The 121,896-nt window shown below is 35.9% G+C and overlaps 3 protein-coding genes across 7 annotated transcripts; 2 read left to right on the top strand and 1 right to left on the bottom strand.

Annotated features, from left to right (window-relative positions):
• Nucleotides 1-27,103: 27,103 nt before the first annotated feature.
• LOC138703743 (heparanase-like) lies at nt 27,104-56,070 on the top strand. 3 transcript variants are annotated; one of them, XM_069831875.1, is made up of 9 exons: nt 27,104-27,309; nt 32,604-32,817; nt 36,907-37,109; nt 40,731-40,901; nt 43,209-43,455; nt 44,566-44,693; nt 48,433-48,611; nt 50,290-50,552; nt 55,719-56,070. In XM_069831875.1, exons 1-9 carry the CDS (start codon nt 27,237-27,239, stop codon nt 55,948-55,950), a joined length of 1,710 nt encoding a protein of 569 aa, XP_069687976.1. In that variant the 5' UTR covers nt 27,104-27,236; the 3' UTR covers nt 55,951-56,070. The 3 variants fall into 3 exon arrangements, with proteins under 3 accessions (XP_069687976.1, XP_069687978.1, XP_069687975.1); XM_069831874.1 differs by having other exon boundaries at nt 27,105-27,309; nt 32,598-32,817; nt 55,719-56,069; XM_069831877.1 differs by lacking the exon at nt 40,731-40,901 and having other exon boundaries at nt 32,598-32,817.
• Nucleotides 56,071-71,332: 15,262 nt separating this feature from the next.
• Nucleotides 71,333-75,030, bottom strand: LOC138703744 (V-type proton ATPase subunit S1-like). The gene has a single exon (XM_069831878.1). It carries the CDS (start codon nt 74,935-74,937, stop codon nt 73,669-73,671), a length of 1,269 nt encoding a protein of 422 aa, XP_069687979.1. The 5' UTR covers nt 74,938-75,030; the 3' UTR covers nt 71,333-73,668.
• A 15,857-nt stretch (nt 75,031-90,887) lies between these two features.
• Nucleotides 90,888-120,615, top strand: LOC138703747 (clarin-3-like). Of its 3 annotated transcripts, none has more exons than XM_069831889.1 (6): nt 90,888-90,962; nt 93,714-93,941; nt 100,950-101,093; nt 103,810-103,986; nt 111,767-111,902; nt 118,391-120,615. In XM_069831889.1, exons 2-6 carry the CDS (start codon nt 93,722-93,724, stop codon nt 118,527-118,529), a joined length of 816 nt encoding a protein of 271 aa, XP_069687990.1. In that variant the 5' UTR covers nt 90,888-90,962; nt 93,714-93,721; the 3' UTR covers nt 118,530-120,615. The 3 variants fall into 3 exon arrangements, with proteins under 3 accessions (XP_069687990.1, XP_069687989.1, XP_069687991.1); XM_069831888.1 differs by lacking the exon at nt 90,888-90,962 and adding an exon at nt 90,969-91,163; XM_069831890.1 differs by lacking the exon at nt 90,888-90,962 and adding an exon at nt 90,969-91,163 and having other exon boundaries at nt 100,950-101,087.
• The last annotated feature ends 1,281 nt before the right edge of the window (nt 120,616-121,896 follow it).

Raw genomic sequence — 121,896 nt, forward strand, 5'->3', positions numbered from 1 at the left:
ATGGTTGTGAAACTTGGACTCTCACTTTGAGAGAGGAACAATGGTTAAGGGCGTTTGAGAATAAGGTGCTTAGGAAAATATTTGGGGCTAAGAGGGATGAAGTTACAGGAGAATGGAGAAGGTTACACAACACAGAACTGCACACATTGTATTCTTCACCTAACATAATTAGAAACATTAAATCCAGACGTTTGAGATGGGCAGGGCATGTAGCACATATGGGCGAATCCAGAAATGCATATAGAGTGTTAGTTGGGAGGCCGGAGGGAAAAAGACCTTTGGGGAGACCGAGACGTAAATGGGAAGATAATATTAAAATGGATTTGAGGGAGGTGGGATATGATGATAGAGACTGGATTAATCTTGCTCAGGATAGGGACCAATGGCGGGCTTATGTGAGGGCGGCAATGAACCTCCGGGTTCCTTAAAAGCCAGTAAGTAAGTAAGTAAGTAGCAGAAGACAGGAGTATGGAAATGAAAGAAGGTGCTAAAGCTACATACAGAGATGGTGGAATGAGAATGACCCGGGAAGCAGAAATTTTCGAAATCTTGGCATTACAACAAATCTCACCAGCAAATATTTTACAGAATCTTCCAGGGAATGAATTCCAGTTCTTTTGACAAAGAGACCCCAGTTAATAGAGCTAAGAATAGCCCCTCTTAATAAGTTTGATGTCTCCCATGCGAAGTTAGAACTAGTGTTAACCAAATAGGAATACGTTGTGCAGGCGATTTATGCTGAATGAGTATACAATGCCCGACAACATGTACTCACGGGCAAAATAAATACGGCTATGCCATGCATACTGCAAACAAGGGAGTTTACTTACTGTCGGTTACCTTGAGAAATATTCTGAACGACATTTTGGAATGAAGAAGACAAAAAAAAAATATATGGTGATACAAATGTATTTTGTATTAAGTTCGCCGTGGTGTGCGTCACAGCTAAGACATGCAGTTTTAACGTTGTATTAAAGAAACAGTCTCAGGTTCAAATCCCGCCATTAGACAGAGAGACGGCAGTTAGGCCTAATAGGTATATGTAGGTAGGTAGTTAGATAAGCAGGTAGGTAGATGAATGGATGCACAGAAGAAAGGACAGATGGACATACGGACGAACGGGCGGACAGGCAGGTAGGCAGAGAGAAAGTCAGTCAGACAGACAGACATACAGACAGATAGTGCTATAAACTATGTGCATTTTAGTCGCTTATTCAACGATAATGTCTCAACTAGTAACTTATTTAGCAACTTTTTCATTTCCTTTATAGTATTCCATAGATGTTAGATTAGTATTGAAGCTTTAAGATGTGGAACAAATGAAGATTTTACAAGATTACAATTTGTTGGCGAGATGAAGTGAGTAAGGTCGAGGATTCGCCATAGATTACCTGAGATTTGCTTTATGCTTGGGAAAACCTCGGAAAAACCCAACTAGGTAATCAGCCCAAAAGGGAATCTAACTCAAGCCCGAGCGTAGCTCCGAATCAGCAGGCTAGCGAGTCTGCCGACTGAGCTACGTTGGTGGCTCTACGAAAAAATATATATGCAGTACATAGCAAGCAGATGATTGAATTTACAAACCTAAACAATTATTCATCAGTTGAGCTATAAAATATAATACATGGGAAGTAAATTAATTCAATTTAAAAGCATAAACAACATATACAAAAATAGATAATACGTAGCATGCAAATTATTTCAATTTACAAGTTCAAACAATTGAGCTATACAGATTACTATTCAATTTACAGTATATGCAATTTATAGTTGGGCTGTACATAAATTATAGTGAACAGATTAATTCAATTTACAAGCATATTTTAGTTGAGCTATACAAAATTGTAAATACAATACATTTCAAGTACATTAATTCAATTTACAAGCATATTTTAGTTGAGCTATACAAAATTGTAAATACAATACATTTCAAGTACATTAATTCAATTTACAAGCATATTTTAGTTGAGCTATACAAAATTGTAAATACAATACATTTCAAGTACATTAATTCAATTTACAAGCATATTTTAGTTGAGCTATACAAAATTGTAAATACAATACATTTCAAGTACATTAATTCAATTTACAAGCATATTTTAGTTGAGCTATACAAAATTGTAAATACAATACATTTCAAGTACATTAATTCAATTTACAAGCATATTTTAGTTGAGCTATACAAAATTGTAAATACAATACATTTCAAGTACATTAATTCAATTTACAAGCATATTTTAGTTGAGCTATACAAAATTGTAAATACAATACATTTCAAGTACATTAATTCAATTTAAACAATGGAATCAATGACAGAGAGATGGTATTTGAGAGATCAGACCGAGGATTCGCCATGAGTTCACCTGATATTAGCCTTATAGTTGGAGTAAACCTCGTAGGAAACCCAACCAGGTAATCAGTGCAAGAGAAAATTGAACCCACATTCGAGAGGAGTTCCGGATCAGCAAGCAGAGTGCCTTGTCGGCCCATGTCCGAGTTACGCTGGTGAGTAAAACGCATGTTCCTACCAACAATCGATAAATGAAGAGTGATGGATTTATAAAGGAAAACGTATAGCTTACGAGGAATTCAGTAACTGTGTATATTATTTTGTGCGAGATCGTGCGTATTTGCTTGGTTTCCGCACAAAACCAACCCGCGGTAAGTCTAAAATTCCACATTCGGTATTCCCAACCTAACACACATAACAATTTCCCTCTTCTTACCGCTTAAACGCGACATTCATTTTACTGCTTTAGGCTTTTAACATATTAATTTAGAGACGTTCAATATAGTAACAATTATAAATTGGAAACTTACCACTGCAATTTCACCTAAATTGCACTGTTAATTATTGTTTTTTAATATTTGCAAAAATTAAGTAAACTCTACAACTCCACTAAAGTTACTGCATTCGTGATGCAAGTAACATTGAAGAAGCCGTGCAAAAATCAACAAGATTCCATAGACTGGGGGGAAAAAAAAGACAGACGTATATCACGGCCTGTTGGAGTATAGTAAACACAGAAAACATTTTAAAGCAACAATGTTGAAGATAGATATTTTTGTTTTCCAAAATTGCCGTCATTGAACAGAAACCAAGATGGAGATTTCATTGCAACTAATTAGAAATTCCTCTTTCAGGTATGTAATAAACGATCTTCGCACAAAATAATGTACGATACACGAGCGGTATGTTTTCTTTCAATTCTCAGAAATTAAAAAATCTCAAATACGTTTCGCTTTTTCAAACTTTTCTTCGAACATGAAAACTTCAACATACCGCTCTTGTAACGCATATTACTATTATAAGCCTATAACCTTTCATCATAAGAAACAAAATAACAAGGGAATGAAGTTGAAATGATGAACATTCTGAAAGAATACCTCAATCTTGCATATTTGCAAATGGTCTCGGGACTGATGGAATATGTGAATTCCTAGCCTGATGACACTAATCTCATTTCGTAGTATGCCGTCCCAATGAAGATTAGTTATTTAATTCTAAAGATAGAAAAAACGAAAAATGAACGTAATCTTCCAGACCCCTATATTGAAGGTAGAGGGGCAATCCGTTTGACAGCATTCGTCCACAAAGCATAGTTCCTTCAGTCCCATGGCCGTGCAGTGCCTTGGTAGTCTTATCAGTTGAGCTGAAATCCCAACCATGACATTGTTTGCTGACAAATATTCGAGTCATACCTAGGCCTACAAGCACGGAGTAGAGATAGCCTACTGATACTTATTTATATTGAAGGTAGAGAGAATTCAAGGAGCGGAGTGATGGGAAAATAACGCAAAGGTGAAGCCGCTTGGAAATACAGCTCCATGCTTCCATGGTCTCGGCACTAGGATGAGGTGGTGTGTTCGACACCACGCTCCGACCGTCTTTTACTCCTGGAGAACCTGAAAAGTTTAAAATGTTGAATTTCATGTGAGATGTGTTTAATATACAAAGTGAACAATAAGTATGAAATATTGTTAATGACGTCTTAAATTTAATTTTACAAAAAGAAAAAAAAATTATATACAAAAGCTATTGGAGATAAACTATATAATATGATGCCAGTGTTCGAAAAAAAACTTAGTTATTCAAGCATACAGCGTGACAGTAAACTTCATTTTTTTAAATGGTACCCTATATTAAAATTTATATATTCTGAATCTCCATTACATTTTACGTATGAATGTGTTGAAAATTTACCCATTCACCCGTTTAATGCCTTTTAACTATTTATTAAACTTGTTTCGTGAACTTCAAACTTGAGACAAATGAAGGGTACACGGGAAAAACTAAAAATGTTACATTTCCATTAAAGGTGAGATAGTGATCTATTTTTCAGTATATTACTGCAAAATTTATTGATGTTTCTACTTGAAATGAAGGAAATGATGAATGTATCCGTGGTTTTAATTCTCCTTTACCACTTTCGGTAAAAATAACACTAAAGTTTGTAGTAATACAATGAATTAAATAATGACATCACCCTTAACAGCATTGTAACATTGTTCGTTTTTCCCGTGTACCCTTCAAATAACAATAAGTATGTAAAATCATGTTGAGTAGCTCATAAAACTAAACAAAACACTATCACTAACCAAACTTGACAACAGATGCTCAAAATAAGAACCATTCACAGACAAACAATGTCCCAGTCTATCATGAAAACAGTCCATTGTTGATATAAGATGAAACAGAGCAGTCATCTGTGAGAAAGATAATGAACTGTTTTCGTGATTGACTGGAACATTATTTGGCTGTGAATGGTTCTCATTTTGAGCATCTGTTGTCAAGGTTGGTTAGTGACAGTGTTTTGTTTAGTTTTATGGCTTACTGAACATGATTTTACTTACTTATTTCTCTCAAGTTTGAAGTTCACGAAACAAGTTTAATAAATAGTTAAATAAAAGCCATTAAAAGGGTGAATGGGTAAAATTTCTACAGATTCATACGTAAAATTTAATGGAGATTCGGAATATGTAAATTTTAATTAATTAATTTATTTATTTATTTAACCTGGTAGATATAAGGCCATCAGGCCTTCTCTTCCCCTCTACCAGAGGATTACAACTACAATATTAAGAATACAATTACAATTATAATTACAATTAATATTAAATTTACAAATAGGCTACAATAAAAATCAAAGTACTAAAAGATTAACTGATTAATAAAAGCAGACAGTTTATTGTAAAAGTTAAGAAGAGAGAAGCATTTCTTTTATTGATTAAGTAAAAATTAAACCTACTCTACGCAGTAAGAAAATGCTTAATAAGTTTGCTTTTGAACGCTACTAAATTCCGACAGTCTCTGATGTCACTGGGTAGGGTATTCCACAAGCGCGAGAGCGAGATTGTGTATGATGATGAATACGATGATGTCTTATGTGTTGGTATGGCTAGTATGCGGCTATTTTGCGTGCGTGTGAAGAGATTATGATATGATGACAGGTAAATGAAACGGGAGGCAAGGTAGGTAGGTGTAGAAGTGTGAAGGACTTGGAAAAGGAGAACAAGAGAATGAAAATTCCTACGTTCGTTAAGCCGTAGCCAGTTTAGAGTTTGGAAGGATGGGGTAATGTGGTCAGCGCGACGGACATCGCAGACGAAGCGAACACAAGAATTATGAACACGTTGTAATTTTTGCGACTGGTTGACATTGAGGTCAGTCAGTAGAAAATCACAATAATCGAAGTGGGGCATTACTAGTGTTTCCACTAGTATTTTCTTGAGTGATAGCGGAAGAAATTTTCGAATGCTGTTTAAGGAATGTAGTATGGAAAGCACCTTTTTGGTAATATGGGTTATTCCAGTTTAAACGCGTATCAAAGTAAAATCCAAGGTTTTCAACACAGGAAGCAAAAGGAATTATTGTGTCGTTTATCTTAACTGGAAGAGCAGGAGTAATAATGCATAATAGACGTTGATGTCCCTCTAGGATTGCTTGTGATTTTCTTGCGTTGAGAGTCAAACCAAACTTTCTAGCCCATGCAGATATACTGCGTGTTCAGTTCAAAGTGTGTCATGGCTCGCTGTATGTCGTCGTATGGCTAGTCGATGAGCCTAGAGAATTCAATCTTCCTACACTTCCGCAGACGCTTATTACCTAAATGCGAGAGAAGTTGCCTAGCAAGTACGGCGTTCATTCTGAAGTACGCAGAGTCCGTGGATACCCACCGACTCTGGAAGTACGTACCGATACGTGCGGTAACGCCGGTAGTGGCAGGAATGTGAATTGTTTGGAAACATGTACTGAGGTGAGTTTTTTTTCTTACTGTCGGGATATGGCGAGAGGGTTAAAACGATTACTTACGTATTTGTTGACATTAACTTGGACGGTCAATATGGACACGGAGCATTTGATTTGTGTTGTGGAATGTTGCGGTATGCAACGGATGATAACAAATACCCTGTGTACGACTTGCCTGCGCAAAACATAGTTCGAAAGAGGTTATGGTAGCACACAGACCGTACAGACCGTCATCTGTTCCTACGACGTTCAAGTTATATCGTACACGTTCTCAAGTTCAGATTGAAGAACGCCTTGATTAATAGGCAACTTCTCTGACATAAAAGTTGAAACTCGCTTCAAATCGCTGACTCACAACAGTGACGTCATGACACACTTTGAAATGAACACCCAGTAGATTCAAGGTCCTCGTTAAGATTTTGTATTGCGTCATTGAGTGAGTCGGTGCCATTAAAAACATAAAGTTTACTGTCATGCTCTGCTTGCCTGAATAACTTGTTTCGAACACTGGTAGACTATCATATTGTGTGGTTTACATCCAACAGCTTTTGTATAAAACTTTTTTTTTTTTTTGTAAAATTAGAATTTAAAAGTTATTAGCAATATTCCTTACTTATTGTTCACCCTGTACATAAGATTCTAAATAGATTAATTAGAGAGTAGTAAAAATGTTTACTTTATATCTTGTTTAGAAACATTCTGACTTCTTCGGTTTAAGTTCTGGGACAAAACTCAGAAATTGAAATGCCGTCCATATGGCATAATCCCGTTAAACAGGTATGCAATACGCTGCTTAAAACTCTACAAATCAAATGAAATGGAAACCACAAAGCCATGACGTTCACAAAGCAAACAAAAGCGCAGCGAGGCTGTTGTGACGCAACTCCGTCGCCTGCTGCGATGGGGCTACTCAACGCGATCAGTTCCACACAATTTGGCATCGCGTCGACTAGCTTGCGAATCCAGAGTGTGTGTGTGTGTGTGTGTGTGTGTGTGCAATGAATGTGTAGCACATTCTTGGGCTTCTTTTGGTGTGATAACAGACTCACACATGACATAATTCCCTTGCCGTAAGATCGTATTGAAGTCGAAGGATCCAGAAAACAGGAATGCAAGTACGATGCTCGAATTCAATATGCTTGAAAAATTTACATAAAATATATCTTTTGTGCGAGATCGTGCGTATTTGCTTGGTTTCCGCACAAAACCAACCCGTGGTAAGTATAAAATTCCACATTCAGTATTCCCAACCGAACACATAACAATTTCCCTCTTCTTACCGCTTAAGTGACATATTGATTTTACCGCTTTAGGCTTTTAACATATTATTTTTAGAGACGTTCAATATAGTAATAATTATAAATTGGAAACTTACCACTGCAATTTCACATAAATTGCACTGTTAATTATTGTTTTTAAATATTTGTAAAAATTAAGTGAACTCTACAACTCCACTAAAGTTACTGTGATGCATGTAACATTAAGGAAGCCGTTTGTTTTAAATTCGCATTTATAGACTGGGGGGAAAAAAGACAGACGTATATCACGGCCTGCTGGAGTATAGTAAACATAGAAAACATTTTAAAGCAACAATGTTGAAGATAGATATTTTTGTTTTCCAAAATTGCCGTCATTGAACAGAAACCAAGATGGAGATTTCATTTAAACTAATTAGAAATTCTTCTTTCAGGTATGTAATAAACGATCTTCGCACAAAATAATGTACGATACACGAGCGGTATGTTTTCTTTCAATTCTCAACTACGTTTCGCTTTTTCAAACTTTTCCTCGAACATGAAAACTTCAACATACCGCTCTTGTAACGCATATTACTAGTATCCTCATGAGATTTATCATGGCACCGAACAGAAATATTTTCTTCACTGCAAGAATGAAACTGTGAGTTACTGGAATTACTAAACATAATTTTTTTCTTTAAGTTCACTCTCTTGCAGTCTCAGCAAGTATCAATTTTAATGTACACATAAAATTTATGAGTAGTGTTGTGAAGTTGCGGTAGATCACCATAGAATGAGAAATGACAGTGTAGAATACGTAATTTTCCTAGTAGCATTCGCAGAATACAATGCAACCTTACATACACAAAAGTTCTGCTAGTTGCATAAACAACAGGTAATGTTATCCATCAATGCTATTAAATTTACGATGTAATAAGCAGACTCTACGGCTTCGTGGTCTAGCTGTCAATATTCGCGACTACAAATAACGAGATCCCGGGTTCGATTCTTGTCCTGAGGATGGAAATTTGTCCTTAACGATACTATTTAATAGTTTCACTCATAAAAGTCTATAATCTAAGTGCAGGGCCAGATTTAGGTATAGTGCTGTCCCTAGGCAATGCTAAAATTTTCCAGCCTCAACTCTCACAAACAGTTTATGAGCAGCTATTATACAGGTCAGTCCCGCGCCGTGGCGTCGCGGTCTAAGGCATCCCGCCTAGGACTCGCGTTACGGAATGCGCGCTGGTTCGATTCCTCATGGGAAAAGAAATTTTCTCATGAAATTTCGGCCAGTGTATGGGACCGATGCCCACCCAGCATCGTGATGCACTTGGGAAGCTACGATAGGTAGCGAAATCCGGTTGCGAATGCCAGCTATAACGCCTGGGGGGGATCATCGTGCTAACCACACGATACCTCCATTCTGGTTGGATGATCGTTCACCTCTGCTTCGGCATGTGGGCGTGAGGCCAGCAGCCGGCTGGTCGGTCTAGGCCCTTCACGGGCTGTAGCGCCACGGATTATTATTATTATTATTATTATTATTATTATTATTATTATTATTATTATTATTATTATTATTATTATTATTATTACACAGGTCATGTTTAGTTTCAATCAATTTTAATTGAAATGTTACAATTCAGAAAAAAATCAAAATACATGCATCTTACTTGTGAATTATAAAGATTTCCTTCGCACTTTCTTCACAGAAAAGCATTGATGGTGTCATCAAGTAGATCTGACGAAGCAAATCAGACTCGTTGGAAAGAAACATATTCAAATTTATTCATTGTTGAAACAAAATTGATTTGTGAAAGCCAGGCTGTGGTTTATTTTTAAGCACTGGTTTTGTTGGTGGTATGATTATTACGAGTATTTCTTACTTCGATAGGAAGTATAAAGTAAATTTAAAAATAAAACTCCAATTCTTTACGGAATAAACCTTTCATATCGAATTACACAGTGCACGTGCTGGAAAGCGATTAAATAGTATTGTTGATATTATTATATTGGAGATGTAACTGAGTGCTGTGGTTACTATTCATAGCGATAAATAATAAACACACATCCAATTTTATTTTCAACAATGCATTCTGGAGTTGCCTAAGCCTAAATCCGGCACTGACTAAGTGAGTTACAGAGGTGGCCAAATTACTATAGCCAAGTGCAATAAAGCTGTAATTATAGGCATAAATTATGAACAAAAATGTGTTTTGCAAGGAAATAATGAAAGGAAAATTGAGTCTGGAGTTACTAGTATTTTGTGAACATTCCCTTACTCTTTATTAACACGTTGATTTTGTCAGGGATACTGGAAGCCAAAGTTTGACGCTTTCTTTGAATATCAGCATCATTTAGCCAGATATCTGACAACGCTTCAGTGAGTCCATGTTTTGTTGTAAGCTTCTTTTTGTTCGGTTTCTTCTCTAGTATAGACCACAGATTTTCAATTTGGTCCATATCTGACCTTCTTGCAGGCCATGAAAGAATAAAAATTGTTGAATATCTTCTGCAGTATATAATTAAAACATCAATAATACCAACATAGCCAGACAAAATATATCCAACAGTTGAAAAAATATACCATAAGATGTAAACAATCATATTTATAACAATGTAAACTCTGAGAATTATACTGACTTTTTCGTTTATATGACGTCATTCCATTTTCGACCAATGAAGTGTAATGAAATTTTGAATTCCAACCAATCACAATCACACTTTGCGATCATTTTTGCAGCTAGATTTATCGCTATCAATTTATCGCATGGTCGTTCTTTTGTTTAGTCGTTGTCGCCGACTGTTTCCCCGTAAATTGATGATCATGAATACATTAAGATGCAACTATACGGTTAAACATTTCTTTCAACTTTAAAGCAATGAATGCGAGATTGATATTAATATTAATTAATATATTTACGCAGTGAAGACGACGTTCAAAACGACGCTCCATGTAGACATAAAATCTTCATGCATCTTAATTTAACGTATGTTTTAAACTTGATTCTTTCAATATTCTTCCCAGATTGCATGCATACGCGATTGGAATATTGAACTGTTTAGATACAGCTTTAGTTCCGTTACACACTACAGCGAGAATGCGTTGTCGAGCTATAAAAAATGCTTTCCTGTAGCACGTAGTTAACGGTCGAAATAAGGCACAGCTGACACTGGTCGTGCTCACACAGGTAATCTAACCTATAACTGTAGCCTATAAAATACATCTTCATCTTCCAATTCCATGTCCACTGTAGGCTATCTGAAAAAAATTACATTCCTTCATTCAGATTAGATAACTGCGTTTTCAACAATTCTTCATTTAATTAATGTATTAATCAGGTTATTGTAATTATATTATAAAATTTTAAATTAAATCATGATTTCAGCAGATAATGAAAATGTATTTATATTATAATAATAATAAGACAAAAGTGCAGTACATGTAATTAACATTGTTAAACCTGTATTTCGCTTTTCGCAAGTGGCATTACTGGATAATAACATCGAATTTCTTTATTGCAGTAATCGATATTCATCTATTTCAACTTCACAGTGTCTGAATAGGTTAAGTATTCGTAAATATACAATTATTAATATTTTGTGATCGAATTTTAGGGATATATTATTTACATTTTTATTTTATTCACGAAATAGTCCTAATAAATGTCACTCGAGGTCTGAGATTTCCCAGATAAATCCACTCGCTTCGCTCGTGGATTTATCGGTAGATCTCAGACCTCTCGTGACATTACTACAGATAGTTGATATGACGAATTATATAATGTTTCCAAGAAAAACATTTTAGTCTAATAATTTGGCCACCTTTGTATACATATCAAGGATTTCTGGAGGCAGGAGCACTTCAGAGTTCAAGTAAAGGTTCTCAGAATGCGTCCTAGGTATGAAATGTGGGAACTGTACGATACAAAAACCTTCAACAAGAAGTAAGCCAAATGCAAATGTTGTGTATCGATAGCCATAAAGCAGTCACAACTGAACACTTAAGTTATTACTGCAAAAATGTAAGTAAATCAATTCGACTATAAATTCAAAATTATAATAAGGTTAATCTGAACTTTAAAACAAATTATATGGCTGAGATCGAAAATACGGTAAAACCCACTCTAACAATGAAAATGTCGGCCTCGGTGGCGCAGTCGGTAGAGTGCTGTCCGAGGTTACGGGTTCGATCCCGGCCCAGATCGATGACATTTAAGTGTGCTTAAATGCGACAGGCTCATGTCAGTAGATATAATGGCATGTAAAAGAACTTCTGCGGGACAAAATTCCGACACATCTACGGACTAAGAAAATTTTCAAGTGACATGCACAATAACGCAAACTTTTAGCAAGGATTAGCGTTGTTGTGGGAGAAAACTAGCTTAAAATATGACAGACGTCTAAAGTAGAGCATATATAGCCTAAATCATAAAAATGACGAAATGAACTGAGCGAGTTTTGGAATCACACTCTTTAATTGGATAATCATAAAGTACTTTTCTACTTTTAAAATGTTGAAGAATTTACGCAATATACGATAACAAAACGCTGATTTTGTGAATTTGCAATATATTCCATTGAAAAATAGCTCTTGGCGTAATCAAAATCCGTCCACACCTGTGGAGTAACGGTCAGCGCGTCTGGCTGCGAAACCAGGTGGCCCGGGTTCGAATCCCGTTCGGGGCAAGTTACCTCGTTGAGGTTTTTTCCGGAGTTTTCCCTCAACCCAATAGGAGCAAATGCTGGGTAACTTTCGGTGCTGGACCCCGGACTCATTTCACCGGCATTATCACCTTCATATCATTCAGACGCTAAATAACCTAGATGTTGATACAGCGTCGTAAAATAACCCAATAAAATTTAAAAAAAAGTAATAAAAATTCAATTACATTTTCACTTTGCAGAGTAGGGTGATAAAAGAACTGACATTCATTCATTCATAGTGTTCTCCCCAAAGGTAGGTCTTTCACTGCAAACCCAGCATTCTCCAGTCTTTTCTATTTTTTACTTCCTCTTAGTCCTCACATATGCTCCATATATCTTAATGTCGTCTATCATCTGATATTTTCTTCTGCCCCGAACTCTTCTCCCATTCACCATTCCTTCCAGTGCATCCTTCAGTAGGCAGTTTCTTCTCAGCCAGTGACCTAGCCAATTCCTTTTCCTCTTTCTGATCAGTTTCAGCATCATTCTTCTGACATATTAATAAAAAAATAAATTTACGTAAGCCTTCATCGTGTAAAGGGTGCACATTATTAAATAAGATATTTCTATATTTTAACTAATTATTCACCATTCTTCTAACGATCTAGAGCTCAGTCGACCTGGTTGGAGAGTTGGTATAGCGCTGGCCTTCTATGCCCAAGGTTGCGGGTTCGATCCCGGACAGGTCGATTGCATTTAAGTATGCTTAAATGTGACAGGCTCATGTCAGTAGATTTACTGGCATGTAAAAGAACTTCTGCGGGACAAAATTCCGGCACATCCGGCGACGCTGATATAACCTCTGCAGTTGCGAGCATCGTTAAATAAAACATAACATCTAGATGAAAGAGTAATGGAACGGAGAAAAATTCCCTCCGGCGCCGGGATTTGAACCCGGGTTTTCAGCTCTACGTGCTGATGCTTTATCCACTAAGCCACACCGGATATCCACCCCGGCGTCGGACAGAATCGTCTCAGATTAATTTCCAACTCTTGGGTTCCCTCTAGTGGCCGCCCTCTGCACTACGTCATAGATGTCTATGAACGTAGGACTGAAGTCCACACATGTGCTGAGGTGCACTCGTTATGAGTGACTAGTTGGCCGGGATCCGACGGAATATGCGCCGTCTTAAATCACGAAGTGATTTACGCATATCATATATATTATTTTAATGTACCGAAGTACATTAAAATAAAATAATATATAACATCTAGAGCTCATATTTTTTATCTCCACTTCGGTATATACAACGAGCTGCGGTTCATTTCGACCTAAATTCGATGTTTACTTACGTTCAATAAATTCAATTATTACACCTATATTCTCAACATACTTCCGAATGACCATCATAGTACAACTGACGATGGGCAGTGAAGCTGGCCACTCACCAAAAATGCCTTTTCCAATCGAAACATTCGCCAACTTTGAAACAGTTCAATAACCCAACATTCTGTACAGTGACAATGGGTCATCCATCTAGCAGTGGTGAAAGATAGATGGCAGCATGGATCAATGGGCTCTCCACGGGGGGTGAAGAGCCCCTCTTAGACGTGTCAACAGTCGCACTGCTGGAATGCAGGTCACACGGTCATATCAGCTTCCGCCATTTCACCTCAATTGAAAGGTGCGTATTGTTCAAACTTCTATAAGATCGAACTCCTAGCCGAATAGCACTATTGCTCCCCAACTGAAAAGGTATTCGCTGTGTTGTAGCCTACATCGAGACAAAAATGAGAGTAAGAGTATAATTTTGGACGTTTTTGTTTTATTTCATGGTATCCACAAATCCAAATGAAAGAGTTAGTTTTAGAATGAATGATACTTAGGCCCGATTGTATAAACCATTTAATCTTAGATCAGAGGTTAAATTGATCCTTGTTTTAGCTGAACTTGGAATTTTGTGTTGTATAAAGTCTAATCTGAGATTAATTTGTCTCAAACTAAAGTCAACTTTGACTGAAGAAATTTCTCCGATTTAGATGATCCAAGTTCAGTTATTTATTTTCTATTTGAAATATACGAGTGACAGATTGTGCAAATAAAATATCCATTATTATTAATATTAATAGATATGTTAGGTACATTTACATATATTTCTTTCAATTTCTTGCCTTAATACACAAACATTCTTATATTTTATAAGGCTTTATCGTGTTCAGCAGTATCAAATAACATAACCTATAATTATATTATGTTTATAACAACCATTAATTATTAATGGATATGATAGGTACATTCATAAATTTTCAATTAACTGCATTAGTAAACGAAAATTGTGGTTTTATAAAGCTTTATTATGTTTAGCAGTATCAAACACCATAACATGATAACAACTTGGAGAACAGTCAACCTTCTTCTTATTGTCCGCCATTATTTACATTGCAAAAAAAACAGTGTCTCCAACACAGTTTATGGAAAGTCGCCAAAAAGTAGTTGTAAAGTCGCTATATTTCTCATTATCAACAAAGAAAGATTAAATTTTGTCACTATGGGGTGCTAAAAAGGTCACTAAATCCCTATTTAAGCAATATAAAAGTTAAAAGAAATTGTTGTTGAAAAAGAGAGTCGCTAGATTGGCAACACTGAACAAACCTGTACAACATGGTCCGAGCATCACAAACTTCACCTGTTTATGCGATGTTGCCAAATCCTTTTCACGTGAACTTAGATTGCATTTGAACCAAGGTAATTTGATCGCAGAAAAGTTTTATACAATAGAAGAAGTGTCTGAACTCGGTTCACTTTTCGATCTTCGATCAAAGTTGATCTTTAGTCAGGGAGTTTTATACAATTGGGCCTTACAGTTCTTCTCCCTTGATAAAATGTGCGATCAATAATCGCATCTTAGCAAGCTCTTTTTTTATTTAATATTTACTTAATACTTTAGAAGAAAAATTCGCTCCGCGCCGGGCATCGAACCCGGGTCCTTGGTTCTACGTACCAAGCGCTCTGACCACTGAGCTACGCCGAATTCAATCCACAGCACCGGATCGAACTTTCCTCCTTCAGTGTTTCCCTTTATGGCCTGACTCCAAGTTAGGCATATATGTTGACTGTGTCCAATGTCAACTGCCATTATACTAGGAGCGCACTCAGCTGTGTGACTTGTTGGCCGGGATTCCGCAGTTATTATGCACTGCTAGCTGAGAGAATATTATAGATATATCAATTTGTCCTACAGAATTTATCTGTAATATAGACACTTAATATTCTTTTTTATTTGTTTGTGGCACAATAACTGATCTTGATATTTTCCACATTCCTCTCTATCCGTAATATTTATCCCCCAAATTTCGGGAGTTCTTGCTGTTTTTACGGATACTTTCGTTTTTCACTGGGTTTTGCTCTACTGGGGAGTTCTTGCTATTTGTACGAATATTGCCGTTTTATTACTGGGATTTTGAGAGATTTACGCTAAATTTAGGGATTTCTTGCTATTTGTGCGATATTGCCGTTTTATTACTAGGATTTTGAGACATTTACGCTAAATTTAGGGATTTCTTGCTATTTGTGCGATATTGCCGTTTTATTACTAGGATTTTGAGACATTTACGCTAAATTTAGGGATTTCTTGCTATTTGTGCGATATTGCCGTTTTATTACTAGGATTTTGAGACATTTACGCTAAATTTAGGGATTTCTTGCTATTTGTGCGATATTGCCGTTTTATTACTAGGATTTTGAGAGATTTACGCTAAATTTAGGGATTTCTTGCTATTTGTGCGATATTGCCGTTTTATTACTAGGATTTTGAGAGATTTACGCTAAATTTAGGGATTTCTTGCTATTTGTGCGATATTGCCGTTTTATTACTAGGATTTTGAGAGATTTACGCTAAATTTAGGGATTTCTTGCTATTTGTGCGATATTGCCGTTTTATTACTAGGATTTTGAGAGATTTACGCTAAATTTAGGGATTTCTTGCTATTTGTGCGATATTGCCGTTTTATTACTAGGATTTTGAGAGATTTACGCTAAATTTAGGGATTTCTTGCTATTTGTGCGATATTGCCGTTTTATTACTAGGATTTTGAGAGATTTACGCTAAATTTAGGGATTTCTTGCTATTTGTGCGATATTGCCGTTTTATTACTAGGATTTTGAGAGACACGTTAAATTTAGGGAGTTCTTGCTATTTTTACGAATGTTTTCGTTTTCACTACATTTCAAGAGGTTTATGCAAAATTTGATTAATTCGCTAATTTTAATATCTCCTACAGTTAGAAGGCACAATTAAAATTTTCTGACCTGACATTGCTTCCAATTGTTATAATATTAGTTTTTTTTTTGCCGACTTTTGAGTTTCGTCATCTTGAGACAGCTGACGGGTCTTCACAAAGTAACGGGGAGGCTATGGACCCCATGTGGTCCATTTTGAATCATCATGTACGACAAAGAGTATTGACAGAGAGGTGCTGCGCCCTGTGTGTGGTCTCCACAATCAAACCGCAGAGACTTGTCATAGTCCTTTGTTATCAAGTGATGAAGCATTGCATCTAGAGTCCGTTGTAGGACAAACAAATGAATTTCGAGCTTTGTATGTGTCTGGCAGATTTATACCATTGTTACGTTAAATTCAGTAGCGTGCGACTATCGACTCTGCTAGTTGCTATCACTCGCGAGCACACATACAGACATAATAATAGGCATAACCTCGTAATTTTATTACATTACACATACCCAAAATAACTCGATTATTTGGAAAGGGACAAGTATTTGCGAAAGCTTATTTTTACAAGAGAAATGAAAACTAAAGAAGCTAGGTGAATAAATAATAATTCTTGGTACATGTAGATCCTAAGCTATTTATTATCAAAGACTAGCTGTACCCGTGCGCTCCGCTGCACTTGTTAGAAATAAATATAAAGTAATTACATAATTAAAATAGGACATCTGGTCCAGGGAACATTCGTGTTTGATAGAAGGATAACTAGTTTAATGTGTCACTTAATTTAAATTGTATTAAAATAATTAAAATGCGATCATTTTGGTCAAGAGATCACTCATTTAGTGCAATGATAATTCCTTTAACATATTTCTTAATTGTTATTACATGCAAATAATTAAAATATGATCATTTGGTTCAGAGAACATCCGTTTTTGGTGCAATTTGGTCCCATCAAAATTTTGCTTGGAATGAAACGTATCAGAAATCATTTTTAAAGAAACTTTTGTTATGCAACATTTTTCACAAAAATTAATAATAACCCCCCTTTTAAATAAAGTATTTTGAATGCCATATAGCCTAAAATCTAAGTTACAACGAACTTAATGTATATTTCAATTTTCATATAAATCGGTTCAGCCATTATCGCGTGAAAAGGTAACAAACATCCAGACAGACAGACATACAAACAAAAATGTCAAAAAAGCTATTTTCGGTTTCAGGATGGTTAATTATACATGTTAACACCAATTATTTTTGGAAAATCGAAAATTATCAGAAAAATTTTGGCTACAGATTTATTATTAGTATAGATGTACTAAGCCTTTATCTACAGAGTGAGCCAAAAACCCCACACCATAGGAAGGTACTTCAATTAGGCTGACCACACGTCCTCTTTTTTCGGACAAGTCCTCCTTTTTAGGCCTTTGTCCGGGGTCCGAGCAGATTAAAAAAAAAAAAAAAGAAATGTCCTCCTTTTCGTAATTTGTATGTCTGATATTTAGAAACTATCTGATTTGACGCCTTTTCCAAGTAATTTTCCTGTAGGTGGCAGTAGCATTGACAGAATATACTCCTTGCCAACGATCATAACTCTCTTTGCATACACAGTAATATGAAATTCACATTTGGGCGGTCTTTTTTATATATTTTGATAATAATTACAATTCCCTTGGCTTTCATATGTAGTTAACTGTAAAATCATTTCATAATTTTAAGTTTTATCATAAGTATGCTGTAATAAAATAGACATTGACATAATTTTAAGTATAATATAGGCCTAAGCCTAAATCTAAATAGGGTACATATTTTCTGTCCTCTTTAATAATTACAGTTCCCTTGACTTTCATATGTAGCTAACTGTAAAAGCATTATTATTAAGTTTTATCATAATTATTTTTGTAATATTGACATACTTTTAAGCATGATATAAGCCTAAATCTGTATTGTAAATATTTTGTAATAAAATAGATAATGACATAATTTATAGTATAATATAGGCCTAAGCCTAAATCTAAGTACATATTTTCTGTCCTCTTTTTTCGAACAAATGTCCTCCTTTTTGAAGCTTTGTGTCCTCTTTTCTATCGATGTGAATCTTGTCACCCTAACTTCAATCCGTCAATGGATTGGCCCGTGGAATGGGCTCCCCGATTTCCGGATTTGAATTCAATGGATTCTGAAGTGTGGGACAGTGTACAGCATGAAAATCACGGGCAAACAACATTTACGTGAGCGAATTGCTTCTGGTGACATGGTAAAGCCTATAGTTGTGTTCTGGCACTGGTGGCCATTACATTAAACACATATTGTAATCCAGCCTATGATGCGGGACTTTTGCGCTACTCTGTACATAATGTAAAGGACCACTTATTTACATAATATTAATGTCCGAGTTAGTCCTAGGCCTATAATAAAATTACTGAACGAACATAACTACAGTAATGCAGACCTATCATAAAATAACATAATATTACATTTATATTTCGTAGCTCTTACAACAGCACTGTACGTAGAGTTGAGATGTGGAACAAGTAAAAGAAAAATATACAAAAATATATAAAACTAAAATCCTCGGCGCGATAGCCCACAGAGAGCCAAGGCCGACCAACCAACTGCTGACCTCACGTCCGTATGTCTCAGTATAGATGAATACAGGAGAGTGAGAACGTTATGTGGTTTTTGATCCTCAATCTTAAAGGGACAAAGGTCGGACCCAGTAATGCAGAAAGACTTTACTCACATTAGGCTACACAATAAACGAGTTTTATTCATAATACAGTTCAGTATGTAACTGACTTTAAAAACTTTGTTATTCTTCAGTACTGTACATAAGTATCCTACACTACTGTCATCAAAACAAAGCGATTCGAATAACACGGAAGATCGGATAATAATCGGAGCTCTACTGTAATACATAGGCCCCTAATATTATTAATATAAATTATTTTATAAATAGATTAATTTAATTCGAAAGCATAAACAGCTCAGCAGTGGGCTGACGAGTGGATATAAAGGGAAAAGTTGAGACGGTGTCGGCTGAAGTTCCCGGGTAGCTCAGTTGGCAGAGCGCTGGTATGTTCAACCAGAAGTCCCGGGATCGATACCCGGCCCCGGAACAATTTTTCCCTTGAAATTATTCAAATCTGCTTTACAGGGAGCTTTACCTGAAAGACTAGATTTGCATAATATATACGTCACTGTGTACGTTAACAGAAAACCACAATTCCAAGTCACACAGAGATTGTGTGCACTCGATGTGGGTCTCTGGCGTTTCGTCAGCCCACGCGAGCTGTGTGGATATAAAGGGAAAAGTTGAGACGGTGTCGGGTGGAGTTTCCGGGTAGCTCAGTTGGCAGAGCGCTGATACGTTCAACCAGAGGTCCCGGGATCGATATCCGGCCGCAGAACAATTTTTCCCTTGAAATCTGCTTTACAGGGAGCTTTACGTGAAAGACTAGATTTGCATGAAGAAATTTGGTTAATTCTGTTTTAAACGTTTTCCCTTGGCCCTTTCGAGCTTTAAGATAATGAAATTATGCAGTGCACTGAGAAGAGCGAAGTCCTTTGTTGCTGTTATTATTATTATTATTATTATTATTATTATTATTATTATTATTATTATTATTCAGTCACGAAGCTCAATACGTAGGGAATATGCATCCATAGATAGTTGCTAACTACTAGGATCGCTACTATCGCCTCATCACATACAATGTGAAACAATACCGGCACAGTCTATTGTTCCTAGTACCCTCATCAACTCAAGCATCGTGACTTTATACACTAGACTGTTATTATTATTATTATTATTTTTATTATTTTCCAATGCTACCAGATTGATAATACGATTATTGAAATACTGTAATTAAATTTACAGTAGCTGTGGTAACCAAGTTACTACTAAACAAATTGGTAGAAGAGAAATTGTCTGTCATAATTTTTGCATCAATATAAAAAATGAGTGATAAAGATGAAGAACGTGTTGCATCTGATATCGCTATTGCAGTAAATTGTAATATAATTGCAATTAAATGTGTACAATAAATAAATTATATTTCATTTAATCTGTATTTCAACGTATAGTTACTTCACTTTATCGCAATATTACAGCGAAGTGTCACTCTACCGCACCAGTTTAGTAAAGTATCTCATTGCATTTTTTATGATTGTCATAAACTTTTACTTTACGTAACAAAAGCGGATAAATAAGTAAGTATTATGTAACTCGTGTGTAAAGTGGAACTTCCCAAGAGCGGAATAATTACGCAAGTACGAAAAAGACCACACCACTCACAAGTTGCATATATCATTTTATTACTATAATAAAAATACACACTTTCTAGAAGAATTTATTGTACTTGTAGGCTATAATATATTCTCGAAACATAACCTAAGTCTACGATGTCCCAGAGAACAGAATTTCTTATAGTAGGTCAAGGATATATATATATATATATATATATATATATATATATATGTTACTTCGTTTAACATCATGTGTTTCAATATAATTCAAATTCTTTCTTTTTCACTCTAACAACAATTTATCGCCAAGCCTCAAGGCTTTTACTCTATTGTATCATGGTACTCCTTGTCGACGGCAACCTGTAGTGGTTACAGGAAGAAATTAAATTAATTAATTATATATATATATATATATATATATATATATATATATATATTTAATATTAACAATAACAGCAGTCCCTTTCTGTGGTGACAAGTCATAATACCTACAATAGAGCAGGCCATGAAGTGCGCGATGAACTAAAGGCCCATTCACAATGAAAATTAAACATAAACATAACATAAGTATAAAACCTTGTGTCCATGTTATTTAATGAAAGCATTCACAAGGAATTACATAAGCATAAACTTAATCTTAATCATAAGACATTAACATGAAAGTTTGCAAACTCCAAACTTTCATGCTTATGTTTATGCGATTTGGAAACAGTACACAAGCGGAAAGCGTGTTTTCACTTTTTGTTTGACATCTCATGGGCTTTGCCTACAGGCAATATTTTGATCTATTGGCCGTGATGATAGCTAGGCGCGCAACATGGAATCATATGACGAAAAGTTGATTTCTTTGATTTCAAGTATTGAAAGTCATATACTGATGCCATTGTAGTTATTAGAAACATAAATTGAATAGCTACATCGTCAGTCATTGTGCAATTCTCCATTTTTATGTAATAGATTCTGTAGTTTTGTTGATTCGGTATGTTTGTTTCCACACACGTGTTATGTTTACGTTATGTTTAATTTTCATTGTGAATGGGCCTTGGCTACTTAAGTTTGTGGCATATGTTTATGTGCTTATGTTAATGTTTACGTTATGTTTAATTTTCATTGTGAATGGGCCTTAAGGCCCATTCACAATGAAAATTAAACATAACCGTAACATAAACACAGAAGTTTGCGCCCAGGCTACCAAATGGGATCATTCACAATAATTCACATAAGCATTGACATAAACATTACCATAAGACGTTAACATGAAAGTTTGCAAAGTACAAACTTTTATGCTTATGCTAACGTGATTTGCAAACAGAACACAATCGTGGAGCGCTGAAGTATACGACAGAATATGAGGAAATGGTGTCGTTGTTATGTTTCCATGGTTACCAAGTATACTTTACCGCACTTGTCAGCGATGTATACAATGGAGGGGGAAAGGAACTGGCCGCCCTACCGCATTATCTCCTGACTTATACGCCTCATGATAGTCATGATTGATTCCTATTGTGCATCGCTCTGGAGTAACGGTTGGCACGTCTGATTGCGAAACGAGCGAACTCAGGTACAAATCCTGGTGGGGACAAGTTACCTGGTTGAGGTTTTTTCCCGGGTTTTCCCCCAACCAATTGAAGCAGAATCGTTGGGTAACTTTCGGCTTGGATCTCGAACTCATTTCGCCATCATTAATTCACATATAATCATTATCGATACCATAGATCGGGTGAAGTTCACGGTGCGGCATGCTATATGTGTACAAAAGCGCGGCTGTTCGGCTACAAGCATCATTCACAGAACGGAGTGGTAAGCACAATAAGCTCAGACTGCAGTTTAAGTCTTCGTAAAAGAGAAAGAAAAGAAAGATGCTCTATTAGTGTCACTTATGGAGTTCCAACCGGTCTTTGGAATGACTAACCATACCCTACATGAATAACCGATATTGATGTCTGCCTAAAGGTCCGCTCTCTCCGGGCTCTTGCCCACAATGTAAAATCAAGTACTGTACTAACATTTTTAATACGCCGCCATGGCGGTCCAATGGCTAGGACGCTAGATTTATAATCCCCTGTGTATCTCCGATTTATAACTCGTGTTGAGCAAGCCCGTGGTCCAGGTAACACAGGGGTTTTCTCCGGGATTTGCGATTCTCCTACGGCATCCCAACAAAACTACATCATCTCACCTCATCGTGGGTGTAGCGTAGACCAGCCTCCAATGACGCACCCTGGGCAATGACTCTATTGGTAAGTTCGTCTACAAACACAGCTGGCTTGATACATACGGGTGAATGACGTAAAGTACCCGCCATTACTTAAAAAAAATAATACATATTGCTCTGCACATGCTCATCATAAAATAGCAATAAACTTAAAAATTGTCTTCTCTTTATAGTAATTCGTAATTTACATTTTTAACAGGGGGAATAAATAAACTGTCCTCCGCTGTGCAGCAAAGGTTAGCATGCCTAACGTGAAACGAGCAGGCCCGGGTTCAAATTCTGGTTGGGGCAAGTTACCTATTGAGGTTTTTTCCGAGGTTTTTCCTCAACCCATTAAGAGCAAATGCTGGGTAAATTTCGACGCTGGACCTTGGACTCATTTCGCCGGCATTGTCATCTTCACCTCACTCAGATGCTAGATAAGATAACCATAGCAGTTGATAAAGCGTCGTAAAATGACCAATTAAAAAAACAAACAATAAATTGACATACTATCCGTGAATATGAGTCTATATGAAAAAATATTAATTGCTCTATTTGAATGTAATGCACATCGAACATTTTCATTGTATCACTAATTTGCATAATTAAAATAAATTGTGTTTATTTATCACTTAACGCCAATATGTATCCCACTGTGTTGTTGTTTTTTATTATTAATCTATTTTTTGTGTACATTTTATTCAATTGTCGGTTTCTGGTTTAGTTATGTAAATTCTACTTAATTGCAATCTAATACTAATATGTATACTAATGTATTTTTATTTTTACTGTGTACTTTTTTTTATTGAATTATCGGCTTCTGTTTTTATGTCATTCTAATAACATTAATATGTATTTCACTATGTTTATTTTTATTTTATGGGGTAAATTTTATGTAACTACCTCTTTTGATCTCATTATGTACCTAAATTGTATCAGTATGTAATTACTTAATTCCGATCCAGTTTTATGTTCAACTGTGTAAGCAAGTTTTAATCCTGGTTGAGTGTAAGAGAAGGCCTTACGCCCTTAACTCTACCAGGTTAAATAAAGCCATTATTATTATTATTATTATTATTATTATTATTATTATTATTATTATTATTAAAATAAAATTAACCTCGAAACTACCAGTCCGATTGAGTTCAAAATTTGCACAATCCTTGTTCTTAATACATCTAGTAAAAAGTTAAAAATGAGAAAAAGGAATTGACTAAGAAGAAACTGCCTACTGAAGGATGCACTGGAACTGGAAGGATAATGATCAGGGAACGGATTTATATGGACTAAAAATATATGAAATATGTAAATATATATGTAGTTATTTTTACCAAAATATGGAATTAAATATGGATTTTTACCAAAATATGGAATTAAATATGGACTTAAAATTATAAAAAAATGACTATGTACGTTAAATATTGGTACATTTTAATCAAACTAAACAAAAAATATAATGGACGTACCTTATCTTCCAATGTAGTTTCAACAAAACACAATTTTTATTGTCTGTTACCATAACAATAGGTTACAAACATTTCTTTCAAGTGCTGAAAAGTGAATCTTCTTCTATTGTCTCTGAGGATAGATTTATACTGACTAAAAGAGCGTTCGACGTCACAAGAAGTAACTGGTACATAATTCAATTTCACAATGTCTGCTGGGGATAAGTCCAAGTTAATCTTCACTGTTGATTCACCACTCATCACAGCAACAACCTTTTGTAGTTCTTCATATCCAGGGTTTTTTGAAAGTACAGTGTCCACCTTAGCTCTTACTGCATCTGCAACTTTACCTCTACCACGATTCAGTTGTTCCACAGTACTATTTATAATTTCAAAACTTTCAGATAGTGAAAGGTGCCTATTTTGGAGACTTTTGAGCGTTTTTATGATGCATGAAAATGTATGCTGAATGTGAGCTAAGTCATTCTTCACACTTATGTCACAGGTAACTGTTTTCGCAGTATCAATTGAGACTGCATCTTCAGAGTCCAATGCAAGGAGAACATTGTTAATAGAGTCTATATGTTCGGCATAATATTCAACTGCTTCTAGCCATGTACCCCATCTAGTTAAAATTGGCTTTGGTGGCAATGGAATTTCAGGGTACATTTCTTTCAACACGTTAACTCTACTGGGAGCTTTGAGAAATACTTTTTTCACTGATGAAATCAACAAATCTACTTTAGGGAAATTGTCTCTGACCACTTCTGCCACACGATGAAATGCATGCGCCACACAAGTAAAATGAGTCAATTTAGGATATACAACAGATAATGCTTGTCCAGCTTTGACCATATAAGGGGCAGCATCGCTAATAAAGAATAACACATTATCGTACATAATACCCTTTGGCCACAGGATACCCATAGCTTCGTTGAACAGTTTAACTATAGTTTTGTTATTGCACTTTTCTAGAACATCACAATGTAAAAGAATTCGTTCAGAATATTGTTCACTTAACAAACCGATAACTACATTACCAACAAGTCTACCTTCTTTGTCGGGAGTCTCATCAATGGAAACCCAAATTGAACTATCTTTAATTTCATCTCTTATCTTCTGTATTGTCTCATCGTAGATGGATGGAGCATACGTCTTCCTAAGTGTTGACTCATCCGGGATTGTATGTTGAGTATATTTTTCAAGGAATTCCCTGAAGACCTTATTCTTTAGTTTGTAGAGAGGAATATCAGCAGAGATGAGAGAACGGCACAGGTCGATGTTAAACTCAGATCTTACATTCGATGTTGTTGGTTGTGTTAAAAACAATTGTCTCTGCTTGGAATTTAGTTGTTTGTTGGCCTGATGTTTACTAGTTGTAATGTGTTGTTGCACCAGGAACTTTTGTGTAGATGATACTGCACACTGACACAAATTACAAAATAATATTTTATTGTCAGTTGATAAACCATCTTCTTTAAATTCTGAAATGTAACTTGTTAGTTTTGATTTTAAATTGACTGAATGACGTACTTTTGGCATATTTACCGTCTTTATAGTATGATTTACAAAACTGAACCTATGTGTACTCTGACTGGCATTTAACTGTTGAGCTGCACAACTGAAGTCTGTTAAAATTTTTAAATTAAATTAATACAGTTTTGTAACTTACTTTCCCATTGTTGATAGGACTGCTAATTTTCAAATAACTCTGATGTTAAAGGGATTACTGAACATGTGTTTAAATCTCTATTGTTGAAATGTATTTTTAAAAGTTAATGGAATTTTGTTTTGTTTTATTGTTAAACCTAATATAATATGGACTGTTTTATATGAAATATGGAAAATATATGGAAATTAACGAAAATATGTACTAAACTCTAAAATATGGAAAAATATGGAAAATAAAAGTAGGATTTTTCAACCCTACACATTGTGAAACATAAAGATAATGCAAAATATAAATTATATTAGCTTTATAAGTAAATATGTATTTACATATAAATCCTTTCCCTGAAATGATGTTTGCAGGATGATCCATTCCGATACTATAATTTCGTGACTAATAAAGTAATAACACGATTCAAATAAATGTGGTCTCGTTCGATTGGGTATACGAATATGATGCGAGCTTGATTTTGAGTTGGCGGCAGGGGCCATTTTGACGGTCATTTTGGGCTTGGGAGAAAATTTCCGGGCAGTATATCTCGCGACTCCGAAGTGCTAGCGCGCTGATTTTGGTGCCAAACGAAAGATCTGATCTAGATCTGTCGATTTAAGCCAGACGTATTCACACAAAAGTACAAAATCCACGGCCGTGTCCCTGATACAGCCATACCCCGAATTTTTACATCTATTTCGTTCTGCCAACTTCAACAACTGAAAAATGATATTTAAGTGTCGCTTAATGATTAAAGGAAGAAGTAAGGGTTATAATTATAATATTTGTTGAAGTTGAATTTAATACTGTCAATATTCTGCAATATGTTTTAACAAAGCTACGTTTCTATTTCGTAGCCGATCACTATAGTAAAATATTTTAAAATTATATCTCAATTTTAGTCTATCGGCCGTCCTAAGGAAGTGGCTGTCATGCGTGAACGCACACTTTTCACACCTATTAGAACCGGTCCTGGCTAGATTACCGGTATATGAGAAAATATGTACCTGTATTTCTTTTGAACCTTGTATTTTACTTTCAGTGGATTGTATTTTCGCTTTGATCGTGCTTGTGAAGAACGATGATTATGCACAATGTGTATGTATTATCTCCAGCCACTCCTCTTCACGATCGTATTTTGAAGTACAGTATATGTAAAAACAAAAAACCATTGACAGGAATTTCCACAGCTTGGTGTGGTTGCCATGGCAACGTGATAAAGATACAAGATGGTGAAGAGGCGTTGTTTATGTTGACATTATTTGAACCAGGGAACTTTGACTGTAAATAAATGTGGGTGATTAGTGTTAAAAGATTCAACAATGAGTCAAGGAAAACATGTACAAAATCGGGAATTACTGTACAAATTTCCTCTTCGTGACAACAGATATGAAGGTAATGAGAGAGACACTAGCGTTGACAACAGGATATGTAAAATAAAAGAGGACAATACAAAGAATCATAATAATATTTCTCTCTTAAAGTACTGTACTTGAAATAGAGCATGTAGGGTAATAATTAGGACTTTGTCACTCGGTTAGGTTAGATTAGTTTCTGTGTTACGGTATTTGGTAGGGCCTACACGAAACACTGGTTGGGGGGAGGAGTTGCGTGAACGATTACCTCAAATGGAAATTAAATTTAGAGAAAATAAATGTTGAGAGCGCTTCGCGAAAAATTGCCTATACATAAAACCAAACTTAACCTAGTCGAGTGGCACATTCTTCAATATTGTCGCTGTTCTAGATGTTAAAATTTTATTATACCGCTAGCTATCTGTGTACGTTTCTAATAACTTTAACCCTAGGAACCGTTCGGAACATCTCCATTATATCGCGGTATGCGGTATCATTATTGCACATCCAGAAAACACATACCGGTAATGTAAACTAAAAATATATACGTACCAGTTATACGAAATAAATGCACAGAGGATCAACATTTAGGCCTACATATTATATAGAAACAAGCCTAATATAATCTCAGTACAGTGGCAATCTGGAGGCTAGTTGTTTATCTCATAGGTAGGTAATTTTTCAGAAGAAGTGAACCAAAGGAGGCACAATTTGCGGTAATTCTCCAGGAAAGCTACACCGAAGAAGACCCACTTTTCTTTTGCTTCACTGATTTCTGTGAAATGTATATAATGACAACACGTGATTTTAGTTTGTACGTACAAATACTTTAAACATGAAATTCATTTGATGGTACTTATATATTCTAATGCACTTGTATAAAATGCAGCTTCTGATTACAGTAACATAAAAGATGAAGAGAAGATAGGAGAGAGAATTGGAGAAAAGGGAAGTGAAGAGACGAGGGAGAAAGAGGGATATGAAAAGGGAGATATGAGTTGAGTAAATGCAAGTGCCATCTAGTAATGAATATTTTAATCTAATCTGGTTCTTTAACGTCCCCACAGATGGCTTCCTTCCCCCACTCTAATACACTCTCCTTCCTCATCACCCAAAGGTTTTTTATGGTAGGGGAACTTGCAGCGATGATTCACTTCTTCTGAAGAATTATCTTTATGTATTATGTTTATACCTATTTTTAGCAAGTTTAACAAGCTACTTATGAAAAAAGTGAGCTATAACTTATTTATTATAGTCATGGTCCCTAGGGATGAAGATTTACAGTTCTTCCTTCAGATACTTTTATACAGAATTCAAAAGAAATAAAAGTATTTTCTCATGTCATCTAGCTAGAGTGGCAGTGGATTAATGTTGTAGGTCTATAAATAATGAGCTTATGGTGATGTGGGACAAGTTGAGCAAAAAATGGTACCGGTACCAATGACTTCAAGACCCGGACAAAAATATTTTAAGCTAACTGGCAAACACAAAAATACTTCATTATATTACCCATTAGACTAGTGTTTCTCAATCATTTGGTTGCGAGCCTCTTTTTTAAATTAACTCTTCATTATTTTATAGATAGCACTTAATTTAAAATTAGAAATATTGACATTTTCATTTTAAAATATTATATATTACATCGAGATCACATGCTGCCTACACAAGAAATTAATAAGGACTCGACTTTTAAAAGCCCGAAACAAGGGTCGTTGTCTTAAAACGTTTGAGGAACTGTTTTTGATCATCTTTTATAATGAAAACCTTCACTATCAATAGATCCAAACTAGGGATGAGTTTCTGGTCAAAAGGAGGAGATGAGTTATTTCTTGGTGAAGATTGCTCCTTCTTGGCTTCATCTGAAGTTGCTTTCTAAGAAAGGAAATGACTGGATCTGATGCATCTAAAAGTCTGTGCATGATGTCGATGTTTGTAGCTCCTCCTGCAGTTTTACAGGAATGAGATTCTCTGTACTTTAAAGTGTTTATTTCTGTCCTGAGCTTCTTCGCCCATATGTTCAATAAGGAGTAATGCCGAAGCAATTATTGCTAACCATGGATTAATGCTTTATGGACAGAAGCAGTTATATAGTATCAGGGGTGAAGAGATATAAAGTGTTCGGAAGTTTTCCTGCATTATTTTCAAATGCTTGAGTGTGGATTGTAAAACCACTGGATATTGTTTTAGCACTATTGCAAATGGATTAATTATTTCTCTACCTAGGCCTCAGAAATTTGCATAAATGTATTTACTTCGGAATATGTATGATAAAACTTTCTTGTGTTAAACTCTAACGTACCTTGTTTACATGTTTCGACCTTTTATGGGTAATCTTCAGAACTGGTCGTTGTGGTCTTGGCGCCTCTCGTTTTATTTCCTGTGAGGGTGTGTTCGTGTGGTGTAATGTAGAGTCAAAGAGTGTGTGTATTCTGAAATTGAGTTGTGTGTTGAGAATTTCGTTGGGGTGTGTTTTCGTGTGTGTGTATATTTCATATTGTTCTAGTGCGTTTAGTTTCTGGCTTTTTGGTTGGATTTGTAGTATTTCCATGTCTGTGTTGATGTCTCTGTGGGTGTGGTTAGCATTTGTGATGTGTTCTGCATATGTGGAGGTGTTTTGTAATTTTGTTATGGCTGTGATGTGTTCTTTGTAACGTGTTTGAAGTGATCTGCCTGGCTGTCCTATGTAGAAGTTGTTGCAGGTGTTACATTTGAGTTTGTATACGCCTGTGTGGTTATATTTGTTTGTTTGTGTTGTTTGTGTGTTGAGATGTTTTTGTAGAGTGTTATTTGTTCTGTATGCGATGTTGTAATTTAATTTCTTGAATGAGGTTGCATACAGAACAAATAACACTCTACAAAAACATCACAACAACACAAACAAACAAATACAACCACACAGGCGTATACAAACTCAAATGTAACACCTGCAACAACTACTACATAGGACAGACAGGCAGATCATTTCAGACACGTTACAAAGAACACATCACAGCCATAACAAAATTACAAAACACCTCCACATATGCAGAACACATCACAAATGCCAACCACACCTACAGAGACATCAACACAGACATGGAAATACTGCACATCCAACCAAAAAGCCAGAAACTCAACACACTAGAACAATATGAAATATACACACGAAAACACACCCCAACGAAATTCTCAACACACAACTCAATTTTAGAATATACACACTCTTTGACTCTACATTACACCACATGAACACACCCTCACAGGAAACAAAACAAGAGGCGCCAAGATCACAACGACTAGTTCTGAAGATGACCCATAAAAGGTCGAAACATGTAAACAAGGTACGTTAGACTTTAAGACAAGAAAGTATTATCATACATATTCCGAAATGATACATTGTTAAAAGTTGCGTAATCAAGATGTATAAAATGTGTTTAATTTGCATAAATTTGTTATTACATGCCTATAAGCCTATAACTTATATGCTTTCATTATGGAGGGTTGGAGCAGATAAAAGTAAACGAATTTGGCATGCACCCTGTGTTAGCACACTAAAGTGGGAGAGTTAGGACTCATACACAACACAGGTTGATATCTCCTCTTGAGATATGTCTATGGTAGTCGCTCCTTGAACTTTCTGTGAGAATGAAGTTAACGGCTTTTTGGAAAGGTTACATATATGACCTTTACGATTGTAAATGCAGCTACTCCATCATAATAAAAAAATAAAGAATCTGGAATAATTTGTTTCTATAAAAGCACCATCAGTAAGGTGATTAATCGATGTAAAAGTCAGGCCTCTGAACAAAGAGGGTGGCCAAAAAAAATTAAAAGAAGGAGAGTTCAATCCTCTCTCATCCCCAGCATAATCAAGGAAGTGACGTTTGAAGTTCTGAGGGAAAATCCTCCAACCCAAAGAAGCATTCTAGAAGGAAGGCCGGAACTGTTGGACGGATCATCTAAATTTACAAAGGCGACACAAAGCACGTGATCACTGCTTATCTGGGAAATACATTCAAAAGTGGTTTGCAAACGGAAGAAAGCTCTATGAACAGCATCTCATATGGCAATGGGTGGTGACATTAGATGAAGCATGGCTCTATCTTGATGATACCAATGAGCCTCGAGCTATATTTTATCAGAAACGTGGAAAAGAGGGCCGCTCTAATTTCGTAAGACAATGCAAGGAAAAGTTTTCTAAACGGTTTATGGTGGTGGCTGGTTATTGCTCCAAGGGTCAGCTGAAAATTAAGAGAGGCCAGCAGAGCTGAAGTCAATGCAGTTTACTTCCAAAAGAAGATGTTGAGACCAGTGTATGTTGAAGATATCCCACGGGTTTATGGCAGAGATTCTAGTAAAGTATACATTCATATGGACAAGGCATCCAATCATACTATGAAATCATCGCTGCTGTTCTACAGCCAAATGGAAGCTGAAACTGGAATAAAGTTGATTCCTTTCTGTGGTTTTGGTATACTGAAGAGAGACCTTTCTAGTAGGAGGCCTAAAACTATTGAAGCCTATGGAAAGTCTGTAGAGAAGTGTGACAAGATATTCCCCTTTCAGCCACCAGCGTGGCACAGTCGGTTAAGGCGCTTGCCTACCGGTCTGAAGTTATGCTCAGGTGCGGGTTCGATTTCCACTTGGGCTGATTACCTGGTTGGGTTTTTTCCGAGGTTTTCCCCATGTAAGGTGAATGCCAGGTAATCTATAGCGAATCCTCGGCCTCATCTCGCCAAATACCATCTCGCTATCACCAATTTATCACCAATTCATCGATCCTAAATGTCCACACCTGTGGAGTAACGGTTAGCGCGTCTAGCCGCGAAACCAGGTGGCCCGGGTTCGATTCCCGGTTGGGGCAAGTTACCTGGTTGAGATTTTTTCCAGGGTGTCCCCTCAACCCAATATGAGCAAATGCTGGGTAACTTTCGTTGCTGGTCCTCGGACTCATTTCACCGGCACTGTCACCTTCATCTCATTCAGATGCTAAATAACCTGAGATGTTGATAAAGCGTCGTAAAATAACCTACTAAAAAATCGATGCAAAATAACCTACTAGTTGATACATCGTCGTTAAATAACCAACCCCAAAAAAAATATTCCCCTCGCTCATCTCAGGAGGAGCCTGCTTCAGTGAAAACTGCGCTGCCAGTGATAGTACACAACTGTGGTCAGCACATTGAGTGCATCGATGGTGGCGACATGAGAGTTGTCATACTTTTTACAGGTTAAATGTATTTACTTTTATCTGCCTCAACACCCCATATTATCAAAAATATACTGTTTAATGTATTAAATCTTGCCTTTTCTTTCTCAGGATAAATTTTTTTAAAACTGTTTTAAAAGTTTCAGGAGTGGTCGACAAAGCTGTTATCATGATGATTGTATCCACCGTAGGATTAGTATTAATATTCGTGGGACTCTGGGGACTAACAAAACAACGAGCTTATTATACTCATGTAATGATCAATACTGATTGTCTGGTGCACAAGACAGATGAACGCTTCTTGAGTATTACTATTGATGCGTCAAAAATTCAAGATGGTTGGGTGCATGAAAATATCAAGTAAGTTGTATGTGACAGTACTTATTTTATTTTTCTTTCTGATATGCCTTTTATAGACTTACCAAAACTTTTCTTTTTTCGTTACGGTAACATTCATTTTTAGTAATATACAATATTAATTTGTATATTTACTTTAACCACACTGCCATTCAGAGAAAATAATTATTTAAAAAAAAATGTGTCTTAGATTTCAACGGAAATGAACGTTTGAAATATAATATTATTAGAGATAAATATTGTAAGAGTTGCGTATTTTACTTCATACCTCACACGTCAAGTTCCTAAGTTTTGTAAACAGTCAGTTAAGCCCCTATTCATAGACATTCTTAGCGTGGGCTTTCGGTTGATGATCAGCAAACTAACGTTTTTCGTATTCATAAACCAGTGTTAGCGATGTGATATGATATGATATGATATGAATCCTGTTTAGCACACTCGTAGCACGGGCTAGCGAAATGTCTATGAATAGCACACTTAGCGTCTGTCAGGAATGAAATTGTAAACCTTATTTTTTACATAACCCCAGAGGAAGAAGTCTAATGGGGTAAGATCGCAGGCTACAGGTTGAGTACACTTCTACCAATCCACTGCTCTGGAAATCGACAATTCAACTCTTCTTGCACATGATTCGCAAAGTGGGGTGATGCTCCATCTTGTTGAAAGATCTGAAACACGGCGTCATCCATTTGCTCAGTTTTAGGAAACAGAAAGTCCTCTAGCATGTCCATACAATGGTATGCAGTGTGGTTGATGTTGATTTCAGGAAAGAAAAAAAATCTGGTTGTGTACTAGGCCCCACCAAAAGTTGACCTTAGGAGAACCTCGAATGATTTTCAGAGCCCCAAATGCGGAATTTGTGCTTATATTGTTATGGAATGTTGCCTCATCCGAGAACGGTATCTTATCTAGAAATTCTGGTTCATTGTCAGTTCTTTGTACAGTAAAACAAGGTGAATAGGGACGAATTTTTACAAATTTTTATTTCTTTGTGTGAAAGAGTAAATATAATAATAGTAATAATAATAATCTTCTTCTTCTTCTTCCCTTCAAGTATTAGGCCAAATGGCCTGTTACGATCTCACAGTTGAATTTTCAATCCAGCGCTTCTTTGGATGACCAAGAGATCTCTTCCCGTTTGGACAATAGTGGAGCATGACTTTTGGGATTCTATCTCTATGCATGCGATGCAGATGATTTATCCAGTTGTTCTGATAATGTTTTACGTGATTAATTACAGGTTCTAGTTGTAATTCTTCCATTACGTCTTCATTGCGTTTGTGATCCCATTTCGTATATCCCGCTGTATATCTCATAAATTTCATTTCATTAGCCGTTATTCTGCTTTCGTCTTTCTTCCTCAATGTCCATGCCTCACTGCTGTAACAAAGTACAGGTCTCGCCAAGGTCTTGTAAAGGCGAATTCTAGTATGCCTTTGTACTAGGGAAGGTTTCATAATGGTGTTAATTATTCCCATTGTTTTGATGTATTTAGAAATTTTCTGTGAAATCTACTGCATCGAAAAAAGATAATGTGTATCCGAGATATGTAAAATAATTTATCCTTTCTAATATTTTTTAATCTAAACATATTTTGCTAGGCACAGGGTATTTTCCGCAGAAGGCTATAATTTTAGTTTTTTTCTTTATTGATTTTGATATCATATTTAATTCCAATTTTGTTAAAATTAAAAATTGAACGTTGTAATTCATCTTCTGAGAATACCACCAGAGCTAAATCGTCTGCAAAAAGTAATGAATCTAGTTGTAAATGTATACTGAGTTGTATATATCCATGAGGCAATTGTTTCCATTCTCTAATTATATGATTCATATATATAATAAATAGCAATGGTGAAAGGCCGCAGCCTTGTCTTACTCCTGTATGAATTTCTGTCCAATGCGATAATTTATTGTCACACCTTACTGCAATTAGATTTGTTTTATAGATGTTATATATGTTTGCTATAAGTTGTTGTGGAACATGGTCTGTGGCTAATACATTTAATAATTTATTTCTGTTCACCCTATCAAATGCTTTTTCCAAATCAATGAAAGCAATATGTGTTTCTAAGTTGAATTCCCGGTGTTTTTTCATCAATTAATAATAATAATAATAATAATAATAATAATAATAATAATAATAATAATAATAATAATAATGATAATAATAATAATATTATTATTATTATTATTATTATTATTATTATTTGTTCACTCGTTATGAATAAAAACATAAATACTTTTTTTTATTATATTTACTCTTTGTCACAAAGGAATAAAAAAATAGTAAAAATTCGTCCCTAGTCACCATTTTACTGTAGCATGTTAACAGTGAATTCAACCCTACACACAAGAACGACTTTATTATGACGACATCAACAATGACAGAAAAAAAAAACACATGAATGCAATCTTTTTTAGTTGTTGCTGTTCTTCTTCTTCTTCATCTTCTTTTGTGGCACTATGGTCCTTTGAGTATAACCTTGGCCTCCCTTATGACCACCTTCCATTCTGTCCGATCACATGCTTTAATTCTCCATCTCTTAACCTTGAGTTCCATTAAGTCATTGTGGACATCATCAAGCCAACGTAGCTTAGGTCTTCCAACTTTATTTCTTGGACCTATTATTTTGGCATCTATAGATATTTTAGGTATTCTATCGTCCATCCCAATAACATGGCCCAGCCATTCTAATCTTCTAAGTTTAATATCAGAGATTGTTTACATTTACCGGATCGTCATTTCATATCAGTCCTGCTTGCATCATAGGATTTCTCAACAATAGTTGTTTTACGGATGCAAGATTGTCAGCCTTGTGATCCAACCCCCTTCGAGGAGGACCACGGACTCTTTTTTAGGGCTTGCCATACCTTAGCCAAGGGGTCCCTGTTTTAAGGCACCGGAAATTCGCCTTCACCCATCCAAATGGTAGGATTTGCAGGTATCACTTGCAATTGCAAGCTAAGGCATAACTTGGGTTTTATTAGTCACACCTACTCGACATCAGTGTGACCCCCAAGCCCAAAAACATGCCATTCACCCTCCTCCTTTATCCGGGCTTGGGACCGGCAGTGGGGATAAATCCCCACAGGCGGAGTTAATTTTTTTTTTTTACTGGTACTGAATTAAATAAAAACATTTTCAATCTGTTACACACAATACATAGGCCACTTTCCAATAACTTTATGAAACCCCACTATTCATTCTCGGAGATCCTGTATTTCTTACATCTAAGTGATCATTGTATCAGTGATCAATTATTGATAGTTCATCGTTTTTATGATTAAAGTTTCAAATGCTTTTTAGATATTACACGGTGTTAGACTAGACGGCATTTTGGAAGGCGGTCAGCTGCTATATGCGCCGTAGCATTTCTGGTATGTGACGTCACAAGCTTGTATTGTAGAACCAATCGGAATCAGTCTATAACAAGTACTTCCCGAGTTCGTTTGTTCACGTGTGAGTGTTTCAATACATTGAATAAGTAAAACTAACATTTACTGTGTGTGCGTAAGATAAATAAATGGAAGAAGAGACTGTAAAAAGACAAGTATTACACAAGCAGGCGCGGAAAATAGTGTTTAAGGAGTATAATTATTTTACAAACGTTGACGAGCAGGACGCTGCCGGCCATCTTGATGCTGGCTGCAAAGTTGCCAACGCACAAGAAACTACTGCAGAACCATGTGTTGTGGGATTGAGAACTGTGCAAAGAATATTGTTAGTGAAGGAAAGAGGGTTTGTTTGGTGTCATGCTTATAGTAATCAACGGTATTGTCTTTTGATAATTTAAATTCTCTCCTGCACTATTTGTATTGCACGTGCGCTTGAAGTACGATGTGGCAATGTTGTACGCTGCCTTGCTCTCTCTATCTGTCTCTCTCGACACAAACACTAGCAGACTACCGCCTTCCGAATAGCCGTCGACTCTAGTCTCTTACTGGAATGAAAACAATTTCTTTTTTCTTTCTTTGTAAATACTTGTAAGTCAAACACTGATACTATATTATTTAAGTTAAAATATCTATAAACCAACACTTCATTTCGTGGTAAAAGGATATACATTATTTCAAAGCTATATGTTGCAGATCTGGTAAACTTCTCAGGTTGGCAACACTGCTAGCTCCAGCCTATCTCCGTGTAGGAGGCACTCTGGCAGACAGGCTAGTGTTTCAGCCACATGGTAACTACAGCACAATGCCACATGCAAGCAACATGTCAGATGGGGGTACATGTTCTTATGAACTGAAAGGCTGTGTTCCCAGTAACATTAGTTTCTTCAGCATGTCAGGTAAATTTTTGACTACTTTACGGGAAGTATGGTATTAAATGTAAATGAAAATTAATTTTAAACCATGCATACAAGACAGTTTTATTCACGTGCCTGTACGAAAATTGTTCTTATACAATAGTACTGGGTGTCCCACATAAAACCGGTATGTCTCAATGCCATTCGCATGTATCACTATATTAGGTTATATTACTTTCACAACCAACTTCCTATGTAGATATGGCATAAATATGTCATAGGCCAGACTTACCGGTTTATAACAAGTGCTGAAAGTGCCCTCCATGGCATCCAGGCATCGCTGTGCTCGTACAACAATGTTCTGATTAACAAAATGTAATTCTTGAAGTGAGATGTTATTTATCTCATTTGTGATATTCTCTTTTATTTGGTCTATCATCCTAGAGTTGTTAGCTTGCCTTTCAGAGATCGCCATAAATAAAAATCACAGGATGTTAAGTCCGACTACCGTGGAGGCCATACTCATTTTCATTTTCTGTTAATTGAGTCTTCTATACATAATTAACAGAAAATGAAAAGGATTATGGCGTCTTTCAACAAGATGGTGCCACCTTCCACACATCCAACCAGAGTATGGCCTGTATCAGCGAAGTATTTCTTGAAAACAGGTTTGTCAGCAAAAACCTGTGGCCTCCGCGATCGCCGGACTTAACATCCTGTGACTCTTATTTATTGCGAAGGCAAAGTGTATGCTAACAACCCTAGGACGATAGACCAACTAAAAGAGAACATCACAAAAATGAGATTAATATCTCACCTCAAGAATTACACCATGTTAATGAGGAGATTGTCGTACGAGCGCAGCGATGTCTGGATGCCGTGGAGGGCACTTTCAGCACTTGTTATAAGCCGGTAAGTCTGGTCTATGCCGTATTTACATAGGGAGTTGGTTGTGGAAGCAATATAATATAGCGACACATGTGAATAGCAGTGAGACATACAGGTTTTATGTGGAGCACGCAGTACAATAGTAATAAAAGATCTGCTGCTTTCAGTGAAGTGCAGACCTCCAGAAGGATTGGTTGATCTGTAATACATGATCTTTTGTGGAGTAGGAGTATTACGTCACTTTCCTCAATAATATACCACAATTACCGGTACTTCACACATCTTTCTCAGACATCAGGTCCTCAACATTTTACTGGATTTGAAACTCATTAACTGATAAAATATTAATATACATACGCAGAAATAATAATTTCGGCTACATTTCTTCTACGGTATTACTTCTAAACACCCTATTACCAGAATAAGTTTTTTTTGCTAACATAGTAGTACCGGTAACAACTGGTATTGATTATCTGTCTATTTATTAAATAATTGGAAATAGAGAACCAATTTTAAGTTGTCATTTTGTATTGTATTTATATTGATCAACTTAAAATAATTGTCCATAAGTCACTCGGAGGTGCAGAGTAACTACCATCAGGGTTGCCGAGAAGGGGGGGGGGGGCAAAGGGGGCGAGTGCATATGGGCTCGTGAGCAATAAGGATCCGTCAGATTGAGTCTGATTACTTTTTATTATCATGAATAATTATTCGTAGATACATGTATACCGGTACTATAAAATTTTGTAAGAATATTTGTTACATGAATTTGACACATTAACTCAACAATAGTAGAATTAATACAAATTACCACTTCAAATGTAAATATTTGACTTTTATATAATAGAAGATCGGTTTCCCGCATTAACATTCACCGACACGACAATTGAGGGCCCGGCATTTGCCTGAACTATGTTCCCATCACTTGTACTGAACACATTCAATTATTTATTGGTTTGCCCTTTTTAACTACCATCGCAATATGCTAGTGGACTCTCTCAAACCGAAGTCGCAGGATCACGTTTCCTTTTCAGTACATTGTATGTTTCGTGTCGAAACTTTCGTCTTTTCGGTGTTGTTTGTCTAGTAAATTCTATTGATTAGTGTTACTGGTTACAGTTTAACTGCACAATGGACAAGTACAGGCGTAAGTCGGGAGCTGAGAAGCACAAGGAGAGACAGTAAAAATTGGAAGATATTAATATGGGTGCTAGACTGCGTGAAAAACATTATGAAGACATTAACAAAGAGATCAGTGATGAGCTGAAATATTTAAAATCAATTCATGTCTCTAATTTAGGGCCAACCTCACTGAAACCTATGAATCTCCTAAATAGTCTGAGGGAATTAAAACTGGATACTTTATTTCCAAATATTTGTATAACCATTAGAATATTCTATACAATTCCTGTGACAGTTGCTGATGCTGAAAGATCCTTCAGCAAAATGAAGGAAATAAAAAATGTATTCAGATAAACAATGTGTCAAGAATGACTGAATAACCTTGGCTCCTTAGTCTGGAGAGCGATCTTGCTAGGTCTTTAAATTTTGATGACATAATTGATGATTTTGCATCAATGAAGTCAAGGAAAGTTGTTTGTTGATGTTGGACTGCAAGTTAGAAAATACAGGTGTTTAAGAATAATGTTTTATGAATATGATATATTGTGCTAATGTGAAGTTTTGCTGAAAGTTTTCAGTGTAATAAAAGTGTATATTTTTAGGTTCGTATCTGTGTACGGGGTTATCTCTTATTTATTTTGCAAATAATTATTATGGTTAGAATAACTGGTAACTTGTAATTGTTACTTTTTTCAACGGGGATCCGAGTACAGTATTGCATAGGGGCCCGTAAATTCTGTCGGCGGCCCTCACTACCATAATCTTGACTTAGGCATTACTGAGCCAGTGAGAGCTTGCAGAATGATGCTGACTCCTAAAATTTCAAGGCACTCATTGTCACTATAGTCATTATTTCAAAATGTCACTGAAATGTAGTAATGAAATACTGCATGCCTATATCAAGTATAACGTAACTGAACTGGTAGCAGATTAGTGAGTACTTTGTACTATCTTGAGTGTGACATCTGTGCAGTATTTGCTGAAAAACTAAACACTTTCGGTCTTACTAATAAACCGTGTATAGTTTTCATACTAGACTTATGCAGAGTTGAGACAGAAAACTTTACTAATAAACCATGCAGAAGCGATGGACGTATAAACAGGCTGTAACTATACAATGGGAATTGCTTTGCAGTAGTTATATACACGAAACCCCTTGTTTAAGCGTTGTATATAGGGAAAAAATGGCCACTCTTCTAACAGCTGTTCGTATCGACTGTCATTTTATGATGATGGTTGCCTAGTAACCAAAGAAGAACAAACCAAAGAGCACAGAATAATTAGAATAATACTGCTGTAGCTTGTACTCTTTGACCAAAATATAGTACGGTAATCGATTAGAGCCAGTTGTACTATCGATACTTAACACGCCACACTAGAGCGCTCTACCGGATGGAATAAGGAACCTCAGATATTCTATTATCTTTCGTAACGAAGTCATGACGAAACTATGACGGAGCTGTGTAACAGTTATACTGTTATACACGACGTATGTAGTGATTATTAGTAAGGAATTTACACACGACGTATAAACGAGCTACTCATTGTATAAGTATAAGACAGTTAAACGTCTGTATACAGAGTTTTTATTAGTAAGACTGTTAAAGTTTTGTTATTTTCAGAACCTTCACCGCAGAGGGACTTGTGTTACAGGTGCAGACTGGACGGCACTCAACACATTTGCACAATCAGCGGGATTGGAGCTTCTCTTTGACCTGAATGTTTTGCTCAGGAATCAGTCTCAGTGGGATAGCTCCAATGCAAGACAACTGATTGAATTTTCTGACAAATTTGGCTTCAATGTTAGCTGGCAACTTGGAAATGGTAGTAGTTTGGTTACTGCATTTAATGTTCAGAGCTTATTCCATCATTTGGATAAATTTTAAATTATTTGCACTATTTTATTCTAATAAATTACGTTGTACAGTACTTAAATTAATTTCTTTCATAGCCCTAACATTTCAGTATTTTGCAGTCACATTAGCTTTAGCGTAACTTAATAAGTATATGAATTAATTTTTAGAATAATAGTTATTTATGGTACTTGTGAGGTAAGTGCATCTTTATTGCGGGAGTGGAAAGATTTAAGCACGAGGCGTCAGCCGAGTGCAATAAAGATCCCGCTCACAAGTACCATACTTAATTTTATCCATGACCATAACGAAAAATTCTGTTTTATAAAAGAAAATATGTTGAGAATAAGTCCTCATATAATCACATATCATGGCATGGATTTTAGAATCAATACGTGTACTAGGTAGGTTATGATGTAGGTGGCCGTGATTAGTGAAGAATGGTATCTAAGGCGTTGGATAAATAACAAATTACAATTAATTATATAATTTTAATATATATTTTTTTCATTTTAAACGTGTATTTTCGTCTTTTTGAAGTTTCAGGGATTATTTACAAGTGTTCACGGGAATAATGTGATTAAAATAATTTCTCATTTTACTTCTGTAAACTTAAGAGGAATATTAAAACGTAATTTATTATCGTGTCTGTTTAGCTCAGTTGGCTAACGCATGTTGTTTTAAAATCCTATAAACCCAACTTCGTAGGTTCAAGTCTCCTCGCCTCCCAAAAGGTAAATTATTACGAATTTAAAAAAAAAAATATGAATGCAATGCACAAATTACGACGTAGTAGATAGAGAAAAGAGAAGGAGATTGAGTGTATGTATATTTAGGAAATGGTAATAGAGAAGTAGAGGTAGTGACATCAAGTAATTAATATATTAACTTTTTGAGTAATAAATAGTTGAATGGAAAAGTATATGTGTGTGCCCGGGTACTAGAAAAATACTAATGAACTGTGAGATAAAGTTCAAACTGTGAGGTAAAGTCTTTATCTCACTAGTGAAATAAAGTAATGTTGAATAAAAGCCTAATTTACAAACGCAAAAGTATTTAGTAAAGGCATGTTTTTCGTTATGGTCATGGATAAAGAGTTTTATTATATTGTTGTTATTTAGTGAACTGACCGAAGACAGATTGGAACCTCATAAGTGATGCTAATAAGGCATCATTCATGAGGCAATTGAGCCAAGAGATAGGGTAGGGTGGCCAGTTCCTTTCCCCCTCCATTTCATGCTTCGCTGACCAGTAACATATTTCACTAATCAGATTTAAGATGTACACAAACAGTTAATGATAATATTATTGAAAGAAAGAATATTTGTAACTTTTGAGTGCTTTTTGTATACAGACTAAATACTTTATTTGGCTATATAACTTTTGTAATGTTTTTTTTTTTTTTTGCATGATCATATTTTTTGCTGTATTTCCAGCTATTGTTGTTAGTCTTTAAAAGTTAGAATTCCCACACAAAAACTTGTTCCTGGGGAAGCCATTCTTCATAACATAAAACTATACTGAAATAGACTCATTACAGTGCACTTATTGTTACTTAGTTACCATTACAGTGCAGTCTTGCGAAGGCTTTGGAATAATATTGCTCTAAATTTTCAATGCAAATATATAGTATTTGCAATTTTAAAAATATTATCGTGCAAAAGTGTTGTACAATACACGTTTGTGAAGTGCATTACAAAATGTTGGAAATTGAAACACTCGCTCTGCTTATTTTTTAAAATTTTCTCGATTTTGTAAAAAGCACTTCCCAACCTTGTATCGTAATATACTATTAACTTTTTTTTTTTACTACAAATTACTTTTACAGAACCTGGAGGTTCATTGCTGCCCTTACATGAGCCCACCTCCCTCAAATCCATTTTAATATTATTCTCCCATCTACGTCTCGGTCTCCTAACACACATTTCTGCATTCATCCATATGTGTTAAATGCCCTGCCCGTCTCAAACGAACTTACATTTTATTACATAACGTAATTTATATCAGGCATTATTACATAGCTCATTTTATACAATTTCGATTTCAAAGTGTATGTTCCCACAATATTATTCCAAAACTCATTATCGACTGGAAGTATGTAAAGTATACTGTTTTAAAGTATTGCTATTTGCTATCTCTTGCATAGATCTAATAGCAAAACATGCTGAATTTAGTTTGGAGGTAATTTCTTTAATATAATTTTTCCAATTTAATATATTATCGATTTATGAGCCAAGAAATGGATGATGAAAAGTGTGCGACTGTTTTTCTTTTCCAGAACCAAACTCTTTCCTCCACGTGTTTGGGACTACAGTGCCTGCAGATCAGTTGGCACAGGACTTCATGAAATTGTCTGACATTCTGTGGTCATACCCTCGCTATAGAAAGTCCCTAATAGTTGGACCAGATGTGACCCACCCAAGACTACAGAGACAAACATTCGAAGTGCAGGAGAAGCCAATGCGGTACCTCAGGAACTTTCTGAATAAAGCCAGTCGTGTAATCAATGCTATTACGTGGCACCAGTAAGTATGCGAGCTTCCATGGGAAGCAGAAATATGAGGTGACTTTCTGCATGTTTATCCTTTTTAGTAACCTTTGTATTCAAAATGAATTGCGTACCAGTCATTACTAATACTTAATTCTAGGAATATTTAGCCTTACTAATAATAATTTACTGCTAGTAACATTTCAGTGGCATAGAGGAAGTAGGAAGTTTGTGACTTCTACTTTTGCTTCTTAATGTTAGTTACTCAACTTAAAGAATACAGGAATCTCATATGTGAACTGTTTATTCTGGTTTTATCATGTTAACGAAGAGTCCATCATTCACATTCATAGAGAAGAACTGGTTTTGAAATTATGTTGTGTATTTAATTTGAATATTTTTTCTCCACCTGTTTTCAATCGCCTTTGTAAATTCCACTTAGTTATATTTTATGAATTTTCTCACAATGTCATTTTATGTTCGAACTGTGAAATGTTGTGTCTAAAACACATAACATTCTGTATCTGTTCAATTTTTTGTGGTTTATCGATATTTTTACCCTAGAAAGTCTAAGTTACTGCTGTTAACTTGATTTTGTCTCTAAAAACTTCATGTTATGTTTTGTGAGAATTGATTTAAGTTTGAAAACAGATTCGTCTGTTCATAATATTGTATTCCTGTCAATACTGTATATGTCTCTGGGGGCTTTAAAGATTTTCATTTCTGAATTATTTTTTCAAAGTATAAAATTAATAATAATTGAGAGAGACCACAACCTTGCCTGAGTTTTAATTTATTTCAAAAGCTTCTGTTGTTCTTTCACGATGTAATTTAATGTTTACTAATTGTTTTTCATAGAGATTGTGTACTGCATTTAATAAATTATTTGGAGCTTGATAAGGTTTTAGCATCTCCCATAAATTGTGCCTTTTCACTCGGTCATATAATTTTGGAATATTCGTTAGGATAATATTGTAAATGGGTGTCTTAACCATAGTAGTGGGTATTAAGAAGAATTGATATGAGTTTGTGTGTGGTGTGGTGCGCGATTTCTAAATATTATATTGTTAGTGTTTGTAAAATATATCTGACAAATACTATAGGTACTAAAGTATGAATTAAAGATATATCGTCTTGTGTGATTCAGGTATTACCTAAATGGAAGGAAAGCAAGACTTGAGGACTTTGTAAGCCCTGATGTGTTAAATGTTCTGGCATGTCAAATTTCTGCTGTGCTCAAAGTAACCACAGGGATACCTCTCCCCATTTGGCTAAGTGAGTATATAGCAGTCCTTAGAAGCAATTCAACTCGAATCAATGTAACTTAAATTAATAATAGACGAATGTTTGAATAAAAGGCACTAAAAAACTTCCAGACTTATTTTAAAACTTGTATAGTAGGATTAAGTTCTATAAGAAGAAATACATTTAATATAGACTCATAATATAGTGATCATTAGAATAAATGAATTCACTTCTACAGTAGAACCCCTTTTCAACAAATCTCAGAGATTACTCCCCCCCCCTTAAATAGGTTTACATAAAATGGGAAGGAGAGACTAAAATAACTACAGTAGAACCTCTATTATCCGTGGTAATGAAAGGGGTAGGTTGAACGGTTAATCGAAAAAATCGGATAATCCGTACCATAAAACATTTTCGTAAATTTAGTGAATAATGCTTACACTTTCGTAATTTTCTCTATGGCCTTGTATTCAACATGCTAGTTAGTGTAGCAGAAATTCACTGATTTATGCCTGGTTGTTAACGACGAGTTTTTAAGGGGCAAGAAAACTCCTTGTAATGACCTCTGTGGGAAGATAGAAATAGTGGAGGTCTCAAGTTGTATATTTACATACTTTATAGATTTTAGCCTCGATTTTTATCATATTGCACACGGTTGTGACGCCAGTCTTGTATTCTGAGATGAACCACAGTTTCTCGTTCCCTAAGCCACTAAATTATTTCTACTTTTTTATACTTAGCACAACACTATTTCTTTTGATACCTGTGGAAGGCATTTAATATAGAAGTTATACATCACGACAACTCAAACATTAGACCGTACTGTGTAAGGTTTGAAGCCTTGCAATAACCCTCTCCAGAAAAATAATGTGCTAATATAATGTACAGCACTTCATATATTTCTGTAACAAAAAAATCTGACAGAAAGACAGTCGGATAATTCACCAATCGGTTAATAGAGTGACGGATAATCGGGGTCCCACTGTAGTACTCAGTCTTAAGCTAGCAGCCGAGTGTGGAGGTTTGTTTGTGCAAGTCAGTGGAAGTAAGCGTAGCAGAGGCATTGACCTGTGAAAGAAGCCGGAGTGAAATGGAAGACGTTGAAATTAAACAAGATTTGGTAGCACTGAAGGAGACCATAGAGGAGATGAGGAAGAAGATGGAAGTAATCCAACAAGAAAATGAAGGTTTGAAAAGCAAATGGGAGCACTTAGAAGAGGAAAAGAGGAGAAAGAACTTGATATTTTTTGGAGTAGAAGAGAAGGAAAAGGAACATAGTGGTGAAACATACGAGAAGATAATAGGAGTGTGTTGGGAGTTTTTTGGAATGGATTTGAGCGACGGACAAATTGTGGATGTATTTAGAATAGGGAGAAGAAATCGAAATCGCAATCCAGATCAAGTTAGGCCTATACTAGTGAAATTCAAGAGCATGACAACGAAGGATAAGATCGTGAGAAACAGAAGGTTGCTAGGGAACACTTCCATCAGAATGGACAATGATTGGAGTATGAAGTAAGGAGCAGAAGACGAGTTTTGGTTCCTTTCCTGAAAGAAGCTAGAAAAAGAGGTCAGTTTGCAAAACTATGCAGAGATAAATTAAAGATTAACAACTTGAGCTTTAGTGTAGAAGAGTGTCTCGAAAGCATTAAGGAGTCGGCAGTAAATTCGGAAGAAATGGAGAGAAATAGAAGAGTCCTGAAGGAGAAAATTAGGGGATTAGTGTCGAGGAGCATTGGAAATGATATCAGTTTGAGCAACATTAATGAAAATAGCAAGACAAGCAGGACACAAAGTTCAACAAAGTACGAACAAAACTTACGAAAACTTGTTGAAAGAGGGAAGTTTTCTTCTGTAAAAAATGTATAAAAATAATGTGAATTAATAGTGACACATTTTACATGAATACTAAATTAATTCCTTTCATTTGAAAGAGAGTAGCAGCGGAAAACTTATTCTGTCAGTGTTAACAATTGTGGAGAGCACATAATGCAATTCGTGAGGAGTGATTAAAAGTTAATTTCGCGAGGGAATGGAAAATAATCTGTAGAAATAAGTTTTCAGTTTTATATTCCACTAGTAGCAGTGAGGACTTGTATATATGAATAACAACAAAAGCAGAATTTCACAGAAATATGATTTGTTATAAAAGAAGCATAAGTAGGCTTTAAAAATAAAATGTGAACTAGATTAGATAGAGTTAATAGTGTGATAGTGATGGAATTAGTGGCGGAGCTCTTAAGAGGCTTTTGAGGTTTAGTCTACCCGAAAAATTTCAGTTATTATATCTAGTAACAGTGTAAGTTCGTAATAACAATGTATTGTAACACTTCCATATATTACATTCAGTGTTGGCAGTCATTCCAGGACGCACAGTTCAGTGTGAGAAGCTTGTGGCAGAAGCCTCATAGCAAGGCACGATGGCCTTCCTCACAGGCAGCAGCACTTGCAAGCTTGAGGGGAAGCCAGGGAGGGGGGGGGGCATTGATTCACTAGAAAGTGTGGCTAGCCTCAACAGCGATATAATACGCCTTGCTATGTTGGTATTCTGTGAATGTGCTGCATTGTTGAGTGTTACTTTAATCAAAAGTGCATGCGTGTGTGTATTACATACTAACTTTTTGTAAAATGGCTCATACTGAGAGAGCATTGAGGTCATTATTTGGAGAATTAAAAGAGAAATCATTTTGAACTTCGGCATATGAAACAAAATGAGGTTACAAAAATAGGAGATCGACACTACATTTACATATTAAAATAGCAGTTGGAGGATGACAAAATAGAACATTTCAATTTTCATGGTATAAGAAATATCCTTGGCTGACAGGGTGCTCTGAGAGACAATTAAATTATGTATGATAAGAACTTTCTTGTGTTAAATTTTAACGTACTTTGTTAACATATTTCGACTTATTTTGGGTCATCTTCAGAACTGGTCGTTGTTGGTCTTGGCGCCTCTCGTTTCCTGTGAGGGTGCGTTCGTAGTGTAGAGTCAAAGAGTGTATGTGTTTTGAAATTGAGTTGTGTGTTGAGAATATCGTTGGGGTGTGTTTTCGTGTATCTGTATATTTCATATTGTTCTAGTGTGTTGAGTTTCTGGCTTTTTGGTTGGATGTGCAGTATTTCCATGTCTGTGTTGATGTCTCTGTGGGTGTGGGCGCCATCACAGCCCTAACAAAATTACAAAACACCTCCACATATGCAGAACACATCACAAATGCCAACCACACCTACAGAGACATCAACACAGACATGGAAATACTGCACATCCAACCAAAAAGCCAGAAACTCAACACACCAGAACAATATGAAATATACAGACACACGAAAACACACCCCAACGATATTCTCAACACACAACTCAATTTCAAAACACATACACTCTTTGATTCTACACTACGAACGCACCCTCACAGGAAGACCAACAACGACCAGTTCTGAAGATGACCCAAAATAGGTCGATACATGTTAACAAGGTACGTTAAAATTTAACACAAGAAAGTTCTTATTATACATATTCCGAAGTGATACAGTGTTAAAAGTTGTGTAATCAAGATGTAGAATTAAATTATATTGTTATACGGTCAAAAAATTTTGACACAAAAGCCGAGAAACATGAACTGTATAAAAAGATATAAGGTAAGCAGAGTTTTTCAGCCTACCCAGTATTTACACCTTAGCTCCACCACTACTACATGGAATATCAGTATTCTGTGTCAATTTTCAGTTGGTCTTCTTATTCCAGACTGAAAGTGCATTACCCTTACAGGTGAAACAGGTTCAGCTTATGGCGGGGGTACTGCTGGTCTGTCAGACCGCTATGTTGCTGGGTTCCTATGGCTGGACAAGCTTGGCATGGCAGCCCGTCTGGGTCTTGATGTTGTGATGCGACAGTCATTATATGGCAGCAATTATGGATTGGTAGATAAAGACGTGGAACCTTTGCCTGTGAGTATCTTTTCTTTTGCTTACGACACTAACATTAATTTTTCAGTTCATTAAGTTAATAGTGGATGGGAGTGTTAGCAATGAAGTTAGGGTTTCCAGGTCTCCGTATTTTACGGGTTTTACCGTATTTTGCGCACATTTTGTTCAGTCTCCAATCTCACTTTTTTGCCAGTGTTTTCTTCCTGTTTCATAAAGTTTTATCTATTTATTCAGTAATTGCATTTTATTGCTAAAATTTCTGTATTAATGTGCCAAATTATAAAAAGTGTTATGTTTTGTAACGAGCGTTCTAGGATACAATGCCCATATTGAAAGGATGTTTCCAATGTTGAGTAACAAGAGGACTGACTTACTTAAAAATGGCTTTTAAGGAACCTGCAGGTTCATGGCCACCCTCACAAAAGCCTGCCATCTGTTCCTAACCCAAGCAAGATTAATCCAGTCCCTATCATCATATCCCACTGCCCTCAAATCCATTTTAATATTATCCTCCCATGTACTTCTCGGTTTCCCCGAAGGTATTTTTCCCTCCGGCCTCCCAACTAACACTCTATATGCATTTCTGAATTCACACATATGTGCTACATGCCCTGCCCATCTCAAATGTCTGGATTTAATGTACCTAATTATGTCAGGTGAAGAATACAATGCGTGCAGTTCTGCATTGTGTAACTTTGTCAGTTTTCCTGTAACTTCATCTCTCTTAGCCACAAATATTTTCCTAAGCACCTTATTCTCAAATACCCTTAACCTCTGTTCCTCTCTCAAAGTGAGAATCCAAGTTTCACAACCATACAGAACAACCGGTACCGGTAATATAACTGTTTTATAAATTCGAACTTTCAGCTTTTTTGAGGGCAGACTGGATGACAAAAGCTTCTCAACCGAATAATAACACGCATTTCCCATATTTATTCTGCTTTTAATTTCCACTCAAGTGTCATTCATATTTGTTACTGTTGCTCCAAAATATTTGAATCATCCTACCTTTTCAAATGATAAATTTCCAGTTTTTGTATTTCCATTTCGTTCAATATTTTGGTCACGAGACATAATTATATAGTTTGTTTTGTCGGGATTTACTTCCAAACCTATATCTTTACTTGCTTCAAGTAAAATTCCCTTGTTTTCCCTAATAGTTTGTGAATTTTCTCCTAACATATTCACGTCATATGCATAAACAATCAGCTGATATAATCCATTCAATTCCAAATCAGTAAAACAAGTGGACTGATGTAAAAAATTGAAGTTCTGCTGAACTTATTAGGACTGAATCCACAACAAATTTGTAGCTACTTCGTACAGAGTTTTCAAACATGTAAAAGGTGATGTAAAATTTTTGAATGAATGCAAATCAAGTGGTAAATATGTACAGTAATATAAAGATAAGCAAAAGTCTATGAATGAATACGACGCAAGTTGTAAGTATTATAATGCTATGAGATTTATTTTAAATTACTTTTGTGTACAGTTATGTAACAGCCTCCTAAAGATAAAACATGTGAATAATGCCATGATGAGATGACTTCGGCAATCATTTCCAAAGTTTTCCTTATTTTCGTTTAAAAACATGGCAATCCTAGAATTGTATAACATTGGAATTCGTTGATTAAACTTGTGATTCTGAAATGTTAATGCGAAAAATGTAATTAAATTATCGTAATTCCTAATAAAACAGGACTGGTGGATATCAGTGCTCTACAAGAAATTGGTTGGACCTGCAGTACTGGGCATGGATACAGACAACATTCTACATACGAAATGTGAAGGTGAACAAGGACATGTGCGCTTGTATTGTCACTGTGCACGTCAGCATGGTGCTGTAACCTTGTTCGGTATGAACCTTTTGAACCAAGAGGCTCATGTCACACTGACAGGCCTGCCATTCGCGAAGAGCGTGTTGGCATATGTACTAACTGCTGACATAATTCTGAAATCCAGGTGAGGTTTGACACGTGGCTAGCATTATGCTCCTATATACAGTAGAATTCCTCGTATCTGGCAACTGTGGGACAAAGCCAGTGCCAGATAACTGATTTTGCTGGATAATTGGAAAATACGTTTATCAGGGGCGTATATTACGGGTGTTCAAGGTGTGCGCTGGACACCCTGTAAATTCGGTAATCTCATTTTTTATTTTAAGTTGTTTTATATAATGCAACAACAATAATTTTAATTTATTACAATTTAAATGCTTGGTAATCTAATTGGAAGTTGACGTATGTAGTTCAAGACTAATTTTAATTTATTACCATATAAATATTTTAAATGCCTGCTGGTTAAATGTGCACACCATCCCCAGAACGGCTTTCGTTTTATAACGTACGCTCTGCCTGACGAAGTGGGATGAGTTCTGGTCTGGTTGTCCTGTCCGTACAAAAGAACATCCCCTGCTGAGAGTTACTGCTATAATTCTCTGCACACGCAAGGTGGCATGGTGGGGATACTCGCTTCTCTCAAGCTCGCAGATCGTCCTGTATACAGGCAGCTCAACTTGTCAACTGTAGCGTTACAAAATATTGTGTTTGACATGTGTGTTTACTGTTTGTGTGAGTGAATTTGCTGTGTTTAGGTTTTACTAGGGTTCATAGTTGTGTGCCAGCGCAGGTGAACAATTTAAATTACTTATTTAACGATAATAGCACTTGGAAATGTACACTGTAAAAGATCTTTTGCAAAAGCCATTCTCTTCTCGCCCACGAGAAGAGAAATTACATATAGTGAATAAGGGTAGACCTACCCCTCCACTTCCGAATTTAGTGCAACAATATAAAACAAAAAGCAAACAATACACTAGACATTTTTCTATTTCACAATATGAAAATGTAGAATAGTTAGCGGGTTGTGGAACTTCAAACAGGTTATTTTGCTGTCCATGGTTATTGTTTGATCATAAATAATGCAATTTTGAATAACGTTATTTGTAGTTGCCTCCTTTCTCCGGCATTTGCAGGGCAGTCATTGAAACAAGGTGATTAATTTTTAAGAAGTTGTGGTGCGAGTACTTTGAATAATATTTAAATGTCATTTTCTTTTAATTTTATGTCATTTTTCCATTAGTTTAAGGGCATTTTAATGATCACTTTAAGTAGATTTTTAGGTCATCAACATCCGCCGCCTAGTTATTAAATATAAACAATACTAAATTATATATTAAAAATGGCAATTAATGTTGACCCGATATTTCACTTTGGCCTATAATAATTGTGCGAGATAGACCAACTATATATTTTTAACAACACCCAAACTCCAGGTTCAGCATATGCCACTGACGTTTATAGGTTATGTAAAAACACACTGTACTGCACAAAAATTTCTTTCCATGTTGAAATTTAGTAATTTTCATATAGATAATTAAAAATAAAGTTCTGAAATACGTACAATGCTTATTTTTAGTACTGAATACAGTAATGTACATTCATCAGTTCATAATTATTGTAATACAGTAATATATAATAGCGTAAAAAATACTAAAAGTTTTCGTAACCTTATGACAATTTTAAATGTGAGTCATGTGACGTGAAGAGCAGTGTAGCCAACGTCGCAACTATACTATGAAGTAGCGCTCGACGATTTGAACGTAATAACATTTCGCTTGTGTTTCACGGAATCCACTGTGCAATAGCAGTGTTTAGTGGTAATAGCCATGATACTATCCATCACTCGAATGAAACTTTTACATGCTGTAGGAACAGAAAATTTCACACTTTCGTATTTAGACTCATCCAACACCCCTTCGAAACGGGCAAGTTCAAGTGTTAAATTGAAAAGTGTCATCTCTGCGCATTGTTTGCAAAGTCCAAGTAACAGATTACCGATGCTACCCTCTACTCTAGGGATATACAGTTTTTTTGTCTATGTTTTCACGTTTGAACTGTGTAAAGAGTAAACACGATATGTGGCATGTGCGATCTACGAAAACCACTCACATCTTCGTCAGACTCTTCTCTTTTGCATGAATGATTTTTTTTTTTGGTCTCGCTAAAAGTGCCGTTGTTTTGGTTTCGCCGGTTATTCGGGTGCCGGATACGAGGGATTTTACTGTAGTTTATTCATTTTGATTGCAGACTTTTTATTTCGGAAAGGATAAGAAGAACATTTAGAATGATTTAAAATTGATACATGTGCTATAACAACTTCACAGTTGAACTTACATAATGTATTTACAGACAACTGGGTATAAAAGAAAAAAAAAAAAGAGAGAGAGAGAGTGTGTGTTTATTTTTTGCCAGATGTCCTGGATTTTTCAGGATTGTTCTGGATTTTAATGTTGTGTTCTGTGTCCTGGATATAACATGGATTATACGTACCACAAACTGCTACTCAAAGATATAAATATAATACATATACAGTCAACTCCGGATATAGTGAACCTCTGCATATTATATCCGAGGTTCACTAAGTCCGAAGTGTCTCTCCCCTAACCTTAGACAGGAATGAATGAAATTGTGAACAAGAAAATAAAGTACTGTACAGTAATTAAAATATTTCATATTTGTGGAATGGATTACACTGTATAGTATTACTCACAGTTGATTTACTTAAGCTATGCTGTCGACCCACATCTGCTTGCAAAAGACCACGTTCAGTATCACTTATAATATTCGCCTTATCTTCCAAAGAAAACACTTTACTCTTCGACATTTTTATCCAGTACATTCACTGTTCGAACATTAGAAACAGACTGATCAGATAGAAATGACAAACACTGTTATGGTGTGACTGTGTACTCAGCTTTGGAATTTCCCGGGTCACTTAATGGAAACTGGGAAGGGATTGATGGACTTTGAAAGCCATCGAAATCTTACCTTCATTTATGCTTTGGACATAATGTCCATCCCCTTTTAATAAAAGAAGGCAATTTCATTTTCCATTGTTTGGATGCTATCCGTCATAATGGAAATGTTTCTGAAAGCAAAAGGCAACCCTTTGACAGTGGTGGATTAGAAATAACGGTAGAGTAGTGTGCCTGAGAACAGAATGGCAACCCTTCAATGGTGGAGTGAGGCAAGGTTGTCACGCGTTGCCTGGATTTACAGTACAGCTCATTGTCTAGGAATCACTAATCCTACCTTTGTTCATTGACTAAAGGAGTAAGAAACATAGAATGTTGTTCTCAACACCTTTTTTCAATTTTATACAAGAAGGTCCGACTTCAAGTAAGAATTTTTCAGGATACAACTCTTGTAATTTCAATTTTTAAAAGTTCACTATAACCAAAGTGAGGGTTCACTATAATCGGAAATATTAATGTACTTTTTAATATATAGGGGTTGGGACCAAAGATTTAGGTTCACTATATCCAGAATTGACTGTATATAGAGTGCTTGTAGTGCATACATGGAAGTGAAATGGATAATCCATTTTGAATCTTGCGTACACTACTTTTAACACTTGAATATAAATAATTGATTAACTGGCGAACAACAAAATACAACACAAACATAAGAACACAAGAAATACATCACACTAACATACGAAAACAAAAACACACATAAGATCGCATCCTCCTTCAGAAAACAGAAATACAACACAGCATACAGAACAAAAAACACACTACAAAGACATCTCAACACACAAACAAATAAATACAACCACACAGGCGTATACAAACTCACATGCAATAGTTGCGACAGTTTCTACATTGGACAGACAGGCAGATCATTTCAAACTCGGTACAAAGAACACATTAAAGTAATAACCAGAGGATACAATACATCTACATATGCCGAACACATAACCAATGCTAACCACACATACAGTAACATAAATACAGACATGGAAATCCTACACATACAACCCAAAAACCAAAAACTCAACACACTAGAACAATATGAAATATACAGGCACACCAAAACACACCCTAATCAAATTCTCAACACACACACTATTTGACACAACTCTTCATCACACGAACGCACCCACACAACAGGCAGAGATGTCGAAATGACGCCAAGACCCAGAAGGCTCTGATGATGGTGTCAAGTAACACCGAAACAGCTGTAAGCCGCACATGCTTACATAATTAACAGTGGCGTAGCATGAAATTTTGAGCAGGGGAAGCTAACTCAAGTTGTCTTTCATGCAATATGAGAAAACGTATTACAAAAATACAGTCTTAAAATAAATAGTAGTCAATGTCAAGTCAGCAGTCGAAGATTGGTTGGAACCTCGTAAGTAACACAAATAAGGCATGACCTCAAATGATACGTAATAAAATATGATTTCACGGTTTACACATATCTCTTAACAAATAGACACGTATACGTATAACATTAGCTCACTCCCTGTCATACTTAGAGAAATCACAATATTAGTATCATTACTTAAGTATCCGCCTGTCTTTTGGTTGTGTCCTTCTTTGACAGCAAGGGAGTCGGTCATTTGTTTTTTAAATCACACTTTTGTTCGTAAGGCAGTCTTGATAATACAATTGTTCTAAAAAAATTCAAGTAAATTAGTGTCAGGAACTGTTATTTCGCTCATTATTTATTATATCAGCCACAATGCACACTAACACTTCAACTGAACACAACTGACGACAAGGGATAACTCGGAAAGATTTTAAATGTTAAAGCTAGCTTCTTGCGAGCCTTGCGACTAGGGTAGCTTAGTTAGAAAGGGATGGAAAATCTGCGGGGTGGATTACACAGAAGAAACCAGTCTGCTTGGAAGCTGGTGTGTGCAGGCTTCTTGTTTACTGCTGCATCACAAATCATCCTGAGCTGCCGCATCACAATATTTAACGCGTAAATATAAATTCTATTAAAATTAATAAATAATTTTCTCCATAAACTGCAGGTTTATTATGAAATTATTATTAACTGGGGAAGCTGAGCTTTTTAGCTTACATTGACGCTACACCACTGATAATTAACACGAGTAAGTTCGCCAGTTAATATTTGAAATGGATAATGTTGTCCTATATTGGGACCTTGTGATATAGCAGAATTTTCTGTATTTTCTTCCGAAATAATAATATTAGCACTGGTACTCAGTTTATTATATCTGTTCCTGGAAGCACTTTGTTTCACATTATTTGTATATACTAGTTTTCCCAAAAGGATAATCTTATGAATTCTGATGTTTTTTTTTTTTTCCATACAGGCATATCCTGCTAAATGGAAAGGAGCTTCAGCTCAATCCCGATGGATCACTTCCAGAATTTGAGCCAAAGGTGTTAAATATAAGTAAGCCACTCATCATGCCTGTCTTCTCAATGGCATTCTGGGTAATAGAGGATGTGTATGCTCCTGCATGTCACAAGCCTAGTAAGGCTGTGCCTGCAAGGTATAATGTAGGATGGCCTACTTATGAATTTTTTAAATATGAGAGCTAGATTGTATAAATTCCAAACCCATATTAAAGTGTTTTAGTGAAGAGCAGTCAGTGATTTAACTCTGCTCTGAATCATCTGGATGAATTTGCTGAAAGGTGAACTGAGTTTAGTATTTTTTAAGATTAAGCGAATAAAAAATGTAAAGTAATTAATTCCAAGCTAATTACTATGCATTGAATTTCATTCAAAATGCCTGCTGTACCAATTGGAAATACGACTTCAGACTGGAAACACAAAAAGCTAGGGTGACCAGACGTCCTCTTTTGTCCAGACATGTCCTTCTTTTCAGCCCTTTGTCTGAGGTCCGGGCGGATTTTTAAAAACTCAAGAAATGTCCTTTTCGTAACTTGTATGTCTGATAATTTGAAATTATCTGGTTTGACTCATTTTTCAACTAATTTGCAGCATCGATGGTATATACTCTTTGCCCCTACTTGTTATGGTCGTTGCTTTCATATGTAGCTAACTGTAAAATCATTTTATATTATTAAGTTTTATCATAAGTATGCTGTAATAAAATAGATATTGACATAATTTTAAGTAGGCTATAATATAGGCCTATAGCGGCAGATTTTCAGGGGAGGCAAGGGAGGCCATGTCTCCCCTAATATTTTACCACAACGCAATATGGCAATAATAATTCTAGCTGAATTAAGATCACAAGCAAGTTACAGCAAATGACGAACATTTTTCCTTTTATATTAATTTTACTATTCACTATGACTAAGATTTAAGTTGCGTAAAGTCGACCACATCCAGTTGGTAATGCCTGCATGCTATACTGTAGCCTTATATGTGATCTAGGACTGTAGATAGTACAAATAATTCGTACTGAAAAATAACAGATAGCTATGTAACCTGTACAGTCGACATCTAGCAGCCTCCAGTGTCTATGCGAGAATGGGAGAGAGGAGTCGGCTACATCACTCTACTCCCCGGTAACCATGACAACAGCAGTTCAACCAATAAGATAGCTGGTTAGCGGAATATTTAAACTTGACTACAACGCGCAAGGGGAGCCGAATTTGGAGACGTCCTACCACTGCTGACAACTGTACTGCTTATAGTCACAGCTGGTTTCGGCTGTATTGGGAAGCTCTCTCTCTTTCTCTCTTCTTGGTTTTAGAAATTTAAGTCACGTGTTGTTAGTTCTCTCTCCCTGCGTAAAAGTTTTCTTTTATGTTGTTAGATTTTTCTCTTGTTTGCGGGTGTTCCTGTTATTTTTTCTTTTGTGTTACGAGATATATTTATTTATACAGTATATTAAATATATCGAGAGTTTAGAAACAAATGCAGATTTGTCTCTAGCTTCTTCTAGTAGCAGTTGTTCAGTATGTTGTGGCCTAATTGATCGGTTTGAGAAGAAAGAGGATCGTTGAGTTAATTTGCTGTAAAATTAGACTATGTAACAGTAATGAGCAAGCCGCAGATTCTTAGGTTCGAATCAATTTTGTTGCTATCTCGTTACTCTCGAAATATTATTATGGATCCCTGGCGCCGGAGCGAATTTTTCTCCTCAAATATTGTCTCGAAATATTGCTTTTCTTGTTCGTTTTATGTAGTGAAGAGTAACATTCTTAAATTCAATATGACCTAAAAAGACCTAATTCGTAAGTTAGGACTTGAAATGTCCTAAAGAGAGGCAATCTTTGCCAAGCCGTTGTAATATATTAACATTATGTTGTTCATTTTTATTTTTTTCCCATAAAATCATATAAATTTCTAATCATAAGATTTAAAATCCTAAAACATAAATTGGAAAACCTAATTTTAGTTTCTTAAAACCTATAAATTCTGCGCTTGGTAATGAGGTACGTCTCATTTTATATTCTCATCAGTTACGTCTTGGCCTCCTCAACTTTCAAACCCACCGTCCGCTACTGTAGGCCTAAGCCTAAATTTAAATAATATTTTCTGTGCACTTTAATAATTATAGTTCCCTTGACTTTCATATGTGACTGACTAAAATCATTATTATTAGGTTTTATCATAATTATTTTGTAATAAAATAGATATTAACATACGTTTAAGTATGATATAAGCCTAAATCTGTACTGTAAATATTTTGTAATAAAATAGATATTAACATACTTTTAAGTATGATATAAGCCTAAATCTGTACTGTAAATATTTTGTAATAAAATAGATATTGACGTAATTTTATGTATAATATAGGCCTAACTGTAAATCTAAGTAGCCTACATATTTTCTGTTCTCTTTTTTCGAACAATGTCGTCCTTTTCGAAGCTTTAAATCCCCTTTTTTATCGATGTGAATCTGGTCATCCTAGCCTACATATTTTAATTAGTGCTGACGTTGACAATCTACGCAGCTTTTATTAATGTTTTTTCCCCATATCTACGACCATGAATTCACTTTGTTTTTAAACTTGTAAAGGAGCCATTCATTGCGGTTACGGTATATGAAACTTTATTTGTTTTCGGGCAAAATTGTTAAGATTTTGAAATGAATCAAGTTCGAATGTACTCAGTTAAGATAAAACAGAATAGCCTACACTTGTTACTTCTTGTGATAATATTCCTTTCAAAATATAAGCTTTCACTGGTACCGGTATCAAAAAATACGAACTCATGCCTGAGACGATATATTACTGTTTACTTTTCCATAAAAAAATCAAGGAACCGAGTTTCAAACTTTACTATTGTGTGACAAAAGAACTACCACAACCAAACAAAGGTTTCATCCATGATATCTGGTCTAGTATATTTTATATTGAAGCTGCATCTGCACTTCCGTTAGAGTCGACGGCAATTCGGAAGGCGGTAGTCTGGTAGCGTTTGCGTCGAGAGAGACAGATAGAGAGAGCAAGACAGCGTACAACATTGCACATCGTACTTCACGCACGTGCAATACAAATAGCGCAGGAGAGAATTTAAATTATCAAAAGATAATAATGACCTTAGCCATTGATTACTGTAAGCACGACACCAAACAAACCCTCTTTCCTTCACTAACAATATTCTTTGCACGGTTCTCAATCCCACACCACATGCTTCTGCAGTCGTTTCTTGTACGTTGGCAACGTTGCAGCCAGCATCAAGATGGCAGGCAGCGTTGTGCTCGTCAACGTTTTTAAAATAATTATACACCTTAAACAATATTTTCCGCACCTGCCTGTGCAATACTTGTCCTTTTACAGTCTCTTCTACCATTTATTTATCTTACACATACACAGTAAATGTTAGTTTTACTTATTCAGTGTATTGAAACACTCACACGTGAACAAACGAACTCGGGAAGTACTTGTTATAGACTGATTCCGATTGGTTCTACTGTACAAGCTTGTGACGTCACATGCCAGAAATTCTACGGCGCATATAGAAGCTAACCACCTTCCGAACTGCCGTCTAGTCTAGTATGGTATTTTGATACAAGGATGTGGCGAATCTACAGATATATAATATATTCGTTACTATTTCTTATTGAACAACACGGTGGTGATCATATTTAATTTTTGACCAGCCTCATGGTCTAGTGGTCAGAGCTTCTGGCTATAGTTCATGAGGTCCCGGGTTAGAGCACAGGAATTTTTCCTTAAAGGGGATTATTCCTGTGTTCGTCCATGGTCTGAAATTTAGGTTAAGTTTAGATTTAAGACCTCTCCTGGCACCACATTATCATAATCATCCTATCACATCATCGGTGTAATGTAACTCCGCCTTCCAGGCGCCCCAACCTCAGAAGTGGGTTACAACTAAGCCACGGCCAGGAGAGAAGACCAGAAATGTCGAAAAGACAACCTGGTGGCATTGGATAAAAAAAAAATAATAATATATTCGTTATTGAACTTTCCTCTAATAGTGTAGGTATTCTGTAACAAGTTGTATTACATCACTGAATCAATCAATCTGTTCATTTTAGAATCAATTCATCCAGATAAATTTGTCCTTCAGTACTGATAGTATATTATATGTTGTATACTACATGAACATAACATGAAACATTAAAAAAAAACAACAAAGTAACACAACTTAGAAAGTGCTGCTAAAAAGAATAATATACGTACCAGTACCTGTTAATTTGTAATTACAGCATAATATGTCCAGTACTAAAGTGTTAACTGATCATATTATATTACTTTCAATGAGAAATTTATTCTACAAAAAGTATGAGCTTATTCTGTAACAAAACTATAGGTATTTGTATAACAAACTGGTCTTCTTGGTAAAGAAAATGAATTTCAGTATGTTTGAAGCTGATTTGAGCACATCATTACATTGTCATTTTGTTAATGCCGTTTTTAATATCACTGACCATTTGTTTGATATTGATTTTAAATCCATGATTAGTTTTGTATTAAGAAAAAGAAATTGTAAATAGTTTTATAATACTGTATATCACGCAAAGATTGTACATTAATTTTATATACTGTAATAAACTATTGTATTAACAGTGAAGTAATGAAAATATATACAGGATTTACCGCCACTGCTTATACCCAAAGCCATTCTGAGCAAAAAATGTCATGTAAACATTTGTCCTATTCTCAATATTTTCAGAGTTACATTAATTTGAAGTTCTCAGCAAAATATTTTTTTTTCTTTAGTTTTAAGGGTAAAAGAATATTACAAATAGAGAATGAACTGTTCATAAGTATCATTTCTTTAATTGGCTAGTGTTCTGAAGCTAAAAGTGTGTTGCTGATTGCTTTGTACAGATTTTGTTTTAACTAAAAATTACATTATTCTTAAGTACTTATCACAAATCATACGACTTTAGGAACTTGATTATTTATGCATCCTAATGTACAGTCTTGAAGAATATACAAGAGTGGCATGATTTGTGACAATTGTTGTGATAAATGCGTAAGAAAAATGTAATTTTATAGTTAAAAATCGAAAAAAAAAAATCTGTACAAAGCAACTATGGAATTAACAACACATATCTTTTTTTATGCCCAAACTTTTTGTTAAGTATGTGTTTAAATAACTCCCTGACCTCGAGTTTTTACTCCTTCAGGGAAGAATTACGATGGTATTTTTGTAAATGTTATTTTACTAACAATAAACATTAATTTTTCGCTCTAAGAAATCAGAGTAAAAGTCTGAATGACATCTGGGTGACGCGAGTTTTCGCCTGGCTCCTGAAACATTACAGTTACTCTGCTAGTAAGCCTACACACTCAGAGTTAAGTGAAAAACGACTGAACTTATACATTAGGAAGAAGTAGTATTCATTGTAGTTGCAGCAATTTCATATCCTCAACAGTAATTAACTAATTATTGGTTTTATTTCTCACGTAATTTTTATATTTCTTGGAAATTATTTTTATCACAGACAAATTTGGAATTAGATAATTAGATAACAGACAAAATACGAAGAGATGTTAATATATGCATTTAAATATGTAAAATAATAGTACATTATGCAATGAGCCTATAATGGTAGTAATTAAGACGCGAGTATGTTTGTTTATGAAACAAGCGTAAGCGAGTTTCATAATTTTCATACGAGTGTTTTAATTACCATTATAGGCAAGTTTCATACGACTTTTTATGCTCGACCATATTTCTAACTTGAAATTATTCATAAGTATTCATGTTATGGTTATGTAAGTGAGGGGCGGAACTGACCTGAATTGTGAGATGTGCGCAGACGCGAAAGTATTGATTTTTCCGAGGCACGAATGTCATTGACCTTGATATAATCTAGAGAATAACATGAACATTAGTCTTGATATAACCTGGAAATTGATTTAGAATTGAAAAATGAGATGACAAATTGAATTTATTTGAATATTATTTACAATTAACGTTAATTATTATAGTAACAGAACATAACCTTCTGCGACAGTATTGGATTTCCAGCCTCCGTGACATTTCGCTAATTGTCTTTCGATTGCATATCTGAGAATAATCGATACTTGCTGTTTTATAATGGTACAATGGTGATTTCTCATTGGCTGAACAACTGAATTATAATGAATAGGTATACTTTAATGAGGTGTATAATTACTACATTTCGGCATGGTCGAGCATAAAAATATATATGCATTTAAAAGCGAAAACCCCCAAAATAGACTGGTGTGGATTGGAAAGAGGGAACAATGAAAGTCAGGAGAACAGGAGAAGAAATGTCAGAAGAAAGTGAAATTGGGAAAGGAGTACGTCAAGGATGACCTTTATCACCTACCCTGTTCAACATCTACTTGGAGGATTTAGTAAAGAACTGTTTTCAGAACATGGGAAGAGTGATAGTAGGAGGAAGAAGAATAAAGTGCATAAGATTTGCTGATGATATGGCGTTGTTAGCAGAAGAGGAGATGATACTAAAGGATATGCTACTGGAGCTAAATTACAGCTGTGAACAGTATGGTATGAAGATAAATGCAAACAAGACGAAGACTATGGTCATAGAACAATTGAGGACCGTTTTTACAAAACTTGCTAACTGAAAAAACTAAATTTTACAGGAGAGACAAAACACTATAGTAAGCAAGTTTTGCTGTAACTCTCACTTATAGTAGAAAGCAAGTTTTGAAAAAACGATCACACTTTGACACACTACAATGAAGAAAAATAACCCAATTTTACTAAGAAGCTTTGAACATCATGTAGAGGCCTGCCTTATGTTAACGAATCCATAAAAATCTCAATTTTGCAAATTTTGCAGTTAGCAAGTTTTGCAAAAACGGTTCTCAATTACGAAATACACACAACACCCACAACATATACTTAATATACAATTACAGTTCGATACCCATACATTATTCGACTTCATAATACATGACAAACAACCACCCCCACCATAAGAGCAACACAACCTCACCCCTACAACTCTCAAACGCAAAAGCTGGAAATCAAGATCAGCTGGAGCAGCAGTAGTCCAAAGGACACTGAAGATGACACCACACTGGAGTCGAAATGGGACCCGTCTGTCATAAGGTACATAACCTGTTTAAATTATAACACTTTTAACGTTTCAACTAATATAATTTAAAGTTTTAAACAAGTGTTAACGTGAACAAGAAACAATGACTATTAGAGAATTGTACCACCATGAAAAATTCTTTTTGTTAACAGAACAAGTGTTAACTTCCATAATCAGTAGAACTGAGGTTGGACACCTATATTTCTCCAACTGTCACATATACAGTAAGACTGGGTATTAGAAAATCCACAAAATCGAACTCATATTTTAAATTAAATTATTTTTTCTATTTACAGTGAAGTTATTTTAGATTTCAATAGGCAATCGAAGTGCTTAAAAACGTGATACAATGCAAAATTTAAATAAATTCGGAATCCCTATATAAAATTGATCCAAAAACAGTGGTTACAGTCTGGATGTAAAAACCATGTAATCTAGTGTGCATCTTAAGAAATGAAAAAAATATATACCGGTACTAATGTACACATATACAAAATGAAGAATCGCAGAAAGTCATACATTATTTTAACTCAATCTGTGTTCTAAGCAACGACACCATTTCCTTCAAGAATTGGGATACAGTTGCAGATACATTGCTACGAATCAGTCAATTAATTAGCTGGCTAATTATTTCTCATAATGGATACTGGGTTCAATTCCCAACAGATTCTCTGCAACTTTTAGTGGACAATGACATTGTTTAGCAGGTCTTCAGCCAACTACTTCATATTATCACCAAATGGCCTTTCTGATTAGGGTAATTAAATAATTACAATTATATTGCAGGTACACAATTCTTTCATGTTTAATTTTCACTTCTGATTAAGTTATGTATAATACGCATTTACAAATCAACAGTTATTCACAGCCGTAGTAGACAACACTAGGAAATAGAAGATGGTGCAGAGGAGAGCTTAATATGATCATTGAGACAACACAAACGAAGAGGAAAGTCAATTGTCTCTAGTGCAATCCATACGTAAATTTGTATGGATTTATGTGCTAGTTATGACAAACAGTGCTTAATTATAATCAGATTGTAAGCGATTATGCATTCTATTTTACGTTCCAATATTATATTTCACGTTGTATGTCTTAAACATGACACAGAATAGGTATCAATTTATGAGACATTTTGCATCAAATCTAGAATAAAAGTAAATAAATTCACACACGATTTTTTTTTTCCTCGCTATTATTTATACTCGCTTTAACATCTTTGGTTATATCGCGAGTTAATCTTTGATTGAAATCCGAAGGCCTGCGTACTATTCTTGAGACTGGTTCTACTGTTGTGAACTAGATGGCGACTGTATATGTGTGACTGATTTATTATGAATATGATTTTGGTGATGAATGAGGCCGGTGATTTTCAGGGATGTTGTGGCCCAAATTTCCTGGCATTTGCCTTACGGTTGAGGAAAAACCCTGAAAAACCTCAACCAGGAAATTCAACCCAACCAGGAATCGAACCTGGGCCCTCTGCGTAAGAGACCAGCATGCTGACCCCTACACCACAGAGGTGGTCCACACACAATTTTGTTCACAATAGCCGACCAATAAATTAATTATCGAACCATAATAATTCAGTTATGATACTTATAGAGTCATAGGTCTTTGAAACTGAAGTCACTTTAGTTGCATGAACATAATTTTTCGATGTGATGAAACCTTTGTCATTAAATACAGAATGTTTCAAAGTTACAGTATTCATTACAGTATTTTCATGTATTTGCTTAATTAAATTTTAAATACATAATCTAAAAATTGAGCTGTTGCTAAGTAACGTTAGTATGACATCAGAATTATGTGTTGCATTTCATCCTCCTTTCTCACTGTCTGGAATAAATTTTATTAATATATTTTGGTCTTTTATAAGATTCCTGTCACTTGCATGAGGGTCATTACATCAAGACTTTTATGTCACGTTTTCATATTTCCTGTAAAATAGAAGAAAAGTCATAAAATAATTCTTTATACATCCGTTGATATTGAGGAATGCACACTGTTCAAGACTTTTTTAAATCATTGTATATAGTGTTTTCTTGACAGTCCGGGACAAGTACTTAAATACCTGATATATTTTCTTCACAATTTTGAACCCTATAAGACAAATTATTTGTTAGTTAACTGCATATTTAAGGGTCTGTTTAAGTTTGGTCAAGAATAAATCTTGTGATAAAATTGAAAATGCGATGATCAACGTAGATGGAAGAGGTGTAGAGTAAACTTCAAACGCTATCGGATTTGGTGGAATCAACCATAGAAGATCTAATGGAGATGAAAAATATACTGGCGGTGGAACCTCCAAAGCCAATGCAAATGGTGGTACTGGCCATCACGGATCTACTGGAGCCCAATGGTCCTACTCGAAACCAAATAGTGAAGTATATCATGTCACTCTACCCCACTGATGTCAGCAAGCTGAAGCAGGAGATAGACACGGCCTTGAAACAAGGAGTGACCCAAGGAATCCTGAGGACCAACAGGGGCCGCTACCAGCTCGAGGATCTGGAGGACGGGACAATGCACGTGAGGTCTCGTTCTGGACGCAGGCACAGGCGCGAAGAACGCCGAAGCAGCTCAGACGCAGACGTCGCCAATCTAGTTCCGAACGCAGACGCAGGAGTGGAGGGCGTCGACGACGCAGCTCTCCCAGCCACTAGCGAAGGCACTCACCCACAGAACAACTCCAAATAGAAGTGGGTGTCAGCAACAGAATTGAGTCAGCCATAAAACAAGTTGTGCTTAGATGTTGGTAGCACCTATCTCCTCTGTTGGTTTTGGAAAAAGTTACACATTTTGTACCAGATTGCAGTGATCCAATAAAATCTGATTTTATGTTATCTGTTGTTTTATTTTATACTGCTCAATGTAGAAATGAACTTATTAGGATTAGACTTGTAGGCCATTACTAGTGAGATTTATAAATGAGATTAGAGAAGTAATCTTGAGTAATTTAAGAAAAAAAACCAAGGTGATAGTGGAAAGGTACCCATGGGGGGGGGGGGGCTTATGTGAGGGCGGCAATGAACCTCCGGGTTCCTTAAAAGCCTTAAGTATATGAAGACAAACTGAAAGTAAATGGAAAATATTACGACCTAGAGTTTTGTGAAGATCCTGGAATTTGCAATAAATAAAAACACGTCTGGACAACTAAACCGGCAGAGTAATGAACGCGAAAAAATGACGAGATCAACAAAAAGAAAATCACGAACAGATGGAAAGGAAGGCAGACGAGGAGAAGAAAAGAAAAATGTGCGAAGTGATGCAAAGGTAAATGAGAGTGAAACAATAGGAGAAATGAAGAGGATGAATAGAAGATTGTAGGCTATTGCAGACGTCAACTACAAAACAAATGTTTGACAAAGATGGGACCAGATCAAAAATACTAAGAATTCAGCCAGTATTCTGGAACAGGTTATTTACATAAATTATACTTACTTACTGGCTTTTAAGGAACCCGGAGGTACATTGCCACCCTCACATAAGCCCGCCATTCGTCCCTATCCTGAGCAAAATTAATCCATTCTCTATCATCATATCCCAACTCCCTCAAATCCATTTTAATATTATCTTCCCATCTACGTCTCGGCCTCCCTAAAGGTCTTTTTCCCTCTGGCCTCCCAACTAACACTCTATATGCATTTCTGGATTGGCCCATAGGTGCTTCATGCCCTGCCCATCTCAAACGTCTGGATTTAATGTTTCTAATTATGTCAGGTGAAGAATACAATGCGTGCAGTTCTGTGTTGTGTAATTTTCTCCATTCTCCTGTAACTTCATCCCTCTTAGCCCCAAATATTTTCCTAAGAATCTTATTCTCAAACACCCGTAGTCTCCATTCCATTCAAAGTGAGAGTCCAAGTTTCACAACCATACAGAACAACCGGTAATATAACTGTTTTATAGATTCTAACTTCCAGATTTTTCGACAGCAGACTGGATGATAAAAGCTTCTCAACCGAATAATAACAGGCATTTCCCTTATTTATTCTGTGTTTAATTTCCTCCCGAGTATCATTTATATTTGTTACTGTTGCTCCCAGATATTTAAACTTCTCCACCTCTTCAAAAGATAAATTTCCAAATTTTATATTTCCATTTCGTACAATATTCTGGTCACGAGACATAATCATATACTTTCTCTTTTCGGGATTTACTTCCAAACCTATCTCTTTACCTGCTTCCAGTAAAATTCCCGTGATTTCCCTAATCGTTTGTGGATTTTCTCCTAACATATTCACGTCATCCGCATAGACAAGCAGCTGATGTAACCCGTTCAATTCCAAGCCCTCTCTGTTATCCTGGACTTTCCTAACGGCATACTCTAGAGCAAAGTTAAAAAGTAAAGGTGATAGTGCATCTCCTTGCTTTAGCCCACAGTGAATTGGAAACGCATCTGACAGAAACTGACCTATACGAACTCTGCTGTACGTTTCACTGAGACACATTTTAATTAATTGAACTAGTTTCTTGGGAATACCAAATTCAATAAGAATATCATATAAAACGTCTCTCTTAACCGAGTCATATGCCTTTTTGAAATCTATGAATAACTGATGCACTGTACCCTTACACTCCCATTTTTTCTCCATTATCTGTCGAATACAAAATATCTGGTCAATAGTTGATCTATTACGCCTAAAACCACATTGATGATCCCCAATAATTTCATCTACATATGGAGTTAATCTTCTCAAAAGAATATTGGACAAAATTTTGTACGATGTCAACAAAAGTGATATTCCTCGAAAGTTACTACAGTTAGTCTTGTCCCCCTTCTTAAAGATAGGTACGATAAATTATATTAATATATTATACAGTAAAAAAAAAAGTTTTAAATTGTGATTCACACTAGAATTAAAATTTAATTTACTTAAAACGAACTAGGCACTTAAAAATTAACTTTTAGGTACCTAAAATACACTTAAAGCAGCTAAAAATACTATTTTACGCAGTTAAAATGTAATTTATATCTACCAAAACTACAGTAACTATAAAAATGCAATTAATTAGCGAGTACTATTAAGCATTATGGTATACAGTGACAAAAATAGTAAAAGAAAAAAAAACATTACGGTTATAAACTTTTTACTAAGTCTTAAATTATGAATACCGGTATCTAATTTATAAGGGCTTATATTACAATTAAATGAATTTACAATAACACATTATGCATGACTGCCATTGCAATAATGTTTTTCTCTAATTTCCTATTGTGAAACTTTGCCTTTTCCTAGACAGAACAATTTTATAAGCGAAAAAAATTCTTCCCAATGATACCGAAGCAATGGATGCACATTTAAATCTAGCAATATTTGCCATGCTGATTTCTTTAGGGAGATCTACATACATCCTCCCGATACATCACATTGCTACCACAGTCTAGTATATACAGTCGCGAAGCTCAATACGTAGTAAGTATGCAAACATTAGATAGTTGCTCACCACTAGGGTCGCTAATATCGCCTCATTACAGGCATGCATAATAGTACCGAAACAGTCTATTGTTTCTAGCACCCTCAAAACTCAAGCTTCGTGACTGTATATAGTAGACTGTGTTGCTACTGTCTGCTCAAGTGCTTAACAAAACCAGACACCTTCCAGGAATTTCTTCATTCCTACAATCAAATTATTAAGAATATTTTAACCATACCCACCCCATAACATTCAAAACTTTCTCTTTCACTGCTACACGAAAATTTAAAAATAAATACGTAACAAATAGAAATAGGTAATTTTAGACTCTGAAACCTTAAAAATAAATCTCATGGGCAGAACAGGGATTTTTAGGCACCATTAAACCACTTTCAAACGTTCTTTATTTAACTAGTTTGTTTATCCCTATAGAAAAAAAAAATAGGAATTTAACCTAAAATCCGAGGTCTAGGCATTACAGAATACAAATATTTATTATTATCATCACCGTGAATTGCATGTGATTGCACTTATTCTTTCGTCCATTTTGATGGAAAATTATTTTTATGAAAACACATTTGCCCACTTTGACAAACCTGCGAGAATAAAAGTATTTTACCTAATTGCTTTAAAAAAATTTAAAAACTGTCAAACATCGGCAGTTATATGTGGCTGGACAAAATGAATAACCAGAGTTGAGCTACATAGCACAGCGTGCGCTGGCATGAAGAACTGCCATTGGTAAGGACAACTTTGTGGTCTGCATAACACTGCACTTTCACTGTTGAGACGTAGGAAATTCCCTTGGACTTGCTGTATCGTATGTTGCAGGTTTTCATTTGTCACTTCAAGGCAGTGGTTCCCAAGTTTTTTCAAGGTGCGACCCACTTTTGGGCAAGATATTTGCTTGCGCCCCTACACTACTGTACAATCGAAAACGCCAATTTTACCAAACTTCTAATGTACCGATAAATGCAAAACGAGAAATCGGAATATGCAAAACTATTTTCCAAATTCTCTTCGGCTTCTTAGACTGACCTTCCTTGCTGATATATTTTTCTAACACTTTGAACAGTAGTTGGCAAGGCCAAGATGTTGACAAAATATCAGCCAGAGATACAATCAAGTGATTTATAAGGAAGCTTGGTTTTTGATCGACATCACTTGACAAAAAGAAATTTTATTCATTCCAGTGTATTAAAGAACTCGTGGAAAATTTGTGATAGGCTACAACAAATAGCTGAGTTTGTTTTTGCGTGCATACAGTTAAGTTTGCACAGTTTGAAGTAAGTTTTTTCTTTACATATTTTGCAAGCATCATCCAGATCTCAGATGTTCTTCAAACTGCCACATAATATCCTGTGTATTTTCTATAAAATGAACAAAGAAGAAATACCAGTCTATATCATTGACACACTCATTGCTAAAACTCCAGTTATGAATGAAATTCCTCCATGAAAATGGGTGATTCCAGAACATAGCACACAAATTCCAGGAAATCATTCCAAAAATGATCCTCCACACATTCTTGACCCCTTACTGCACGGGACAGTCTTACACACACAGATTTAATATTCAAATAACTTAAATAGTTCTTTCTTTCTCAACTGATGTCACACATGGTCAAATCCAATTCTTGACAGTGTGTCATATCTATCCCAGTATGCAGTTTGAAATATTATATGCTTATATTATAAATTATATGAATGTAAAACTGGTATGTTCCAGAACGCGGTAAGGGGTTAAGTTAGATGCCATGGAACTACTCTGCAGCACATATAAGGATCATCTTCAAATTTATACAGATGGATCTCTAAATCCTAATAATGGGACATCAGGAGCAGGGTATTATATTCCGAAATATCAAGAAAGTTATTTCATACCATGTTCATCCTCCTCCAGTCTTGACACTGAATTCCTAGCTATTGATGCTGCTCTTCAGTGTTACTCAAATTTCTGAAAAATCTATTTGAATACTTACCGACTCCAAGGGAGCTATATTTAATATAATTAAATATGTACCAAACCTATATGCACATAGAATTATTCCAATTCAGAAACAACTAAGTAAACTAAAAGAACTCCAAAAGGAAATAACATTTCAATGGATACCTAGTCATTGTGGTATACCTAGAAACGAGAAAGTCGATAATATTGCAAAACGGGCAACATATTTGCACCCAAGACCTCTTCAAGTGAAAAATATATTTTTTTTTTCAATATTAATTTTTTTTTTAGAGTATTGTTACACAACATTACATTGGTGTACTTCATTAATTTTTTATAGTTATAATGGTAACGAAATTTTAATCACTTATTGTCAGAGGAAACTAAAGCAAAGCCATAATATCTTTCTAATATGTCCATTATTTTGGTATTAGGGTTCATATGAAATTAATTGTAGAAAAAAAAATATGTTTTTTCTAACTACAAAAACTGGCATAAATCAAGACTTTTTTTGAGTCACCTTAAAATAACTGCATGAATATGGCTAATATATACTGTATCTATTAACATACCCTGAAAATTTCATAATTCTATCTTACTCGGTTTCTGAGAAACGTGCACCAATGACATTTTGTGTAACGATACTCTATTAAAAAAAAAAAAAAAAACTTTAATATTAAAAAAATATATATTTCTGTCTTATAAAGAATTAGATGAAAACTATTCTAAGTGCATTCAATAGCCAAAAGCTCCACCATTCAGAACAAAAAAATTTTAAAAGCTATGTTAATCTAGAACCAAATCTATGCCGAGTTGCTTTCAGGCAATTTTTTTTATCATTTTTCACACACCTTAACAATCATCTCCCCTTAAAGTTGCATAAATTTTAAATATGCATTATGAAATGTAGAAAATAATATAGAAATCTGCACAGGATGTTTATGCTCAGAATTTCTAACATGCAACATGCAATATACTTTGTGTAAAACGAAACTTTTGAAAGAATCGTTATACGACCTAGCTTAAAATATTTTCCAAAATAGTGGTAACACTTAAGTGTGATATCAAAAAAATGAAAGGTAGAAAGGAAATGAAAGGAAAATGGTGAACAATAAAACAATGGTTCATTTAAAATATATATTAAAGATGGGAAATATCAAGATTCAAAATGATGATATGCATACACAGATATGTGAAGTTCAACCACCACCGCAATCTGATCTCACACCAGCAAATGGTGTGCTACATGCTACTGCCATAACCAAACTACAATATCAACTGATTGATCACAAGATTCGATATGTTTGTGTGTGCAGTACAATCCTGTAGGAGAGACTGCCAACCAGTAGTGACATATCAACAAATGTTAACATTTAATTTTGCTATGATGATGGAAACAGTGACACAACATCCATAAATTCATCTGAACAAATTAAGTGCCATTCCAGCTGGAAGCTCATACCACATCTGAAATATGTCACTAACACACATCACTATCTTTGGGCAATCAACCTTATAGTTTCTGCAATGAAGTCTTCATTTCGGGAAGAAACACCACCAAGTATTCACTTCATCTATTTGTATAGATAAGGGTTGATAGCATTATAAGCTGCGGGGCACTACAAGCCCCCCATGTAACTAACTTCACATTTGTGTTGTCACTGTTACCAATGTCGCATAATAAATTGGTTGACAATCCCTTCAGATCTTTTAAGATACAAAATAAAAGACCGTAAAAATGTTAAAACTCCTCCACAAACACAAAGTAAAACTCTCTTTACAAAATAAAACCACACTCCAAAGTCTTTAAGAAAATATACAAACAGTGGATTGTACCTCTTCAAGGGAATGTAAGATCTAAAATGACCCAACGGCAGTGCAATGCCGGTTCTAAATACTATTCACAAAATATACACAGAACATCTGAACACTGTCTCAGCCCATGAGAACAAACCTCATCTTGAAAAGCCTATATAAGAATAGAGACAAACCATATTCATAAGCTATGGACTTTGTTTTTCAATTCAGATACAAGTAGAACGTACAACTTGATCTTACAAAGATAAATATTAAAAGTACTTCGGTATAAAACTTTCAGTTATTCAAAATTCAGAAATTTTACAATTGACAATTATCAGGTCATAGTTGGTCCAATAAAAACACACAAAATTTTGTAAATTCTGTAAAGAAACTTAGCTTCTACATGCCTCTTCAGATCTTTGGCCTACATTTGGGCAAGCAGAATATCCCAAAGATGTAGCTATGCTGTTTTTCAAAAGAGCAAATTATTTAATAACGCAGAAAAGGAATAAAATTTGACTGAATTTACAAAATAATTTTCATATTGTTTAAAACCGTCATCTAATTGCTCCAGCATTATGTAAATGGTAAATAAATAATTGTCAGTAACACCTTAACCATAAATTAACATTTTCAACTGCTGAAAGCAGTCATGAGTTTTGGGCTGAGAAGCAATGTTTCAGGTACAGTTACACAGTGATAATATTACAAATGCAAGAGACCTGAATTCTTATGGAATTAGTAAAAATCACATATATAATAAGCCATATTGATACAATGTTGCTAAATGTTCACCACTGTGTAACCCACCATCCCATCGAGCCATCTAAATTAGTATGTACACCGAGATTTTAAGTATTAGTAAAACTGTGTCCACTGGACACGACACACAGATCTTACAAGCAATGTGCCGTGACTGCACGTGTTTCCTTCTCTGATATGTTATTACAGATATGTTCCCATAAGGCTGCTCCACTGTAGGTCAAACCTCTGTATTTGTTGGCAACAGTGCCACAAAGTCTTCAGAAGAAGGGACCGGGTTGATGGATGTCTGACCACGCAGGGAGAAAAGTAGTCATGCAGTCACAGCACTGACTTCATAAATACTGTACACAGAACAAGGCTATGAATTGACAACAATAGGAATAGCATCGGAGAGTTATCACAATGTTCTGACATGATGCTTGTGCAGCAGCAGAGTAGCATCAGGAAAATCAACTATTAACTATCAAATGGTCTCTTCTATTCCTTCACATCCATTCCGCCATACAACAAACTTCCTCCAACCTGTCTTAGATTATAACTTTGCTACTGAAACTGCTGAAAAATAATATTGTTTAGTGGACGATACTGAATAGTGGACGTGACAATAAGAACTGTGTCAAATTAAAATGAGAGATTCACAAATTGATTGCTGTTCCATTATTTGAAAATTTAAAACAAGAAACCACGCAATTTATAATGAGAAATATAATTTATAGATTATCGCAAAGCGGATTTCGAGAAGAAATGTTATAAAATTTTGTGGAGAATTTCTAATTAGTAGAAACTCAATAACTTAGTTGGAAACAAAACTCATAACCAACTAAACAAAACATAGAAGAAACTGGTCACGTTTTCTGTTGATTGTACAGTCAGTATCTCCAGCTGAACATTGGTTTAATCTGTCGCACTGATAGTGATAGTTTTGCCTTTAGGATCATCAAACTGGTCCATGGTTCGGATGTCCATAATCATGACGAGTCCCCAGATCATTATGAGAGCGAGAATTGACGTGACAAAGAGCCCAGACCAGATGGGTGCTGTGAAGAACAATTCACAGTTGTATGCATCACCAAACACGATGTTGCCGTCTAAATAAGGTTGTGCTTGAAAGTTCTTGAACGTAATCGTTGTGTTGTTAGCTCTGAAAACAGTTTCAGACGAACAATGGTACGAAAACGTGATAGGTGCAATAATGCTATCAACAGGACGAAGAGTAATCTTTGTATTTGCATTACTATCTTCATAAGTCATGTTTTCCAAGACCCAGTAGCCAGTAGAACTTGTTGTGTTGTAGAAGAAAAACTCCAGTTTTACGTTTGTCACTGTGGTAGTACGATTGGTGTTGAATTTAGCTGACAGACTTTGGAATGAGGCACGAGTATCCCCTGTGACGATGGGACCCCGAAGGAGATAAATTACTTCCCCAGACACATTCACAGTGGGCATGCTGTTTGCATAAATGAGGATGAAGGAATTGTTCATATTAATGGATGTCGGATCTGCAGCGACAGGCTCTGCCAACAACCTTCGTTTCCTGTACAGCACTGGTTCATTTTCTGGCTCTGTCCAGGAAGAATAATGTCCAGTATAAACAGCTATGACATTACCTCGTTCCTTCTTCATGCGAGCATATATTTCACTCATTATGAGATCGTGACGACTCAGTAAGTCCCCCCTGTCTTCGTCTTCTTTTGCATCGTCCATCTTCATAAACACCACAGCGCCTCCTTTTCTTGGAATCTGAATTTCATCGGCATCTTTAACTACAATCCGTTTAAAGCCCTGCTTCCCCAAACGTTCGAGGGCTTTAAGTGGATTCTCTACTGAAGGAATAAAACTGGCTTCTGGTGCCGAAGTACTCACGGTTTGTAAGTGCGAAAACACTGTGTTCTCTGCCTGATCTTGCAAACTAAAGTCTTCAACACTCAAATTCTCTTCTCTAAATACTAAAACAACAGGTTCCTCACCAAAGGCTGACAACTTCTTACGGAAGTAATCTTCGAAGTCATCTGTACTGTATTTCTTTAATGCTGGCGTTGCGGTCTCTGCTGATGGTTTTTTGGATCCCCAAATAAATACGGGAACGAATTCCGTTCCGTAAGACTCACCAAATAATGCTAACAAACTCAACACTACTATAATGCCCATCCTTCTTGCAGCCATAGCGGATCAATCATATGACTTTTGGCCTCATTCAGAAACTCGCACCCCACCTACCGGCAATCTGCTGAAACAAAATTCAAGCTATCTTCTCTGACCAAGTCTATCAGCATGAATATTATCTTCGAGGTAGTGTCACGAAGGCTATGAACCAAAGAATCCCACGGACTCTGAAAACTACGTCGTCCTTGCTCTGGTCAGAGCCATCTATTGAAGGTGTCCCGTGCTTTATTTAAGGAGCTCTTTGAGAGATCGCATGCCGGGAGCGCTTCAGTGGCGCTTCATGCCATCCTGTAGCAAAAAGAGGGTCGAAAAAAACGTAATTCGCTCAGCTGACTACAAAATGGTGGACTGGACAGTTAATATTGGCTGCAATTACAGCAGTAATAAATTTAACCTTATAAGAACCGAACATGTTATAAATACCGGAATTTTCGACTTACATGATAATGACATTAATTTGTCTGTGATGTCACCAATGGGTTACAGCGTTACTGTAATTCATTTTTAATGTCAGAATTAAAAAAGAAAAAAATATGTAACAATTAATTACGGAAAATAATACGAAGTATGCAATGTTTTTCATAATATGCAGCTTTGATATAAAACAATAATGTTACATTACTATTCAATCTCTTACATTTTGATTTAGAGTCAAATAGGGGTATTATGATACTAAAATTCAATCTTTTGTTGTAATTTTTCTATGAAAGCACAAACAAATTTGAAACAATTAAAACATGTGGAACTTTAGACTATTCAACATTTCTTATGTGTCTCATATATTATTCCGCATTAGTACCTCGCGTTGTAAACATTAGTCCGATTCCCGCTATGTTAATATTTATTTATTTTAAATTCTTCTTGAATTTTGATACACTATCGGACTTCATGGGTCCCTGACTGCACTATTATGTTGTTGTTCCTTGTGTAGTCGTCTACATTATAGTCTCCAATTCTTTTAATGAAATAATTTGGGCTTTTTTGAAGTCGACTATAAAACTTCCTTATAATTTTGATAAGAACTTCATGTGGGCTATTCCATCTCAAATCGACCGAAATATAGAGAAAAATTGACCTTGCAATTTTTAAATACAATGACAATTTTTTTGTCCGTTGACAACTGTGATACAATGCGTTGTGCAAATTTTGAGGCATCAGAACTTCATAGTGTTTAAATTAAAAATATTTAAATTTATCGTATTTTCATAAAATTAGCAACTTTAAACTGTTGTGGCTCCGAAACCCTTTCACCCAATGACCAAAATCATGGTTTATTTCGATGCTGAGAAATTAAAGTTAATATTAACATGTAAACAGTTTTTCTTACTTATTACGGAAATGGAGAATTTAGATTTTTCTTCATTAAGACGCCTTTGCCCACGAAAAAATATTTTTAAAATATATGGTTAGATTCCGCTTTGAAAGTACAAATAAACACATATTTTTTACTGGTGCACCGTTGATAAGAAAGTATTGAAAATATCAAATAAAGAAAATAAATAGTACGCGCGTGAACAGACCAGCTGACTGTGAGGCGGAAGCCAGCCGAGACATGCAAGGCCAGGAGACAAACACGTATGTTTCGTCTAGTAGCGCGTAGCTGGGCTAGCTTTATCACAAGTTTTCATAAACACAGGAGTAAAATGACGCCCAACGCTCGTTTATCTTCAGCTCTCGGCCAGTGCGTGTAGTACTGCGCCGTTCAAGTCTAGGCATGTGAAAATAATTTATTTAATACCCTCGAAACTTATTGCCGAGCCACTAAGCAAACAATGCCGAAGTCCCTCTTAATAATGCAAGTTTTTTTCTCAACATTTTTTACATTTTTACAAATGGGCAAGAAGCCTAAAAGTATGTAAAATCAGATTATCTGTCTCTCTGTATACAATAAAAATAAGGATTACTTCTTAACATAACCTACCAAATGTCAGCTTCAAAATAAGCTCTCGTTCAATGTTCTGCAGTAAATGGTTCCAGAGTTCTGAGCGCTGAAAGAGGCTTGTTTTTATAAAATACGCTAAATTTGTCGCTCAATAATACGAAAACCGCTTGACTTTCGATAGTATATTTTTTAAAACGCACTGTCCTCAGCACCTTGTATAAATAGGGAAAAAATTAGAGTATTAAAAAATGCGGGTTTTTTTTTACTGATCGATTTCATATGGAATAGCCCATGTATATATGGAATACTGAGATCTTCATGTATTTGAGATGTTCTACTAAACCAGTCAGACCCATGGATCAGTCTAATTGTAAGAGCCTTGTTTTGTGCAACCTGTACCGGTAATGGTTTATAAGCATTGCTGTTCATATAGCCCCAAGAAGGTGCAGCATATGTTAAGTTTAGGGATTCTTTTCATCGTGCACTTCGTGAAACAGATAGTCTGTGTTTTATCAGCATTTAAGGTCAGGCGCCATTTCTGAAACCAGTTTTCCAAGAGATAAATATGAACTTGCAGGGTTCTGGCTGCATACAAGGGATTCTGATGAGTTATGAAGACAGCAGTATCGTCGGAAAATTGCACGATGTTAGTTTCTGAGTGGGTAGGAATATCAGCTGTATAAATGTCATAAAGTGGAGGCCCAAAGACCGATCCTTGAGGGCCAATACCCACGTAGGAGACATCCGGCCCATACCATTTTTCCATGACTGTTCCAAAGGTTAAGGGAAGGAGGGCACTTGTTGCCAAATTACAATTCCATTTCCACACAACTGTTTTTGCTTATAACTTTCGACTCAGTCATTTCAGGACCATGGTTCCTTATCTCAAATTGATACATGTGCCCTTCGCCATCATCCCTGAAAGTTTGTAACACCACCTCGGAAACACCCTGTATATTGTGCAGTTTAGAGTGCGCAGGCTGGGTCTTTAACGATGTCAACCTACTTAAGATACATTATGTGGACAGAAAGGGAAGAATTGGACCGCGATTGTGTATCTTTCCTGGATAGCTCAGTGGCGCGCTTAGCCTAAGGTCCCGGGTTCGATACCCGGTACCGAAACAATTTTTCCTTTGAATATTATTCAAATCAGCTTTACAGGAAGCCAAACCTGGAATCCAGATTCGCATACTGTGAGTTGTTTATATGAACAGAGTATACTCAATAGTCTTTAACAGTCATGTCAATTCATGCCCATAGGAGAAAGCGCGCGCTTTAGAGCTCAGGAGAGCCTGAGTGCTTTGCAGCGGAAAGGAAAGAGACAGACGAAAGAGGTAGTATATGCCGCTTGGTCGAGCTGTATTCAGGGATGGCCAGCACTGATTCAATAGATGAAGGGAAGAGAACGTATTAAAACTGTATCCATGTTAATTTTTAGATTTGTCTGATAAGTATATATATTATAAGAATGTAAGTTTTAATTTTAATGTTAATTTTTCACAAGTTTGATTGTTTTGTTCAAAAGAAATATTTTCCAAACTTTTTTTTTATAGAAAAGTGAAATTTTCAGATATAGGCCTATTTATTTAGTAGCCTTACAGAATGTTTTCGTAAATCTAATATACCGTAAATACGTATTACTGAAGATAGTGTATTGAAAATTTTGAAAATATTCACATGGAAATTGTCTATAAGGAAACGAATTAACAAAGCAACGACTGTTACATCATAAGCAAAAGATTCGTGCCCATGTGTTGTAAAAATGTCAGCTCTATAGCTTCAGCACATTTCAAGAAAATAATTTAATATTCTGATGATAGGAAGTTGCTCACCAATATTACCTTAAAAGCATAATGAGATAAGAGTTTTGTTATGACATATTAATTACATTTAAAACATATACAGCACCTAAGTAACTTTGCTTTGTACTGTAATACTGTTTTGATTGGTTTACTGATTACTTTTATAAGGCTAAAGGTACCATCAATATCAATTCCAACTTATCATGTCATACTCAATCTCTTTCTTTGGAATATCATTTTCTTTATGAATGATGTGTTTCCTCCTTAACTCTTTATTATGTTATTAACATTTAAAACACAAATGCAATATCAAGAAATTGATATTAGTACGTTTTACAGACAATATAGATAATATCAAACAGAAAGAAGCCATATAAAAATAACGAATAAAATTCATGTTCCGTTTGAAGTTTGTGCACCACTGTTTTCTTAATCCAACAGGCTGCTTATTCATATACACAACCCTTCTTCTTTCCATACTTAGCGCTTGATGCCCGCGCACGACCTCAAGGTCAGAAAAATGCGATTGCTTTGACATCACTGGTCTATAGTATACACAGAAGACAGCTAGTGCAAGTATAGCGCCGGCGTGATCTATATGCATGGATGCACCCAACCTGTTTTGGTACGAACTTCCTAGCCTTACTACTAAGTAATGAGAAATGCAAGGCGATACTTATATCTCCTATTAGTCTGCTATGTAAGCTTAATAAAAATGGAGGCCGCAGTTTTCCTCGCCTCAGCAAGCATCTACTGAGCAATGAACAAAGCAAGGCGGTACTTACGCTTTGACACAGCACACATCTATAAAGTGCATAAGGTTTGCTCTGATCGTGAAACGAGCGAGCCCGGGGTCAAATCCTGGTTGCGACAAGTTACCTGGTTGAGGTTTTATCCGGAGTTTTTCCTCAATCCATTAAGAGCAAATGCTGGGTAACTTTCGGCGCTGGACCCCGGACTCATTTCGCGGGCATTATCACCTTCATCTCATTCAAAGACTAATTATCCACAGCAGTTGATAAAGCATCGTAAAATAAAAAAAGACTTGCTGATGATATGGCATTGTTAGCAGAAGAGGAGACGATATTAAGGACTATGCTAGTGGAGCTAAATGACAGCTGTGAGCAGTATGGGACGAAAATAAATGCAAATAAGACGAAGACCATGGTTGTCGGAAGAAAAATAAAGAAGATAACAGTGCGAATACTAAATGAGACAATAGAGCAAGTGGACAGCTTTAAATCATGAGTGTGTTGTAAGTACAGCCATAAACTGCTACCAGGAAGTCTAAAGGAGGATAGCAATTGTAATGGAAGCTCTCAATAGAAAAAAGGAGAATCTTCTGTGAACCTCTGGAAAAATAACTAAGGAAGAAACTAGTAAAGTGCTCTGTGTGGAGTGTGGCATTGTATGGTGCAGAAACATGAACATTACGACGAAGTGAAGAGAAACGATTAGAAGCATTTGAAATGTGGATATGGAGAAGAATGGAGAGTGTGAAATGGACAGACAAAATAAGAAATAAAACTATATTAGAAAGAGTGAGTGAAGAAAGAAGGATGCTGAAACTGATCAGGAAGAGAAAAAGGAATTGGTTGAGTCACTGCATTACTGAAGGATGGACTGGAAGGAATGGTGAACCAGAGAAGAGTTCGAGGCAGAAGAAGATATCAAATAATAGACTACATTAAGATATATGGATGATATACGAAGACTAAGAGGAAGAGAGGAAATAGGAAAGACTGCCCTTGGACAGAACACTATGAATGAATGACATTATTGCGTAATAAAAGTGGAAAGATATAATTTTACTCTGTACTTAGACTTGCCAACTTTCGTAAGTAAAAATTAGGGACACAAACGTTACTGACAATTTTATTGCACTAATTATTTCCATTTTGAATCTTGCGTACACTATTTTAACACTTGAATATAAGTAATTGATTAACTAGCGGACTTGCTCGTGTTAATTATGTAAGTCTGTGCGGCTTACAGCTGTTTCGGTGCTTCATCACACCATCCTCAGAGCCTACTAGATCTCGGCGTCATCTCGAACTTCTCTGCCTGTTATGTGGGTGCGTTTGATTGTTTGATTGTGGAGTCAAATAGTGTGTGTATACTGAAATTGGTCTGTGTGTTGAGAATTTGATCGGGGTGTATTTTATTGTGTTTATATATTTCGTATTGTTCTAGTGTGTTGAGTTTTTGGTTCTTGGGTTGTGTGTGTAGGATTTTCATGTCCGCATTTATGTTATTGTATGTATGGTTAGCATTGGTTATGTGATCGGCGTATGTAGATGTATTGTGTCCTCTGGTTATTGCTCTAATGTGTTCTTTGTAGCGTGTTTGGAATGATCTACCTGTCTGTCCAATGTAGAACTTGTCGCAACTATTACATGTGAGTTTGTATACACCTGTGTGGTCGTATTTATTTGTTTGTGTTTTTTGTGTGTTGAGATGTCTTTGTAGTGTGTTTTCTGTTCTGTATGCTATGTTGTATTTCTGCTTTCTGAATGAAGATGCGATCTTATTTGTGCTTTTGTTTTCATATGTTTTCAACACCTTTCAACAATCAAACGCACCCACATAACAGGCAGAGAAGTTCGAGATGACGCTGAGATCTAGTAGGCTCTGAGGATGGTGTGATGAAGCACCGAAACAGCTGTAAGCCCCACAGACTTACATAATTAACACGAGTAAGTCCGCTAGTTAATCAATTACTAATTATTTCCACTCATCAATTCATATATTCAACAGTATACTATTTTTATTATTATATATACTGTATTAACAGAACCATCTCGATTCATATGTTAAAAAATTACAAAAAATTACCAAAATCACCACAAAACAAGTTGAAAAAACAGTATAAATTCCTTACAAAGGAAATGTTAACTCGTTGGAAATTAGGAACCCATCATATTGATATAATTACTAACTTTATATAAACTAACCTAACTTAACATAACCTGAACTAACACGAACTGACCTAACCTACCTTATTTACTTATTTATACTTATAAGTAGCTTTTAACAAACCTGCAGGTTCATTGCAGCCTTCACATAAGCCCGCCATCGGTCCCTATCCTATGCAAGATTAATCCAGTCTCTACCATCATATCCCATCTCCCTCAAATACATTTTAATATTATCCTCCCATCTACGTCTCGGCCTCCCAAAAGGTCTTTTTCCCTCCGGTCTCCCAACTAACATTCTATATGCATTTCTGGATTCGCCCATACGTGCTACATGCCCTGCCCATCTCAAACGTCTGGATTTAATATTCCTAATTATGTCAGGCGAAGAATATAATGCGTGCAGTTCTCATAAAATATTTCAGCCACTCTTGTAGGAAAACACAGAGACATTTACGTTATTTATCTCCAGAGCTATCAGATCTTACCACTTGAAGGGCTGAGGTACTTTACAAGTATTTGTTATTGTCCTCGTTGATATCTGTAGGCCTATCTATCGTAGAAGTGGTCGTATAAATTTGTATTTTTTTCACTTTTCCGCCGAAACCAATGAATGGTATATCAAGTGAAAGAAAGAGGCCATAATGCTGAACGGTGCCAAAGTAAAGTCAAGGGCATAAGATGAGTACAGAGGATAGATGATTCAAGTATCCTGTGTTCAAGTCTGCCCTAACTTGTGTATTATGTTCATTGCACCCGTCACTCTGTTGAAACATCAACGAGAATTAAATTTCTGCCTTGAATATGCGTACTAGAGTCATTTATCTATTTCGTCACATGTTGGAAGCATGTCTGTATGAGACTGTGCGGAAATATCTTCCGATCCAGACTAAATCCAACAATATGATAGGAAAGAAAATCAGCTGTACGGGTAAATGTGCCATGAAATCGGGATATTTTCATGAGTGTGGAAATTACTTCGGGACGTGGGACACAATGGTCAAAATCGGGACAGTCCCGGGAAATACGGGACGGTTGGCAAGCCTATCTATTAAGCTATGGTTATCTATAATTTCGTTTTATGTACCAATACCTCTCTTTAATTCTAAGTTTTGTCTTACTGTTTGTGAACGAAAGTTTGTAAGAAAACATTTTGTAGAAGTGACCTTTTCTATTTCATCATCATTAGGCCTACTGCAAACAGAAAACACTGACTTTCTCTATAGGCTACCAAATTAATCAGAATAAATAATATAAGAGAAAAAAGTTTGAGAATAGCCCTTGGTTGCATCTACAAGCATTCTATATTTAAAAACAACTTAGTTTCAGAATAGCCCCAAACACGGTGATTTTCTGAAAGGTGCTTTTTATTTTATTTTTTTTTTTAAATACTATGAATGCTAAAAAAAAACGAATTTTGATGAATAGCATCTTAAGACCAACCTACTTCAAATTACTGAAAACAAAATACTCAGAACAAAACCAGTTTTATAACAACAAAAAGATAGATTAAAAAACCTTTTGGAATAGCCCCAATTTACAGTATGTATGTAGCAGAATATTTTTTCCAATTTCAAACAAAGTTACGTTTGCATGTAATAATTGTGAGAATTCCTGATCAAATGCCAAGCACGGTTTATCTTTCAAACGCATCGCCGAGATATTTACAGATAAGATAGATAATGGCCCATCAACGTGGGCTAGGGGCCGATAGTGGGACTCGTGATCAGACGTGGATAGGAATCCCACTTGGGTTGATTGCCTAGGTGGATTTTTCTTAAATTACATCCAACTGTAAGGAAAATGTCAGATGATTCCATAGAGAATCGTCGGACACATCTCACCGAAATAGTTTATAATTTCACAACGATCAAATTTGCCGACGCGAGATAGGCTCTAACAGCACAGTTGATATAAAGTCGTTAAAATTTATTTAAAAGATAATTCTTTATTTGATATTCCTTAGTTTGTTCCGAGTAGGCAGATCATGGTATAACGATAGTGGAGGGATGCGCAATTAGAAATAACTTACATGAAACCGGGGGAGTAAAGACAGACTGAACCAGCTTGCACACTTGGAATTTCAGAGACTATTGCGAGGAGGATTCAACCCTGCAACTTGCAAGAAACCCTAGGCAGCTCATTCCGTCCATAAGCACCAACACGTGCAGTACCTCCTCATCGTAATAGTGAAAGTATCTCATAAGTACCCATCTTACATGTATGAGATACTGAAAGAGAAATGAACCTTGTATGTTAACGCTTGAATAAAATAATAAGTTTACACAGAATATTTAATGAAAATGCACTTACTTACTTACAAATGGCTTTTAAGGAACCCGAAGATTCATTGCCGCCCTCACATAAGCCCGCCATCGATCCCTATCCTGTGCAAGATTAATCCAGTCTCTATCATCATATCCCACCTCCCTCAAATCCATTTTAATATTATCCTCCCATCTACGTCTCGGCCTCCCCAAAGGTCTTTTTCCTTCCGGTCTCCCAACTAACACTCTATATGCATTTCTGGATTCGCCCATACGTGCTACATGTCCTGCCCATCTCAAACGTCTGGATTTAATGTTCCTAATTATGTCAGGTGAAGAATACAATGCATGCAGTTCTGTGTTGTGTAACTTTCTCCATTCTCCTGTAACTTCATCCCGCTTAGCCCCAAATATTTTCCTAAGCACCTTATTCTCAAACACCCTTAACCTATGTTCCTCTCTCAGAGTGAGAGTCCAAGTTTCACAACCATACAGAACAACCGGTAATATAACTGTTTTATAAATTCTAACTTTCAGATTTTTTGACAGCAGACTAGATGATAAAAGCTTCTCAACCGAATAATAACATGCATTTCCCATATTTATTCTGCGTTTAATTTCCTCCCGAGTGTCATTTATATTTGTTACTGTTGCTCCAAGATATTTTAACTTTTCCACCCCTTCGAAGGATAAATCTCCAATTTTTATACTTCCATTTCGTACAATATTCTGGTCACGAGACATAATCATATACTTTGTCTTTTCGGGATTTACTTTCAAACCGATCGCTTTACTTGCTTCCAGTAAAATTCCCGTGTTTTCCCTAATCGTTTGTGGATTTTCTCCTAACATATTCACGTCATCCGTATAGACAAGAAGCTGATGTAACCCGTTCAATTCCAAACCCTGCTTGTTATCCTGAACTTTCCTAATGGCATATTCTAAAGCGAAGTTAAAAAGTAAAGGTGATAGTGCATCTCCCTGCTTTAGCACTACATATCGAAAAACCAAAACTTCCTGACTTAGTTGGGAGAAGTCTGTAGGACCATTTGCTAATCCCTAAGAAAAACTAATACCATCGATTTCAGTCTGAATTTCAGATCGGCAGACACTCAACTCACAATCTACCAGTTCATTCTGAATTGTCTTAGAATAACCTTAAACAGTGGCATGTTCCAAATGATTTTTGAGAGGCTCGTTTAGATTACTCACGAACTGTAGCAACCCACGAAACACACCAGGGTTCTTCGAATCGTTTTTTCATCATGTCCCCTAAGGGGAAGTTCATATTGGCCACAAAATTTGATACAATCAATATTTTTTTTTAAATAATTTCACGATTTTTTCTCACTTCTTGATTATGTTTGAGAATGTTTGTTCTGTTCGTTTCACTTAATTTTTTTAAGTAGGTTATTTTACGACGCTTTATCAACATCTTCGGTTATTTAGCGTCTGAATGAGATGAAGGTGATAATGCCGGTGTAATGATTCCGGGGTCCAGCACCGGAAGTTACCCAGCATTTGCTCATATTGGGTTGAGGGAAAAACCCGGAAAAAACCTCAACCAGGTAACTTGCCCCGACCGGGAATCGAACCTGGGCCACCTGGTTTCGCGGCCAGACGCGCTGACCGTTACTCCACAGGTGTGGACTTCACTTAATTGCACAGCAGTATGAGTTGCGTAACATAGCCAATGAAACAACATTTTTCAGGTGAAATTGCGAAGATTCGTGCATTTTGCTTTTTAGGGGCAAATGTCCTAAATGTGTCACACCACTCCTAGCCCATGCAGCATCGCCACCGAAGAGGAGGCAAGGAAAACGAAATACAGATTTTTTTTTTGTTCACATCCACTTAACCACAAATGCTTAGCGTAAATTTCATTGTTATACTTCCTTACATATATGCAGTATTTCGGCTGGATGAAGCTTAAGTAAGATTTAAGTCGGGCAACGGACGACCCTTTAATTTCACTTCATTACATCAATATTCTCCGCAAGGGAAAGTTGAGAAAAATGAAATTAATATTCTGTAATTCACACACACTCATGCTTGCAAATTTGCACTGGTTAAGTTACAGTATTAAGACGTCACACCAAAGCAACACTCAGATATACTGATGGTCAACAATTTTCTAAAAGTGGAAAAGAAGTCTCTTTCGTATTTTACGTGCTATATCAAAAGGATTCTACTCGTGCAATCATTTTGAGTTAAGGCAAATATTAGGTTCTGCTGGAGGCTGGATATATACGTAATAATAAGGCAAAAGAGAATATTAATTTCGTTATATTAACTCGATAAGATTCTACAACAATAAATATGTGAAAAGAAAATAAAAATTTTGTCATTAAGTTTCAAGGGAATAGAGAATCCATTTGACGCAGCATTACAATAGCTGTGTGGGAGGAGAGGAAAGAGCCCTTGTGGCCTGGCTCTGCAAGCCATGCAGCGAAATATGGGTTTTAAACGGCGACAGTTTCCCACTGCTTCCCTTCACCTCTCTACCCCCTGACCATGCAAGACACACTCTCTATGAGCTGACCACCCTGCAGATCCCAGGACGATTTTGAATGCAGTGTCAATTCCAATACAGTCGACGCGCAAAAAGATTATGCATAAGATAATAGTACATATTCCCGGCCAGATGAAATATAAAGCAATTTACCAATAAAAGCTGTAACAATTCTTCTAAAAATTAAAATAAATATTATTTTTATTTTCCTGTCAAAGCAGGGAGTGCTGCAGCTCCGCAGCTCTTATGGACGAGCAGCCCCTGTCTACAGCAGTTGATCGGTGAAGGTTACGTCTAATAAAATGCAGCCCGCAATATACAGGAAAGGGAAAGGTAGGAAGTGGAGGATAACCAAATCCTCAACGTTGAATGAACAAGTGATCTGTCTTTATCCCTCCGCCCTGCTTGTGTATTAATGGGCTGACTCGCGAGCCAACAAATGCCGATCACAGGTCTACACCTTTTCCACATGTATTTCAGAACTGGTCAATTTAATTTCAGAAAGCGTGATTTGTATTTCAGATTAATCAACTTAGTTTCAGAAAGAATCAATTGTATTTCAGATTTATCAATTTAATTTCAGAAAGCATTGCTTCTATTTCAAATTAATCAATTTAATTTCATAAAGCGTCATTTGTATTTCAGATTAATCAATTTAACTTCACAGAGCGTCATTTATATTTCAGATTAATCTATTTAATTTCAGAAAGCGTCATTTGAAATTCGAATTATTAACTTAATTTCAGATAATGTAATTTGTACTTCAGATTAATCAATTTAATTTCAGAAAGCGTCATTTGTATTTGAGATGAATCAATTTAATTTCAGAAAGCGTCATTTGTATTTCAGATTAATCAATTTAATTTCAGAAAGCGTCTTTTGTATTTCAGATTAATCAATTTAACTTCAGAGAGCGTCATTTATATTTCAGATTAATCTATTTAATTTCAGAAAGCGTCATTTGAAATTCGAATTATTAACTTAATTTCAGATAATGTAATTTGTACTTCAGATTAATCAATTTAATTTCAGAAAGCGTCATTTGTATTTGAGATGAATCAATTTAATTTCAGAAAGCGTCATTTGTATTTCAGATTAATCAATTTAATTTCAGAAAGCGTCTTTTGTATTTCAGATTAATCAATTTAATTCAGAGAGCGTCATTTATATTTCAGATTAATCAATTTAATTTCAGAAAGCGTCATTTGCATTTCAGATGAATCAATTTAATTTCAGAAAGCGTCGTTTGTATTTCAGATTAATCAATTTAACTTCAGAGAGCGTCATTTATATTTCAGATTAATCAATTTAATTTCAGAAAGTGTCATTTGAAATTCGATTTATTAATTTAATTCTAGAGAGTGTAATTTGTACTTCAGGTGAATCAATTCAATTTCAGAAAGCGTCATTTCTATTTCAGATGAATCAATTTAATTTCAGAAATCGTCATTTGCATTTCAGATGAATCAATTTAATTTCAGAAAGCGTCGTTTGTATTTCAGATTAATCAATTTAACTTCAGAGAGCATCATTTATATTTCAGATTAATCAATTTAATTTCAGAAAGCGTCATTTGAAATTCGATTTATTAATTTAATTTCAGAGAGCGTAATTTGTACTTCAGGTGAATCAATTTAATTTCAAAAAGCGTCATTTGCATTTCAGATGAATCAATTTAATTTCAGAAAGCGTCTTTTGTATTTCAGATTAATCAATTTAAATTCAGAGAGCGTCATTTATATTTCAGATTAATCAATTTAATTTCAGAAAGCGTCATTTGAAATTCGATTTATTAATTTAATTTCAGAGAGTGTAATTTGTACTTCAAGTGAATCAATTTAATTTCAGAAAGCGTCATTAGTAGTTCAGATGAATCAATTTAATTTCAGAAAGCGTCATTTGTATTTCAGATTAACCAATTTAATTTCAGAAAGCGTCATTTGTAGTTCAGATGAATCAATTTAATTTCAGAAAGCGTCATTTGTATTTCAGATGAATCAATTTAATTTCACAAAGCGTCATTTGTATTTCAGATTAATCAATTTAATTTCAGAAAGCGTCATTTGTATTTCAGATGAATCAATTTAATTTCAGAAAGCGTCATTTGTAGTTCAGATGAATCAATTTAATTTCAGAAAGCGTCATTTGTATTTCAGATTAATCAATTTAATTTCAGAAAGCGTCATTTGTATTTCAGATTAATCAATTTAATTTCAGAAAGCGTCATTTGTATTTCAGATTAATCAGTTTAATTTCAGAAAGCGTCATTTGTATTTCAGATGAATCAATTTAATTTTAGAAAGCGTCATTTGTATTTCAGATGAATCAATTTAATTTCAGAAAGCGTCATTTGCATTTCAGATGAATCAATTTAATTTCAGAAAGCGTCATTTGCATTTCAGATTAATCAATTTAACTTCAGAGAGCGTCATTTATATTTCAGATTAATCAATTTAATTTCAGAAAGCGTCGTTTGTATTTCAGATTAATCAATTTAACTTCAGAGAGCGTCATTTATATTTCAGATTAATCAATTTAATTTCAAAAAACGTAATTTGAAATTCGATTTATTAATTTAATTTCAGAGAGTGTAATTTGTACTTCAGATTAATCAATTGAATTTCAGAAAGCGTCATTTGTATTTTAGATGAATCAATTTAATTTCAGAAAGTGTCATTTGTATTTCAGATGAATCAATTTAATTTCAGAAAGCGTCATTTGTATTTCAGATGAATCAATTTAATTTTAGAAAACGCCATTTTTATTTCAGATTAATAAATTTAATTTCAGAAAGCGTCATTTGTATTTCATTTCATTTGACGTTCTATCCATGTTGTGTGTATATATACTCCAGCTCTAAAATTGTGATATCTACTTAGAAAACAATTTTCGTCTTCCTTAGAGTCGATCCTACTTCTAGAGAGACAACAGGGCTGTACGGGTTAGTATGAAGATGGTTGTTATGCTATCAAGTTGCCTCTGACATTATGTTACTATCCGATCGCAATATATCAGTTACTTAACTTTCTTATATTTTATGAGTCTCAACTATATTACTCTTTTAATATTTATTTCATTTCATTAAGGCTACACGACTGAAACAAACCTTTCAATTTCAAACTATACGTTAGTTGTAGGGAATTATATTTTCTGCCACAACTTTAAAAAACTTCCACCCCACTCCACTTCCTTCTGACCGTCTTCTGCTAGGAAAATAGGAGTACTTCCATCCCTGAACATCCCTTACTGCAGTTTTCGTGCAGGTAAGTGCTATGAGTTCGAAGCTGATCTATATTCACATTTGACTAATAATTTTTCTTTTAAAATTGATTAAAATATTGCAATAGTATATTTTTAAATATTTATTTCAATAAAATAAAGTAAAGTTATGCATACATATATCTTGATTACACAACTTTTAACACTATATCACTTCGGAATATATATTTATATGTCTTTCTCGTGTCAAATTTTACGGTAACTTGTTAACATGTTTCGGCCTGTTATTGGCCTTCTTCAGAACTGGTTGTTGCTGGTCTACAAAAAACCCACAACAACAACACACATACACAACACATCCAACTGCCCAACACAACACAAACAAGCTCCATTCCGAACAATGGTACACAGACTACTCAACATACCAATGAACCAACATGATTACAATCAAATACATAGCACAAGAAAAGGGATACAATTCCAACATAATAAACAACATAATACGAAAGACAAAACATAATCACAAAAATCATAAGAATACAACACAAACACAAGAACACAAAAAATACATCACACTAACATACGAAAACAAAAACACACACAAGATTGCAACCTCATTCAAGAAATTAAATTACAACATCGCATACAGAACAAATAATACTCTACAAAAACATCTCAACACGCAAATAACACAAACAAATACAACCACACAGGCGTATACAAACTCAAATGTAACACCTGCAACAACTTCTACAGGCAGATCGTTTCAAAGACGTTACAAAGAACACATCACAGCCATAACAAAATCACAAAACACTTCCACATATGCAGAACACATCACAAATGCTAACCACACCTACAGAGACATCGACACAGACATGGAAATTCTACACACTCAACCAAAGAGCCAGAAACTGAACACACTAGAACAATACGAAATATACAGACACAAAAAACACATCCAAACGAAATTCTCAACACACAACTCAGTTTCAGAACACACACACTCTTTGACTCCACATTACACTACACAAACACACCCCCACAGGAAACAAAAAAAAAAGACGCCAAGACCAGCAACAACCAGTTCTGAAGAAGGCCAATAACAGGCCGAAACTTGTTAACCAGGTACGGTAAAATTTAACACGAGAAAGACATATAATACATATTGTTATTCTTAAGCATTTTTCATAGTGCTTCTGTTGTAATAATAGTACATTTTTTAATGGGAGAAATTGGAAGGTGATTTCTGGAATGGGGAGACTGATTGCATTGTATGGAAAATGATCTCAGAGATGGAGGTAGAGATAAGAAGAGATTTCCGCACAAACGTCAACGGGACAATCTGGGTGGCGTCATGCATCGATAAGTAGCCACTGAGATAACGTAAGCGAGATATCAGTCACCAAATCGTGTCAGACTCACAAGGTAAGGTTTTGTGTGGCGGAACTGAGACGAATCACGGGCTGAGTTATGAATTTGTAAATAATGCGCGTGAACGAATTCTAAGGACCCCAATGCAGTTGTCAAGCATTTTTAGGTGTTATTACATCATATGAAGAGAAACATTACGGTTATTAATTTGTGGAAATAGTGATGTATTTTACAGTTCAGTGAGTGAATAATCAGGTAACAGTATGACTTATCTATTTATCTGTTACAAATTAAAAAAAATAGAAAATGCATATCAATTAATTATTTCGTATCAAAGGAGTGAGGAGGTGTTACTAATTTTTCACTTTCAAATACAGATATATTAAAATAGCTTAAAGGTAAGAAAAAATGGTGCCTTATCTCCTCTTCCCATTGTTGTCGGATGATTGGTTAAAGTATCAGAGACATTTCATAGTCCTGTCTTCAGTGGAAGGACTCTTCCAAAAATCCAACAGCACTTCTACCTTCATCAGGCGAAGGCGAGACTTTCCAGATGGAGTCGTTAGGACATGTTATACGCATTGACTGAATGACATTTATAAACTTCAAAATTTTTATAAAAGTCTCTTAACTTTAGGCCTACATTATCGACCAGACAATAGAAATAACCTAGTATCATAGTTAAAACGAATATGCAAATCAAGCTTACAGGTATAATTCCCTGTAAAGTTGATTTGAATAATTTCAAGGGAAAAATTTTTCCGGGGCCGGGTATCGAACCTTTGGTTAAAAGTATCAACGCTCTACCAACTGACAAGCAAACGTTCTGATGGGGGCAGATAAAAAAAGTTAAATTTTTTTCTTCCACCATGTTAATAATGTCAAAAGAAGTGCTTATACTAATTTTGGCTACTCGACCGCAATTACGAGGGCTGCAAAAAAATTAATTCGCCAGGGGCCGTTAACAAAAAGAAAAAACATAATTTCATTGGACAAATTTATTGGAACGGACACGGCTTGTTGAGCTATTTTTCAACATATTTTACATCGGAATTGATACATTTCTTATATCATGGGATCGACAGAGAGAGGTGCAGACGCAGTCAAACGCTGGTTCCGATCTGAGGCGGCTGACTTCTACGACATAAAAGTTGATCCCACGGTATGACAAATGTCTCAATTCCAGTGGGGAATATGTCAACAAATAGCGTAACAATTGCTGTATCTGTTTCAAGAAATATTTCCATGAAATTGTACTTTTTTCTGTCAACGGCCCCAGGGAAAATCAATTTCTGAACGGCCTCGTAATTGCAGTCGAGTGGCCAAAATTTGTATAAGCACTTCTTTTGACATTATTAACATGGTGGAAGAAAAAATTTAACTTTTTTATCTGCCCCCATTAGAACGATTGCTTGTGAGCTATCCGGGAACTCTACCAGACACCGATCCAATTTCTCCCGCTATGGCCACATATCTCAAAGTGGGCTGACAACCGTCAAGCAACTAACATTGAGTGCACACTTACTCTGTTGGACTTAAATTGTGGTTTTTTGTTAACGAACAGTGACGTGTATTATGTAAATCAACTTTCAGGTATAACTCCCTGTAAAGTTGATTTGAATAATTTCGAGAGAAAAATTGTTCCGGGGCCGGGTAACGAACCCGGGACCTTTGATTAAACGTACCAACGCTCTACCAACTGAGCTACCCGGGACTCTACCAGACACCGATCCAACTTCTCCCTCTATATCCACAGACCTCAAAGTGGGCTGACAACCATCAAGCAACCAACATTGAGTGCACACTAACTGTGTGTGACTTAAATTGTGGTTTTATGTTAACAAACAGTGACATGTATTATGCAAATCAAGCTTTCAGATGTAACTCCCTGTAAAGTTGATTTGAATAACTTCGAGGGAAAAATTGTTCCGGATCCGGGTATCGAACCCGGGTCCTTTGGTTAAACGTACCAACGCTCTACCAACTGAGCTACCCGGGAACTCTACCAGACACCGATAAAATTTCTCCCTCTATAGACACATACCTCAAAGTGGGCTGACAACCGTCAAGCAACCAACATTGAGTGCACACTTACTCTGTTGGACTTAAATTGTGGTTTTTTGTTAACGAACAGTGACGTGTATTATGCAAATCAAGCTTTCAGGTATAACTCCCTGTAAAGTTGATTTGAATAACTTCGAGGGAAAAATTGTTCCGGGGCCGGGTATCGAACCCGGGACCTTTGGTTAAACGTACCAAAGCTCTACCAACTGAGCTACTCGGGAACTCTACCAGACGCCGATCCAATTTTTCCCTCTATATCCACAGATCTCAAAGTAGGCTGACAAGCGTCAAGCAACCAACATTGAGTGCACACTAACTGTGTGATTTGCGTAATACACGTCACTGTTCGTTAACAGAAAACCACAATTTAAGTCACACAGAGTTAGTGTGCACACAATGTTGGTTGCTTGACGGTTGTCAGCCCACTTTGAGGTCTGTGGATATATAGGAAAAAATTGGATCCTTGTCGACTTTTCTATCTAAATTCAAACTGCTCTATAACCCTTTTCAGAAATATATCCTGCTTCGCAATAAAATGACAGCATTTCTTTGTGCTGTGTTTATCCAATCCTATCTAAAGTATTGACCAAGCGACATGCTGACCACATTATAAAAGAGTATCAATGCCTATATTGGTTCAAAATTTTCACAGTAATGGTTGTAGTACAGACAAACTGGCTGAATTCTTAAATATTTATGTTGATAATGGACGGGATAAGCATGGTGATCAAATGTTTTCAGAAATAAGTATGGCCACAACTCGACGACGCTTCATTATAGCCACTTTCATTGTCGCCTGTGCTGCCGTGGCTGTCATTATTACGTCATTCGCTACGAGCTTGTGGGTGGAGGCGACGCTCACAAAACCCAACGATGCAGCATTCTCCACCAGCCTTACCATCAACTACGGCCTCTTCGTGGGGCATATAGATGGAAAAATGTTATCATCCATATCTGCGGAACTCACCAGTGAGTAACACCTGTGAAATATTAGGCATGATGAAATCTAATAATCGAAGAATATACAGGGTGACTCACGAAGATTGTACAATACTCTAGGACAGAGTTTCTCAAACTTTTCTATCCACGGAACCACTTTAAACCCAAAATAAAACTCTGGAATCCAATGAACCCAGTGAATATTCGTGGAGAGAGGTTGTGTTTTTTTCCGCCTTCATCAGACTCACGTCTAGGGATAGTTGAAGTTGTAGTGGCACACTTGGATGTTGATTGTTTTAATGATCCTGTTTTAAGCCACTGATCCATGATTCAGTGTCACTCTGTATTAAAAAAAAATGTAGACTGAGGATCGGTATCACTCTGTATTAAAAATAGGATGACGTACTGTAGCTCGCAATGATTGGTCTCGCCCTCTATTTACAAATTTTGAAGAAGGGATGATAAAAATAGCACAATTTTTCTTTAAAATATTTGACTTTTTTTCTGATATTAAATAAACTTTGAGACACAAAATTAACAAACAATTCACCTTGAACTTCAAAACAATTTTCTTTCCTCTCCAAAAGAAGTTTCCTATGCATTCTTGAAGGAACATCAAAACAACTCTGCGAAATATCCTTCACAGAATTTTCAATTAATTTCATATACAATTTACACCTATTCATTATTGTTGGAAAATGTGTTAGCTGCAGACACTTAAGTTACTTCAAGCGCACCTCTATTATTTCAACAATGTGCATTAGTGACCGGATTGCCGTAAACGGTATCCATTGTTGTCCTGAAAATTTCCAATAGAATAAACAATTATAGTTCTGTTCTTATTATTTTTCATGTTTTTATAACATTATATTTTAAAGATTAAAAAGTAAATAATTTCACATCAGGAATTGGCGGAACCCCTAAGAGTTGCTTACGGAACCTCTGGGTTCCGGGGAACACACTTTGAGAAACGCTGCTCTAGGACAATGGTGGGCATTCCTGCGGCATTGCCGCAGTGACGTCAGACCTCAGCGAAGCATCAAACGTACCCCCTACCTTCCCCTTCCCCCACTCCATGAAAATACTGCGCGTGTACGTGGCGGATTACACTAGACTGCTGTACTTCGGAGCTTCATTAGGATACAATGTCTTTCGCAGAATCATATGAATCGAGAGGATATCACACTTACAAGAAAGGCGGTTCTTTCATTTCTCATGTTTAGAATCAGTTACAAATATTCAGGACGCGAACTTAAATATGTACATTCTTAAAATAGATCACCTGTTATACGAGTTCAAAGAACACAGATTCAGTGATTTTCAAAGGATGGAGAAATATTTCAACATTTTTGCCACTCCTTTTCATGTTTAAATTGAAAATGTTATCCCAGAATTGCAGTTAGAGGTACTGGATTTGCAGAATGATGGCTTCTTGAAAGCAGAATGTGAAGGTCTACTGGGGGCTAAAATTTTTTAAAAGATGTCCAGTACTACATATCCACTGCTTAGACAGTTTGCTTAAAAAATAATGAGTACCGTCATTTCCCATAACTATTGTCCTGGAACATAACTATTGTCCACGATACAACTATTCAAATTTTGTACTCCATGACGTAGTACCTCGTTTATCTATATTCTTGCTGTACTGTAGTTTGAATTCAAGTCACTGTAGCTATCTACGAACGGTCTATGTTACTTCTACAACGATCTTTGAATGGTTGTATCGTGAACCATAGTTGTGTTCCAGGACCATAGTTATGGGAAATGACGGTATGTATTCATCAACCTACCAGTGCCAACAGCTGTTTTCTAAAATGAAATTTATAAAGTCCAGCCACAGATCTCGCTTAAGCGATGCTCATCTCCTTGCACAACTGAAAATAGCATGCACAGATATAAATCCCAATTTCGAAGAAAATGCTTTGAAAAATGATTAATTAAATATCACCTGAATGGACTATTCTAATTACATATGGTAGGGAGGAGTGTAGTGGCGCAACTGTCTGTAAATCCGTCACTGCACTGTACAGTGCAACCCCTCCCACAGTATGTAGTTGCCATTTAAATCCTGTCTTGTGGGTTGCGTTCATTTTGCCCACCACTGCTCTAAGACAGTCATGTCAATTGATGCCCATAAGAGCAAGCGCGCGCTTTAGAGCTCAGGAGAGCCTGAGCGCTTTACAGCGGAAAAGAAAGAGACAGACGAAAGAGGTAGTATATGCCGCTTGATCGAGCTATATTCAGGGATGGCCAGCACTGATTCAATAGATAATGGAAAGAGAACTTATTAAAACTGTATCCATGTTAATTTTTAGATTTATCTGAGAAGTATAAATGCATTATAAGAATGTAAGTTTTAATTTTAATGCTCATTTTTCACAAGTTTGATTTTTTTATTCAAAAGAAATATTTTCTCAACTTTTTATAGAAAAGTGAAATTTTCAGACATAGGCCTATTTATTTAGTAGCCTTACAGAACGTTTTCGTAAATCTAATATACCGTAAATACGTATTACTGAAGATAGTGTATTGAAAATTTTGAAGATATTCGCATGGAAATTGTTTGTAAGGAAATGAATTAACAAAGTAACTACTGTTACATCATAAGCAAAAGATTCATGCCCATGTGTTGTAAAAATGTCAGTCTATAGCTTCAGCACATTTCGAGAAAATAATTTAATATTCTGATGACAGGAAGTTGCTCACCAATATCACCTTAAAAGCATAATGCGATAAGAGTTTTGTTATGGAATATTAGTTACACGTAAAACATATACAGCGCCTAGGTAACTTTGCTTTGTACTCTAATATTGTTTTGATTAGTTTATTGATTACTTTTATAAGGCTAAAGGTACCATCAATATCAATTCCAACTTACCATGTCATACTCAATCTCTTTTTTTGGGATATCACTTTCTTTATGAATGATGTGTTTCATCCATTTAGTACAGTATAATATTATACTACTATGGGATTTAAGAGAATATTCCTTCTTAAGCTCTATTTTGTTATTAACATTTAAAACAGAAGTGCAATATTAAGAAAAAATTATTAGTACTTTTGTTTTACAAACAATATAGATAATATCAAACAGAAAGAAGCCATATAAAAATAACGACATAAAATTTCACGTTCCGTCTGAAGTTTGTGCACCACTGTTTTCTTAATCCAACAGGCTGCTTGTTCATATATACATCCCTTCCTCTTTCCATACTTAGTGCTTGATGCCCGCAACACGACGTCAAGGTCAGAAAAATGCGTTTGCTTTGACATCACTGCTCTAGGATGTGATTTCTGGCATCATTCTGATGAAAAAAGTTCATATAAACATGTCATATTTTTTAAATTGAATGAGTTACACCCACCTGAATGTTAAACATAAATGTAGATATTATGAAGGTTTAAGCATTTAAATTATTTACAACAATGGTACTGGGTGTATTATAAATTCATTAAAAACATTCACGTTATTACTCGCCTGGAAAATCTGTATTAAAGCCGGGTTTCAAAGACCCCACTTTGTACAGCAATACACGTGGCCGCCCTAGTGTGAACTGCGCGCGCTGCATTCCCTAACTTCCGTTGTTCAGATGCTAGGTTGATATGTTGTACCGGTGTTGAGTTATCTCTAACCGTGTCCTGGATTTTGTGTCGCTGCTATCAGCTGTACTGTAACACATACAGCTACAGACGTCCAGAGAGAAAGAGTTCACAAGAATGCGTGTTACGGAAGAAAGAAACGTGATTTTATCCGAAACTATTCAAAATCGGACACACGTATATATGAACTTTTTTCATCAGAATGATGTCAGAAATCACATCCTAGAGTACTGCGCAATCTTGTGAATCACCCTGTACATCCAATTTTACTGTAGTTGTTAAAAGTCACTCAGATTACTTCAACAGCTTATGGCCCACCATGTCGACTGATTTGAGTGCTTTGCATTATTTCTTTTGAGGTAAACAGTTGTGTGACTATTTATTTATTTATTTATTTATTTATTTATTTATTTATTTATTTATTTACTAGCCGTACCCGTGCGTTCCGCTGCACCTGTTAGAAATAAATATAAAGTAATTACATAATTAAAATAGGACGTTTGATCCAGGGAACATTCGTGTTTGATAAAAGGATAAATCGTTTAATATGTTACTTAATTTAAATTGTATTTAAATAATTAAAATGCGGTCATTCTGGTCCAGAGAGCAATCATTTGGTGCAATGACAATTCCTTTAACATGTTTCTTCATAGTTTAATGAAGACTGACATCATTTAGTTTTAATATGTATACTTTATATTACTTGCTATATGTTTCAGAAGTTGCTGTAATAACATTGTAGAATTATGTCCATCTAGAGAAACAACATATTCCAATGGTGAAATAATAATTAATTAGCTTCCGATATTACTTCATACAAACATAGAAACATTCTCTTAGGCTATGTTTAATAGCTTTCGATTGTTGTTGTCCAAGGCCCCTTATAGACGAAGTCATTTGTTTTTATTTCAGTACAGCGCCTTAGATGGCGTTGTTATTGTAATTTTAAAACTCATTTATCTCATTAAATATGAGTCCTATCAAAATTTTGTATAGAATATAACTTATCGGAAATTATTTTTAAAGAAACGTTTGTTATGTAATATTTTTCATGAAAATCAATAATACGCGAGATATTTCGATTTATTTAATTCAGGCCCCCTTTTAAATAAAGTATTTTGAATGCCATATAGCCTAAAACCTAAGTTACAACGAACTTAATTTATATTCCAATTTTCATATAAATCGGTTCAGCCATTATCGCGTGAAAAGGAAACAAACATCCAGACAGATATACAAACAAAAATTAAAAAAAAAAAAAACGATTTTCGGTTTCAGGATGGCTAATTATACATGTCAACACCAATTATTTTTGGAAAATCGAAAATTACCAAAAAAAATTTGGCTACAGATTTATTATTAGTATAGATTATTTATTTCCTTATTTATTTATTTATTTATTTATTTATTTATTTATTTATTTATTTCCTTATTTATTTATTTATTTATTTATTTAACCTGGTAGAGATAAGGTCATCAGGCCTTCTCTTCCTCTCTACCAGGGAATTACAACTACAATATTAAGAATACACTTGTGTGTTTGCTAAACTTCCTACAACAATAGAAAAATTTAAGAATTACATTCAAGAAAAAAAAAAATACATTAAATTTCGGAAGAAACGCTTAAAAACATTTTTGATAATATACACAAAATAACTGAAGCCTGTATCGAAATGAACGTCCACCACTTTCAACAATTTGTTTAAAATATCCAGATTTTGATTATTTTTCAATTTAAATGCACTCTCCATATTGTATGCTAATATGCTGTAGACAGTGTACTATACATTGCATAATGATTACGTCCGCCTGGATAGTTCAGTTAGTGAGTAAAAACATTAATTGTTAATATTATACTGTATTTTGACTAAATAAAATCCTAACGAAAATTATCAAACTGAAAATCGTAATAGTTCCCAGTTCACGTAAATGGATGCATTACTTTTCTTCCCTCCTATACCTAGTAAAGTGATTTGTTTGTATTTTATACTAGTATCATCAAACTCTGGTCTTGGAAAGAAGTAACAAACAGTCTTTTTGGCTCTCAACCGTTAATCCAAAGGTATAGCCAGGTTAATATTATAAATGTTAGTAAAAACAAAATGATGTCCCGGTTCAAGGGAACGTGTTGCAGTCAACACGAGACTTGATGGAATCGAGAATATACGAGGCGCATCCAGAAAGTAAGTTTCCCGATTTGTTCCCCTTGAAAGTAAACGTAATTAGCCGTGTCAATTGCGCATCCGTAACAGATCTATGACGTATCAATCATATGCCAGCCGGACAGGTCCCGCCTGGTGCCAGTAGCGTGGCAGCAGTGGTCCGAAATGGAAGCTCTTATTCCTCCTCCCGCCGCCTGCGAGGTTCGGTCGGTGATAAAGTTCTTTAATGCACAAAGCATTGCGCCAATTGAAATTCATCGGCAGCTCTGTCAGGTCTATGGGCCGAACATCATGAGTAAGCAGATGGTGCGTCGCTGGTGTAGGCAGTTTTCCGAAGGTCGTCAAAGTGTCCATGATGAAGAGCGCAGTGGGCGACCGTCCCTCATCAATGATGATGCGGCAGTGCATCATGGAGAACCGTCGCTTCACGATTAAGGAGCTGAGCAGCCATTTTCCGCAGATATCGCGATCCTTGTTGCATGAGATTGTCACTAAGCACCTGCTGTTCAAAAAAGTGTGAGCCAGGTGGATGCCGAAAAACCTGACACCCGAATACAAAATGCAACGTTTAGGAGCAGCACTGACATTTCTGCAAAGGTATCACGATGACGGCGACGAGTTCCTCGACAGGATCGTCACGGGCGATGAGACTTGGATTTCGCACTTCACCCCGGAAACCAAGCAGCAGTCAAGAGGCGTGGAATGCTTACTGCAGATGTTATGCTTCTCCATGACAATGCTCGTCCACATACGGCTCGGCGCACAGCAGCTGTTTTGACGGAATTTGGCTGGGAGTTGTTTGATCATCCACCCTACAGTCCTGATCTTGCTCCCAGCGATTTTCACGTTGTCTTGCACCTCAAGAAATTCCTGTCCTCCGGTGAGCGTTTTGGCAACGACGAAGAGCTGAAGACGTCTGTCACACGCTGGTTCCATTCACATGCGGCAGAGTTCTACGACAGAGGAATACAAAAGTTGATCCCACGATACGACAAATGTCTCAATTCTGATGGTGGCTATGTTGAAAAATAGCTGAAACATTGCTGTACCTGTTGCCAATAAATGTTTTCCTGTAAGCGTGTGTTCTTTTTTTTTAAATAGGGAAACTTACTTTCTGGATGCGCCTCGTAGTTGACAGCATTGCTAGATTATTATCAAACAGTTCGCCTGCACTATAAGAACTTATGCCAAGGTTATTGACGACTAGTAAAGCATTCACATCCATTAAATAGGTTTAGTGAATCAATTGTCAATTGTATTTCTTTTTGTCTTCCAGTGTCGTGTCTTATGTCGGAGAACGTTTGCCTCATGTCATGTCAGACGGATGACGCCACACAGGAATTTGAATTGATCGCACTTCTTAGTGGGATTGAGTCCATCCACTGCCCATTTTTAGAAGAATCAACTAATATAAGTGAGGGTGAGATTTTCTGAGACGACCAGTAAATCGAAGTGTTTTAATTTTAGTATAATTTTAGTCACTGACTATAATTAATAAATATGTGTGCTTTGTTAATTGAATCTGTGAGTCAAATTAAATAATTTGTTATTAGTGGAGAAAAATTCGCTCCGGCGTCGAAGATCGAACCCGGGACCCACAGTTCTACGCACTTGGTGCTCTAACCATTGAGCTACGCCGAAGTTCAACCCACCGCACCGGATCGAATCTTTCTCCTTTTAGTTTTTTTCCTTAGTGGCCTTATTCCGTGTTCGACTTATATACAGTATATTGACATACAGTACATTTTAATCAACAGTTATCACACAGGGACCGCACTCAATTGAGTGAGTTGGCGGCCGGGACTCCTACAGTACATGCACTGTTAGGCGAATAATCTATGTAAAGATTATTTTTTTGGTCCTACAGAATTATCTGTGATGGTTACCATTTGTTATTAATGGAAAAAAATTCGCTCCAGCGCCCAGGATTGAACTCGAGACCCCTACTCCTACTCACTGGGTGCCCTAACCATTGAGCTGCGCCAAAGTTCAACCCACCGCCAATAGTCGTTAAAGCAAAAATGGAAAGTGTTTTTAAAACGAATCGTGGGTTTAATGTGATGTGTCATGTACGAAATGCACTAGTAGATTCATAAATTGTCGTTCAGTTGGTGATAAAGCAAGGAAAACTACATCATATTTCAGATTTTCTCCAGTTACGTCTTGTGACGTAGAACGAACATTTTCTGGGTACAAATATTGTTTGAACACTGAAGAGTATTTCTTCTCATAAATTGAAAACGTACACTATTACTAATTGTAACAAGACTACTGTAGATAAATATAATTATGTATTTTGTTTGTTAGTCTTATCTGCATGGGTAAATTATTTTATATTGTAAATTACCAAGATTCTAATTGCCAATTATTGTATTATGATTATCATGCTCATGACAGGACGAATTGAGTACGTAACGGCACGTGTTATAATTGTCATACTCATGACAGGACGAATTGAGTACATAACGGCACGTGTTATGATTGTTATGCTCATGACAGGACGAGTTGAGTACATAATGGCACGTGTTAGGATTGTCATGCTCACGACAGGACGAGTTGAGTTCATAACGGCACGTGTTAGGATTGTCATGCTCAGGACAGGACGAGTTGAGTACATAATGGCACGTGTTAGGATTGTCATGCTCACGACAGGACGAGTTGAGTTCATAACGGCACGTGTTAGGATTGTTATGCTCATGACAGGACGAATTGAGTACATAACGGCACGTGTTATGATTGTTATGCTCATGACAGGACGAATTGAGTACATAACGGCACGTGTTATGATTGTTATGCTCATGACAGGACGAGTTGAGTTCATAACGGCACGTATTAGGATTGTCATGCTCAGGACAGGACGAGTTGAGTACATAATGGCACGTGTTAGGATTGTCATGCTCACGACAGGACGAGTTGAGTTCATAACGGCACGTGTTATGATTGTTATGCTCATGACAGGACGAATTGAGTACATAACGGCACGTGTTATGATTATTATGCTCATGACAGGACGAGTTGAGTACATAATGGCACGTGTTAGGATTGTCATGCTCACGACAGGACGAGTTGAGTTCATAACGGCACGTGTTAGGATTGTCATGCTCAGGACAGGACGAGTTGAGTACATAATGGCACGTGTTAGGATTGTCATGCTCACGACAGGACGAGTTGAGTACATAATGGCACGTGTTAGGATTGTCATGCTCACAACAGGACGAGTTGAGTTCATAACGGCACGTGTTATAATTGTCATACTCATGACAGGACGAGTTGAGTACATAACGGCACGTATTATGATTGACATGCTCACGACAGGACGAGTTGAGTTCATAATGGCACGTGTTAGGATTGTCATGCTCAGGACAGGACGAGTTGAGTTCATAACGGCACGTGTTAGGATTTTCATGCTCAGGACAGGACGAGTTGAGTACATAACGGCACGTGTCATAATTGACAGGACGAACTGAGTACATAACGGCACGTGTTATGATTGTTATGCTCATGACAGGACGAGTTGAGTACATAATGGCACGTGTTAGGATTGTCATGCTCACGACAGGACGAGTTGAGTTCATAACGGCACGTGTTAGGATTGTCATGCTCAGGACAGGACGAGTTGAGTACATCATGGCACGTGTTAGGATTGTCATGCTCACGACAGGACGAGTTGAGTACATAACGGCACGTGTTAGGATTGTCATGCTTACGACAAAACGAGTTGAGTAGAGCTACATATTAATCCGCAGGACGAAATGAAAATACAGGCATACCATGACTGCATTTTATTTTGGGGGAAGACCCGTTACTCAATTTGAAAGGAGACTGGGGGCCGCCTTGGAAACCAGGACCTTCCAGTCCCTAGCCAGTTGTTCTTCTGTGTTATCCAGTCGCCTTCTGTATTCAAGTGTAAATATTTATTATCTTTGCCAGTAATCGAACCCAGTCGGAAACAGTGCAATAAGCATCATATTTCATAAAATATTTTAGGAAGTTAGAAAAATCTTTTTTGCAACATAGGAAGTTTCAGATTTCGATTAAGTATGTCGATTTAAATTCAACACTATTATTATTATTATTATTATTATTATTATTATTATTATTATTATTATTATTATTATTATTATTATTTGTTACAGACTCCTACGACCAGAAGTTCATTAACGCTGGTATTTGGGTCAGCACTCTGTTGTTCCTCGCACTCTCGCTCTTAGCCGCGGTACTAGCGGCTGTATTTGCCGTCATTAACAGTGCCATGAATCCTGTGGAGCCCATAGTGGGAGTCTTCGGGCTGTATGTATGGAACGGCATAGCAGGTTTGTCAAATTACTACAGACGCATCAATGCCACACAGGTTACAGGCAAAGCTGAAATCTGAAATCATGGATTCACAGCAAAGCAAACAGTGGAGAGCACAGAGCAAGGAGTGTCAGTTGCTCTGCTACCCAACAGACGAAAGGAATTCTTACTCGTTTCTCGTGCGCGCGCATCTAATGTAGATATTCCACAAGCAGAGCCGTTAGTCTGTATATTAAGAACGCTGGTTGCAGCCAGCCTACAAACTTTGCGGCGGTAACAAGCGGATATCATTGTTGCTGTTAGAACTGAGTATTTAATCTCGATACTAGTTGAATATAGTACATTATGCAACAAGCCTATAATGATAGTAATTAAGACGCGAGTTTCATAATTTTCATACGAGCGTCTTATACTCTCTTAGCCATTCCTCTTCCTGTTCGCGAAAAGTTTTTCTTCTCTAATATTACAGACATAGAAGTTAGGCAGGCTCTTAAAAACACTAGATCTACAGCGCAAGGCTCTGACAACATAAACATTGTTTTTATTAATAAATTAATCGATATCGTGCTTCCTGTGATGACACATATTTTTAATTCCTCCATCATTACTTCTACCTACCCAAATCTTTGGAAAACGGCTGTAGTGCGTCCATTACCTAAAGTAAACACACCTACATCTCCTAAAGACTATCGGCCAATTTGCATTCTTCCCGTCCTATCAAAGGCTCTTGAACGTATTCTCCATAACAATTAAGCAAATATCTGATTGAATTTAATATTATCGACCCCTTCCAATCTGGATTCAGAAGCGGGCATAGTACTTCCACTGCCTTATTGAATGTAACTGAAGATATACGGGAGGCTATGGATAAACGACTAGCAACAATATTAATTTTATTGGATTATAGCAAAGCATTTGACTCTGTTGACACGGATCTACTATTAACTAGACTTCGAGTGTTAAATTTTTCTGACAGCGTTATCACCTGGATGCACTCCTACCTCACTGGCCGCCAGCAGCGTGTTGTCTTTAATAATCGGTTCTCCTCCTGGCAGACAGTAGAGTCAGGATTTCCCCAGGGTCCGGTATTGGGTCCATTGCTTTTCTGTCTCTATATTAACGATATCGCCAAGTCATTTAAATATTGCAGATATCATATTTATGCAGATGACGTTCAATTATACATTTCCGCCAGTCCTGATAGACTAAGTGACTGTATTATTAGACTCAATAAAGATCTCGAAAGCGTTTCATCTTCGTCTCAACAATTCGGACTTAACTTAAATACAGATAAATCACAGGCCATCTTATTTTCGAATAAAAGATTAATCCCCGATATTAATAAGCTGAACCTTCCTCCTGTGACTCTGAATAAAGCGATCATTCCATTCAGTTCAACTGTAAAAAACCTGGGAGTTCATTTTGAATCTAACCTTACCTGGGACACGCATATCAAACACATATGCAAGAAAGTATTTTCCACTCTTCACTCATTAAAAATATTGTACCACTATCCAGCTAAATTAAAGCAGACGCTTGTACTGACTCTTATTATGCCTCATTTCGATTATTGTGACGCTTTATTCAGTGATCTCAGGGTGGATTTATCCCAGAAACTGCAACGTGTTCATAATGCGTGTGTTCGTTTCATTTGTAATGTCCGCTACTACGACCACATTTCGCCTTCTTTCGATAAATTATTGTGGCTCAGGTTAAATGAGAGGAGAAAGTTACATTCCCTTTCTCTCTTATACCGAATTTTGCACACCTCTGCTCCCTCTTACTTATCTGTCCGATTCCACAGTCTTTCTCGGTACCATAACTTAAATACTCGGTCACAATATGACAACACGCTAGAAATACCACTGCACACATCATCTCTTTATTCTTCATCTTTCACTGTTGCTACTTCTTGTCACTGGAATTCTCTGCCGCCTGAAGTCAAGGGCTGCCGAACTTTAATTTCCTTTAAATGTAAATTAGAAAAATATTTTATGATGAGTTGCCAGACCTAACGTGTTGCAAATGTGTTCCACTGTATTCATTTTTTTTTTGTTTCTTATTTTTATTATCTAAATCGTGTTTATTTATCACTTAATGCCAATATGTATTCCACTGTGTTGTTTTTTTATTATTAATCTATTTTTGTGTACATTTTATTCAATTGTCGGTTTCTGGTTTGATTATGTAAATCCTATTTAATTGTAATCTAATACTAATATGTATACTAATGTGTTTATTTTTATTTTTACTGTGTACATTTTTCTTTTTTATTGAATTATCGACTTCTGTTTTTATGTGATTCGTATTTGATTCTAACAAATTAATATGTATTTCACTATGTTTATTTTTATTTTATGTGGTAAATTTATGTAACTACCTCTTTTGATCTCATTATGTATCAGTATGTAATTACTTAATTCTGATCTAGTTTTATGTTCAACTGTGTAAGCAAGTTTTAATTCTGGTTGAGTGTAAGAGAGGGCCTTACGGCCTTAACTCTGCCAGGTTAAATAAAGCCATTATTATTAATAACCATCATAGGCAAGTTGCATACGACTTTTTATTCTCGACCATATTTCTAACTTGAAATTATTTATAACTAGACATGTTATTCTTATCTGACTGAGGAGCGGAACTGACATTGTGCAATATCTCGTAAATTGTGGGATGTGCGCTGACGCGAAAGTATTGATTTTTTCCGAGAAACCAATGTCATTGACCTTTATATAATCTAGAGAGTAAAATGAACATTAATCTTGATATAACCTTGGAATTAATTTAGACATTGAAAAACGAGATGAAAAATTGAATTTATTTGAATATTATTTACAATTAACGCTAATTATTATAGTAACAGAACATAACATTCTGCGACAGTATTGGATTTCCAGCCTCCGTGACGTTTCGCTAGTTGTCTTTCGATTGTATATCCGAGAATAATCGATACTTGCGCTTTCATATTGCTACAATGGTGCTTTCTGATTGGTGGAACACCTGAACTTTAATGAATAGGTGTACTTTAATGAGGTCCATTAAAGGGCTGCTACCAGGTGTATAATTACTACATTTCGGCATGGTCGAGCATAAAATGTAATAACATGCAGTACACATGTTAAGTTCAATTCGTCGATTTATCATAAACACTGATAATGGGATTTGTAATTCTAAAAAGAACAACTCAGTATAGGCCTACTATTTTCCATGTTTTTTAGTGGTGAGGATATGTGGTCCAAAATAGGTGTGACAGATATAAATTACGAATATGTGACAAACATGGTCAAAAGCACGAAATCTCGAAGGGACACTGTGGAGAAAGCAGAATTTTGTCAAGGGACGGGGTTATTATTAAAATTGTTTACAATTTACATTATCGGTATTTTAAAGTTTGTGTATTATTATTATTATTATTATTATTATTATTTTTAAAGATATAAACTCTCAAATACACAAAGCGTTAAACGAATGTTTCACAATAAAGTCAGAACGGGTGAATACCGCTGTTAAAATGAGTTTAAAATCGACAATGCACAATATTTAATATTTGCACTAGAATTGTCAGAAACTATTTTTTCAGTATGTTTCACAACAGGTTAAATTTCATATAGTGTGGGCTTTATTTTACTACGAGGTCTATACTAGGCGGTAGATCTCTCTAGCCTATATTAAAGATAGCATTGTTATAATTCCAACGTGCCGCAGCACCAAGCACAGGAATTATGATGAAGCAGGGATAGGAGAACTATGTATTATGTCGATGTAGATTTTGTTACTCTGACAGTGAAAAATTAGAGAAGGGAAAACTATTAGGCCTATGGATAAAAAAAATATTCAAATCTAAATATGCAATTGTTTAAAAAAAGTTCAAAGCGGGGTTCAAACCCGGTAACCCCCTTTGCGTACGCCCCTGAAGAGACACATTAAAAATTCTTCAACTCTATCATTGGTTGGGAATTTGAACATTGCAAGACAGACAGAAAATAAGTGCATATGTATAACAATAAAGTTAAGAACAATAGAAAAGCTACATCTTAAATGTCGTTACAAATTGTATAAGATTTTGTAGGGCATATTAGTTGAAACTAAGAGGGCACGAGGAGACTCAATTAACAACAAATCCCAGTGTCTGCAGAGGGATAGTAAATTTCAGTGCGGAATTAGACCATTTTTTTAAGCGTCCATTTAGAAAGGCTAACGTTTTGAAGGGGATTTATGAAACAATAGAAAATGAAAATCTCGTAAGGTAAGGTTGCCTATATCGCACCACTTTAGCATTTATAATTTTTATTGAACAATACAGTTTTTATTTTCTGCATTCCTTTACAGAGATACATTCCCAGAACATTACCTTTGATGTAAAAAAGATTCCTCGAATTTGATTTAATATTTTTAAATTCAAATGACATTTTCGAAACACATGTCAGTGGTGCCATTTAGGCAACTAGTTTCCTAAATAGCACCTGCGATTTCTTAAATCGCACCTCTTTATCTGCAGGGAACAGGATGAAGGAAAGCTTTTAATATTGAACATATTGAACAGTATTTAATATGAATAATGTAATAAATGCAAATTGTAAGTTTATTGAAATTAATGAAAGAGAGTAACGCATCTTCAAATGAAATTGAAAAATAGAGCATAAATTACGTAACATTTAAACTTTCTGAATGCGTTTTTTTATTGTCATATATTTGCCATGTGCTTCACCAGGCAGTTCAAACTGTAAACTGCGTCACCTTTTCTCCACGATTATCTCGAAGCCACCTAAGAACTGCTTCATGATATATCTGTCTGAAATGGTTTGAAGATAGAAACATCTAAAGGCTGGGCCTATGAGTATTATGACGAGGAAGCTGAAACAGGAGCATACCATTTTCTCGAGATAATCTAGCTACTAAATTTTTTGAATGGATCGTATAGGTAGACATACAGAAGCAGGACTTTCTTCTATGGCAGGTTTGAGTGGCAAATAAAATGTTTGAGCTATTCGACAAATAGTTAATTGTTGATGTAACCTGACTCAGAGCAAACAAATAACGATCCTGGAGGAGCACCAGCTGATAATGAAGGATGCACTGTTTGACGTTTAAAAATTATCACAGGTGGCACAAAATACCTGGTGCGCTTGTACAACACACACTTGTTGTATTAACGCCCTTTTCACCACTTGATATTGCACCCACCTGATGCATTCCTCGTTCAGTTAAAATTTTTGGGGCCTTCTTTTGTACAGTTAGATTTGCTACAGTTGCTCATATCGCACCGGTGCGAATTAGGCACCTGCAAAGTGGTGCGAATTGAGAAACTACGCCATAAGTTATTATTTCCTTCATTCTAGCCTATAATCACCACATGTTAGAAAATCCTACTAAGTTAAATGTTCTTTAATACCTCTTTAAACGAATAACATCTTAAGATTAGGGAAGAGTCGGGTAGGTTCGGACACTTAAGGTTTTTCTTTTATATTGACTTGGTTTTATGTTAACGAAAAGAACAAAATCTTTAATAACACTATTCAAGAATCATAAAACAATATACGTGTAATGTTATTGATGAATAGACATTAATAATCTGAGGAAAGGCCTATTTATAAATATACATTTTGCCTAGTGATTCGGACATTGGCGGGTTGTACCGGACAGTCAAAAAGTTTAAAAAAAAAGTACAACAGATGGTATGAATTGAAAAGAAAGAGTTATTGCACTTGCATACACTTGTCACACTCATAATAAAAGGTCGCATTTTCTAAATCTGCACACTTTTCATGCGCCCAACCCTTGCACTTTTCACACTGAATCCAGTCTTCTTCAAAACTCTCACCACACAATATGCAACAAGTCACACTGGAAGCAGAAGCCTGAACTGATGTTGAAGATTGATCCAAATTTAGAGTTTTTGCGCATTTCCGGCGTTTTTTCTCATCCTTTTTGTTCTTTTGAACCTGTTTCTCTTCCAGCGACTCTTTGTAGGGGGTTCCAGTCAGAATTTGACTCTTCTCTGCCTTTCGTTTTCTCGTAGCAAGTCTTCGTTTGCTTGCATCAGGGATTGGGGACAGTTTCTTCAAGAGAGGCGCAATTGACGCAGAATCATTGCACGGAGTGCTGACTGAAGATTGACTTTCTTCGACATGTGGTTTTGTGAAAACCACTTCATCCATTTTCTCATTTTCTTCATCACAGGGCTATCTTTACTTGGACGCACGTGCTTTACAAAGTGTTTCAGCCATCCAAGAAATATGTCACCATTCATCCACCCGTTTGGCTGAGCTACACCTTCGCTTGCCTTTTTCCTTTCACGGACATCACTTTACAGTTATCATGCACTGAAGAAACACCAGTTTCATCCGCATTGAATATCCGTGAAGGGGGGAAATGAATGTTTCTCCATCAATTCCACAAGCTTGCTGAAGAACAGGTCTACTTGGGGCTTGTTAAAACCCACTGCTCTCATCATACTAGTGGATTCAGGTACTCTTAATGCTATTTCAGGATGCCTTTTCAGAAATCCATAATAAAAGTCTTTGCCGGCAAGTTTCTTTGTCTTGTTAAACCTGTGTGGCAATCTCAACTCCACGGCTAGATCATATGCCAATTTCAAGAATTCCTTCTTGCTTAGTGGCATAAACATGCTGTCGAGCTGTCTGATATGGGCTAATAGTTCCTCTTCATATGTTTCGGAGAAAGTAAGTTCAAATCTGCCTAATTTAGGCGGTACATTAGCTTCCTTCCCTTTCTTTATTTTATTAATTCTGTCATGCAGAGAACTTTTCGGAACGTCATACACCCTAACTGCTTCTCTAATACTAATTTTTCCCAGTAGTACATCATTCATGGCATGCTTCATATTTTCTTCGGTCCAACATCCCTTTTTATTATGTTTTTCTTCAGATTTCGGCATTATCTCCTCCAACAGTGAGCTCTGTAACACAGAAAAGCATTTTATTTATGTGTCCGGTGCTACCCGACAAAGCACTGTCCGGTCTTACCCGATACACACGCCAACGAAAGAATTCCCGCCATTTCTAAAGTTACTTGAATTTTAAAGCGCACTTCTATAATTAGTTCCCTAACACTTCTATAAACACAACAGTAGTTGGCAGATGCACTTCACTTACCTTATTTCAAAGTAGTGATGTCTTGAATAATACTGAGGCGGAGAGCAGACACAATGGAAATCACGAACAATGACGTACACACTTAACACCAGGAGGTAGAGCTACACACTGATGTGTATTCAGTACTCTGGACGGAGGCTTCTAAACGCACTCAAGAACATGCTTCTATCTTACGGCATTTACGAAAACTGTAAGTGTCCGGACACACCCGCCGTCCGGCCCTACCCGACATTCCCCTATGGATTCCTTTGCATACAAATCCGTTATTTAGTTACAAAATGCTACCTAAATATACATTCACCTGAGCGATTACATTAGATACACTATCACCACGCTGCTGACACAAAGAAGTGGCAGAAATCAAGTGACATGGTGGAAGTTCATATGGTGGATTGCAACAACATCACTAGATGCTACACTACTACAGTAATTTGTTTTAAACTAGCAGTGGTGCCATTTAGGAAGCGGTGCTATTTATGCTACTCTACCCTAATTATGCTTGAGGTGTGTCACAAGGTAATAATAAGGGCAATTCGTGAAGCAGATTTTTCTATCTGTAAGTGCAGATGAAATTAGTGATGATGTGAATATACAGTAAACCAAATGCGAGTCCTTCTTAGTCAGTATTTGATTTGACGTGTCATTTAGTAGTTCTATGTGCCATGTGACAGTTTCCTTGTTGCAGCGGGTTGCACGCTGATCGTGATGATTCTCTGGGGTGCCATGTTCGCCATCACACTGACAGACAACGTCGCCTACTCACAGACCATCTCAGGTGAATACACTTCGCAGGGTCAAGCAAGCCTCGGAGTATCTTATTGGTAAGTCTTTCTGTAAGATATCAACATTAGAAATTTCTGTTCGGGAACCCATGAAGCACCGAATCAGTAAATATAATTATCAGAGTTCTTAAGGCTCATTCACAATGAAAATTAAACATAACGTAAGCGTTAACTTAACGTTACAGTAAAATCAAGAAGTCATACCATCATTCACGATGGGAACACAAACATAACAGCAAACATACTTGGTAACCATGGAAACATAACAACGACGCCATTTCCTCATATTCTGTCGTATACTTCAGCGCTCCACGATTGTGTTCTGTTTGCAAATCACGTAAGCATAAGCATGAAAGTTTGGACAGCGAATAGGGATTATAAAGAATGGACACTGAGCGAATTTTCCTGTGTTTTGTTTCTCTCTAGTTCCACTTTCAAGCTCTAGAGGTTAGTGTAATCGAGCATACGCTAAGATAATAATTGAGTATAGAGTTGGGACACAAGATCCAAACATCGCCTACCTTATTGTATAATCCAGTAACGCTTTGCTTCAAATAAATTCAAGTTAACAGCTTTTCCTTATTTCTCAATGACAAACTAATAGTAATAATAATTTTTTATATTTCAGATATAATAAATTATATTATAAAATAATATAATACATTATAAAATAATGTATCAAATTCGTTTAATACTTGTATATAATATAATACAGGCATATGGTTTTACTTCTCGTAAGAGTTTTGTTTTTCCATTTTCAGTGCTATCAAATCATTACATATTTTAATTGTTGTTGGGGTCAATGTCTCAACTCTCATTATAAAGGAACTCTCGAATCTAGCATTACAGTTAATGACGGATTTATTATTTTATGGATCCAATTTATTTTATTTGAGTACATAATGTACCTAGATGTATTAATTATATGTGTTATATTTCCGCTGTGTCGACTGCTAGCTGGTGTGATGTCAGCGCCAACTCTAGGGAGAAAGCAGAATCTCACGCTCTAGCTGGCTTGAAGGTCATTGAAATCAGTCCGGCTACATCAAAGGTACCGACGCGAAGTGTCCATACTTAGTTACCTATACGCTGGTTTGGAGTTTGCAAACTTTCATGTTAACGTCTTACGGTAATGTTTATGTCAATACTTATGTGAATCATTGTGAATGATCCCATTTGATAACCTGGGCGCAAACTTCTGTGTTTATGTTACGGTTATGTTTAATTTTCATTGTGAATGGCCTTAAAGGTTGTACGAATTAAACGAAACTACAAACGCATGTAAATTAATTTAAATTGTATTACAGTAACGAGGAAGTTAAGAACTAAAAGTAATAAAGTACCGTAAAATGGGATAACTTTGCACCATTTTCTAGTTAAAAATTTGTTTTCAGTCTGTATGTAGTCTTTAAATGTCTAATTTTGTGATGGGCATTTATTTTATACGTTCTAGGGACATGCGGGAATGTATTTAGCCAGTCATATCTTCGAAAATAAATGTCTTTTGAAATATATAATCTGCCAAAAATTGCTGCAAAGTTACTCAGAGTTGGGGGTTGCTTTGCACCGCCAGAGTTTTAAGAGGAGTGGTGCAAAGTTTGCCACTGCTGGTGTTACATTGCACCATACACGTGTTAAACAATTAAATATATTGTATCAGGAACAGAAAAAATGGAAACACAGATTCAAAAACTGCCATAAATAGTAACACGGACAAAATATTTTTGAAAAAACTACACAAAATTTCAATATAAGTGGTCACATTCTTCTAAAATGATGTTTGAAACATATTTTCAGTTCTTTCGCATGATAAGTCGAGGCAACAGCACGTGAATAACTGTAAAAAAGTATATGTATTATTTTGTGTCAAGTTCTGGAATGGAATATAAGCACGCCCTTTCTTGATACTTCCTTGAAGTCTCCCAATTAGATCCTCCCATTGATATTCCATAATATCCTCCCTTTCAGGTCATTTGCATTTGTATCCTTCTCAGCATTTTCCTTTGGCATATTTGGAGATTGTTACCAAGTATGGCAGTGAGAGACCATGTATGACTTTAATATGTAATAAAAAGAAAAACAAATTCAAGTAATTTAGCTGTAATACAAAGTGTGAATTATAGTAAGCGTTTTTAAACTTCATGGAAGGTTCTCAAATCAAAATAATGCAATTAAAATTTAAAAAAAAAAAAAACTTAGTTTGTGTTATGGTGCAAAGTAACCCCAATTTAGCCTCAAATTCACCTTGATTAGAAAATTACTAGTGGCATGTGCAGCAAATGCTGCAAACTAAGTTCATTAGACGCTCAAATAAACATTTTTCAGATTTATTTTCAATGAAGAATACCAGACATTCTGAAATTTATTTGCTTCCATAATAATGAAACATACTCCCTCTGAATGGTTTTTTTATGTCAAATACTTTTTCTTGAACCTATACAGCCTCAGTATTTTAGTTTTAACACGAAAACGCAAGTAACAATATCAGGACGATCAGACGGTTTTTCATTTGGGAGTAAAACAGTAGCTATTTCAGGTCATTGCAGATTGTAGGTGAAAGTTAAAAAAAATGTCAGGTTTGCTATGCTTTCGAACAATAGACATAGCATCTTGGTATAGCTGCTGCATGTTTCGTAAACTACTTTTAAATGTAGAGGGTAAAATAATTTTATCCTGCTAAGAGATCTTGCTGAAATGATCGGGAGACTACAACATTTTGTAGGCCTCATATTTTATCAGTAAGTAATATCTTTTGGTCTTTCCTTAGAACTCTAATTTTTGCGCCCTCTCGAGCCAATACTGAAGAGAAGCACGCATATAAATATCTACACCACACCGCCATTAAGTATATGAAAAAGATCTAACCCCAATTGATTAATAACTATAAAAATATTTGATTTTGATAATATTATCATCTTAATTAAGTTTTATAGTCTTCAGTAACATATACTATATATACTGTACTATATAGCCGCTACTCAGTAAATTATAGAAATCAAGATCTAATTAAAGATATTCTCTACATCTACTTATATAACCCCAAAACGTTTCACTTCCATATCATCAATATAGCATTAATGTGTATAATTAATGAAAAATAGTCATAGCATGACATTAACTATAATAGCCTAATATTTCATTTTTAATCGTAATAATGTCATCAAACCACCTCAAGTTTTGTAGTTTTTAATATCCAATACACAGCTCTACTCAGAAAATTACACACCACAGAATCAGACCTGTAAATTAGTTTTATTAAATCTTGAAGTTTTTAATAACCAATTTAATTTGAGCTCTAAATATGTGAGCATTCTTGCAGATCATGGCCTTCGTGTAATATTGTTTACTGTCGCGTGTATTTTGTTTATTCTGAAATGCAATTAGTTAGTAACGACAGATGGATTTTGGAAAATAGGAAAATTATGTTGAAAAATTAACATTTCACTGAAAACTATTATTTTTCTGAAAAACTTTGGGTTCCAATCTTCAAAATGAGAGGTCATTTATTAAAATCCGTTCAACCATTTTCCGTAATTTCCATTGCCAGTTCAAATTATATATATATATATATATATATATATATATATATATATATATATATATATATATATTCTGCAACACCATTTACCAACAATTTCTGTGTACTCGTACAGTTACCCTTAAAAAGAATGAGACGATTCTTGGTTGTCGGAAGTTAAAGTTCTACAGCGCGGTTCACTCGATATCGACGTATAACGATAAGTACCATGACAAATAGAACAAGAATTGTTACAAGGACCACAACAAGGACAAGGATCAGAATAAGGATCACGAAGAAGACAGCCATTTAAGGCCACGACTTCACAACATAGCTCGGGTAACAAAATATCATTGCTTCTCTGTACCGAATGGCAAATGCCTGCTATCGGATCTACATTCTGGACTTCTGCTGTCACTGTCTTGTCTCGGTAGCTCATATAGTAGCGTGTCGGTTCCACCATATAACCGAAACGTTTCGTGTTCGATCCCAGGTGAAACTTTTTTTTTATTGAGGTGTAATTAATTTGTTCAGAGTTCCTCGACTGTATAATTTGTCGAAGAATATGGAATAATTTATGCCCAATTTTTGGGTCTACAAGTGGGCTGAACCTCGTCAAAAAATAAATAAATCTTACTTGGAAGTTAAAAGTATTCTTCCTGAAACAAAAATCATAAAACACAAAAAGAGACCTGTTAATTTAAAATCTTGTCCACATACCATCATACATTTCTCCAATCGAAATCCACTCGATTGGCAGCGAAGGCAAGACGGTTGACAGCTTGTGCTTCCCCCAATATTTCCATTTGCGCAGCCCTCCGGCTCCTAATACCGCGGTTCCTCAACCTGCTGATCACAGTCTGTGAAGAACCGGGAAGTTAGATGCTGCTCTTATTTCGTTAGCAATCCGAAAGGGGTCCAGTCGAACTGTCTCGAATAAGAGAGCATCCTCTTCCAATGAAGAAATCCGCGGACGCCCAGAAATAGGGCGATTTTCGACCTCCCCTGAATCTTGGTAACGATGAACACACCTCGCGGCTGTACTTCCAGGAACACCGACCAAACGGCCAGCAGATCTAGCCACATATCCAGCCTCAACTAGAGCTATAACTCGCTGTCTCATGTCACGTCGGTTCGCCATTACGATGAGAAATGAGGGATGACGATAATACTTTAGTGTAGACAATGACTATTTAACGTGATATAGAATTATTGAAATAAGGGGCATCTTGCACAGTAAGAGTTAATAAATCAACCCTAAATTAAATATTTAAATAACAGGATATAACAGAAGTCCAATTATTGTTGCGAAACTAATCAAATTAAATCTAATTACATTAAGTAAACAAATCCCAAGCTATGACACCACATTGCTACAGCTAAATTCTAGGTTATTAACATAAGCCTTAAATAGGTCCGTGCTTATGCGTTGGATGACAAAACCAAACATCGAAAGTTCGAATCTTGCCGAGGAATGTAACTTCTTACTTTTTATAATGTAAATCAGACTTCTAACTACAATCATTCATATTTTTTACATTATTTATTAATATTTATAGCCAACATTGAATTTGTAAAGAAAAGACTTTAGAAACCTCATATGGAATTTGTGATCTGTAGTGGTGGAACTTTTCCGTAAAAGTAAATTAAATTCACTCCTTGAAACTGGAAACCTTAGTCGTAGAGTCGTTTTCCCACCAGCATACAAGATGAAGTAGCACAGCCATTGATAAAAGTTTTGTACACAGAATTAGACTGAATTCCTATTCGACAGAACCTGTAATCAATGGCTTGTCTGAACATGATTAACAAATCCTAAGTGTTTCCAATCTCACTGAACAATTTCAAAATATTAATTTAAAAACTAAAAAAGGGTCGTAAATGCTGTATCTAGTGACTACTTACATTTATGTCTACAAAATGAATCTTGGAAAAACGTATATGATACTGGTACTACTGATATTAAGAGTAAATGTATTGTATTTTTCACTTAATTTCAGAATCATTTCAGTGGATGTTCTCCACTCAATGTGAAAAAATTCAAAAGTAAAAACATGTAGATAACGCAGGGACTTCAAAATCTCATGTATTAAAAAGAAGAATCTCTATGTAATGAGTTGCAATGTAATGATCCTCATGTTCTTAAATACTACAAGAAATACAGTGTAATTTATCAAAAATTATGAAAGAGGGAAATAGAATACATTTGAATACAAAAGTACAAAATTCAGATAATGCAATTAAAGCTATTCGGAATATAATTAAAGTTAAACTTGTAGATATTCTAAGAAAGAAAATATTTTTTTAATTAAAACCGTGATTATAAAGTAGAGGATCCCAAATCTATTGCAAATTCTTTTAACATCTTATAGTATATAGTACAGAAATATTATTGACAAATTACACATTCAAGGTTTTGCAAAAGATACTGCAATTTGTTACTTAACACATGCATTTAATAATTAATCTGAGGACTTTGTAAAACTCTATTTCAACATTATTTAGCAATTTCAAAGTTATTTAGACAAAAAAAATCGTTGTATAGACTAGGAATCGAACTCGCACTCTTCTACACGACACGCAGAAGTCTTAGCGTCTGAGCTATTGAAACGACACGAAAGCGTTCCTTTCTGTGCGGAGTGTCAATCTAATCATGAAGGTCCATTGTCGCTTTAACTACACGATTTATGTATATATTTACCTTTTATTTACGTAATAGGCCTATTATCATATTTTTTGCAGTTTTTGAAGTGAATTTCGGAACGATGCTAGTAACAAACCAAATAGCCTGCATTTAAGTAACTCAATATTCGTTATCTTGTGTATCAGTGCTCTGGTCTCTGATCATGCGCAGTGTCTTGCATCTGAGACTTAGGAATACTCAATCGTCTCATCCTTTTCTAGGGAAACTGTACATCATGGTCGCTCACACAATATTTTCAGATAAAAGCTTAAATTGTATCCACTTAGACTAGGCTACTGTGTTTTAATCTCAGGATTTGTGTTCCAGGTTGCTTCTCATCTCACTGTTACTTCATATAGTCAATTTGTCTCTGCTTGGGATCCGACAATATCTACTGTCCCGTGAACCACCAACTCCCACAGTCAAGATGGATGAGAATACCGACGGCATCATCTTTCTGTACTGATTGAAACATTCCAGATGCGCCAGAGTTCCTAATATGTAATAAGTAGGCTTGTAATGTTGGGGACCGATTACACAAGTCCACTGCAGCATGGTACGTAGGCCGGGGACGTGAGCTAGTACGAGGACACTGACTTGGTTCTGCGATCGATTACTGAATGACAAGGTAAACATAAACAAATCTGGACGGCTCTAAAAGTAAATATACGCTACATAGCATTACAAAGATATATTTTTTTCGTTATGTGCAGAAGCGATGATCATAGAATTATTCGTGGCTTTGAGTTTTCTTTCTTTTCTTGTACTACAATGTCTCTGTATATAATATCGCTTGTCACCTCGTATGTATGTATTACATAATTTACATGGGTAATTATGCATAGTCCACACCTGTGGAGTAACGGTCAGCGCGTCTGGCCGTGAAACCAGGTGGCCCGGGTTCGAATCCCGGTCGGGACAAGTTACCTGGTTGAGGTTTTTCCGGGGTTTTCCCTCAACCCAATAAGAGCAAGTGCTGGGTAACTTTCGGTGCTGGACCCCGGACTCATTTCACCGGCATTATCACCTTCATTTCATGCAGACGCTAAATAACCTATATGTTGATACAGCGTCGTAAAATAACCCAATAAAAAATAAAAGTAATAATGCATAACAGCTACAGAAACGATTTTAAATTTTATTCTTTCCCAGAACCCTACATTTTTACCCCCTTTTTAAAAAAAAACTTAAAAAAAAGTAGGAAAACAACGTAAACCGCAAAAACTTGATGTATTTTTTTTATCTAAAATCTTAATTTTCACTCCTTTTTCAAGAGGACAAATATAAGTAGCAATAACCTAAACTAACCTAACCTAACCAAAATAGCCACACAAAGACTGAATCAATTTCACAAATTCGTCAAACAATGATGAAAACATGATGAAAATCCCCCCTTAATAATTCGGAGGATACAGGGCTGCAGCTGCTCTAAAGAATGCACACATTCTCTCTTCCATTGTATATTTACACGTAAACATATATTCCCCCAAATATCCAATGACGCAACCATTCGAAAAACGTCCACAACACTAAGTTTACTACGTGCCAGAAAGGTACCAGAACGACCAACTTTCTTCCGTTTCGCATACTTCCGGTATAATCTCCCACAACGGAAGTTCAAATCCGTCTTATTTACTCTCAACTCATGGCAACACACTTCGCAAATCATGCAGTCCTTCATAATACCGTGATTCACGAAATAGTCTACAATATCCTCCTCTCTCAACTCTATACAGACAAAAAAACGAAATTCTACATCCATTACAACTCACAGCGCTAGACCATCTACAAGAGGAGAATAATACACGCATCAGCTACGACAAACTACAATCATACAGCCAACGACTTAGAGAAATTCTAGCTCGTAACATACAGCTATCACTTAACCACAACCATCCAATCATACCGGAAGACACATCACCCAATAAGAACACACAACACTTCAGCCAATCAAATCACAATACATTAAAAGTCATGCACTCAACAACATAGTCTTCTGAACATGAGAAAAAGAACCATGTTCAATTCTTTTCATATTAAAGAAAACTCTACTCTACCTCAACCGTAACTGACCTACGCATAATATACACGTACTAATAAATGAAATTCAATACTAAACACTACCAAACCACCAAAAATAACAAAATCGCTTCTGTAGTTGTTCTGCATAATTACCTTTACATGTAATGTTCCCGTCATTCACTTCAAAACACTCACCAAATTCCGCTGCAAAAATATGCACCTGAGAACCTTTAACCTTTGGCATTATTATTCAGCAGGTACACTGATTACGCATGCTACGTCGTGACTGGCGAACGGAGTACGGTATTCAGCAGGTGCACTGTTTATGCATGCTACCGATTGGTGAACGGATAGTCAATTTAAACCACCGTAACGCACCCTATCGGTCCCCAACATTACAACCCTAGTAATAAGTAACATTACGACTGCAGAATTGAAATAAATTAATCTTGACCTGTTGTTAGAAAGGGAGGAATTTAGTTATATGTCACAATTGTTTATAATAAAATATTTATAGTCCATTTACTGTACATCCTGTAACATTTTTCTATATGATAGACTTTCACGCACACCTGCTACCATTCTTAGGGCTTTCTATTTTAAAACGAAAATATGTTTTGGCTTCAGATGAGTTGCCCTAGGATATTAACTTATATGTCATCATATAATGAAAATATACACAGTATGCTATTTTAAGGGCGTTTATATTTCCAAAAGAAGATAACAATCTTAATGCTGATTGAGGTTCTGCCTGATAGGCAATACATCTCACTTGACGATTGACGATGTGTGTCAGAGGAAGAACAATTGTTTATACGGTATAATCTGAAGTCTGATTAGTGCAATATGTAGTTAGTAATCGATGTATACAATGGAAGGTGAAAGGAACTGGTCACCCTACCCCATTATTTCCTGGCCTAGTTGCCTCATGAGTGATGCATTGTGGAGTTAGATCTATCTTCGGACAGTTGAATAAACAACAATAATGTTTAGCGGAAGGTTTTAATTTATTAAGGAGTAATACAGTAAATTCTATGTGTGTTTCCAGTCCAAGTGGTTATCTAATTCCAAACCAAGAAACATTGTCCTTACAGCAGTGGCGGTTTCTGGCCTTGTTGTAGGTTTGCTCAACAATCGATTTTAGGCCTACCACCAACTTTAGTAAGTTCCAAGAAGTTATTTTGAGAGATACTTGACACCCCATCACGTTCTAGTTCTGAATCAGCTCGCTGACAAGTTCTCTGTAATCTTCTGATCTGAGGTTCCTAGAAAGTAACAGTCTATTGAATGATCCTTAGGTTCCCGGCATATCATTGGAACTGGAAAAGGCATATGACGGGATCCTTTTAGCTAACCACTTAGGCTAATAGAATTACATGGAACACAACGGATTTCAGGGACCCAGTACAATATGTCCTCCTCTATTTTGCAATCAAAAGAACACTCGTAAGCTCTTTTAACTAGTGTAATAAAATTCAAGTCCCGCGCCGTGTCGTCGTGGTCTAAGGCATCCTGCCTAGGACTCGCGTTATGGAATGCGCGCTGGTTCGAGTCCTCGTGGAGGAAGACATTTTCTCATGAAATTTCGGCCAGCGTATGGGACCGGTGCCCACCCAGCATCGTGATGCACTTGGGGAGCTACGATAGGTAGCGAAGTCCGGTTGCGAATACCAGCTATAACGGCTGGGGGGATCATCGTGCTAACCACATGATACCTCCATTCTGGTTGGATGATCGTCCACCTCTGCTTCGGCATGTGGGCGTGAAGCCAGCAGCCGGCTGGTCGGTATGGGTCCTTCACGGGCTGTAGC

Source organism: Periplaneta americana, chromosome 7, assembly GCF_040183065.1.
Source record: "Periplaneta americana isolate PAMFEO1 chromosome 7, P.americana_PAMFEO1_priV1, whole genome shotgun sequence".
Taxonomy (NCBI): domain Eukaryota; kingdom Metazoa; phylum Arthropoda; class Insecta; order Blattodea; family Blattidae; genus Periplaneta; species Periplaneta americana.

Excerpts from the sequence above, each read along its gene's own strand:
- LOC138703743 (XM_069831874.1), top strand. The coding sequence starts at position 27,237 with ATGAGTCAAGGAAAACATGTACAAAATCGGGAATTACTGTACAAATTT. Across the intron at positions 37,110-40,730 it reads TAGTTTCTTCAGCATGTCAG|GTGCAGACTGGACGGCACTC; the intron begins GTAAATTTTTGA and ends CTTGTGTTACAG. Across the intron at positions 40,902-43,208 it reads TAGCTGGCAACTTGGAAATG|AACCAAACTCTTTCCTCCAC; the intron begins GTAGTAGTTTGG and ends TTTCTTTTCCAG.
- LOC138703744 (XM_069831878.1), bottom strand. The coding sequence starts at position 74,937 with ATGGCTGCAAGAAGGATGGGCATTATAGTAGTGTTGAGTTTGTTAGCA.
- LOC138703747 (XM_069831889.1), top strand. The coding sequence starts at position 93,722 with ATGGCCACAACTCGACGACGCTTCATTATAGCCACTTTCATTGTCGCC. Across the intron at positions 101,094-103,809 it reads ATCAACTAATATAAGTGAGG|ACTCCTACGACCAGAAGTTC; the intron begins GTGAGATTTTCT and ends TATTTGTTACAG. Across the intron at positions 103,987-111,766 it reads TGTATGGAACGGCATAGCAG|CGGGTTGCACGCTGATCGTG; the intron begins GTTTGTCAAATT and ends TCCTTGTTGCAG.